The following is a 139,695-nucleotide window of genomic DNA, read 5'->3' on the forward strand; positions in this document are numbered from 1 at the left end:
CAATCAGCCGACGACTCGGCTCTGTGTAAAGAAGAAAACTATATAACCCGAGACCTGCATACCTCGGTAGAGAGAGATATACCTAGATTATTATCAAGATTAGTATAGTAGCGCTTAGCTCTGCACAAGACTGTTTCCGACCGAGAGCCGTGTACTGTATTCATTGTGAGCTTTCTCATTTAATATAAATCTCGCTCTTACTGTTCCTTCATCTGTGTGTTCTCCCCATACTCGTAATCCTAGCTACTTCTACTTCTACCGGGTTGTAGCCAGTGTACGCTCCACGTTCCCCTAACGTCTTCAGCATGTAGAAGAAGCCTTCACGTAACACGAACCCTTGATACCGATAGCCTGTGGGCTCATCGAAGGTGTTTCCTCCAGAAACGGTTAACAGAGTTCATTTACTGAGCACACGGGCTCGCAGAATTGTATTTGATCTAGTTCTATCACTGAATTCCGGAAGACGGAAGATGAGCACACGGGCTCTCAGACGCAAGTGGGTAAGAGTATAATAGAGGAGAGAAGGACGACACCTTTCCAGACACAAGGGGCAGAGAAGAGAGTCTATTGTTAACCCAAAATGAATAGACCAATACAAAGATCAGCCACACACCAGATACACCAATGCCAGTAATCGATTAAATATAGAGAAAGAATACAAAGAGATGGCCTTGAGCCAAAAAACAAAGCTCCGAGCTCAACAAACACACTCTAGCAAGCCTCTAGTCGGGAGCACAAGGGCTACCTACGCGAGCAGAGGCCTCACACGACCTAACCAAATAAGCAGAACAGAAAACCTAGAGCACACGACTTCACAATTCGACAGCACACCTTCACCTTCAAAAATGATTGATCCCCCCAAAAAAACAATTTCCTCCCCTCCTTTTATAGCTCAAGGAGGGCCGATTACATTAGTAGTTATGATAGTTGTTTATGTCAGAGATTTCCCATGATTCCCTTAAATTCCTCCCATCATGTCCTATTATTCCCTCCCTCTTTTCGAGGGCCCATAAGTTCTAATAAAATATGTATCATGTTGTACTTATTAATACTTCAATAATTATAATTGTTTGTACATAAGACCTAGTATGTGCATGCTTGAAAAGCCTTGTTCCTACGCATCCGACGAGTTTTCTCCTTGTGGTCGGAATCCCCCACAACAACATAAAGTACAACAATCTATACCCGCTCACAATGATTAGTCAAGAGGGATCACTAAACGTAGCCGAATTGCTGGCCTCTACGTTTTGGCATGTCTTATTAGGACACATGTCACAAGCCATACTTGAACGTCTATTGACAATCGGCTACATACCAAAGCTCAACCATGCTGAGACCGACTTCTGCGGGCATTGCCGACATGGGAAATAGACCCAATGTCCTGACTTAGTTCATTTACGAGACAGTATGACAACCCCTAGAGTTGATCCACACTGACATTTGCGGGCCGATGCCTAAAAGGTCTCTAGATGACACACAATACTTCATCACATTCGTCGATGATTGTACTTGCAAGGTATGGGCTTATTCGATCAAGTCCAAGGACGATTGCTAGAAGTTTTCGCTCGATGGCTAACCAAAGTAAAAAACTGATCCGGCCACAAAGTGAAGACGCTATGGTTGGACAAAGAAGGACAATGCACCTCTAGAGCCTTCACAAAGTACCTATCCGAAAAAGGGATCAAACATCAACAGACCATTCCCTACACCCCAATGCAGAACGGTGTATCCGAACCAATGAACTAGACGATCCAAGAAAGAGTGATGGCAATGCTCCAACAATCAAGACTCAAGCTGAAATTCTGGGCCGAAGCATTGCAAACGGCAACATACTTGAAAAATCTATCGTCGTGTAAAGCAAGCAAGCTTCAAGTGCCACAGGAACTATGGTCGAGCCAATAGTCCAACTACGACTGGCTTCACATATTTAGAGGCGAAGCTTGTGCTCAAATACCACAAGAGAACATAACAAAGCTAGCCCCCCACTTGAGAAAATGCATCTTTCTCAAATATGGGACAAATGGGAATTTCGGCTACAAGCTATGGGAACTAGAGAACTATAAATTGATTCGGAACAGCGACGTAGTCGTCAACGAAGACTCAATAAGCACATACTTGATAAATCTATCGTCGTGTAAAGCAATCAAGCTTCAAGTGCCACAAGCACTATGGTCGGGCTAGTAGCCCAGTTACGACCAACTTCCCATATTCGGGTGTGAAGCTTATGCTCAAATACCACAGGAGAAAAGAACGAAGCTAGACCCCCACTTGAGAAAATGCATCTTTCTCAGATATGGGATGGATGGGAATTTCGGCTATAGGCTATGGTACCCAGAGAAGCAGAAATTGATTTGGAGTAGCAACGTAGTCTTCAACGAACACTCAATAAGCGCAAAACACGTTTGCGTTCACAAGTGGGAGGATCGCGCACAAATGGAAGGATAAGGAATATTCCATCTGATTTTGGGGCTTTTTTGGCCATTTCACAAAACACCTTGATACCAGTATCACATGTTCTTCGAAAACTTGATGAAAAAGCTAAAATTTTCACCATTTGGTAAAATTGAAAAATGCCAAATATTGGCCAAATACGAAAAGTAACATTGTGTATTTTTAAGGAGAAATTACAACTAGTAGTATTTTAGATCCTAACGAAATCATAAGCGAAAAATTTCAAAACAATCATTTTTTTATTTCATTCGATAAAATGTTGTCTAAATTTGTTACATATCGTTGCAAGAAAAATACATTTAGGAGTTATTTCCATCACAATCATCATTCCTTTCATGAGAATCACTACTATAGCTAATATAAATTGTGACTCTTCCTCCTCATTTTCAAATGTACAAATCAAATCATTGTCTTCACCAAATGGTATCTCCAAATTGTGTGCACTAAATCTTCTTCGCCTTCAATCTAAGATATCTTCAAGACTTGGTAATATCTCTTTTATTATGTCTATCGTTGTCATTCTTAAACATCCGACTTTTGTCAATGTAAAGTCATACACAATGATATCCACCTCACTAATGTCAATGATAGATGTATTACAAAAGTTTAATGCATCACCACGCCCAAAACTTTACCAATGCAAAATTGGTGCGCTAGGTCATGGCCATCTAAATGTGTAGTTATTAATATCCCCACCTTGAGTTCTTGCAAGTTTCCTTGTCACCTGAGTTATGCTCGTGTTGTCATCCTTAGTTCCACATAAATGTTTCTCTGTTGTAGATGAACCAAACTATGAAGATCAACATTAAGTACTTGAAGTGGTGATTAAGAACCGCGTGAATATTTTATAGACCACGTAAATGGCATTTGCAAGGTTCAGCCACCATCAACACAATTATTAATGGTATTTTGTTAATTAATGAAGCACATGTTCACTATAAGGTGTCTTGTTGTGCAACATACTTCTTTGCAGTATCGATGTGCATCTTTTTCTCTTGTAAAAACAGAGATTTTAGTACAATTCGAGTTCATGTTTAAAAACCTTCTATTATTTGAAAAAAAGAAGATTTCTAAACATGAACTTGATACATTGTATCGAGTTGATGTAAAACACAGAGTTTTCATCACAATTACATACAATGTATCAAATTCATGTTCAAAGTTTTTTTCCTCGGATTTAAAAATAAAATAAATCAAGCTTGAGTTGATGAAAAAACCAGATTGTTCAGCACAATTCAATACAATGTATCGAGTTCATGTTTAACATAATTTTTTTTATTTATTTTTCAAATGTTATTTATTTATTTCTTATTTCTTATTTGTTTTTGGGAAAAAAACTTTAAACATGAATTCGATACATTGTATCGACTTGTGATAAAAACATTGGTTTTTTCATCACTTCAAATTTTAAAAAAAGAAGCAAAGGGACCCAAAATAAATAGAAAAAAATCAATTTAGAAAAAAAATATAACCTCCCCCCAAAAAAACTTTAAACATGAACTCGATACATTGTATCAGTTCATGTCGAAAAGTCAAATTTTCAACACGAACTCCATACATTGTACAATGTATCGAGTTCGTGTTTAAAAACAGAGTTTTCACCACAAACAAAATAAAAAAAATTTATTTTAAACATGAAATCGATACATTGTATTGAATTGTGGTGAAAAATCTAGTTTTTTCATCTACTCAAGCTCGATTTATTTTTTTATTTTTATTTTTTTAAATCTGGGAAAAAAAACTTTGAGCATGAATTTGATACGTTGTATGTAATTGTGATGAAAACATTGTTTTTTACATCAACTCGATACAATGTATCAAGTTCATGTTTAGAAATCTTCTTTTTTTTCAAATAAAAGTGGTTTAGGGTTTACATGAACTCGAATCATACTAAAATCTTTGTTTTTACAAGAGTAAAAGATGCATATCGATATTGTAAAGAAGTATGTTGCACAACAAGATACCTTATGGTGAACATGTGTTTCTTTTATTAACAGAAAACCATTAATAATTGTGTTGATGGTAATTGAACCTTGCAAATGCCATTTACTTCACAAATTTTGTAGGGGAGTTCTCAAAATGAAGAAGAGGGCACTATGGATACCTTGATAACTATGTGATATGTTCAAATTGATATATTGATATTTACATCTAAGTTTGGTAGTTTATGAATATTGTATACATTTCTTGAGTTCTGAATTTATGGATGTTAATGAGCACGAAATTTATAGATGGTGGCATTAAGGATTACAATGTTACCTCTTATACTTAAAACATTTTCAAGTCTAACAATAGATGTAACTTCCACTTCTGGAACCTACATCTCCTCAAGATGGTGAAACCATTAATCTTAACTTGTGCCTTGAGTTAACCATTGTGATTTTCTTTAAGTTAACTACATTTCATATTTGCAAACCATCAACGTTTAAACATTTATTAAAAAACTATTCAATTTTAGAAATTATCATTTTGAAACTTGTTAAATCTCAAAAAATTAGCAAATTTTACATGTTATTTAAAACATGTGATATTGGTGTATCAAGTTTCGGAAAATTGCCTAAAATCGCAAGATTATAAAAGGAATCTATAAGTGGAATGTACGATCCTTCCACTTGTGAACGCGAACGTGTTACAATCCAAACAAAACCCCAAACATGGTTGTTTACGTACCCGTATTTAACGTTTAAATACGTATAGTACTTCATAATTTGTATAGTACGTACTATACCTCAATGTTGTTCAGTCAAATATCATGTACATTTGTCCAATATGGTATTTAACGTACATTTGAAAAAACAAGTATAATACGTATCTATAAAAAAATGTAAGTAAAACCCCAACAAAAAGCAAAAGCAAAAAAAAATAGTGAAAAAGAAAGGAGAACAAAAGAAATGACGATGACAAAGAAGAAAAAAAAGAGAGAAAAGACGATAGAAACCTATCTCGACTCTGAGTGTGATAATCACAGAAGATAGAAGATGAAGATGAAGATGAAGATGACAGAAACCTATAATGAGTGTGATAATCGTAGACAAATCCTCAATCTATGAGGGCATAATCGTAAATAATTACAATTTGAAGTAGAACATCATGATACACACTTACACTTATTTATAGAACAAGTTATTATAAGTATTTTAGGATGTGAAATGTTTAAATGTCATATATGCATTTTAGGATGTAGAACTATAATGTGCATCACAAAATTGTGTAAACATAGATGCTTTTTACAATATTACAAATATTTTTTAGAAAGGTAAATAATTTTCAAATTCTAGAAGTATTTAACATACTATACGTAAAATACGTATTTTATATGTATTTAACATATTAAAAAACGTATTTAACGTATTTTTAAATTGGGAGTTACTATACGTGTATTAATACGTTATATATGTATGGTATCCGTACCGTATCTAATGTACCTAACAACCTTGACCCCAAACCCACAAGAAAGTTAGTTTTGACTATTCTCTAACCAAGTTTGAGAACAAAATGCCAGAAGTCGAACCCGAACTGGCTAGTGAGTCTACCAGCTAGGCTGAACGAGCACTCATAGAGGAAACTCTTAGTAACGTGCCAACTGATCGAGCCTAACTAGTGGTAGCACATGCAGCCTATAAATCCCTCATGGGAACTACCTGGTCGAAAACTCCTGAAGTAGAAGATGAACATCCTTCTACAAGATCTCCTCTAACAAATTGAATCAAGGGTTCAGAAAATGTTGAACGAATACCTTGACCAAATACCTGGATCGGTTGAAGAAGTGAACCGACCCAATTGGCACCGAGGAGATCTAGACAAGTCTGAAAGCTGATCGAGTTTTATCAACCGGGCTTGGGCTATGTCAACTATACGGATGTAGGTGAGTCGTGTACTTATGACAAAGCTATAATTGTGTCAGATGTTGACACATGGCGTAAAGTTGTGATATCTTAAATGGACTCGATAAAAGAGAACGACATATGGGAGCAAGCTCCTCTACTAGCCGATAGAAAGTTGTTGCTATGCAAATGGGTGTTCCAATACAAGTATGTATCCAGTTTGGATGAACCCAAATACAAGGCTCCGCTAGTCGCAAAGGGTTTTAAACAAGAACACAACATCGACTATGACGATTTTTTTTTCCAGTAGTCAAGATGACCACACTTCACCCGCTATTAGGAATCGTCACGACTGAAAACCTTGACCTCAAGCAAATGGACGTTAAGACAGCTTTTTTGCACGGAGATCTGAATGAAGACATATACATGTCTCAACCGGTAGGCTTCACGGAGATGGGGGAAGAAGGTCACCTCGTTTGTCGATTGAAGAAGAGCCTTTACGATGTCACGTAGAATCGCGCATGCATGTGCTACTCGAGCGGAACCACGAGGGTCTTGAACTAGAGAGTAGACTAGGATCGAAGAGTAGAAGATCTTGACTTGTCCTCTGTGGCCTTGAATTTTCCAGGTTTTGGCCACGCCATCCTTCATTCCAACCCTAGCTCCTAGCTAGTCGTGCTTTAGAGCTTGTCGAATGTACGAATGTTCGACGAGTCTCTTGTTGAACATTCGTTGCTCGTTAAACACTCAAACTTGTACCGGTCTGGTCCCTTCAGTTCTTTGAAACCCTGCCCCTCTCGTTGATCTTCTTTGAAGGACACCCCATGAGCCATAGCTTCTTGAAGCTGCTTGACCTCCTTCCGCATCAGTATAACCGCCACCTAGAAAACACTCTAGCCTCGTTGCCTCGTATTCTTCTCTCCGATAATAGGCTTTAAAATTTTTGGGACTTCGTCCCCATTGAAACATCCGACTCTTTCGGCCACACTCTTGACGGCTTCTTGAGCCACATCTCGTTCGACTCCCCTTTTCGCTACATTTGTCCTCATCCTCGACATCGCCTTCATGAATAACAATTGACAATGGTTCGGTTTAAGAGTGTCAAAACTGAATAGTTTAAAAATTTTGAAACTTGAGCCGAACCGAACTAAACCACGAAACGTTAAACCGAACCGTCTAAAAAAAATCAAACCATTAAAATTGCGGTTTCAATTTTCAAGTTAGTTCAAATTTAAAATTTAAAATATTTCATTATTTTAAATTTAAATTTGTCAAAAATTTAAAGATTTTCCTAAAATGTGAGAATAAGGCTTGAAAATGAAAAGATTCTTTTAATAATAAATAAATAAATATTAACCGTTACAGTGTTTAAACCACGATTTCTAACTGTTGGAATCGAACCGAATCATTTAAAAAAACCTGACCTTGAACTGAAACAGACCAAACCATTTAAACCATTAAGTTGTGATTTTGGTTCGGTTCGATTTAAACCAAACCGTTGCCAATTGTTATTTATGAATTCTCCTTCACCTGTTTCCCATCCTCCATCGGGTTCACCAGAAGATGTCGTATAGAATTGTGCTTGCGTGTGCTACTTGAGCAGGACCACAAGTGTATTGAACTGGGGAATAGACTAGGATCAGGGAGTAGAAGATCTTCACTTGTTCTCGGTGGCCTTCAAACTGCTAGGTTTCTGTCACGTTGGCCTTCGTTCCAGCCTTGGCTTCGGGCTTGCCGTGTTTTAGAGCTCGTCGAACGTTCGAATGTTTGACGAGTCACTTGTCGAACATTGGTGAGTGTTTGACGACCGTCGATCTTTGAGCTTCCATGTTCCTGAACAATTAGGGTTTTGACCCCAAGACGATTAACTCTTGATTAGGGACTTCATCATGAGATCAAGACAAAATTAGAAGAAAAATGTACAAGTTGATGTTACAAAAAATGTATTAGAGCTTAGCTACTAATGTAAGCATATGATAAGGATACGTTCGAATGTTGGACGAGTCGCTTGTTGAACATTGGTGAGTGTTTGACAACCGCCGATATTTGAGCTTCCATGTTCCTGAACAATTAGGGTTTTGACCCCGAGACGATTAACTCTTGATTAGGGACTTCATCATGAGATCAAGACAAAATTAGAAGAAAAATGTACAAGTTGATGTTACAAAAAATGTATTAGAGCTTAGCTACTAATGTAAGCATATGATAAGGATAAAAGATAGATAAATAAGAAAGGATCCCTTTGCTCGGGGTGGTAAGGTGGATCGACACCCTTCTTTCACTCTCTCCTTTCTTATTTATCTATCTTTTGTCCTTATCATATGCTTACATTAGTAGCTAAGCTCTAACAAAATGGGTTTTACAACGAATTGGCTAATTACCACAATTTCGGTGGTTTTTACAACATAATCACCTGAATGGTCTAAACAACAAGAAAAGAGGGAATAAACCGGTGAAGGTCAGTCTAGTGGGCTCTGAGCCCGACTACCTCTGCTGGCGACATTGCCTCGAACCGGGGTAGCTCTCGCGCCACTATGACCTCCCTTCCATAATCGATTCATCGAGTTTGCCCGCCCTTCACCCAAAAATTATCATCACACTGAACACTCTCCATTGTGGAGAGGACAACCAAACTACCAAGAATAAGACTGCCGAAAAATCCACTGTACAAACCGTCCAACCAAAACCCTAACTATAACAAGGTGGGAGTAAACCAAAACCCATAAACATATAAACCCTAAACTCACACAAATGAAGAACCTCTTATGCTCTAACTGTCAAGAAGAAACCTTAAGACCACATGGGGAAACCCTAAAACCTCCCCCACTAAGACAAACAAGAGGGGAGGGAAACCGAAAAACCGAAACCCTAAAAGTGAAAGTAGAAAGAAGAAGGAAAAGAAGAACCTCGAAATCCTAATGGTGCACCTCAACTACAAACCCTAAAAAAAGTGATTCTCGACATATCAATCTTTATAAATTTTAGAGACAAATATAGTAACATAATTGCATTTCTAAATTTGTTAAGTTGTATTCAAATTTAACATTTTGTACAATGAAGCATATTACAATTATAAGTGGATGCATTCCCATCATCTTATCTAATAATTGGATAAATTTGTATGAATTAAAAAAATGTCGGTTAAATTTTAATCTGCAAAATATTAACTACATTTTTTAGTGGTGTCTTTAAAAATCATGTACGCATGCATGATAGGTTCTTGAAAGTTCGTTCAAAAAAGGTAATTCTTGACATCTCACGTGATTATTAATAAGGGAATGCGACATATTACCTGTTTCAAATGTCCCAGTGTTAGAAGAAGAAGAAGATGAAGACGCCCCCAAACCCTAACCTAATGGTACATCCCCTAACCAAAATTTGGGCGACCCCGAAAAACGCCCTCGTTTCCCCCTTTTATAGAGAAAGGGGCTAATTTCTGCATTAAATCCAAAAATTATTTCCTTGGCTCATTAAAAGGAAATAAAATGTCCCCCTTTTTCGCAATTTCAAAGAATCAAACTTTGCACCTCCCTATATAAACTTTGCCACAAACTCTTATTAGTCTTTGTTTGGTTTCATATTTATGACAACGGCTTGAAGCAAGCATCGCGAATGTGGTATGAGAAATTCAACTCCCACATCCGACAACTTGGATAAAACACAAACACAAACACAAACACAAACACAGATACTAGCACAAACACCCACACACACCCACGCATCTATTAGATATAATGTTCTCGAAGGTGATGAACAAGGGTCTTATGCATTTGTGAGGAGATGAACATGGGAGGATGAGGACTCGAGAGTTGCCATGTATCAATAGGATTCTTCGTTGAGGAGGGCCACAGAGGTCAGTCATAGCCAGGTGCATACATATATATATATATGTATGTAACGAGAGGAGGCGATTTTCGCAGGGGTGGGTGGATCATGGTCATGGTAATGGCCGGCGCCTAACGCGGACAACAAATTATGTTAAAAAAACCTGCATTACAAAAGACTTGTACATTTATTGTGCCCCAACTCCTTCTCTTTGATCATTCCAAATTTCATATTTTCTGTTAACCCCTAATATCTATTAATCATAATTTGATCACTCCATATTTTCTTCTTCTTCTTCTTCTTCTTCTTCTCCTTCTCCTTCTCCTTCATCAAACCCTTGCTCTGAGATTGCATCTATTTTGGCTCTCAGCGTATGTTTCACTGCCCTCTTCGCCCTCTCCATAGCCATTTCTTCCTTCCTCAAATCTCTGTCAGGTGTAGCTTCATCGTCTCGCCATCGGTAAGTGAGGATTTCCTTTCGCTCTCTGCAGAGAATGCTCCCATATCTGGTAAGTAGAAACAGTGGTTTCCTTTCTAGAAATTTCTCTGTTTGATTGGGCCCTTCGGGGCGTATGAAACTCCCGGAAGGAATCAGAAAGAATCCAGAAAAAATATGAAGTTATATCCATTGATGAATCCACACAGATTTCGCCTAAGCTAAGTTGGTATGCCGGAAAAAAAATTCTCTGCTTTTTCATCTTTTCTTTCCTAAGTAAAGAAGATAGAAAGAATGAATAGAAGGGTAAGGAGGAAAGTTGTAAAAATTAGGGTCAGCAGGGCTAAAGAATCTCTATATGAGGAGGATGAAGAGAACTCTGAATCAGTCATTGTTTCTGTTCCTTACGAGAGAATTGTTGATTGGACTAGCCTTCCTCATGACACCGTTATAGCAATTTTCAGCCTTTTGAATTACAGAGACAGAGCTCGATTAACTAGTGTTTGTAAACCATGGAGAGCTCTCGGAGCTTCTCCTTGCCTTTGGAAAACACTAGATATGAGAGCGCACGTTCTAGATTTCACTATAGCAACTTATTTGGCCCAAAGATGCTCGAATTTAAGAAGTCTTAGATTTCGCGGTGCTTTGGCTGGATCAGCCATTATTGCCTTACAAGCAAAGGATTTGAAAGATCTCAATGGGGATAGTTGTAGAGAGCTAACTGATGCCTCTCTATCCATGATTGCTGCAAGACATGGAAATTTAGAAAATCTTCAGCTTGGTCCTGATTGTGAAAGAATCACTAGCGATGCTATTCAAGTAGTGGCATTATGTTGTCCGAAATTGAAGAGCCTTCGACTCATGGGCCTTAGAGATGTTGATGTTGATGCTATCGGAGCTTTAGCAAGACATTGCTCTGACCTTATGGAAGTCGGTTTTCTTGATTGTGCTGTTGTGGATGAGAATTCACTGTCTTTAGCTACAAATTTGCGCTTTCTATCTTTAGCTGGATTGAGGAATATGCAGTGGAATTCAGCTGCTCAGTCGTTAAGCAAACTCCCATCGTTAGTTGCACTCGATGTTTCTCGCACTGAAATCACACCTATTGCTGCCAATCGTTTTCTAGCAATGGAAAGCTTGAAAGTATTATGTGCTTTGAACTGTCCTATCATGGAAGAAGGGAGTGGATCAATCTTCTTCTCTCCAAAGAAGATCCTACTTGCACGGTTTACAGATCTCATGAAAGGACTAGAATCGCTTGCATCTCAATCTTATTTAAGTAGCAATGAGAGGAATCCGCTGAAATGGAATCAACAAGATAGCAAGCATTGTGATAAGAATTGCCTAGATATGGTGAATTGGGCAGAATGGGTTCTATCACATTCATTACTTCGAATCGCCGACAGCAACATACCTGGGCTAGATAGCTTCTGGTTAAAACAGGGGACGTCGACGTTGCTTAACTTAGTCAAGAGTACGCAAGAAGATGTTCAAGAAAGGGCAGCCACTGCGTTAGCCACTTTTGTTGTTACAGACGATGTGAATGCCACAGTAGACCCTGCTAGGGCTGAAGCAGTGATGCAGGGAGGTGGGGTCAGAATTCTATTGGATTTAGCAAAGTCACGACGAGAGGGAGTTCAATCTGAGGCTGCAAAGGTGCTAGTTCTCCCTTCTTCGCTGTGTTGAATTCGTTGTAAAACTGTTTGTTTATTTGCTAGCTTTTTGTTGTGATATTTCAGGCTATAGCAAATCTCTCAGTGAATGCAGAGGTGGCAAAATCTGTGGCTTCAGAAGGAGGAATCAGCATATTAGCAACATTAGCAAAGTCACCCAATCGTTGGGTGGCTGAGGAGGCAGCAGGAGGCCTATGGAATCTTTCTGTCGGAGAAGATCATAAGGTGAGTGTCTCTATATATAGGCGTGTTTTGTTAATTTGCGTCAACATGTGTGACAGAGTCTTACTGAAGTTAAGATTCATGTTTCCAGGGTGCTATTGCTGAGGCAGGAGGCATCAAAGCATTGGTCGAACTGGTTTTTAAATGGCCAAATGGGGGTGATGGGGTTCTGGTATGAAATCAGATACATTTTCTTTGAAGTGTGGTAGGTTATGATATGAACTTTAATCCTCAACCGAGTAAAACTTTACATGTAGGAACGTGCTGCTGGAGCTCTTGCCAACTTAGCAGCTGATGATAAATGTAGTATGGAGGTGGCTATTGCTGGTGGTGTACATGCATTAGTAACACTTGCCCGGTTTTGCAAGCATGAAGGCGTACAAGAGCAGGTTTTTATTTTGTCTTGGTGAATTTATATATTGCAATCAAGTTATGCATTGTTATGAAGTTGCTGCCTCAAAAATCAAAGAAGAGATTATGTATGAATCACTGTGTTATGTGTTGCCTCTTATTTGCAAACCTTGTGATGCATTAACCTTTAGAGGAAAATTAAAGAGACGAGAACTGGAAGAAAGAAAATTAGATCTAGTTATCCTCTGACTTTCATAGAGGCGGGAATTAATCAAATCGCCACTTTTCACACTCCCGCTGGTTCATCTTGGAGGAACCGCACTGGAGTAATTCAGAGCTTGTTTTTATCCATACCACACCGTGTTAGCCTGAGTGGCATAATCAAATGCTCAGAGTGATTAAGATTAGTGTGGAAGATTTCTCTATGACATAGCTTATTTTCACAAGAGTGATTGAGATTTGTGTGGAAGATTTCTCCGTGACATAGGTTATTTTCCTAGTTTAATGGCTTTACATATTACTCTTTAAGAGTCAATGCTAATACGCAATACGTGCTGGTGACAGGCAGCTCGAGCTGTGGCAAACTTAGCTGCACATGGAGATAGTAATGGCAACAATGCTGCAGTTGGGCAGGAACCTGGTGCCCTTGAAGCATTAGTACGATTAACATCCTCTCAGAGTGAAGGTGTTAGGTAATAAGTTTGATTCAAGTTGCTCTAATTAGATATACTTTTTTCTATTGTACTAATGATTGCATTGCTGGAATTCAGACAGGAAGCTGCTGGGGCTCTTTGGAATCTGTCATTCGATGATAGAAATCGAGAGGCAATAGCAGCCGCGGGTGGTGTTGAAGCATTGGTAGGCTACCAATTCGTTCTGCTAATTGTCTCTATCATTAATTTCCTTAAAAACTATACCAAAAATTTAATGGGTGTTTTACAGGTTGCACTCGCACAAAGTTGCAGCACTGGTTCTCATGGTCTGCAGGAAAGAGCTGCTGGAGCCCTCTGGGGCCTATCAGTATCTGAAGCAAACAGGTGAGGTGTTCATGATTACTGCACACTATGTTACCTCTCTTTAAGGTGCACTACATGAACATGTCTAAGACACTTAATTGTGTTTTTTATTTTCAGCATAGCAATCGGGCGTGAGGGTGGGATTGCACCTTTAATAACCCTTGCTTATTCAGAGGCAGAGGCAAGTGGGCTTACTAGTTGTGTTGTATCATCAATCTCTCATTGCTCTTTCAGATGCACATGTCATTAAGCACCAAGTCGATGCTATATCAACTTCTTAACATGTTGTTCCATGTTTGGAATGTCTTTCCAGGACGTACATGAAACTGCAGCAGGTGCTTTATGGAATCTGGCATTCAATTCTGGGAATGCTTGGCGTATTGTTGAAGAAGGGGGAGTCCGTGCCCTTGTACACCTGTGCTCTTCCTCAGGGTCAAAGATGGCTCGTTTCATGGCTGCTCTTGCTCTTGCGTATATGTTTGATGGAAGGTACTAAGACGATTGCTTTGTGAGCATATTTTTCTATCATATCTAACATTTTTGCAATGATAGTTATATTTAATGGTCATAAAGTTGTATATAGTTCTTTAATGCTTCATAGTTTTATAATGATTGTATCTAAACATTGTAAAATATACCAAATACCAAAGTATATAGAAAAGATTATAAAATGACATGAGGATAGCTATTTCCTCATTGATTGCTATAACATGGAAACAAGTCCTTATTACACCCCAAACCACTAAAGTGGGTGATGAGAGCCTGCAAAATGCATCTATCTAATCTCCGAGAGGCTGGAATGTGAATGTTGGGGTTCTACAAGTTTGTAGGTTCATTTAGCATCACCTCTTTCTGAAATCCATCTTTGACAATTATGTGTATTAAAATGTTGTGTTCAAGGTAGAGGTTCATGTATGTAAAAAGTCTTTAATAAGTCATTGTGTGGAACCTCCATGACACTGTTTAGATCCTTTGTTTCACTCTTAATGGATTTACCATTGGATGCATGAAGTGTGGTCTCTGAGGTTGTGAGGGATACCGCCACCATGTCAGGCTATCTATTGTCATCCACATGTGTTCGAGGTGGATATATCTATGGGCTATAGAAAAACCAATGTGAAAAGCAATCACACAATACTTACGTTCTTGTGTCTTTGAAAAATGTCCAATGTAGCTTCTATGCCAATGTGCAGTGATGGAAAGGGTGAGGTTTGTCACATTCCTTTTCGGTAAAGGATATTAAGTTTTCTTGATTCTTGAGAAAACTCTTCCAAAGGGAGCAGTAAATGTGAGGACACGAATAGTCTGGATGACACAACCGTACATGTAGAGTAAGCCCAGTCTAGTGCACTCAAGCATGTTGTTGACAAGCGTAGAGATCACTCTATGGTCTAAATGTATATGGTGTATCCTCCATTCCTAGATGGCCACACATAGATATGTGTTAGAAATGTTGACAATTGACTAGATAGGCATATAGAGCTACTCTAACAAAGATATATATGCATCAATAAAAACTTCCTATTACATATGAGAGTAGCTCACAATGGTAATCCTCCCATGTGCTAACACCTTAAGCATAGATGGGATCTGGACTAGTCAACCATAGAGTTGGTTGACACAGATAATAGTCACAGCAGCTGTGTAAGAGAATGAGAGTGGATGTTTATGTTCTGCATTTGTGCTTATTGTCACATTAAATTTGCAAGAGTCAGTTGATAGTAGTGGGGATATTCCTTTTCTGTTAACTGATGTGTCATTTAATATGACCTAGCTGCCTAGATACAAGCTAGTGCCAGATAATACATATCTTAAAGTCAATGGCAACTACTTCAAGACTAAGTACATCTTAACTTGCCAATAGAGAATATTCTTCTAGTCCACCTGGCTAGTCAATACCATTACCCTACTCCCCTCTTTCCTAAACACATTTTGTCCTACTCATCTATGGTTTCCAAAATTGATACCTCATCGACTCATATGGTTGGGTTGCACAACAACTACTACTCATTAGGGGTTATCACAAAATGTGCACTCTAAGAATACATGTGGGGATGAACTGACAACTTGGGGGTTGATAATTGATTATATCTAACAATATGCATGGGCCAGGACATATATTGGATGATTGGGAGGTTGATACTTGCCATATCTCTCGTCTGTATCCGAGCTACATAGGTAGACTACCTCTATAGATGTGATTGCAAGCATTATGCGCGGAGGTACAATGTGAAAGTATTGCCTTTATATATCATATAAGAGCCTTAAGAGGTCTGACAACTTATTATTTGTAGTTCATGAGGTTTCCTTACTGAAGTTATGGTGTAGTGGTAAAGCTTGTGGTTTGCTAATTGCAGCATTAAAAGTGTGGGTTCAAATCTTGAGCAATGGGTTTTATCCTGTGTTCATTTGGGTTTGAAGTCATGCACACTTAAACATCTGGTCCTATATAGCTCATATAAGAGCAGTGAGAGGTTCTGATCAATTACGAATAGCAGATCATGAGGTTACCTTATACCAAAACTCAAATATATTAACATGGTATAGTGGTAAGGCCTGTGGTTTGCTAATTGCAGCATTAAGAGTGTGGGTTCAAATCTTGAGCAATGGATTGATCCTCCTGTGTTTACTATAAGAAGTTTTCATCATTTGGATTCTAAATCATGCATACTAACCATCTGGTCCCAAGATATTGTGTGTATAAGTAGCAATGGACCTGGTTTCAGCTCAAACTGAACTGAACCGAAAAACCGTGGCTTAACGGTTTATAGGTTCAAAGATAAATAAACAGTTTGGTTTGGTTTCAAATGTTACTAAATCGGTTTCGGTTTGGTTTTGAATTTACCGGTTTACCGGTTTATTGGCTTATCGGTTTTTGTTTATGTGGTTCGGTTTAAAGGTTTATAGGTTTATTGGTTAAAAAATACTCAAAAATATTCTCTATAGGCTCTAACTTTCAGCATTTAATTTTAAACTCTTGTTTTAACTTATTAAATTTTATATGTATTATATGTAGAGTTTCCTTTTCATTTATGATGATCAATTATGATAAGTATGATGATCAAATTTATGATAAGTATAATGATCAATTTTATGATAAGTATGATGACAAATTTTATGATAAGTATGATGACAAAATTGATGATGAGTATGATGAATAAATTTATGATGATTTTCTCACACAAATTTATAATAAGTATGATGATTAATATCAATAAAAAATGGTTTGGTTTGGTTTTAAATTTTTCGTAAACGGTTTGGTTTCTCCTATTCTTTAAACGGTTTGGTTTAATGGTTTGGCTCTAAACGGTTCAGTTTAAATGGCTTCATAAATTTTAAAACAGTTTGGTTCGGTTTTTATTATTAATAAATGGTTTCGTTTGGCTTCAAGGCCAAGAAACCAAACCGAACCGAAACCGAACCGGGCCCATTGCTATGTATAAGATCAAAGTCAACATTTTTCTCCATCGCATGAGTAAAAATGATAACATCTATTTAAAAGGCAATGCTATTGTGTAAAGGGTATTGGCGTTTGTCTAACTAGAAAATGGAAAACCCTGGCTATGTCTTAAAACAGTAGTGGTTCATGTATCTACATGTGAACAAATTCTGCTGATTCATAGAGCTGGAATGATGAGTAACAAATGCCAGCTTATTATGAACTATTTTCCATATGAGTTTATTATATGATTAATTGAATTGTAGTGATGTCTCAAAAACTGCAAAACTATGGTATGTTGAATCCAGTGGAAAGTTCATAGGGAGTCGAGAAGAATGTAATTGTGAGTCATCTGAAGTAAGAACAAGGTATACAGATGAATTATATAACTAATTTGATTATTTTTAGGATGGACGGAGTTGCATTAGGTGCAACATTTTGTGAAAGTGTCTCTAAAAGTGGTGGCTTGGATGGAGCAAGGAGACTTGCACTGCGTCATATAGAGTCATTTATTCAAGCATTTTCAGACCAACAAGCCCTTGCAACGGCTTCCTCTACATGGGCACCTGCTGCATTAATGGCGGTGGCTGATGCTGCCCGAATCCAGGAAGCTGGACACCTTCGATGCAGGTATAAGCTACATTTACAATGCATTATTTGCATTCTTGATGATGTTAGCATTGTTTCAGCATTTGATTCTTGATAATTTTTAGTGGTGCCGAGATTGGGCGATTTGTTGCCATGCTCAAGAATGGATCACCAGTTCTACGGGCATGTGCATCCTTCGCAATCCTTCAGGTGAGCTTTTGTAGATACCTGTTCCAATGAGTTGGTGTTCTCATAGTTTTAAGAGCTAGTTTATTTGATAAGGTTTTGAGGTTAAAGATTCTCATGTTACTTTTTTGCTTAAATAGTGACAGTAAGATTTTTTGAAAAAAGAAAAATAAAGTCACCCAGTTTTCTTTAAATACCAATCTCACCAAAAGCATTTACAATAATTTGTAAGCAGTTTTTAGAGATATATCTATTCTACACAATTTGTGGGGCATCACTCCATATCATACTTTTCTAATGAGAGATTGTGTAATCATACATTCTTTAAGTTCTTGTCCACATATATATGTATTTGGCAGTTTACGATGGAAGGGGGGAGGCATGCTGTTCACCATGCAAGCCTTCTTCATAAGGCAGGTGCTGGGAGAGTCCTTCGTGCAGCTTCTGCAGCAGCAAGTGCACCGGCGACTGCTCAGCTTCAAGCGAAAGTGTTTGCACGAATTGTCCTTCGCAACCTTGAGCATTGTCCAGCAGCTATCACCTAGTTCTTCTTCATGCCCACCACTAACTAACTCTTTCACGAGAACGTGAAAAGGCATTTCCAGGTTCATTTCTTTTTTCTTTTTCTTCCCAATGTTATGATGATTATGCACCATCGATTAGTCTTGCTTGAATCTTAGATGTACGGATGTCTTAACCATAGCTTTTATCTGGTTTATGAATGGAGGCTTAGGCTTGAAAAAATCACTTCTTCCTGGAAGAAACTCTCGTTGGTAGATTATTAACCCAATAGCAAAGCTGGAGGGTATGTGAGATTTTTTTTTAACATTTAACGTGATAAAAAGATAGTTAGGTATGATTTTGAAAGGCTAGGATATTTTTTGTATTACAGCCATATATGGTTCTGTATTGTTATCTCTATAAAGGAGACTTATGTAGTCTGGTTTGGTCATCATCTGTAACAATACATATTATTGTTATTCCTACTGTTACTATTTTGCTGACTCGTGTACTCAGCCTTGTTATTTCTCTGTAAAAGCTCTTGGTGGGGGAAAAACACTTGTCACCAAACACTTGTCACCATAAAGAAATCATGGACTTCTTGAAGATTATGTGAAGCACATCTATATTGTCTGTTAAGTGAGCCATATGTGGTTCACAGATCATGCACTGGCAAATAGTGTTCATGCAAATGTTAATCTAATGGAATGCTATGTTATAAATGCTCATTGGGTATTCAATGAGAAATATTACGATGTATTATGCTTGGTATGAGAAGTAGATACATACAAAGGAATATATGTGACTTCATAATGCTTGAAAGAGTTGCACTTGTCTTTTTTACTTATTGATACACATAAGAACTCCAAGACATGGCATCAAAGCTTGGACTAAAGCTTACAAATTGAAAAAGCTCCAACAGAGGGCATGTGTGGACAAAGAAATACCAAGCGTGTGGCATATGTTGACAAAAAACTTGACTAACATGGAAATGTGTGCCCTAAGTACTTGTTTTTTGTAAGTTTTTTCATAGTAAAGACGGAGGAAAATGAAAGAAGTACAAAGAATAATAGGAAAAGTAGGAGAGTATGATAATGAGATAAAAGAGTTTCTTGAGTTTGTTTATGGGAATGTCTGGAGATGTATTAAACCATAATGGTTGGCAATTATGTGATGGTTGACCTTAATACAGGAATAAAATGATGGTACTTTTAGGATAACTGCTTAGGTATATCGTTGAGATGAAATAATTTAAAAAATTTCCTGGATTGTAGTTCTTAGAGTTGTAGTTGGTACAAACAATATAAAAAATTACTAGAATCTAGGATTCAAGGTAAGTTGGTATACAAAATTTCTCATAGTTTCCTTGCAAGGCATCTGAAAGATGAAAGAAAATGATATTGTGATCCCTCTCCCCTAACATTTATGAAGGTTGTTTGGTCTAACTTATTGGCCAAATCCAAAGTTCAAACAAAATCATGTTAGCAAACAATGGACACGGTTTCACTTGCAATAGAGGTGAGTGAGAAAGGGTTTGAGTCACAACCAATGAGTTTAAAGGATCAAGCAAATAGACAACGGCTCATCTCCAAATGATGGATTCAACTCTTCACAGCAAAAGGGCAACAAATGTTATTATGGTAAGTGAATTACACTAGAAATGGTCTATAACAGACATATGCTCCAAAATATTAAAGTTTATGAAAATGATTTGAGGGGAGTCTATGGCTTCCTTTTTCCATAGTTATGAAGATTCATTTTCAAACCACATAACCGGTCGAACTCTAGTAGTGTTAATGAATGGTTAAGTCACATGAAACTATTGAATGCTCAAAGATTTGCTTTTGAGTGTAGTAGTTAATGTTCTCCTGATTTTGATTGTTGAATTTGAGCAATTAACATAAAAGTTAATAGGAATTGATTGGATGTGATCAAGGTTAGCGAGACCTCATTAGTGTTTGATCGTCATGAATTAGGTGTGGTTAGCATTTTATTGTGGTAATTAATGATATTCTATCACAATCAATCAAATATGCTATCTACTTCACACCCAACTTTGTGTCTGTCACACATCTATATGTGATTATTGCTCAATCTAAAATCAAAACTCTTCTCTCTCATGTGTGATAACTCATATGGTTGAGTTAGAGAGGACGATAGTAGAGATGATCATGATGATCTATTAGTGCCACTAGGGATCTAATAAACCAATCGGAATTGTCGTTGGCCTTTCTTTGCCAATTCATGAGTTAGGACTATGTAGTATAGCTTAACCTAACAAGAAAAAAACTTGAATTCCACATTGTGCAAAATAGCCACTTCTAGATACAACTCTTTAATATATGTGAAGGTTAGATGAGCTAACCTTACTTGAAAGTCTTTCTACTCTCCACATTGTCCAACAAGTGTGTTAGGACACACTCGTGATCCTCTATCTTGAACGACCTGACTTGAAATCCTTAGCTACAACGTCATTGTAATAAGGAACACTTACTCAACCTCAGTATTAAAAGGAAGACTACTTGAATGATAACATCTTTGTGTTGCTTACATTGGTTAGACCACTAGACACAAATTAGAGTAGAAACATCCACATGAAATTATTTAAAGTAGAGACAAAGGCAATATATATTACAAAATTTATACCTTTTCAAATCCTTAATTATGCATAATCTCACTCTCTCTATGATCATGATGCAAACCTGCACACTTCAAGTGGATTTTGTGATCCCACCATTTGGCTTTAAATTATTATTTCTTGGTTCCATGATGAAGAGCCACTATCCTCGCAAATTAGTCTTGACTCCTACCCCATCTATGTTTCCTATTTTATGCAATGTGGCATTCTAGGTATTCTCTATGTTAAATTATAGTCTGTAGGTGTGTGTGGTAATGGCTACATACGTAAATAACCAAAAAGGTTTTAACCAAATTCTTGTAGTGTTTTTTATTGTTGAATAGAGAAGTGATTTATGTGTGCCGACACAGTGTCTCTTTACCGCTCTCTCACTCTCCTCTTGCTTCATGGCTTCTTCATTCTTCCATTGTGCTTCTATTTAAACGTTAAGATCTAAACAATCTGTTGTAGCAATGCATTGCTCTTCCCATCATACAACAATTGGTATCAAGGCGGAAGTTGTGGGCGAAATCCATCTATTGTTCTATGTTGCAGCTCAGACAAGATCTTTGAAGCCAATTTCAAAAATCTATTTATGGTTTTTTTTTCGATGCGCGTTTGTATTTAAGCTTGCGTATGTGGTTCTTGCGTTTGGTGTGCCTCTGTCATTGAACTCGGCCATTGGTTTCGAGTATTAGACTCAACTGATATAGAGTACTAGAGACATTTTCAAGTATGACATCGATATCAAAATCAATGACCATGTGTCTAAGGAAGTTTGATGCATCGAACTTTAACTTCTAGAATGAGCAACTATAGGATTAACTTGTCGTGAAAGGACATATAGACCGAAAATGAATTGGCTCTATCAAGTATGAAGCAGCAAAATGGTCTACCCCAATAAGCTAGCTACAACCACCTTCGAAGGCATTACAACTTTTGAATGCAAGAATCCAACTCGATTGTTGGCCACTTAAACGTCTCCAAAGGCATTGTTGCTTTAGGGGATGAAGTTTAATGAAGAACTACATGCTCTACTCCAGATGTCCACTGACATTGATGGAATTTTTTGTGCACGATCTACAAATGAATCACGACCAACTTGACTTATGTTGCAGTCACTAGTGCAAGCTTATCCGATGTCACCCTACGTAAAATGTTCTCACAAAGGTCAATTGGTGAAGCCTATAACATGCAAACTTTAATCAACCAACTAACAACACAATAGAAGCCAAAGGTCTTCTTGAGGCCCAACCAATTCAAAGAGCTAAAGCCACTTGCAAGACTCTCAAACTTGTAATTACGGCAAGAAGCCCAAGTGTCAATGCTTGAAGGCTAAGAACACAAATCTCATACATCTTGGAAATCCGATAATTGAGGCAACCACATAGAAGACGTGAATCATGTTGCTTCAACCTTTGTTGGCAAAACTAGATTCTTAACAATATGGTGGTTAATCAACAACGAGAACCTCATACATGCTCAAGGACCCAAGGTACACGCCTTGTATCTTGTATATGTCACTTAACGGGAGAGTGAACTTTCTTTTACCGATCTCTCATGCACGTTAACAAAACCAGCATAAGCCAAGTACATTCCTCAACTTTCCTATTTGACCATTAGTTTTGTGAGCATTGCTAGTACGACAAACATTCAACTTCACCTTACCTTGCTAGCACGCCAAGAGAATCAAAACCTCTCAATTTGGTCCATTCAAATGTCTATGGACCTATGTTGCATTACTCTCTTCATATTCACTCATACTTTGTGATGTTTACCTATTATGCTATTTAGAACTTGTGGACCTATCCGATATGGATCACAAGCAAAGTCTTTGTCATCCTTTAATTGTGCTTTGCAATGGTTGAGAATCAAATGGTGTCGTGATGTGGCATGCTTGAAGATAGAAAATGGCAAAATTTGCGAATAAAGGATAGTCCTAAAATTGTAAGTACGTTTTGAAGAAAATAAAGTTAAGATTAGGCTTAGTGGTTAGTGCCATCCATTATGTATAAGGAGTGTAGAGTGTGAATCTTTGCTAGTATGAATAAAGGAACTATGCTTTAACTTTTGTATTTTTTAATGCAAAGGGGAATAGTATGGATTACTCTTTTAGAGTTTTTTTTTTTCATTTCTGAAGTCAACTTTTGGGGGGAAGGAGCTCTTCATTTCGAAATTTTGGAGGATTTTGAGTTAAGATATACCTTCATTACAATAACGAATCAGATGGATTCTGTGCAGCGAAAGAACTGTGTGTGTGTGTAGAGAGAGAGAGAGAGAGAGAGAGAGAGAGAGAGAGAGAGAGAGAGAAAGAGAGAGCTCAAGATTACAGAAAAATAAAAAATTGTATTAATAAGGAAACAAGAATGACCAACAGTTACAAAGAGAAGGAGAAGGTGCTTATGAGCCACCTTCTCTCTAAGTTCTCTCACTACTATTGCCTCTTGGGAAAGAATATGTATCTAGGATATTAACTTCTATGACACAGTAGTTACTATACAAGGAGGTGAGGTGGTTACACACTCCTAGAGTGTGTTCCCACACACGGGAAGTTGAGTTTGATTCTCAACACACCCCTTCAAACACAACTTCCGATCGTCGAATGGTTGGTTCAGATTGGTCTTCGGTTGGCTTTGGCTTCGAATGGCTTCGAATGGCCGGTTCACTCTTCTTGCTCCTTACCCCCCCTCAAGCTCGGCTGGTTGACGGTCGAAAGAGCCAGGTTTGTCGTGATTTGCCGCAGTTGGTAGACTCTCGAGGCCTTGGTGAAGATGTCGACCATATGCAAATTCGTGTTGATGTGTTGTAGGTCGACATCTCCGGCCAGAACACGTTCTTGGATGAAATGGTAGTGCACCTCAATGTGCTTAGTCCGAGCATGGAGGACTGGGTTCTAAGCGAGGTGAATATTGCTCATGTTGTCGCAGTAGAGGAGAATTAGACCCTTGATGGGAACACCCAGATTCTTCAAGATTCTCTTGAACCAAACAGCTTCACATGCGGCGATGGTCGGGCCCCTGTATTCGGCTTCAGTGCTCGATTGTTTGGCCGAATTTACCACAGTATCCGCACTGGGCGGGATCATTGTTTTGTTGGTTGGGTCCGGCATGATTGCTCTCCCTTCTTCTGGACGCTCCACCTCATGCGTTCAAAGCGTCTTCTCGGTAGTAGAAGTTATGTTCTTGGAGTTGCTCTTGGTTGTGTTGGCCTTGTCCGAATCAACCTCTTCTTCCACAACCTTGTCCTCTTCCTCCATCAAAGTTCAAATAGAGCATGTGTCCTTCTTGCGCATTGCTTCTTGTTCGAACATGGTTCTCCTCGACCAACAACATCGACTGTAGATCGAAGAAAGAGGGAGGATTCTCCCTTGCGAGGACTGCCGACTGAATGGCTCCAAACTGAGGTGTTAAGCCTCCGAAGCAAATCTGCACCATTTCATCGTCGTCAATGCTAACATTGATCGACCTGAGAGCATCGCACAGCTCCTTGATCTTCATGGTGTAGTTTTTGATTGATATGTCCCTCTATTGTATACCGTTCAACTCTTGACGGAGTTGAAGCTTTCTTGCGATCCTATTGGGCACGAAAATCTTCTTGAGGTTCCCCCACGCCTCCTTCGGCATTTTGGCCTCTCGTATGTAACCGAGCATGTGATCATGCACGCATGATGCAAGGCAATACAACACACGACTCGTTCCTTGCTCCCAAGCTGGGTAGTCGACATGTGTTGGGTTGGATTGATTTTTGTTTGCTCCTTCGACATAACTCTAATAGCCTTGGCTGACAAGGTATTTGGTGCATCTTGTACTCCTAAGATGCAACTTTGTGCCCTGATAATTGGGCTTCCAGTAGAAACTGTTCCTAGCTATTGGAGGAATTGATTTTGGATATCCATCTTGCCTGTTGCAGTGCTCTTAGTTGGGATGGAGTTCTGTTCTAAGAGCCCAAAATGGTCAATTGGAGCAGCCATGTTTGTTTTGCAACAACACTCTGGAATCAATGTTGTGTTTTATTTCTCCCCAACAGTATTTAGAAATGCTAGAATCAGTTCTAATTTGTTTGCAAGTGTTTAGGTTGGGATTGTGAATCTTCATATAGATCCTGACCTGGCATATATGATTGGGAAGATAGAGAACATGGAATATCATGTGAAAGACAAGTTTGTTGAGGAGGTGTTATTATGTGGCTCATTTGGTGACATTGTCGCCTCCTCTCCTTCAAAGATATTGGTCTTTGTGTGATTGAACCATCGAAAAAGTTGGATATTCGTAGATGTTGTTTATATGTGGGGTATGGTCTTCAGTACATGCGAAACAAAAGGCGAACATGAAGTTTTCAAACTACCAACCAGGGTGGACAACTAGGTTGGAGATTGTTGTCAGAACCAAGGATAAAAGATAGAGTGATGGAAGAAGGATATTAGAGAACACGAGAAGAAAGGAACCAGATACTAAGAGAAGAATGGATGTATAAGATAGAGAAAGAAAGAGAATGGATACAAGATATGTAATGAGAGCTAAAGACTGGTGTTGATTCGAATTGATTTGAGAATACATGTATGCCCTTATTTATAGGTTCCTATAGAATAGCTTAGAGATTTCTAGAATGTTCTAGAATGCTCTAGGACATTCTAGGACATTCTAGAATAATCTAGAGTTTTTACAATAATCAATGTAATACAAGAAGTAGCGTTTAACAATAAGCTATCTTAATGGTTGAGGTTTTCAAGTATGGATTACAAGGTTCGAGGTTCAAGTCCGGGTGACGCCATAATGGTCATGTGTTCATGACACTTGTTTTCGTTTTTAGTTTTTAGATGTGGTCTTCTACCTAGCGAAGATTGCTACATGCATTGGAATACTTTGTGCCCTGGTAATTGGGCTTCCAGTAGAAACTGTTCTTGGTTGTTGAAGGAATTTATTTTGGATATCCATCTTGCCTGCTGTAGTGCTCTTAGTTGGGATGGAGTTCTTTTCTAAGAGCCCGAAATGTTCAATTGGAGCAGCCATGTTTGTTTTGTAACAGCTCTCTGGAATCGATGTTGTATTTTATTTCTGTTTTATTTCTCCCCAACAATATTTAGAAATGCTAGAATCAGTTCAGATTTGTTTGCAAGTGTTCAGGTTGGGATTGTGAATCTTCATACAGATCCTGACCTGACATATATGATTGGGAAGATAGAGGACATGGAATATCGTGTAAAAGACAAGTTTTCTGAGGAGGTGTTATTATGTGGTTCATTTGGTGACATGGTCGCCCTCCTCTCCTTCAAAGATGTTGGTCTTTGTGGGATTGAACCATCGAAAAAGCTGGATACTCGTAGATGTTGTTTATATGTTGGGTATGGTCTTTAGTACATGCGCAACAAAAAGCGAACAAGAAGTTTTACTACCAACCAGGGTGGACAACTAGGTTGGAGATTGTTTTCGTTTTTAGATGTGGTCTTCTACCTAGTAAAGGTGTTAGTGACAAGGTTGAGAGTTATATTCATGGATTATAATTAGCAGTATCTTGATAAATGCCAAAGCTTATATTTGGTATTGTTTTTGATAATATATATTTGTGGAGATGAAACAATATTATGTACTATTTGTATACTGCCTCTGGGCCTTTTATTAATACCAATGGAGCATATGTTTTATGGTAAAAATAATAATAATAAACAAAAAAATCATGTTCTTTGATTTCCTCTTCTTTGATTAGATCTCCTTTTAGCCATCATTTGGTGAAATAATTTTAGATGAGCACAACCAACCTCCATCAATAACTTGTTAACAATTTGACTACCAATCCATATAAGTTTAAATAGAACAAGCTCGAACGATAATATCCCTAGCACCAAATGGTCGATCTACTACAAGTGGCAATGAAGGGTTTCCGAAAGAATTAGGAACCAATAATTTTCGAGCTTTACTTACTCTAGAAAATCACAAAACAAGTCTCCAACAAGGTATAGATATGGAGGCAACAATTGAAATGTGGGAGGCTATCAAACTATCATAACATGATGACGTGTGGAACATGACCAATAAGGCCCATCATCTTGTCTCCAAGTAGGCACCAATATGTCATTGTCCATGAAGAAACCCCTCCAAAGATTGTTGATCTAACTCTATCGAAGGGCAAAAAAGCCATCCCATGGTATCTCTAGATGCTAACACATCGCGTCTAGCTTCATAACCTTCAACATCACTTGGATTGCCAAGCTTGCCAACTCTTTGATGATGCTAGACTGAGGTGCAGAAGATGAAGTCATCCCAAGCATTGTCTAGTTGTATGTGTCCATGGAATTTGATTGTCTCACATGTGATCCATAGTGTTAGTTGTTTGACGAGTGTTATATGATGGGAAGAGCAATGCTTTACTACAATAGATGATTTAGATCTTAATTTCTAAATAAAAGAACAATTGAAGAATGAAGAAGCCATGAATCTAGATGAGGATGATATAGAGACAAAGAGACATTGTGTGGGCACATAAATTATTTCTCTATTCAACAACAAAAAAAATTTGCAAGAAATTGTATATATACAACTTAGGGTTAACTTAATCCTTTTTGTTATTTACATATGTGGCTATCGCCACTTACACATGTTATAGGTTTTAGGGCACATACACAACTACTCATAGACACAATTACACTTGTACACATTTACACATACACATCAACAACATTATAGTCTTCCACCCTCGCTCATCACACTCGACTCTCTGTACATCTCGTACAGTAACACCACACATTATACTTTAACACTTACCCATAATGGGCATATAAATTGTAATCAATTTAGCTCATGAATGTTGAAAGATTTTTGGTCATGGCATTAGATATATTGTAGGATGTCAGAATCTTGTCCATGACAAGTCTCTTCTTGGTGAAACATTCTCTTACAAAGTGATATCAGATCTCTATATGTTTTGATGCGGAACAGTGGACTTGATTCTTCGCCCAAGAGATAACACCCTAACTATCACCATACAAGGTCAAAGTTGAATTAGGAACAATCCATCAAAACATGTTAGCTAGTTAATTGAGCCATAGTGCTTCCTTAGCTACCTCTGATCTAGCTACATATTCAATTTCAGTTGTGGACATTTTGGATTAAGGGTTAGTTGTGTTGAATCTTATGCTTAAGTCTTGAGTGCCAATCAAACATCTCAAGTTATGTTTCACTACATTCTAGTACGATCGGTCGGGGTTGTGCATCACATTATACCAACCACATGCATGAATTCTAGTATGGTTGTGACCATTGCATACATCAAAGAGCCAACAAAGACTACATGTTGGGGAATCTTTCTAAGAAAGCCTTCGGTTGGTTGGTAGTAGTGTCCCCCAAATTTGTTCAAATGCATGTTGAATCTCAAGAGTAATTGGTTTGAGACAGATACAACTACCGAGTGGTTCTACATTGTGTGATTTTCATCCCGAGAATATGTCAACTGCATTGGTCGTCAGAGTTTTGGAAGCACACCAACATTTCAATCGGCGAGCAACATATAATCCACTTAGAGGGTGAGATAGATAGCTAAACCATCGCATGTGTCATTCAAGTATTTTAATTTTCAATATCAATGATGGGGTGCCTAAATTCAAGTTATATAGAATCTTCTTGAGTCATGAAACTAGATGTTCTTGACTAGGTGACACAAAACATTCTGGTTGGTCCATATATATTTCCTCATCCAGATCAGCATGGACGAAGGTTGTTTTGACATACAAACATTGAAAATGCTCTATGTCCTTGACAACTACTAATCCAATGAAAAATAGAAAGGTTGTTATTTTCACCATTGGTAAAATCATCTCTTTGAAATTGACGACGTATTCTTATCGGAAACCCTTTCTTCACTAACCTAACTAATAACTATATACTTGGGTTTGGCCAAATTGGATGTTTGTTTGAATGGGAAGACCCATCTACACCGAAGTGCTTGCCGGTGTCGCGAAGTTTCGCGCACGTGTGTTACTTGGGCGGGACCACGAGGGTCTTGGACTAGGGAGTACTCAAGGGATAGAGAAGACCCGAGGTTTGCTTTATGACAATACTACTTCCCGACCCCTTCCCGAGCAAGGTCTCGTTGCCCTTTGTTTTGTGAGGCCGGTGGCTCTCGTTGATCACGACTTGTTGACCTTTTGAGATCACCGCACAAGTCAAGTGACCAAACGGGTACAAGCAAGATGAGCATGCAAGATGAACGCACAAGGGGACAATAATACAAACACGAATGTCCGTACGTCTTTATGAGGAGGAGAGGTGCATGGGCACGCCCGAATTCTCCCTCATCACAAGACGACCGAACGTACGAGGAAGACACAAAACACATGCACAAATGCTCGTACGCCTTTATGAGGAGGGGAGGTGCATGGGCAAGCCCGAACACTCCCTCGTCACGAGACGAACGAACGTACAAGGAAGACACAAACACATGCACAAAATGCTCGTACGCCTTTATGAGGAGGAGAGGTGCATGGGCAAGCCCGAAACTGTCCCTCGTCACAAGACAACCGAACGTACAAGGAAGACACAAACACACACAAATGCTCGTACGTCTTTATGAGGAGGAGAGGTGCATGGGCACGCCCGAAACGCTCCCTCATCACAAGACAGCCAAACATACAAGGAAGAGACAAACACACACACACAAATGCTCGTACGCCTTTATGAGGAGAGGTGCATGGGCAAGCCCGAACGGTCCCTCGTCACAAGACGGCCGAACGTACAAGAAAGACACAAACACACGCACAAAATGCTGATACGCCTTTATGAGGAGGAGAGGTGCATGGGCAAGCCCGAACGGTCCCTCGTCACAAGACGGCCGAACGTACAAGAAAGACACAAACATACACACAAATGCTCGTACGTCTTTATGAGGAGAGGTGCATGGGCACGCCCGAAACTCTCCCTCGTCACAAGATGGCCGAACGTACAAGGAAGACACGAATAAGGAAAGAAGGAGAGAAGGAAACACGAATGATATCGACCAAAGAGATAAATACGTGTTCGATTCCAACGCAAGAGGACCCTTTATAAAATAGGGTTTTGTTTACAATGGCAACTTATAGTTAACCACAAGCTCAATCAAAACATAAATACTAAATGCCCTTAGAGACAAAAGTAAATCCGAACACGGCGAAGATGAACACATGAGCAACACCAAAATGCCAATCCCAACAAACCACGACCACCCAAACGGCGAGCACACGGGCTCGCAACGACGAATGGGGCGGAGCAACGTCGAACCAACGAAGTTTGGGCTCACGAGCACTTCGACTGCTGACGCAAAGAAGACGAGCACTTCGAGTGCCGATGCGAAGAAGACGAGCACGTGGCGGTGGGGGGATGAAGGGGTATGAGATGAAGAGAAGTGGCGAATAAGAAGATGAAGAGCCCCAAAGGAAAATTGGCGATAATCTCCTCCTCCCAAACGTCCCCCTCGACCTCCTTTTATAGGAAAAAAAGAAAGGGGGTCGCCAATTTTGTCTTCAATGAAAAAGGAATAAAATTCCTTAAATCATGCTGCATCGTAAGACTAGATTTGAACCATGCACATCTAGCTAGAAGTCAATGTGACTATCCACTAACCCATTAACTCTCTCTTATAAAGTATATAATTCCATTTCTATAAATTCCTAGCCTGTCTCCCCACTACCTTTTATCTCCCCTCTCTCTTACTTTTTGCACGAGCTTCTATACCTCCTTTCCACCCTTTCTTTTCCCTTTTATTTTGCATATGCACAATTAATCGCCTTTGTGTGCACACACATTGCACATTGCACATTTTGACCCCCCCCTTTTACCGGTTTTTCCCACTCTCGAGCACGCCACATCACGACACCGGTTATTTGGCAATGGAATGAAGTCGTAGGTGTCGATATCTTGAATGGAGTTCATCTTTGACTCCATAACTAGTTGCTAATTGGCTTAATCATCTATTGTTGTAAGTTCTTTATAAGTTGAAGGTTCATGGGCATTTGTATAGAAATTGCAAAGTGAATACAATTTGGGTAAATGAGATGGTCTTTTATATTAACATGCTAAGATCTAGCCCATCGGATCATCACCGATGATCTCTTCTAAAGTGGCTGGGATATCGACTACTATCAATACAATTTGAAGCGTAGGATCAACTACTTTTTGAGTAACTAATTGGGCGTGTTGGGTGGGGTCATCGAGAGGAGACAAATATCAATTAAAGTTTGATTGCTTTGTGCATTGTCTAACGCCCGATCTTATCTTGGGGTCCCACAAGTTATAACCAATGTTTCCATTGGAACCATAAAATCAACGAATGCTCTTGAGGTTACTATTGGAGGGAGGCAAAGTTAGGAGGTGAATATTCAAGGCCAACGCTCCCAAGGTGACCATTGGAGGGAGATGAATGCACCGATGCGAATGAAGAGAGGCAAAGGCTCGCCAACTAGCAATTGCTTAACCCTCCTCACTCTCACACATGCACACACAATGGCCTAAGGTAATTAACATATGATTAGCATCAATCACATGAGATTAGCATCAATCACATGAGATTAGCACTAATGCACTTGATTAACACTACAACACAAGAATAGCTTGAAATATATGTTTATACAGATATATTTGTTCTTTCTTACGACAAAATGGGTTTGCCAAATATTGTCATGAAAGTAGTGGCATTTAGAAGGATTAAAAGCTTAAAGAAGAAGAATGACAAGAGGTCTTGATCTTTTGGTGAAGGTGAGTTAGTGAACCGTCGATGTTGAAGTAGTGTTTCTCAGGCCACTTCGTGCTCCCTTCAACAAGCGACGTGCAAGCTAGTTGAACCCTTAAACTCGTAAACACGTGGTGAGCTCAATCGTGATAAAGACCACGGCAAACTTCGAAGTAGAAGAGGAGGTGGAGAAGAAGAAGTGAAAATTGTAATTGTTGAGAATCAAACTCAACTTCTTGTGTGTGAGAACACACTCTAGGATACTCAAGTGTGTGACCATCCCACCTCCTTGTCTAGTAACTAGTGTGTCATAGAAGTTAATATCCTATGACACATATTCTTTACGTTGTCGGGGTAGTTGTGGTTCGTGCGGCAAAGTCGTAGGGACTAAGGTTAAAGGGAGTTGACGAAACTTTTATAAGGCTTTGCGCACAAATGTTAGGAAGATTAAGGATAAGAAGAATAAGAGTTTAAAGTAATGTGTGTGTGAGAGAGATGAGCATAGATAAAAGATAGAGAGAATGTATTATTTAAGAAGAAAGAGTATAAGATATGAACATGATTTATAGTAAGAGAACAAGTTTTTACCAACATTACAATGCTTTATAACAAGATGAACCCTTTCTCTACCGACTCTTGATTTGAACCCTTGACTCGAACTTGAAAACACGAGCCTCTTCACCAACAAGCTAACTTGTTTCATTAATTATGTTCTAACTTTCTCTTGATTCCCCTTTTGTTTTCCTGTCCCCTCTTTTTATAAGTATTGCCATGCATATAGTAATGTGTAGGAGCATGGCATGCATGTAATGCATGAGTTACATGTGATGCATGATCGCCATTTGGCGCACATGCATTGTATGTGATGCATGATAGCCATCATGCTCATTTGAGCTCCCATGTATGAAAATATATATGAGATAAGTATAATGATGGATATAACACTAAAACAAATAACCTAGCTTAGTGGTGTATGCTTTGTGCTTGACATGCAAGGTTGAGGGTTCAAGTCCCTCAATTTTACTTAATACAATATTTAAGGTTATTCTTATATAGTGAAGCACATTCTTGACAACATTTCTAAAAATAGCCTACCCTAGTGGTATATACATTGTGATTGGTTTATAAGGTTGTGGGTTCAAGTGTTTGAAATATTACTGAATTCAATATTTAAATTTATTTTTATATCGTGAAGCAAATCCTTCACGACCCACCCCCTCTAAAGTTGCACACTGGTTGTGCAAAGTTCATCCAAAGTCTTGGAAAAACTCTTCATTCCGTTTCTAAACTGGATGTCCCCTCAAGCATTCTTTGTTTCTTTCATGGTTAGGCGTCATGGTTAAGATATGGCCCCTCTTCCTTCCATCCTAACTCTTGATCCTCACGAAAGCTGAATCATCATTAATCACAGTTGTTTCCGACCTTACTACGTTGATGTATGGTTCACCATCCTTTGTTTCCATACTCACGACGTTGATGTATGGTTGACCAAGGATGACGGGGTATGTTGATCCATCTTGTACATAGTAATTTTGATCCACCGACACATCTCCCATTGTTGCTTTCACATTAGGACATGCTTCGAATAGATCCTCCATCATCTCTGTTGCAACTCTTTTCTTCGAACCATGATTCTTATCGATTGGCCACCTTCCTTGAGCACAACATTCCGACGACATCATGTTAATTTCTGATCCATGATCTATCAAAGCAATACAGGGAATCTGTTGCTCCGTAATTTTTGTAGGCGCCTCCATTGTTGCTTGAGCCCAATGGTTCTTTGTATAATGAATCCTATCCCCTTCATGAATCCCAACATGATTTATCTTCTTTACACCTGCAACATTGATGGATTCATGATCCAAATCTTGGAGACTTGTTGCTGCACATTCTCTTGTAACTTCTTCCATGACATGTTTTATATCCGTCGTGTCTTTTGTATCCAAAGCAAGCTTAAAAGTTGGGTCTGTCTTCCCTTTGACTTTATCAACTTCTTTTGACTCAGGAGCATCCTTTTCCATCTCTCTTCTCTGAAGTTGTTCTTGTGTCTCATGTTTCTTTGCCGAATCAGCCTCGTCAGCTCTCTTTCGCTTCTCTTCCACTAGTGCATCTTGTACATTCACTTGGGCAAATGTTGATGGTGTGTCTATTGGATCATTCCATCCAGTGAAGTTCCGTATTTCATTACTCGCGCTTTTTAATTCATTCACTTGAACCTTCCCTTTTCTTGCATACTCCATCACACCTTGCCAAAAGCCAGATCCACCATATGTGTCTTCTACACGCAACCCTAACGTTGTCACAGATTGTATTGTTTGAGTTGTTTATTTCTTGGCATCTTCCATTAGCTTTTTCATTCCACCTCGCCCGAAGTTGACTTGAAGTGGTTGTCGAGTCTCTATCGAGTGAATCTTAGCATCTTGATAATAGATTTTATCATGATTAAGAGCATCCCTATTTTCTTGACAATCTTTCTTATGATGGTCGATACTACTATCACACCACATACACCTTCGGATCATTCCCCTTCCTTGCCTTGACGAAGTTAAGCTTTGTCCCGATTCTGGCTTTGTCACTTTGATCGATAAGTCTTTCATGCCTTTCACCAACTCATGCAAGAGTGAATCTTCTATTTTCTTCTCTCCCGAGTTATTTCCCATTTCGTCTCCCTTCCTCTCAGGCAACTCCATAAACCATAACTTTCTTTTACAAAAATGGTTGCACACCCTTTTCACCTCCTCCCAGTCTTCGGTAAGTCCACTTTGACTATTTTGATCTTCCAGAAGCATTCCCAAGTCCTTCCTGTCTTTAATATTAGTGGTCCACTTTGACTATTTTGATCTTCCAGAAGCATTCCTAAGTCCTTCCTGTCTTTAATATTAGTGGTCCACTTTGACTATTTTGATCTTCCAGAAGCATTCCCAAGTCCTTCCTATCTTTAATATTAGTGGCTTGTAGAAACAATATTATTTTATCTGGCATTATTATATTTCAATCCCTAACATTTAATTGCTCAAATCTTTCTGAAAATTCTTTTAATACTTCCAAAACACTTAAATGTTTATCAAACTCTACCCAATCCATGAAAGCTCACCTTGTCATCATTGACATATCATTGAGGTTGTATTCATTCAATAATGCTCTTTCAAAAGTCGCCCATGTCTGATGCTCTCTTTGTAGTTCCTGGATCCTTTCTTGTAGCCCAATCGCAGCAACTCGACTAAAGCTATTAATTTTTGCCGCTTCGTCGACATCTCGTTTAAGCATTTCCTCTTTGTAAATCTTCAGAAATCTTGTTAAATTCATACCTTCGAAGATCCCTACTCGTGCGAGAATATTGTCACGGCTTTGTTGATGCTTGACATCATCCCTTGCTCCCGCATCATTCGTTCCATCATCGTACACATAAGCCTCATTTGTTCCTCCATTTTTCCTTGTCGCCACCTTCACATCAGGTTCATCAAATGTGTCGAGGTAGTTGTGGTTCGTGCGGCGAAGTCGCAAGGACTAAGGTTAAAGGGAGTTGACAAAACTTTTATAAGGCTTTGCACACAAATGTTAGGAAGATTAAGGATAAGAAGAATAAGAGTTTAAAGTAATGTGTGTGTGAGAGAGATGAGCATAGATAAAAGATAGAGAGAATGTATTATTTAAGAAGAAAGAGTATAAGATATGAACATGATTTATATTAAGAGAACAAGTTTTTACCAACATTACAATGCTTTATAAGCAGATGAACCCTTTCTCTACCGACTCTTGATTTGAACCCTTGACTCGAACTTGAAAACACGAGCCTCTTCACCAACAAGCTAACTTGTTAATTTCATTAATTATGTTCTAACTTTCTCTTGATTCCCCTTTTGTTTTCATTTCCCCTCTTTTTATAAGTATTGCCATGCATATGGTAATGTGTAGGAGCATAGCATGCATGTAATGCATGAGTTACATGTGATGCATGATCGCCATTTGGTGCACATGCATTGTATGTGATGCATGATAGCCATCATGCTCATTTGAGCTCCCATGTATGAAAATATATATGGGATAAGTATAATGATGGATATAACCCTAAAACAAATAACCTAGCTTAGTGGTGTATGCTTTGTGCTTGATATGCAAGGTTAAGGGTTCAAGTCCCTCAATTTTACTTAATACAATATTTAAGTTTATTCTTATATAGTGAAGCACATTCTTGACAACATTTCTAAAAATAGCCTACCTGAGTGGTATATACATTGTGCTTGGTTTATAAGGTTGTGGTTTAAGTGTTTGAAATATTACTGAATTCAATATTTAAATTTATTTTTATATCGTGAAGCAAATCCTTCACGACAACGTAGTTAAGACATGACCTCATTCCCAAGAGGCGTTACTAATGAAAGAACTTAGAGAGAAGGTGACTACATAAGCACCTTCTCCTTCTCTTTGTAACTATTGATCATTCTTGTCTCCTTGTTAATACAATTTTTTGTTTTTCTGTAATCTTGAGTTCTCTCTCTCTATCTCTCTCTACACAGAGAGAGAGAGAGAGTTCTTCCGCTATACAGAATCCATTCAATTCGTTACATGGTATCAGAGCACGTGGTAGCTTGATCCAAACCCATCGCCTTTACGTGTGTTGTGCCCAAGCCCGTGTTCGGAAAGAACCAATTGATCATTGTAGCAGCAATCGGCACAATTCGTATCAAGAGAAGAAGAAGAAGTTTGACAATGAACACTCAGATCGGAAGCGCTCTTCCTACCAAGAAACTCAACAGAAACAATTAGAGACTACCATACGTTCCATTCATGTACCTGCTCATAATATTCTGCTTCACCCCCCACACCGTCTTCTCTCATCCTTATCCCTCAAAACAATTTTGCTTCTTAAGTCCACATCAACCATCTCGCCGATTACCACCAAATTCTTGTATACATAATAACGAAGTGAATATTTGTTCCAAATATTATGCACACTAGGAGCACAATCTTGTCTAAGAAACACATGATTCGGAATTCTAAACCTAGAATTTCTATGTTGCTCCTGCAAGACTATAACTAACCGAACCGTTGCCGATTGTTAACTACTTCCAACAAAAAGATGTTTTTAATATCCTTTCAGAAGGGTTTCATTATGTACTTTTGACCTTCATTGAGCGCATAAATGTTACTACATGCTTTTAAGACATTTTTTACTCATGGGAACTATACAATGAATCTTAAAATTACTTATCCTCTAACAGTACTTCCCTTCACTTAGTGGGGAGTTTAGTACACCACTTAAAGCTACAAAAAATGGAAAAAAGTTATAGAATATAAAAATTTAAAAGTTATGGAAAATAAATAAAAGGAAACATCAAATAATTAGGGGACTAATCAACAGGCTATGGTAAAGGAAGTGTTTAAAAACAAACACCAAAAAGAACAAGATTGTGAAATATTGTTGGGTATGTGAGGAAGAGTGGGAAACACACAAGAAGCTCAAAGAAAGAAGCACTCACACAAGGAAGGCAATGGCTGAAATAGCTCTCTATTGATGAATGTTCCTAAAAAAATAGGAGCTGAAATATATATCCCTAAGTACTAAGTACCACCACATATGAGTGACTCATGTATGTGGTAACATGGGGAAAAAACCTCTAGCCAGCACTAGAGTAAAAAGTGCCCATGTATAGGGAAAATGGTTCACATCAAAGCTACTAGAGGAACACGCAAGTGTAACAAACCCCCCTGGAGCGAATGATGTGAACATGTACAAGGAGTGACAGATCAGCCCCCACAAGGCAATAAGCCTAAAGCTTTGCGAAAAGCTTCAAACTTTTCTCGTGGAAGAGCTTTGGTGAATATGTCTGCCACGTTATCTTGTGTAGGCACATATACCAAATCAATATCTCCTGCATGAAAGCGCTCTCTCACATAGTGATAATGCACCTCAATGTGTTTGGTCCGTGCATGAAATACAGGATTTCGTGCAATAGCCAATGCACTCTGACTATCTGTGAGAATACGTGTAGCAACTTCAATCTCCATGCAAAGATCCATCAAAAGGCGTCTTAGCCATATACACTCCACTGTAGCTGTGAAAACTGCCCTGTACTCAGCTTCACAACTTGATGTCGCCACTGTAGGTTGCTTTTTACTCAACCAAGATATACATGAGTTTCCAAAGAAAAAGCAATTACCACTAGTGGACACGCGAGTATCATAACAACCAGCCCAATCACTATCTGTAAAAGCATGCAAGCATGGCTGAGTATCTCTGCCATAAAAGAGACCCAAGCTCAAAGTGCCTCTAAGATATCTGAACACACGTTTCACTGCTTGCCAATGCTTAGTGCCAGGGCTATGCATGAATCGACTCAATTGGGAGACTGTATACTGTATATCCGGCCTTGTATTGCATGCATATATAAGACATCCCACAGCTTGTTGATAAAGAGAAGTATCAAACGCATCACTAGAATCCTCAACAGAGAACCTAAATCCTGTCTCCACAGGTGTATAAACCGGCTTGCAATCCTCAAAGTCAAAACGCTGAAGTAGTTTTTCAACATACTTTCCTTGATGCATAAACATTCCCCCCTCAACGGATACAAACTGGATGCCAAGATAGTAGCTCAAAAGACCAAGATAAGTGACTTCAAAAGTATGCTGCAAATCAGCCATAAGAAAATCGAGTTTTGCATCACATGACCCAGTCAAGAGTATGTCATCAACATAAAGAACGAGCACTAGAAGATCAGCCCCATCTTTGCGTACATAAAGTGTGCTTTCAATCGGACTACATGTGAAGCCAAGAGAAATCAAGTGCTTATGGATTTTTTCATACCATGCACGCGGAGCTTGCTTGAGACCATACAAGGCCTTATGCAAGCGACAAACCATATGCTCTTTCTCTTTCGTAGCAAATCCAGGAGGTTGCTTCACATAAACCTCTTCTTGCAAATCACCATTTAAAAAGGCTGTTTTTATGTCCAATTGATGCATTTTCCAACCTCTTTGGGCAGCCAATGCAACCACGGTACGAATGGTAGTCATGCGTGAAGTAGGTGCAAAAGTTTCCTCAATCAATGCCATATTGTTGGGCATATCCTTTGGCAACCAATCTAGCTTTGTAGCGATCAATACTACCATCGGGCTTTCGTTTAATCTTGTAAACCCACCTAGTACCAATCACATTCTTTCCTTTTGGCAATTTACATAACTCCCAAGTACCATTTTTATGAATGGAATCCATTTCTGATTGCATAGCACTCATCCAATGTGGATCATCACATGCATCTTCAAAAGTAAGTGGCTCCTCATTACATGCTATTGCAACAATAGAATAATCCACAAAATTACCTGATGCATGGCGAGAGCTTGATCTTGTTTTACCAAGTAAAGGTGCACTCAATTTGCTATCTTGCAAAGTTTGTTTCAGCCACCTCAGCATAGTTTGTGACCTCTCGATAGCCATACGTTCATTATGTAATGCATCTTCAATATGTACATCATGCGTGGGCTGAATTTCATGCTCATTTTCAGCCACATTTGGTTGGACATTTCGTGCATTTTCAACACTTATTTGCTGGAAATTTTTATCCCTTTGAGACTCACTTGGCTGGTCTACATGTCCATGGTCAAGCGCAGCACTTTGGAACAAAGGCATGAGTGTATCAAACACATCTTGTGAGCTAACTGTTGGTTGTTTTTTGCATTCAAGAAAAGGGAAAGCTGAATTTTCAGCAAATACCACATCTCGACTCACAATAATTGTGTCCGTCAATGGATGATACAAACGATATCCCTTACTTTCCGCACTATAACCAACAAATATGCATTTCTTTGCCTTGTCATCAAGTTTGTGACGTTGTTGTGATGGCACAAGAGCATATGCCAAACAACCGAACACACGCATATGACTAACCATAGGTTTATGTCCATTCCAAGCCTCATATGGCGTAATGACTCTCAACGCTTTTGTAGGGCAACGATTCAACACATAATTTGCACACATAACCGCTTCCATCCAAAACTTGTTAGGAAGATGCTTTCCTTTAACCATACATCGTGCCATCTCTAAGAGTGTTCTATTTTTGCGTTCTGCAACACCATTTTGTTGAGGTGTATATGGCACCGTACATTGATGTAAAATACCTCTTTCACAAAGAAAAGCATTAAACTCATGTGACATATATTCGCCACCACGATCCGTGCGTAGAGTCAAGAGCTTATTTGCGGAAAAATTTTCAGCCATAGCTAAAAATGATTTGAAGCAAGAAAAGACTTCATTCTTTGCTTTCATAGGATACACCCATGTATGACGAGTAGCATCATCAATGAAGGTAACAAAATATACATGCTTTCCAAAAGATGGAGTCTTTACAGGACCACACACATCACTATGAACAAGTTGTAATTTTCTTGTAGTGTGTGTATGACTATCTTTTGGAAAAGAAGCACGATGCATTTTTCCAAGAATGCAACCTTCACATGCATGTTTTTCAATGGACTCAAGTGTAGGCAACCCAATAACCATATCCTTCTTTTGCAAGTGAAGCAAACTATTGAAGTTCAAGTGACCAAAACGAGCATGCCAAAGCTCCATTTCAGCCATGGAAGAAGTATGTACAGCCAAGGCATTTAGAGAAGCCCTCTTGTATGTATCTAAACGGTACAAGCCATTGCATAATGTACCGGACATCACGATAACATCACCATTGCTATAATCGTGAACCATGCACTTATCATCAACAAAATGTACATGAAGTCCGGCTTTGGCAATCAAAGGAACCGAAATTAAGTTCTTCTTGATACCGGGCACATACAATACATTCTTTAAGATGACAACACCTCCATTTGCAGCCGAAAGCTCAATTTCTCCTACTCCAATGATAGGATAAGAGGCATTGTTTGCACATACCACATGTCCACCTTTGGGTGCATCTTTCAAGGATGCAAAAAAACTTTTGCATGAAGTAATGTGCTTTGAAGCACCACTATCAAAGAACCAATCCGAATCAATCTCACTTACAACCATACATTTAGAGTGCAATGATGCATCATAATGATATGTAACAACACATGCCCAATAATCTTGAGCCATGTTGGCCTCATCACTCTGCACTTGAAACATTTTCAGAAATGGTCATGCCGGATTCCTTCTTCTTCTCATTGCGCTTAACAAGCTTTCTACATTCTTCAATCGTATGGCCAACCTTTCGACAATATTTGCATCTTTTCTTCTTTTGCAAATCACCATCATTAGAGGAATAAGTGAAAGAGGGAGGTTGAGGCTTTGGTTTTGAAGAACCAAAAGCTGAACCATGCTTGCCTTTTCCTTTTTGTGAGATAGCAAGTGCTTGTGTTCCCTCTATCAAACCACTTCTATTCACTCTAGATTGTTCTTCTTGCAAAAGAAGAGACACAACCTCATCAAATGCGTACATATCCGTATTCCCTTTTGCAACCAAACGAATAGTAGTAGCAAAGCTTTGAAAAGATTCGGGTAATCCTTTCAACAACGTAGAGACAAGTGATGTATTCGAAATGATCTCATCAATGTTTGCCAATTGCTCTTTCAAATCTTTAATGCGTGTCACATACACATCTACCGACTCATTTTCAGCCATATATACATCCTCAAGTTGCTTTCTCAAATATGCAACACGTGCTTCGTTACGCACGGCATACAACGAAGCAAGAGTGTCCCATGCTTGTTTGGACGTAGAGCATGACCGAATATGTGGAACTATATGACGCTTCACAGAAAGTGCAATCAATGCATGAGCTTGAGCATCTTTTCCATCCCATCTAAGTTGCTCTTGTGTTGGTGGAGTAGATGAAGTCACTGTGCTCGAAGATGAACCTGTATCTGTGATAGTAGACTGTGAAGTAGTAGGACCGGCGGGGCGTCGATCTACATCTACCACTATGTTCCATAGTTGTTTGGCAACAAGAACGTGTTTCATCATGTAGGACCACATTGGATAGTTTGTCCCATCAAGCTTATCTTCAGCTTGAAGCATGCCAAACAAATCACCATTGTTTGCCATTTTACCAAAGAACAAGAAAAATGCGCTCCAAGTGCTGAAATACACTTCTCTATATTCGGAAGTTGATTTGCACAATGAAAAGTGCGCGCGTGCCGCGACACCGCGATGCGGACAACCGAAGATGGAGAGGATGAAGAACTTGGCTCTGATACCACTGTTGGGTATGTGAGGAAGAGTGGGAAACACACAAGAAGCTCAAAGAAAGAAGCACTCACACAAGGAAGGCAATGGCTGAAATAGCTCTCTATTGATGAATGTTCCTAAAAAAATAGGAGCTGAAATATATATCCCTAAGTACTAAGTACCACCACATATGAGTGACTCATGTATGTGGTAACATGGGGAAAAAACCTCTAGCCAGCACTAGAGTAAAAAGTGCCCATGTATAGGGAAAATGATTCACATCAAAGCTACTAGAGGAACACGCAAGTGTAACAAATATAACAAATCAAAAAACACACTAACAAAACAATAAACCCTACCCTTAAGACGTCTAAACTCCTTAGTATAGACTCTCTCAATACTTATTAAGATGTCCAATGTGTCCTTGTTCTTGCCTTCTTGCTCCTTCTCTTTGCAAGAGGTTTTCATCATGAGCTTATGAAAAGCTCATCAATTTCTTTTAGCAACCATCTGCAAGTCCGTAGTAGCAACTGTTACGGGCATGACCATTTAACCCTTACACTTATCCACGTGTATAGAATACTACGGTAAATTCTCACCATGGGATATTAAATGGCCATGCCCGTAACAGCAACAATACAAAGAGTGCACGACTTGTTTGCACCAAATGCACATTTTTTCGCACCCGAGTGCATATCTTTGTGTCAATGGAGTTATGCCAAAGTGTCGAGATTGTTTTGTCAAGGAATTTAGATCGTCATATTCCCGATTAATGACAAAGTCAAAGTGGTTGTCACGCATTCTCAAGTTGTGAACCTTGCATACCTAAACTAAGCGAACACTAACATTACCAAGAGTCTAACCAATGGCTCATTAAGGCTTAAGCATTAAACAATATAAACAAATAAAACCAATATGACTATAGAGAATAATCACACTTCGATTTATTAAGATTTCCAACTTAAATACAATAGAAGGAGATATTAGGGTTTTGCTCCAAGAGCACTTAAAAATATTAGTCTCTCTAAAAATATGATAGAGATAAAGATCTCTAGCTTGAAGGCTTGAAAAAACAGCGAGATTAACAAAAAACTAAAAATGTCAAAAAGTAACTTTTATAGTTGTTTACAACAAGACTTTGTTCCCTTTCACATTGGAGAAACCCTAAGGCTTACCTTTATTATACTTTATGAGTCTTCCTCTCTTCTCTCTTGATCCCACACTTGTGTTCTTTTGTACCGATGTTGATATCACTTCTTCTTTTTATAAAAGATTTTCTTCAATAGTATTAAGAACAAAATGCCCGAAGGCTACAACTTGAACCTAGCTACCAAGGAGGTTACAACTTTTCCTATACAATGATGTAAAATACAAGGTTACATTTGTTGATATTCAAGAAAGAGTCCATGGAAGTCGATATTGCCATTGAGACTCTTGAGTTGGCATTGTAAACAAGGGCACCTTTTTCCATAAGTGAAGAAGCTTTTTCCTTTTCTTGTTCACAGTATCTAGGGACCCTGCATATTGTCATACTGGCCACGGACTACTGCTAGCAAGTTCTCCCATATCTCAAACATCACATCTGAGAGATGAATGTCTACCCCATCATAAAGTCGGTTACATCAATATTTCCATAATGCCCATAATGTTATTGTGGTTTGTTGACATATTTTGGATAATGATGTGTGTGAACACATTTAGGACAGTAATGTGTAAACACACTTAGGACAATGATGTGTGTGAACACACTTAGGACTATAGCGGCATTTTTTCCCTCTTTAGGAGGATTTTTCCCCCTGTCTAAAAATACTCTTACAACCCTAAAGTGGTGTAAGTTTTTGGGGATTCAAAATAAGAACCCAACAATGGTATCAGAGCTAAAAAGCAACATTTGAGCAACAACGCAACGGCTCTCATACGCAGTCCGTCTGTGCCATCTGTGGCATTTTTCTGTTGTTGAAAAAACAAATTTCTGCGTGTTTTCTTCCTCTACGTAGTTTCAGTTGTGTTTTTTTTTTCTACTTCCAAGTCGATTCAATCCTAGAAAAAGCCTCCTTGAGTCTTCCAAGACATTCTTACAACCCTCAGAAATCAGATTTGCTTCCCTTTTCTCTTCGCTTGTTCATCTTTCAAGTCAAAGAGGTACGTTATTCCCTTTTATTCATTCAGTAGTTCATTTTTTTACATCAAAACGTGTTCAGTCCACGGCCATGGCTGAGAACAACGATGTATTTCGAATCCTTGCTGTTGAGGATAAACTGGATGGAACAAATTACCCTTATTGGGCTTATATGATGCGCCATGTATTAGTAGCAAAGGGGTTGTGGAATGTGGTTCAAGGGGCTGAAAAATGTCTTGTTGTTGAGAACACAAATGCAAATGGTACTGATTCTGTTGAGGATGTTGATCATCCTGTTCATGCCCATGCTACAGTTTCTATTGTACCAACTGCAGAGCAACTTCATTGGGATGGTAGAGATGCTCAGGCACATGCTTTGATAGCTTTGTCTATGAAACGTGCCATTATTCCCCATATTCACTCTTGTAAGACAGCAAAGGATGCTTGGGATACTCTTACCACTTTGTGCCAAGAAAGAAATGAGGCTCGTGTTGCTTATCTCCGAAAACAATTGGAGAGCGATCACATGAATGAAGGTGATTCTATGGAAAGTTTTCTGACAAAAATCAAATATTTAAAGGAACAATTAATTTCTGCTGATGGAAATGATATCAGATAGTTCACTTGTGCAGACCATTCTAAATGGTCTTCCTGATTCATATCAGAGTTTTGCTTCTACTCTTTGTTTAATGATGAAAGGCAATCCCAATGCCTTATCATTCGAGGATCTAGTCTCTGTTTTGTTATAGGAAGATCAGTCTAGGCAAAACGGGTCTATTATGCTTGTTGTAGATCAAGCTTTCTTAACTAGTCAGAAGGGCAAAGGTAAATGGAACTCTTCTGCTAGCAAGGAAAGATTTGCTAATAATTCACAAGTGAATGAAAAAAAACAAGAGCAAGAACAAAAACTATTTTGCAAATATTGTAAAGGAATTGATCATATTATAAAGAATTGTCCAAAATTGGTTGTAAAAGAGGCAAAGAAAAAAGAGGTAGGACTCGTTGTTGCAAAAGTTTCTGCACCAAAAACTAAGTCTACATCTTGTGCAGAATGAAGAATGGGCATTTACTATTATTTGTAGTTTTCACCCATCTTCACTTCAATAATGTATGTCTGTTGTACAATCAAATGTTTGGTACTTCAACAGTGGGGCAACCAAACATATTACCTCGCAGTGTGATTTCTTCGCTTCATTGGAGCCTGCCCCTACAGGGAATACTATCACATGTGCCAACAACTCATCTTATCCAGTTATGGGTGTTGGTAAGATCATTTTGACTACTTCTGATGGTAGTCCTTTCATCTTGTTAGATGCTTTGTTTGTGCCAGGGATCAACAAAAATATGTTGTCAGTTTCAGCATTAGCCAAGGTTGGCTTGGTTATTGAATTTGTTGATGACAGGTGTACAGTTCATGATTTGTCCAATGGGGATGTTATTATTGCTTCTGGCATTTTATGTCGTGGTCTGTATAACCTCATAGATTATGAAAGATCTATAAATGATTCAGCCTATGCAATACAAGATTCTTAGGCTATTTCAGATGCAAAGATTTGGCATGCACGCTTTGGTCATCTGAATTTTGCAAGTTTGCTTCACCTGCAGAAATCTGAAATGGTGTCCTCCTTGCCCAAACTTGAGGCACCTCAGAAGCATGTTTGTGAAGGTTGTATTTTGGGCAAAATGCAACGTTCATCCTCTCCAAAAGATGGTTCAGTTAGAGCTACACAAAAATTGCAGCTTGTTCATAGTGATGTTTGTGGTCCTATGTAGACACATTCTCTTGGGAACTATCTTTACTTCGTGACTTTCATTGATGAATTTTCTTGGCACGCATGGGTATATCCATTGAAGGCAAAGTCCGAAGTGTTTCTGTGCTTCAAACAATTTCTAGCTTTGGCTGAGAATTTGTCATCATGTAAAATGGGCACCCTCCATTCTGATCGGGGGGGGGGGGAGTATATGTCTTCTGAGTTTAATGCATTTCTGGTTGAACGTGGGATAAAACATCAGTGTACAATGTCATATATACCTCAACAAAATGGAGTTGCTGAAAGAAAGAACATGTCACTCATGGAAATGGCGAGGTGTATGCTCAAAAATCAGGCCTTACCACATAGTTTTTAGCTTGAGGTTGTCATGTGTGCAGCATATGTACTTAATAGGTGTCCCACTAAAGCACTACACTCTATCACTCCATATGAAGCTTGGCATGGCCAAAAGCCATCTGTTGCTCATTTGCGTGTTTTTGGTTGTTTGGCATATGCATTAGTGCCTAAACAACAACGCAAAAAATTGGATGATAAAGTAGTGAAATGTATTTTTGTAGGATATAGTTCTGAAAGTAAAGGCTATCGTCTATATCATCCACAATCTAAACGCATTTTGGTTCGCCGTGATGTTGTTTTTGTGGAGGATGCAATTCAGCCACTTCTTTCATGTACGAAGGAGACATCAGTTAGCTCCAAAGATGTGTATGACACTTTGTTACCTTTGTTTACAAGTGGACAATTAAGTGTTGACCCACTTGAGGCACCTTGTAAATGTTATCGTGCGGAAGCGTTAGACAAACCGGCTCAGCCGAATAGCAATAGAGAAATACACGGGAGAGACAGAGAGAGCAGAACGTAAACGTAGATTCAAAAATGACTCTAAAACTCTGTACATACAACGTGCTAAACAGCACTATTTATACAAGCCCATAAAGGACTAACAAAAGTACTGACAAGTACTTCAATATTCCTACGTGCGACTGACACTAACTACGAGACAATGATTACCTAGTAGTCTAGGCTACTACTAGGCTTCCGGTTCCCACTCGAATCCGTCTCCCTGATCCGGCCGGTTGTTTCCAGATACCGATCCAGCCCATCCTTCCGAATGCCGATCCAGCTCAGGCTTATTCAACCGATCCGGATCCGGTTGAGCTTGCTCGCTCAACACTCCCCCTCAAGCTCAACTTGAGGTCGGATCGTGGTGTTAGTGTCTGTGGCAACCAGTTCTTCTACGCGGCTCCTTCTAGCGTTGCTCCACCTTGCTCACACTCCTCGTTCAGTCCAATCCTGTTTGTCGCGACCCTTCTGGTTCTACGCACCTCGACCTCCTCGGTCGGCTTGTCTGCTCAACAGGCCCATTTCAGCTCCCTCGTTGTTGCAACTCAGGCGCTTGTCGACCCGTCTGTTCCTCCCTGTTTGTGTCAACTTTCGCTGCGTCCGTGTCTGCTTGGCCTTTAGTTGATTTGGCTCCTCCGAATCCAATTGATGAAGCGAATCGGTTGTCTCTGATTCGTTCCCACTCTTGTCCGAGTCGGTGTTCTCCAACTCGTCTTCCAGTTTCAAGCCCTTCACCACATTAGACCATGTCTGGGTCTTGGCCTTCTTCTTCCGGTCGGCTCTGTCCTTCTTAACTCTACCGCTTGCTCCGACTTGTTTGGATGTGCTGACTTCCTTTGTCGACTCGGCTTCCTTTTTCCCTTTGTCTCCCCCTTTGTTAGTTCTTTCTTCCTCTCCGGCTCCTTGTCCGGTGCCATCCGTTCCCTTTCCTTTTCTCCCCCTCAAGTGCGGCACATCGAGATGCTGAACACCAAGAATTTCGGTGAAGTGTTGCAACTTTCCGATCCTAGCGGCTTGGTGAAGATGTTGGCAACCTGTCGATCCGTGGGAACATACCAAAGTTCAACTTCACCGCTTAGGACCCGCTCACGAACAAAGTGATAATGCACTTCTATGTGGTTTGTCCAAGCATGGAATGAAGGGTTCTTGGTGAGCTGAATGCTGCTCATGTTGTCACAATAGATCAAGATTGGGGTCAGTACCTCGATCCGAAGGTCACGCAACAGTCGTTGAAGCCAGATGGCTTCACAGGTGGCATTGGTAGCACCCCAGTATTCAGCCTCAATGCTCGACAGAGCAACTGTTGGCTGCTTTTTGTTGCTCCACGCAACAGTCGCGCTACCCAGAGAAAACATGTAACCAGAGGTGGATCGGCGATCCGATCCATCACCGGCCCAATCGGCATCTGTATATCCGACTAGCTCTTTGGTTATACCATGTCGGTATACCAATCCCCGATCCTTCATGCTACTCACATACTAGAGTGTCTGGTGTGCGCACTGAACGTGCTCAACAATCGGCTTCTACATGAACTAGTTGATCACTCCGACTGGGTAACTGAGGTCAGGTCGAGTGATTGTCAAGTATATGAGGCTTGCCGCTTCTGCGTAGATCTCCGGCTCACACACTTCCGCCACTTTGGTCATGTATGTATAGTGATGCGCCATGTACTCATTGTACCCGTACCACGTAACGGGGTTCTTCATGCGGGAAGACCAGCGCAACTTGTCATCACCCGGTTTGGGGCCCTTCTTGGCCGGTTCAGGCTTCGTTCCTGAAGATCTGCCTTCATCCTTTCCGGAGTTGGATTATCTCTTATCCGACTTAACGTTGTCAGTTTCGTATTCTGGCATCTTCTTCTTCCCCTTCTCTTTGCGCGTGAACCGTCTCCTCGGTTCCTTGCGCGGGGAGAGCACGGCAGAGTCTCCACTACTCGCCAGTTCTTCATCTGACTGGTCATCTCGACTCAGCCGCTCATTCAGTCCATTGAGCCGGAATGAGATCGGACTCTCTTCTAGAGTGTCGAAGTCTTCATCTTCTACCTGGACCTCCTCGGGCTCACTAGCCTCATCTTCTGGAATCGGGTCTTCGTCGGGAGTTGGAGTCGGTAAGGAGTACCATGATACCGTCTCATCAAACTCGACATCTCGGCTTACTCGAACCTGCTTAGTCTGGGGGTTATAGCACTTATACCCCTTCTGCTCATGCGAGTAGCCGACTAGGATGCATTTCTCCGACTTCAGATCTAGCTTCTTCCGCTTCTCATCCGGTACATGCACATATGCTATGCTACCAAATATCCGAAGGTGTCTCAAATTCGGCTTCCGCCCGAAATACAGCTCATGTGATGACACCTTGTCTCCGATCCGGTTTTGGATGTAAACGGCCGTCCATACTGCCTCAGCCTAGTAGAATTGGGGCATTCTCTTCTCCTCCAACATTGCCCTTGCCGCGTCGACAATCGACCGGTTTTTCCTTTCGGCCACACCATTTTGCTCTGGCGTGTATCTGCAGTTGAATTCTCTCCGAATTCCGTTCTGCTGCAAATAACTGTTGAATTGACCAGAAAAGTATTCTTTTCCGCCATCCGACCACAAGCACTTGACCTTCCTCTCCGTTTCCCATTCAACTAAGCTTTGCAAGTTCCGGAAACATTCAAACACTTCGCTCTTCCGTTCGATGAGGTAGATCCACGTGTGTCGGCTTTAGTCGTCGATGAAGGAGACAAAATATCGACTCCCACCAAGACTAACGTTCTGTGTCGGTCCCCATACATCTGAATGTATTAGATCGAGCTTGTTACGGCTCCGGTTTCGTTCGGTGGGTAATGGAAGCCGGTGTTGCTTCTCGAGTTGGTAGGCTTCACAAATTTCGGCCTTCCGACCATTGAATTTCGGCAAACCGAAGACAACTTGTTTCGATTGCAGGTCCTGAAGCCTCCAGTAGTTGACGTGGCCAATCCGCTTGTGACACAGGTCGATGTCCGACTTGACCTTCTGCCCATTTGCAAACATGGCGGTGCCAACGTCATTGGTGTTGAGGATGAACATCCTCCCTTCTCTACGCCCTTGCGCAATTATCCGGCATTCTTCCTCGATGAAGCACCCTAGGTGCATAAACCGCACCTGCATCCCCTGGTCGACGATTTGTCCAACTGACACCAGGTTCTTTGTGATAGTCGGAACGTGTAGTACATTCATCAGCTTCCCCTTTTGTCTGACATGGCTTAAAGGGACTTTTATGACATGCACAATTGGGTGAGGGGTGTCGTCTCCGGTTTCGACAATCCCCGGTTGTTCCGGCTTCTCCAAAAAGGAGAACCACTCTTCATGGCTCGTCATGTGGTTGGATGCTCCGGAATCAACGTACCATACTTCCTCCGATTTGGAAGTAGTCTTCTTCATCGAGTTAGCCTTGTTCTTCATCACAAAGGCTGGTCCTTTACCGATTTTCCCGGTTCTAGATCCATCCGATCCTTCCGTGTAGTGCAAGCTTTGATGGTTCTCCCGACCGGTTTTGCCGGATCCGGATTTGTCCGAATCGGCACGTTTCTTTCAGCACTCGCTTTCCCTGTGGCCCTTTTTGCCACAGTACCAGCATTCCGTGTCTTTCCTTGCCTGTTCCCGGTGCTGCTTTGACTCCCCCTACTTGTGGAGGGTCCGGAACTGGTGTCGGCACCACCTCTGTGCCTGCGTTCTTGCTCTTGTTGGCCACCTGCATTGAGTGCCAACCCACCTCGTCCACCACATCCATGGGGCCGATTTGTCTCTATGTACAACATCCAGTCGTCCGATTGAGTGGTCCTTGACCCACTCACGTGGTATTCTTCGACCATCAACATCGATTGCAAGTCGAAGAAAGACGGTGGTTTCTCCTGAGTGCAGATCGTTGTCCGGATTGGCCCATACCTTTGTGCTAGACCACCGACGCAGATTTGTACCATCTGTTGAAAACCGCACTCGGCCACAACCGAGTAATAGGATCAAATCACAGAAAACAGGGAATACGAAATGCTCCAAGACAATAGAGAGAAGAGTACACAGTATGTTTTACGTGGAAAACCCTAAACGGGAAAAACCACGGGAGTGCACAACTCCAACTATCACTATACACTGGAATATACAATGGCGAGCTGCAAGGCGACGACCTTGAGCTCGCTGTCTTCGCCACAGGCGGCGGTATTACACAGAGGCGTCGACCTCTTCGTTTCTCTCTCTCTCTCTCTCGGCTGCCCTCACTTCGCTTCCTCTCAGTGAAAACAGAAAATGAGCAACAACTTACAGCAACAATAAACAGTTTGCCCTAAGTCATATTTATACACATATGACTTTCAGGCTATTTACAAATATAGCCACAAGGGCCCTTGGCAAACATATTCACAAATATGTCCCCGCATCCGGATCTCTCTCCGGGTACATACATCATCCGGCTCCGTAGCCGGGTATACATCATCCGGCTCCGTAGCCGGGTCTTCATCATCCGGCTCCGTAACCGGGGTCTTCATCATCCGGCTCCAGAACCGGGGTCTTCATCATCCGGCTCCGTAACCGTAACCGGGCTTGCCGTCATTCATCTCCGGACATCCCATCCGGAGGGACCGTAAATCCCAACAAACTCCCCCTTCACTTCGGCATGGGATGTCTCTCCAATCCGATCCTCTTCCGCCATGCTTCCAGCTTGTCGGGTGTAAGGACCTTAGTCAGCATATCCGACCCGTTCTCGTCCGTGTGGATCTTCGTCAGCACGAACTCCTTGTCTTCTATCCTTTCCCGGATCTAGTGATATCTTCGCTGGATGTGCTTCGTCCGGGAGTGATAGGCCGCGTTCTTCGCAAGGTGGATGGCACTCTGACTGTCGCAGTAGAGTCGGTACTCCTCCTGTCGGATACCGAGCTCTCTAATGAAGTCCTTCATCCATATTATTTCCTTGCCGGCTTCAACAGCCGCCATGTACTCCGCCTCCGTGGTTGACAACGCAACCGTCTTCTGCAGCCTCGACTGCCAGGAAACAGCTCCCCCTGCATACGTCATCACATACCCTGATGTGGACCGGCTGGTATCTGCATCAGCCGACATATCCGAATCGGTAAATCCATCGAGTTCGGGCTTACCGGAGCCGAATCGGAGGCACATGTTTGCCGTGCCCTTCAGGTATCGGAGTATCCATTTGACCGCGTTCCAATGCTCTTTGCCGGGATTGCTCATGTACCGGCTCACCACTCCGACTGCATATCCTATGTCCGGTCGGGTACACACCATCGCGTACATCAAGCTCCCGACGGCAGAGGCATATGGTACTTTCATCATGTCCTCCTTATCAGCCTTTGTCTTGGGGCTTTGCTTGCTGGACAGCTTGCAGTTTGCCGGGAGTGTTGACCCCACCGGTCTTGCTTCCGACATGTTGAACCGGTGAAGCACCTTTGTCACGTACTTCTCCTGTGTCAACCACAACTGCTTCTTCTTCCGGTCCCGGATGATATGCATCCCTAGTATTTGCCTCGCCGGACCCAGGTCCTTCATTGAGAAGGTTCGGTGAAGTGCTTTCTTTAGCATCCGTATCTTGCCCTGGTCCCGTCCGACGATCAACATGTCGTCCACGTACAGGAGGAGCATTAGAAAGTCTCCTCCTTCGAACTTCTTCACAAACACGCAGTGATCGGTCTGCGTTTTGTGGTACCCTTCGTCTGTCATGAAGGAGTCGAACTTCCGGTACCATTGCCGGGGAGCCTGCTTCAGACCGTAGAGGCTCTTCTTCAACCGGCATACCAGGTGCTCCTTTCCTTTCTTCTCGAATCCTTCCGGTTGCTGCATGTAGATCTCTTCTTCGAGGTCACCGTGAAGGAATGCCGTCTTCACGTCCATCTGTTCTACCTCGAGGTCCATGCTTGCCGCTATGCTCAGCACCGTCCGGATGGAGGTCATCTTCACTACCGGGGCAAATATCTCGTCGAAGTCGACGCCCTTCTTCTGCTGGAACCCCTTCACCACGATCCTGGCTTTGTATCTCGGGGGGTTTTCGGCATCTCCCGGTTTCAGCTTGAACACCCACTTGTTACGGAGTGCCCGTTTTCCTTTCGGCAACTCCACAAGTTCATATGTGTGGTTCTCATGCAGGGAATCCATCTCCTCCTGCATGGCACTTAACCACCTGCGGCTATGGGTGTCATGCTTTGCTTCTTCAAAGCTCTCCGGCTCCCCCTCGTCGGTTAGCAGCACGTGCTCTGGTTCTGGAAATCTCCGGGGGGCCCTTCTCTCTCTTAGAGGATATCTCCGTTCCGGAGCTTCGGTAACCGGTTCTTCCGATTCTTCTTCATCCGAATCCATTTCGGGATCGGGGCCGGTTCCGGTATCATTTTCATCTTCTTCGGCCGGTTCTGTTTCTTCACCGTCTTCGGCCGGATCCTCGAGTGCTAACCGGTCTCTTGCCGGTCGGGACTGCTCCTTGTAGAGTTGATCCTCACCGGTCGACTTGGAGCTCTTCATCTTCTTCTCCGACTCCCAGTCGGTGAGTGTCTTGTCCTCCATGAAGATGATATCTCGACTCCTGAATATCTTCTAGTCGACTGGGTCCCATACTCGGTAGCCGAACTCGTCGTTGCCGTAACCGAGGAATATGCATGGCCGGGTCTTTGGATCTAGCTTTCCTCTCCGGTTCTTTGCCACATGCACATATGCGAGACACCCGAACACCTTCAGATGCCGGTAGGATACTTCCCTACCGGTCCACACTCTCTGCGGCGTGTCTCCATCCAAAGGTACTGAGGGTGATCTGTTTATCACGTATGTCGCCGTCGACATTGCCTCAGCCCAAAACCCCTTGGGTAATTTCGCATGCGCCAGCATACTCCGGACCCTCTCCATTATGGTCCGGTTCATCCTCTCGGCTAGCCCGTTCAGTTCCGGCGTCTTCGGCACAGTAAACTCGAGCCGGATTCCCTTCGAGCGACAGTACTCCTCGAACTGCCCCCGGTATTCCCCTCCGTTATCCGCTCGTATCGCTTTCAGCTTCTTGCCGGATTCCCTTTCCACTCTCGCGTGGAGTTCTTTGAAGACGGACAATACTTGGTCCTTTGTCTTCAACGGTGCCGTCCACAGCTTCCGGCTGTGATCATCTATGAATGTTACGAAGTACTGGGCTCCGCCATGTGACTTCGTTTCTACTTGACACACGTCAGTATGCACCAGCTCCAATGGTGCACTACGTCTCGTTGGTGGCCTTGAGTGGAAGGAGGTCCGGTTTTGTTTACCGGCCAGGCAGTCGGTGCACTTCTCCAGGTGCACATGCTTCACTGGAATAAGGTTGTCTTCTGCAAGCCTCTTCATCCCCTTCTCACTCATGTGGCACAGCCTCTTGTGCCACAGCTCACCGGCAGTGTCGGCTGCCACGTTCAGCTCCTCCGGACATAGCCGGGAATTCATCAGGTACAGTGTGTTGACCTTCCGGGCCCGAGCCACTATCAAGCTCCCCTTGCTGAACTTCATTACGCCGTTCCGGATGCTACCTGTGTAGCCTTCATCGTCTAGCCTCCCGGCCGAAATCAGGTTCAATCGAACCTCCGGAACGTGTCGGACATCCTTCAGCAGCATTTTGCATCCGGTTGATGTCATCAACCACACGTCTCCTATGCCGGCAATCCGGCACGTACCTTCATTTCCCATCCGGACACAGCCATGCTCACCGGCTGTGTATGATGAGAAGTATCTTCTCTCCGGGGTCAGGTGGAACGACGCTCCGGAATCGACCACCCAGGTCATCTCTTCACCAGCAAGGTTAAGCTCCCTCTCTTCGGTAATGAGCATTATTTCTTCTTCACTTGCCGCGAGTGCCGTCGTTCCTTTCCGGTCCTGCCCTCGCCGATCCGGACCTCTCCGGTCCGTGGCTCCCCGGTATGCACCGTTTCTCTCCGGCGACTTCTTCGAATCGGTGTCGTCGGCTCCATTGTCTTTTCGGTAATGCCGACAATTCTTCCGGAAGTGCCCCGGCTTCCCACAGTGGAAGCATGTAGGCCTTCCTCTTGACTGCGACCGGGTCCCCGACTTCTCCCGTCTTTGAGGACTCCGGTTCCATTGTCTTCCCCGATCCGATTCGGTAAGCAGCGCCTTCGAGTCGGAGGCCGGTTCTTTATCTCTCCGACGCGCTTCTTCGTTCAAAATACTTGTCTTTACCGTTTGCAAGGACAAGTTATCTTCTGTGCAGGAGGTGCTGAGAGTCACCACCAAGTTCTCCCAGCTTTCCGGCAACGTACACATCAGAATGATGGCTTGCATTGCATCCTCCAACGGGAACTTGATCGCCGCAAGCTGGTTCACGAATCCCATGAACGTGCTTACGTGTTCCACCATACTCTCGCCGTCCCGGTACTTGAGATTCACTATCTTCCTCATCAGGGAGGTCCGGTTCAACGCATTCTTCCTCTCGTAGAGGCCCGACAGCTTCTTCCACATCTCATATGCGTTGGTGTCGTTCGCCACATGTTGTAGGACGCTTACATCGACATATTGTCGGATCGTCGCTACGGCTTTCCGGTTCAGAAGCCTCCATTCCGTCTCAAGTACCCCCTTGGGTATTTCCGACCTGTCGATCGGTTCATACAGGTCCCGAACAATGAGCAGGTCCTCCATCTTTATCTTCCAGTCGGCGTAGTTCTGCGCATTCAGCACCATCATCCCCGGCTGCCCGCTGCCGCCGCCTTCCATTTTCTGTGTTACCGTCGCTCTGATACCAGTTTGTTGAAAACCGCACTCGGCCACAACCGAGTAATAGGATCAAATCACAGAAAACAGGGAATACGAAATGCTCCAAGACAATAGAGAGAAGAGTACACAGTATGTTTTACGTGGAAAACCCTAAACGGGAAAAACCACGGGAGTGCACAACTCCAACTATCACTATACACTGGAATATACAATGGCGAGCTGCAAGGCGACGACCTTGAGCTCGCTGTCTTCGCCACAGGCGGCGGTATTACACAGAGGCGTCGACCTCTTCGTTTCTCTCTCTCTCTCTCTCGGCTGCCCTCACTTCGCTTCCTCTCAGTGAAAACAGAAAATGAGCAACAACTTACAGCAACAATAAACAGTTTGCCCTAAGTCATATTTATACACATATGACTTTCAGGCTATTTACAAATATAGCCACAAGGGCCCTTGGCAAACATATTCACAAATATGTCCCCGCATCCGGATCTCTCTCCGGGTACATACATCATCCGGCTCCGTAGCCGGGTATACATCATCCGGCTCCGTAGCCGGGTCTTCATCATCCGGCTCCGTAACCGGGGTCTTCATCATCCGGCTCCAGAACCGGGGTCTTCATCATCCGGCTCCGCAGCCGAGGTCTTCATCATCCGGCTCCGTAACCGTAACCGGGCTTGCCGTCATTCATCTCCGGACATCCCATCCGGAGGGACCGTAAATCCCAACACCATCTCATCTTCGTCCACCGTCACGTTGATGGACTCGAGTGCATCGCAAATCTCCCTTATCTTGGTGGTGTAATCCGTAACCGACATGTCTCTTTGTCAGATGTTGTTCAGCTCTTGCCGAAGCTACAACTTACAGGTTGTGGTATTCACGGCGAAAATCTTCCTCAGATTTCCCTAGGTCTCCTCCGGCGTCTTTGCATCCTTGATGTAGCCGAGCATCTAATTGTGCACACAGGACGCGAGGCAGTACAATACTCGGCTTGCTCCTTCCTTCCATACCGGGAAGTCACTGTGTGTCGACTCCGGTGCTACCTCGTTCGTTCCTTCCACGAAGCTCCAATATCCATGCCCTAGCAGGTACTGGTGCATCTTGTATGACTAGGACGCGTAGTTGCTCCGGTCGAGCTTTTCTGTTGGAAGTGAACTCGCCATTCCTCTGTCCATATCTTCTCTTTGTCTGTTGTTACCGGGTTCTAGGGTTCGTCTACGAAAGCAAGTGTCAGTTGCATAGGTTCTCAACCCTCGCGCTCTGATACCATGTAAATGTTATCGTGCAGAAGCATTAGACAAACCGACTTAGCCAGATAGCAACAAAGAATAAGTTGAAGGTTTAGTGGAGAAGCTTAATACACGGGAGAGACAGAGAGAGCAGAACGTAAACGTAGATTCAAAAATGACTCTAAAACTCTGTACATACAACGTGCTAAACAGCACTATTTATACAAGCCCATAAAGGACTAACAAAAGTACTGACAAGTACTTCAATATTCCTACGTGCGACTGACACTAACTACGAGACAATGATTACCTAGTAGTCTAGGCTACTACTAAGCTTCCGGTTCTCGCTTGAATACGGCTCTCCAATCCGTCTCCCCGATCCAGTCGATTGTTTCCGGATACCGATCCGGCCCATCCTTCCGAATGCCGATCCAGCTCAGGCTTATTCAACCGATCCGGATCCAGTTGAGCTTGCTCGCTCAACACACCTTCTCAGCCTTTGGAAGCTACTCATAATGATGCAAATCATTCCATTTCTGATGCAGATCATTCTATTTCTGATGCAGACTTACATGATACACTTATTAATGAGAGGGTTGATATAGAGGAGGCAAAGGTTGTGCCTTGATGGCTGTTGTAGACTTTGCAACACGGTCAATTGGATTTTCCTTTATCATACCGTACTCATTCAAATTATCATAGTGAGCCTGTTTCTTTTTATGAAGCACAAAATTCAGAAAATTGGATGGCTGCTATGCAATCAGAATATGATGCTATTATGAAGACTGGTACATGGTATTTATGTGACTTGCCTCCTGGCAAGAAGGCTATTGGCACTAAGTGGGTATATAAGCTAAAGAGTAAACCTGATGGAACAATTGATAGGTATAAGGCTAGGCTTGTTGCGAAATGTTATGCCCAAGAAAAAGGCATTGATTTTGAGGAGACCTTTGCTCCCACCGGTTGTATGACTATTGTTCGTAGCATCTGTGCAATTGCAACTCATCGTGATTGGAATGTACATCAGTTGGACATTAAAACAACATTTTAAAATGGTGATCTTCATGAGGAAGTGTATGTATCCCAGCCCCGTGGTTTTGTGCAAAAAGGGCATGAACACAAAGTGTGCAGGTTGCAAAAGGCATTATATGGCTTGAAGCAAGCACCATGTTCTTGGTATGAAAAGATACATGCCTATTTGATTGCATTTGGGTTTGAGAATAGTCCAACTGAAAGCACCTTATATGTTAAGTGTATTGATGATGTATTTCTGATCATGGTTGTGTATGTCGATGATATGTTGCTCACTGGTCCCAATGAGAAGCATATTGCTGACTTTAAGGCTGATTTGCATGCCTCCTTTGAGATGTCAGATTTGGGGCATTTACATCATTATTTGGGCATTCAATTCATGCAAGTTGATGGTGGAATAGCTTTGTGTCAATCGAAATACATCGACACATTATTACAACATTTTAGCCTTGAAGATTGTAAACCTATTGCCACTCCCATGGAGACAGGTTTATGTTTGAGCCTTCATGATGCTGGAGATGCATTTGATGTTGTTCTCTATCAGCGGGCAATTGGATACTTGATTTACTTATGCATAACTCGACCTGACATTCAAATTGTTGTCTCTCATATGAGTAAATTTATGCATTGCCCAAGAGTTAAGCATTGGCAGCCTGCAGTTAAGCACATCTTTTGCTACTTGAGTGGTACCCGATCACTTGGGTTGTTTTGTCCCAAGGGGGGATCACTACCACCAGACCTGCATGTTGTTTTTACTCTGATTGGGCTGGTTGTTATGACACTCGTGTGTCCACAAGTGGTTTTTGCTTCATGCTTGGTAGCTCATGCATATTTTGGTTGAGCACGAAGCAGCCTACTGTGGCCACTTCTAGTTATGAGGTTGAGTATAGGGCAGCTTTCACAACTACAGTTGAGTGTGTGTGGCTCAGACGTCTTTTAGCTTATTTGGGTGTTGGTCAGTCTTCTGCCACCACCATCTTCACTGACAGTCAAAGTGCAATGGCAATTGCGAGGAACCTTGTGTTCCATGGTTGCACTAAGCACATTGAGGTGTATTATCATTATGCCAGGGAAAGGTTCTCCGTTGGAGAGATCAATTTGGCTTATGTGCCCACGTAGGAGAACATTGCAGACCTCTTCCAAAGGAGAAGTTTGAAGCTTTCCACAAAGCTTTAGGCCTAATCCCATTTGTGGATTCAGCTCTATCCACATAGTTTGGCACTTGCTTAACCATGAGTGGCAGCTCCTTGTTCACCGCATCACTCCCAAGGGGGGTTTGTTGACATATTTTGGATAGTGATGTGTGTGAACACATTTAGGATAGTAATGTGTGAACACACTTAGGACAATGATGTGCGTGAACACACTTAGGACTATAGGGGCATTTTTTCCATCTTTAGGAGGTTTTTTCCCCCTATCTAAAAATACTCTTACAACCCTAAAGTGGTGTAAGTTTTTGGGGATTCAAAATAAGAACCCAACATGGTCACAGTTTTCCAATTTTGGACAGATCGCACCTGCTTGCGAGGTTGCTGGAAGGGACTAACTAATATCAATCTTCTATTATGTATTGTCATTGTCTCATGAACATCATGTATTGTGTTCTTTTGTACCGATGTTAATATCACTTGTGGGTGCATTATGTACAACATGTACTTAACAATGCTTTGCATGTAACTAGAGCCTCGATGTAAAAAGGAAGGCTACTTGAATTACTATAAGTTATTGTTGCTTACACCAATTAAACCATAAACATTCATAAGCAAAGATTCAAGACAAACACAAAAAGAAAGTATCTAAATTATATTTTGTTAAATCCATATCTGATTATAAATAATCTTACTCTTTGTTCATGATAGAGATGTGTGCGCTTTGGACAACTTTTTATATGGTGCATGGCGGGTCACTATCATGTTGTTCAATTTTAAATACTTGTTCATTGGTCACCTAATTAACAATCATTGCCATCCTAAATTTGTCCCACAGTCTCCTAAAGTATGTTTACTTTTCCTATTTTATATATCATGGGCGTTCTTTCCCTTTCATATCCATTGACCAACAAGAAATACAAGCTTTTACAAAGTATTGTCCACAGGGCTAATGGAGGAAAACTATGGATCCTAACGCTAACAAAAAAACATACTCTAGTATGTAATTTTAATTGGCTATTGAGTGTTAGGTATATGAGTGAACTTAGCCATTTCCCATATGAGACCAACTTATGCCCAACACTCTAGAAACCATACAAAACAAATACCCAACATTGTGTACGAAGGGCTTTTCCTCTTATGTTTTTTGTGTTATCATGAACAACCTCTCTAATGTTGGCATATATTAGACACACCAAGGCCACATGTCCTTCATTCTAAGTGGGAGGAGAATGCATAAGGAACATGTCATTTTCTCATCCTCAGTATTTTTGCATGTCAAATTCTATATTTAGTAAGAGACATGTTCACAATTTAATGTGACAATAACACTTCACCCCTCTTAAATGGGTGTTTAAATGTGAGTTTTGGTCTCCACTTCCATTGCTTGTTGCATATAATTCCATGTTAAAGGAATTCCACCCGCACATGTAATGGCATGCTCATGGTAATGGATGATTGTATCAACTTTATTAATGGTGATAATCAACATTTTGGTCATTGGCTAAAATATAATACTATAATAAGATTCTAAAGAATCAAATTTTGGTTTATGTATGCGTTGCCCAACTGCTCCATTTATTATCTTGTCTCCAATTTTTTGGTTTATATGTATACATAAGACAAAGAAAGTAGGTGAAAGTGACCAACCTTATTATACACCCATGTTTCTCATGAAATCCATGGCAAAACCCTTGTTGATTTCGACCCAACATCTCACATTGATTTGGTTAGGAGTGGAAAATCGAGGCACTCTATTTTAGTCTATACTTTGTTTCTTTGCATAATGTCAATGACCCGTTTTAGACATCTATGATGCAATGATACAATAGTTAAGACACAATTTTTGTTTATTATCCACTCCTCATATGTTGTTTAATTTCTTCAAGCACTATATGAGCTTTTACTTACTCATTCATAGAGTAGGACAATGTCTTGGTGACGAAAGCACTACAACAAAAAATTACAGAGAGATTGAGATGGATGGCTTTTTTCATTCCAGAATCTCAGGTTTTATACACACATATTTTATTGTCAAGTATGACCTATAAGCTCAACAATATGATGTTTTCATGTACTATATGTTAAAATAGCAACAATTGATGTTCAAGAACTTTAGTGATGAGCGTAGCAAATGAGAGTGCACATTGTGACTATGAGAGTATGAGATATATGTGCCAGCGTTGGGTTGGGTCGAACATCAACTGAAAGCATAAAATATGATCAGAAAGAGGGAGAGAGAGATCTCTGCCCAATTATGGGTTATTTGGCATTGACTATAGAGCGTGGCATTGATGCAAGGTCCTTTACCTAATCAAATCGAAGGGCAAGCATGAGTTGGTTGGCATTTACGAGGCCTGACTCTGTTCTTTTTACGATGGACCGCAAATTGCTTGCACCATTGTTCCATTCAGTTTCTTTGATGACCGAAGTGTTGACTAGTCAATTATTTATGAGGCCAGATTTCGTTGTCTTTAACACCATCGATGGCTAGCATGTGGTACCATTGCTCCATTGAGTGAGTCTCTTCGATGGCCTATCATCTAAAGGATGCATGAGAGAGAATATGGACGGTATCTCGGGAATGAACTCAAAAGTTTAGGAATTGCTCACATTTGAGTCTCTTCCGTTGGTGAGGGAATTACCTAGGAATCGACAACAATTCGGTTTCAACTTAATCGGTTTGGCCATGTCTAAACCAAACCGGTTAAGCTTAAACCGGTTTGGGGTTTCCAAACCTGAACTGAACCAATTCCTAAACCGGTTGAGCCAAGCCGATTAAGCCTTAACCGGCTCGGTAACCGGTTTAGGTTTAACTGTTTTGAGCAATCCCAAACTGAGATGAAACCAGTTAAGGGAGCACTCAAGCCTAAACCGAACCGAATCGCCAAATCGCCTATTGCGTTTTAAAGGGTTTGGAGGTTCGGTTTAGGCTTGAGCCGAGCCATTGCCGATAGCTAGAATCACCTCAAAATTTGAATGAATGCCAGGGGTATATTTGTGTGTAATTTTAGAAAACTGAAAATATGAAGGGGGAGAAAAAAAAAACACACAGAGAAGTACAAACTGAAGTGAATTGGCATTTAGGGTTGGGAAGGGTTTTAGGGTTAAGACAGTCGCAGGATCGATGGCCTCAGCTTCCATGGCTTCTCTGCCACATTGTCTTCCTTCGCAAGCCTACCCCGTCAAAGCTCAGATCAACCATGCTTTCTGCTTTTGATCGAACCAAAGTTTCTGATTCAATGGTTGATATTTCTACTTCAACCACTTCTTCTTCTTCTTCTTGCCAGAACGTTCAGGTTCACACCCATCTTTCTTCTGTTGAGATCGAGACTACTGCTGGATTTAGATCTCCGGTTACCCCTGCTCTTCGCAAAGACGCCGAAGGAAATCCATGGAAGAAATCGTCAGGCGACGCAGAAGAAGCAAAGGGAAACCTTTCTTTCGATCTCTGTGGCATTGAGGAAGGGGAAGTCGCAGAAGAAGAAGAAGAAGGAGAAGGAGAAGAAAAGGAGAGATCAACCGATGTACCGAGAGAAGAAAAAGGAGGAGAAGGTGGAGATAGAGATGGTCTAGAAGCTCTTGTTCAAGTTAATGGAAGGTCTTCTTGTCAGAAAGAGTCAATTTCGATTGGTGATTTGGCCAAGAAAGCACGTCTTCGGGTGAAGAGAGTAAGACGCTCAGCAAAACCTAATCTTTTAGAGAAACGAGTTACTAATTCAGCAGAAGTGCAAGAAATTAGGGCGTCTGAACCTGAAAGTAGACATGATCTGCATCAGAAATCACTGTCCGCAGCAAAGCTTTATACTTCAGAGAAACATGTCACTGTGCCAGCACAAGTCAATGAAATTAGGATTTCTGAAACTAATGGTATGCATAATGTTGATCAGAAATCACAATGTATTACTAAATCTAATTCCTTAGAGGAACAAGTCGCTGCTTTAGCAGAAGCAAAGGAGATTAGGATTTCTGAACCGGAAAAGAAGCAGCAGTTTGATCAGATATCATTAAAGTCTAGGTTTTCCAATGTGTCATCTAGTTTAAATGGAATACAGGATCCTTCACAGAAGACAGGAGAGGCAAGTTACCAGTCATCTATACATGATCAATCAACTTCAGGCACACTGATTCCTTTATCTCTCAAGGAGAAAATTCTGCGAAAATCCGCTCAAAGTAGAGTGAAATATGCAGAACATACTGTGGAGAGTGTTAAATTTGATGAATTGAAAGGAAGTTGTCACGAAACTGTAGCTAAAGTTGAGCTGTCATTATCAAATCATAAAAATGCTCTGGTCTCTGAATCATCAAGACTGGCTGAGTTACGAAGAGATCAGTGTATTTCTCAGATTGCAAAACTAGAGAATGCCGCATGTACAGTGAATGGGCATATGAATGATAATTTCCTTACAGAGGAGAACACCAGTAACCGCATAGATAATGATCATTCATCTGAAGATTGTTCTGAGAACAAAATTAAGAATTTTGAAGATGATCAGTGTTTATCTAGAGTTTATACACGGAGAGAAGTTTCTATGCATCAGAGATCTCAAGAAAGTATGCATGGTTACTCTGCACCTCACCATGATGCGTCTACCTATGATATAGCAAGACAGTGCACAAGAGAGTATACAGTGATGGAAAACGAGTTTCCAGATGAACCTCCAGGATTTAGTCTTGCTAAAGCTCAAGATAGGGGTTCTGATAGTGTCCCGAATGACACTAGTGACATGAGAGCACTAGAGAATATTCCAGACATGTATGATCACCAAGTGAGACACTCTGGAATTGGGTATGGTGTAGTAAACCAGAATGCAGGTTCACACTTAAGGCAAGGTCAAAGTTTCTTTAAATTTAAACCTAGAAATCCATTTAACTGCGACCCTGGAAGAGAGGATTATTTCCCACATAATGTACCATCTGTGCTGTATGATGAAAGCGGTAAGATTTCTGATGATTTGTATTATGTATTGGTGATAAAGATATATTATTTTCTTTGTTAAAGTGTTTTGCTTATCAAATGTGGCTTGTTCTGAACGGGGATAATTTGGAATGCAGGGAAAACATCTGAACAGGGAAGGGAGAATGAAGGTGAGCAATTTGCTGGTCAGTATATTGGGCCTGAGGGCAGATTAACAGAAAACAACCCTTCTGCATATGGGAATGAATGCCATAAACCTCATGAATATGTAATAACTTATGATAATCAATGCAGCGAACATTGTGAGTATGATATGGCTTATGATAAGCAAGGCTATGAAGCACAGGATTATTCAATGGGTTACCATATTCAGCATCATAATATGCACGAGTATGGAATGAGTTATCATAATCAACACAACAATCAGAGACAAGACTGTGACTCACTATTGCCTAATTCAGGATGTACTCCATTCAATCATTCAATACAGCTGAATTGGAGATGGTCATCAGATGTTGGTTCAGTGGTACCGAATAATCGTATCAAGATTGTGAAGGAAAGATCAATTTTTGTGGGTTGCATACCAGATGGTATTGAAAACTTGGATCTACTTCTACGGGGTTTGATGGAACAATTTCTTGAAAGATTTGATTTTGCTCCTATCAGGCTGGGTCAGGTACAAATTATTAAAACTGTAAAAGATTTTGCGTTCATAGAATTAGCAGCAGACAAAGTTGCCCAGATTGTTCTTTCAGTCAATCAGCTAGATGTATTTGAATGGGGAGTAAATGGATATCACTTTAACGTTCAAGGCTGTACTGCAACCTACACCTCTGTGAGGCCAATGATTGAATATATGCCATTAAGACCAGCGAGAGTGATTTTTGTGGGCAATATCCCAAAGTTTCGCTGGCAAAAGGACTATCTTGAGGGTTATTTCACCAAGATTTTGCAAGGCTCTGATGGACCTACTGATTTCAAGTATGTTTCATCCGTTTATCTTCTTCCGGAATCCAGTGATGCCTATTTAGAGATGACATGTGAATTGATGGCTGATGCACTCATGTTTAAATGCACGAAAATTCCTGAATTCGTAAGGGAGATCGGACCTGATGTGTTCCTTTGTCGAGATATGAGATCTGTTCCTCTTATGTCCAGACACAAAGGCACAATATGCCCACAGCGTTCTCTTTATGTTGAAGTAACGCCCGGTGGAGTGGAGTTCAAGATTGATTCTGTGATGAAAGTGTTTGGTGAGGTTTTACCTTTCATTGCCAGAAACAGCAATCAACGAGGATATCTGGAGTATGTAAACGTTCAGCCAGGAAAGGATTATGCTTTTTTCCAGTTCAACACAGAGGCATTTGTGGATGCTATTATGGATGAATACATTGAGAACACACAAATTTTTGTGTGCAGAGATAGTAATGTACCATATACTATACTTCGCCCTCCAGGCTATGTGCGTCCAGGAGCAATGTATGGTTCAGAAATATTAAACCCTCATCCTTTTGTACCTGAAGTTGCAGATACAGAGAGACCAAGCAGAGCGAAAAGTGTATCTTTAGATCCATCTACAAATATTGGTTTGACTTTAAGAAGATTTGGAGATGAACCAACAAAGAAACCAGATTGTATTATATCTGTTGGTGCTTCACCAGTGCCTTTGGCAATATGGAATGAACTATCTGCAGGGCTGCACTCAGACGAGCGAGATTGCATGATTCTTATTGATGGTCTTCCTCAAGGATATAGCTATAGACTGATTCATGGAACCTTGAATGAGTTGTTTGAGAGATCTTTGTCTCATACTGGACTCCTTGAAGTTCAAATGCTTGTTGTGAGATATCTTGACTACGATGGGAATTTTGGTGTGGCTACTCTACCCAATGCAGAGTTTGTATCTGCGTTGCTATCCATGAGAAACGTGTTTGTTGTAGCTGGAGAAGAGATTAGATTGCTACCTTATGATACAAGAAGAAGTTTCCAATTGAAAGGTAATCCTGTTGACTTATCTGGTGGCCATTGTGAATTATCTTCCTTGAGTGATGAAGACTCTCAAGGAAGGACTGTCGTTCAAAACTCTGGTGAGTATAATCCTGATCTCACAGGGCAATGTGAGCAAGGATACTCAGAAATAGATCGTTCATATCCCCCGGGATATGATACTGTTGATAGACAATTTAATCTTGAAGATGCAACTGATGATTGGTGTCAAAGTGAAACTTGGAGTGCTCCATCACATGATGGCTTTAGAAATAGGGAAAGCTCACAATGGGACAATGCAAAAGCTCAAAGTCGGAGATGGAATCCACATGTAACCTCCGTAAGACCCTTTCGAAAAACATCAGAAGAACTATATTGTGAAGGGAATAATCCAAGAGTCCGAGTTCCTCATATTCAGAAGTACGGTTCTGAACCCTACAACAACGCTATAAGAGGGCAAGAAAGTGGATCAAGACTAAGAAAGAAGTGTCCAGATGAAGGCTTCCGAATAATGAATAGGGAAGGCAATACTAGAATGTTTCAGCAAGTGCGTAGCCCTTCCATATCTGAGAAAGAAGGATTAGTTGAACTGGGAAGGAAAAGGAAACCATCAGATATTGTACAAGGTATCCCAGTGAACATGAATGGGTTAAACCAAAGAAAAATAAGGTATCACTCACACTTTCCATGATAGTGATAGTCAAATGGCTTTTCCTAATTCTCATCCGATAGGTCCTCTAAGAGTCCATGGTAAGCGTTTCTTATTTGCGTTTCCTACAGGTAAGTAAACATAGCTCATGTTGTATAGATGTTTGTTGACTTCTACTTCTTTTTGGTGCATGATTGTAAGCATAGCTTGTTTTGGGCCTCATAAGGTGATTTGGCCTTCTATATTCTAGCTTTGTATAGCCCATCAAAACATATATATACTGTCTCATATTTTAGGGCATCACTATGGTCCTCAAAATAATTTACTTTGATTATACAGAAATCCCACTTTATACAGGGAATTTATTTCAGGATCTGATTTACATAAATGGGTCCAATTGACTCAATACTAAAGCAAATGGACATTTGTGATTAGAAGTAATTGATACTTCTTTTTAATAGCAAAGAACAACATAGCAGAACCAGACAGTTGTTAACTACTGGCCTTTAGAAAACTGTAGACTTGTGATTCATCTGACAATTTAGTTTTTATCTGTAATAAATTTTTCAAATTAAACTGGATCAGATCTTAAAAGTTTTTGGCAAAGTTAATCTAGACTTTTGGCTGCCTCAATCTTCTTGTTATCGTAGTGATGTATATTTATGACCTTACATCCTTGAAAGCTTTGGTTGAGAGCCTTAATGTGATCTAATATACTTGTGCAATCATTAAATATGACTTTTTTATTAAATTCTAACTTGTATATAAACTATAGATGGCATTGCAAAGCATCCGTCAATATTTCAGAAGTGGATTAGTAAAGCTTGGTCATAAAACCATGAGAAATGCATTGTCTCAAACATATTGTGAAGTCTACATCACTTAAAATTTGACGAAACAGAACATCCGAAAGGTATATGATCTGAGCTAGTGTATTGCTTTCAAAGAAAGGTTTTGCGCTGGCGGATTATATCACCTTCATGCTCTTGATGGCTTGGGCTCTGACGGTCTAAATATTCTCATCTGCTTAAAATGTTGTGAGATTTCCACCATTCCCTAGTATTTTTCCTTACCTATGTGTATTGTTAGTGGACTTGCATTGCACAACTATGCTGGGACTGAATTTGATGATGAGAAAACTTGTCCTGGAACCAATTTTTGTATTGGCATTCAAACTTGCACTAGAATACACACTGCTTGTGATTCTAAGTAAAAAAGACTAATAAATAGTGATACATGTCCAAATTTTATCAGAAACAATAAATGAAAAAGATCACAACAAATTCCTAGCGTTCATGCTAATATTTGCAAATAAGATGGCACATCTGCAGATACACCATTTGATCTAAACTACCCAAACTTCTAGTTTAAGCTCAATCAACTATGAACTCACATTTATCAACACTGAACAAAACATTTAAGTAAAATTAACAAATATCCCTTTTAGGAGCATCATATGTTAGGTTAAGGGGTAGTATGGATGACATCTCTACCAGTTGACAGCTCCTAAAAGATGAGTATCCCAAACAGCTCTAATTTCATATTGAACAACAAAGTAAATTTTGTACAGCTCTACCTGTTGGCTGGGATCCTAATGGGGGGACATGAAGCATCATGGTAAATATTTATATTTATATGATGAATGGTGGATAGGAAACCTGATAATTATAAACCTGTTTCCTTCATCTCAGGATGGAATGACACTGTTTACTAGTTGTGGCTAAGTTTCCTACATAAAGCAATTGAAGTCATGACCAGTGTTTATTTAAACTAACAATGTCAACCAGGATTCTCTCCTAGTGAAACATTGTCTCAAGTTACTACAATTAATAGAAGGTAATCTTCATGCAATCTTCTATGCAATTGATGACATTAATAGTCGTGAGTAATTTTAACTCGGCTCCTAGTCTTTCTTTGTCCTTAATATTGTGATAGATATGTATATTTTTTTTAATTGTATTCCCTTGTCAGGGTTTGACACTGAGTGACTTTCTTATGTAATTAGCAAAAATTAGAAGGTATCTATGTAATATGACTTGCACAATGCAACATTCAGACAAAATTGAATGAGTGGCAACCCAGGGATAATTAATGGGGAGAGGTAACTCAAATGGTATGATAAGATGTTTTCAATAAGTCCCTATGACTTTGAGGTGTGAAGAGTTGATTACGTACATATGAGACTTCAGGAGGTATTTAATATAAATATAAAAACATCATTACAAGAAACATTTCAGTCAACTCAACTCATGTTGATTTATTGTAGCAAAATTTACCCTTGAACGTGCATGTGAACAACCTGAGGCTTGAGAATACATTTAGCAACATTATGATGTCTCCCATGAATACTCACCATTATGAGTCATCTGAGTTATATGTTTCATGCTAGCAAAGTTGAAGAAGAAATTGGTAGATAATAAGTGCAATCATCATGAGGCGAGAATATAACTCTTCTATAGACCTAGAGCTTACATTGACTACATGAAAAGGAAGAAAATTCATATCAAAGATTTAATCTATCACCGTCACAAATATTTTTGCTCTACCATAGGAAATTTTATGATTGATAAAATTCCTCCCTGGAAAAGCTTTACAATGAATTCATTGTATTAACATATACTCCATAAATCCAAAATTTACTCAATTTGTCCAATATGTATTTCATGCTTATCATTCATTAGTTAATGGCATTGCAATTTTAATGAAAAGATTAAATGCCCGATATATACTACCATAAATGCCGAAGCTTCTTGATTACTATACCTAATATTGACCGTCAATGAGAAACCACACTTACGCATGTTGTTATCAATACATAAACAGATGATTGTGGCAATCAACCTTGACAAAAAGATTGCAAATATCATCTCCAATATTTTCCATGCTCTCCATTACCCCATATTGGCACTGGTTCCAAAGCTACGAAATACATTCTTCTAGGAATTTTGCAAGCTGCTCACTGTATTTCTCAGGGAAGTTTCGAAAATGGTCCACATGGGGAGAATATTTGAAGTCACAAGACCTCACCAGGCGTCCAATCTTCCTCTGTTCTTCGATAAAAGCTTTAATCAATCCAACCGGTATCACCTTATCGAAACTACTATACATATACAAATGTGGGCAAGATACTGGTTGCTCGTGTGCTATCACGAACTCAAGTTCATTCAACCTTTTTTTGACACAAGGTACTTTGAGAAACAAGGAGAAGAACTTCTCTAGCATTGTGAGCAAAACAACCTCCTTCAAATTGGGCTTTTTTATTAACACACCACCATATCCCAATTCATCCGAAGCTGTATTGTATTCATTGCAATAGGTTGAAATACTTTGTTTCTTTAAGAAAGCTGCAAAAAAACCTGATGCCCAAACTCGAGGATCCAGTTTAACACATGGAGCGGAATCCACAATACACCCTTTAATCTTCTTAACAAAATCATCACATTCTCCTTTTGCAATAATCCTCTCAAGCATAACACCATACATGAGCCAACCAGTATTACTGAATATGTGGAAAATTATCTGCTTTGATCCATTTCCTTGCTTCTCTGCATCATCTTGTGGTGATGATTTAAGCCATTTGAACATATCTTTGCTGAGAAGATCCGCATATTTTGCAGTATTATAGAAAGCTCTGGGACTCAAAAGGTCTTTTGTAGGGAGGATGAAAGTAATTGCTTTTATTCCTCTTGATGTGTACCAATCTGCATATTTCTTCAAGTGTTTCTGCTCTGCCCCAAGCCATCCAAGCAAAACAACTAATGTGCAAGATGCTTTCTGTGTGATGGTGCGATCAAATGGATGCTTTGAGGCATGGATCTCATGATGCCATGAATGGAGTCTATGGCAAAAAAGGATATCCTGGCAAGTATCCGGCATAGGAATCGCATACAGGTGAGCATACAGATGATGAAGAAGATATCGAGAACCTCGCAAAATACCAGAACTTGAAGGTGCGAATGTGGTACATCTGAGCTTTCCCTGCAAAGACGCTGTGTACATTTTCAATGTTAGGGCCAAAGAACCACATCTTTAGACGGTAACGGGTGAGGGTAATGGTGATGATGATGGAAAGCGATAATGGTGAAGCTTTGCAAATGATGATGTTGGAAAATCCATGTCATTATTATTATGAATCTAAATTTATGTTGGCAGAAGTTAAGATGTGACTCCATAACCATGACGGGTAATGAATATTGCAGACGATCTTGACGGAAAGAATGAAGCAGATTCAAAATAAAACGACGATGGTGATGGTGACGATGATTACCTACAGCCTTATTGGAGAATATAAACCTTTTTTGAATGGTGATGGACATCGGCACCATAGAAGCTTCTCCTTGTACAGAGAAGACGATGAAGAGAAACCTTATTTCTCTAGAAGATTTTCGTTTTTCTTTGTTTTTTTTTGAAATATGGGACCAGGAGTGCTTTCTCTGCAATAGCTTTTCCGATTAGGAGGAGCAGCACCACCACAGTTGTAGATTGCACTCCAGCTATTTTTTGCCATGTCGCATGGCATATCTGTAGCTTTTGGAGAATCTAGTTGAGCGAACGCACTCACCACCACATCTGCATGCATAGCTTGATTCGAGAAACTTCATTGTATCCTCGGATCATTCTGGAGTTCATTCCCAACGTGTGTCATCTGTTCATTTTCTGATTCACCAAGCTTGATTCGAGAATCTTGACCCAATCCTCGAATCATTCATTCTTTGAATTCATTCCCAATGTGTATCATCCGATGATTACCCCACTCACTAATTGTATCGTATGGCCGACAGTAGATAAGCCATGGCCATAACAGAGCAGTGGTAAGATCCTTGTGATGTAAATTGTGTTTTGATGTAAGATCCTTCCATAAAAGCAACTATTTGATGCTACCTTTCATCTATAGCATATAATGTTTACAATCATTGTGCACAAATACACCACTACTGCGTGTATTCATGGACATGAAGCGCTAAGGTTCTTGAATCTGTGACTTTACCCAGCCTAGCATACACAAACCTTGTATAATAAATAGGTGTGCCATTCCAGAATTCAAAAATCCTGAAAAGCTGATGAATTTCATGAAGCATTGAAGATTAAAATGTAGAAACACAACTATCTCAAATCCAATTCATCCTCATTGACTTGTCTAATTGGATATGTGAAGTTGCCACTTGCCTTAGTGATGACTTACAAAACAGTTGCCACCATAATTTCTGAGATTCATGTCAAGTTTCGAACCTTCTATTTGTCTCCATTCAACCAAATTTATATATCCATGATCCATATTTGATGTCTCATGTACTTGGAGTAATAACATTACCATAATATCGAGGATGATAATTCCATTGGCCAATAACTAGATCATCCCCAACAATTTAAGTCCTCACCTGAACTACACATGGGGATCATGTAGCTTTCGCATATATGGTTTACATGATGTTTTACTGTAACCTGATTGTTACAAGTATGTTATAGAACATATACATACATCTAGGATAAATGCCCAGTACATCAAACTGAATAGGTTTATCAGTTTATGATAATGTGAGAGGGCCACAATTCTCTAATGATCTGGATGGTGCAATGATAAAGTTCTAGGTCAACACTAAGCTTCAGATTTTTCTCTCTTAAAAACATGGTAAATGAGAGTTCCAAATAAATACTATGCTTGATATTTGTTAATAGGACCTTTAATTAAGAATGTTAATCAATTTCAAAATCCTTATCGACATACACTTCACCACTCACATACATGTGATGTGGACTTCACAATACCATCCCACTCTCCACAATATACCTTTAACAGAATTACGTATATTATTATATCTTTGCAAAGTATAATAGCTGAACCATGAACTAAGAAGTTCAGATTGACAAGGTCATTTCCAAAATAGACACAGGATGTCCTTCAATCAAATTCATGCCTTGTTTAAATATTTTAAACTTCCATACATATTACATTTGTTGAATCAAACTGAAGACTCCCAATAAAATTTAGGCCTTTTAGTAAGCTTTTAGCATAGGGAGTAAGTACATAAAATACCTGTCAACAATGTACCACATGAATAATGCCACCAACCACCAGAAAACAGTTGACAGCCAGGCATTTGCAACGTTATATATATACAAAGAACGTCAGAGCTAAGTATTACGCTTAAAATTGTTGAGAAAGTGATTGTTTGTAAAGCATTCAGGCATCTCCCACAACTCAATATAGGAAGTCGAGCAAAATATAGTTCCATTTCAGACATCGAGAAGCCATTTTTATGCTACAAGTACATGACACTCTTTGTATTTGGCCAATCAACTTCAGCATATGGGTATAAGTTCAAACTGATGGCATTCATTGTGGACATATTACTGAAGACTGATCAACACTCTTTCAGATTGTCTAATCAGTCCATGGTTAGCAGTGCCATGGTCTTCTTTTCTTCACTATTCTAACGCCCCCATGCACGAGACCCTCCAAGTGGTACTGTATTCGAGCCCGACTTGTATCCCCCTCGACCTCCAAACCCACGACCTCGATCACGAAATCCTGTTAGATTATAAAACCTCATTTCAGTGGCTTTCCTAGAGCTACTGAAACATCAATTGCCCTGTCAACTTTTTCATTTTAATCCATTTTATAGCTTCATTCTCTCTGAGGCTACTAAATTGTAATATCACACTGTAGTTTTATCTTAAATTCAAAAAATCTATTAGAACATTGTCTCATGGCTGTTTTCATATCTAAAAATAAATTTGGTAAGAATTGTTTTCTCTAAAGCTAACTAAATTTTTAATCACAATTTTATGATTGTTAAGAGCACTAATGACCAAGCAAAAACCTCCGTAATTCTATTATTCTCTTTTTGCATCCTACTTATACGGTATGCAAGACTAGAATTAAAAAGGATTCAGTACTTTAATCTTCTAATGCTAGTATGTTAGAATGCTCAAGTATATAACAAGGTGCCATACCTCCAGCTCCACCCCCATATCCTGACCCTGCCATTGACTGCAAGGCGGGATTGACGGTTTGACCAGCTTCACTCAAAATGCCAATGAGCTCCCTTGCGTGCTTCGCATTTGCTGCTGTGAAAAACGTGTATGCCATACCTGATGCTCCAGCTCGACCAGTCCTTCCTATCCTATGAACATAATCTTCACAGGAACCCGGAAAATCATAGTTGATCACACATTTGATATCTTTAACATCTGCATTCAATATAGGAAACATACATTAATTCAACATTGTTCTCAATTACACAACAAAAATGAGCTCCAATGAACCTCAAGACCCATTCGCTGGAATCTATATACTCCATGTACGACATGCAAAATTACTTCTGAATCTGTTAAGCAAGCATTTGCCCCATAATCTCTATAAAACATATAGAACACCAAATCTGTGCTAAATATTTGACCCTCCATGCACTTCAAGCAATGCCCTGTGATCTTCTATCAAGATAAAATACATGCCACGATAAAATACATGCAAAATGCATGATATTACAGTGTACTTGGCATTCTCTAAATTTCACATGCATGATAATACCTGAAAGATGAGAAAATCGTGCTAATATTTTATACTACAGAGTACTTGACATTCTCTGAAATTCACATGCATGATAAAACCTTAAAGATGAAAAAATCGTGTTAAACAGTAAGCCGATGATCATGTCAAGACTATGCCTATAATTTACATATATCACATGAAACCATACTTGTGCTAACAGTTGAACCTCAATTCAATTCAAAACCAGTCCCTTATAATCAACATACACCAATATGTGCCAAACATTGGAAACAGCCAGACTTGAAACTAATTTCCAATATTATCTATCTATCATATAAGACATGCAAAAAGCCCAATTGATGCTAAGCACAGTAGTTTCTGAAACCCCATGCACTTTAAACCAAGTCATAGTATTCTACATATAAAATATAGAGCATGCAACAAATGAAATCCCAGCAACATGATAAAGATCGACATGTGCACCTTATTCATTATAATCCACAAACACCAAAAATTCTGGTTCAAAGACTCGTTTCATGGGAATGCCCACCTTCGGAGAATAAAATGACACGTCGAAATCAGTCAGGCTGCGAATTGAAGCCAGCTCCAAACATGCGGACCACAGCATGGCGGCGGCAGAGGCCACATTATCTCATAAAAGCACCTACTATTAGAACGCTGCACCGCCGCCACGCCACAATCACACCTTTAGAACACTGGCCAGCAAGCAGCCCGCTGATTTCCATAACCTCACAAGTTTTAATATTGCAATTTTGTTACTGAAAAATCCCTTTGTCAGTGTTTACATACCCAACCCACGAGCAGCAACATCAGTTGCTGTCATTATTGGACTTTTTCCTGCTTTGAACTCAGAGAGAACCCAGTCACGTTCTGCTTGGCTTTTATCACCATGAATAGACAGTGCTGGCCATCCATCCATACGTAATTGTCTAGTAACTTGATCACATCCTTTTTTCGTCTCCATGAATATTAGTAGTTTACTGCCATCCATTATTTCTTCTAGAAGCTTGATGAGCCTACACAGTAATCGAACACAGAAAATATAGACATAAGGGACATGTACCTGCACAAAAGCAACTTTAGCCATTGCTTTGAATCAACATTTAAATGTTCTACTCACTTTGGATACTTCTCATGCTCCGAAACCACCTCTACAATCTGGCGAATAGAATGATTAGCCTTCAAATCAGCTGAGCCGATGATGACCTGAGTGCATGATGAGCAAAAAGTCAGAGGGGAGTGCTAGCATCAAGATAGAAAGACATTGTTGACAGTTGACATCTGTACCTTGTAAGGATTATGTAAAAATTGGCGAGCAAGTATCTCGACCTCCTTAGGCCATGTTGCACTCCAATATAAAGTCTGTCTGTCCGGACGAATCTGGGAATGAAAAGCTTTTCGATCACTTTCCACAGAACCAATTATGAGGGAGCCTAAACTCCTCAGTATAGACAATAGTATATGTACCTGAGAGATAATCTTTCTTATCTGTGGTTCAAACCCCATATCCAACATTCTGTCAGCTTCATCGAGTACAAGGTATGTTACTCTTCTAAGGTTAGTCTGCCTAGACTCAAGCATGTCAATCAGTCTCCCAGGGGTAGCAATGACTATTTCAACACCTGCAAACACTTCCACATATAGTAAGATATTGTGATATTCACTGTAAGGCTACAAAAGAAACCTTTTTTCAACAAATGTGCCATACAGATGAAAACAGGCTTGGTGACACATATAACCTTTCTGAAGATCACGAATTTGTGGTCCCTTTGGAGCCCCTCCATATATACATGTGTTCTTGATCTTGGAAGATGCTCCAAATTTTGTTGCTTCCTGCTGAATTTGAACTGCAAGCTCTCTTGTTGGTGCAAGGACAAGAACAATCGGTCCATCTCCAGGGGCTAGAGAATGAAAAGGAGGGCATTATTATCACATTGTAAAGTTCCCACCGGATAGAGAATGAAATTGAGGACATTCTAAATTTTACAAATACGATAACATAAATAGCTCACAGCTGAGTTTGTCTTCAAAGAAAGACATATGAATATACCTGACTACTATGTCCCTGAAAAGAATACATATATATGTCTACACGTGCATGGACAGTGAAGGTATGCATGTGTTTATATGTGTAGATAACACAAAATCTTAATATAACCTAAATGAACATCCCAACTTCAACTCAAACCCAGGGAGCATGCAATCATTTATGCTAGAAAAATGCCAATAGAACAAGAACTCAACTCAAACCCAGGGAGCATGAATTCATTTACGCTAGAAAAATGCCAATAGAACAAAAACTAACTCCCATATTGATGAATGTAATAGTACATATGATATTTTCAATAAAAAAGTGTCAGTTAAGAAATCTACCAAGGAACGGTTGAGCATTGACATGAACAATTGCAGGCAAAAGATAAGAAAGCGTCTTCCCAGACCCAGTCTCAGCAAGTCCAATGAGGTCCCTTCCTTTAAGAGCCATGGGCCAACCTTGTGCTTGGATGGGGGTCGGTTCCGTAAATCCAGCCCTCAAAACCTCCTGAAGAACATAATCTGTATAATACATAATGAGCCAGTACAAAAATAAACGTCAATTTTCTGTTTTTCTTCTAGTCCTTCGTTATATTCAAGGCAATTTACAGTTAAATTCTTAAACCACCCATTAAAATTCATCATCATATTTGATAATTTAAACTTCGTGGAACAAGACCTAGAGAGCAAATCTAGCTAAAAATATATTGAAAAATAAAAGAACTCATCGTAAACAAATTCTGCTCTGTCTTTGTTCACAATCTATTCAACACAATCCTACACAATATTGTTACAGAACAAGGAACAGTAACAAACAAATTTGCTTAACATTACAAGAGAAGAAAAAAGGGCATTCCTTAGGAAGAATATAGCCTTATTATTCTCATTTAAGGATTTCAACTAGAGATTTTTAAAAAGAGGTTGAAAATGTACCAGGAAAAGAAGCTTCATCAAATGTTCGTACAGGCTTCGGTATATCTCGACCTTCTACAGTTATCTGTCTACGTTTTCTATATGCCGCAACTTCATCTTCTGTCAAGGATGCTACTTCCGGATGCTCAACATAGAAGTTTTTTTCAAATGGTATCAGACCTTCGAATTCTTCTTTAGGCAGAACTATATTGTCAAGATCACGTTTCGAAGAGCTTGAAAAATCCCTTTCTCCTCTATCGCTCCAACTACTTCCCCTCCCTCCACTGCTTCCATTACCCCAATCACTGTAATTTCCACCAAAACGACCTCCAGAAGAAGACCCTCTTCCATCCGAGGCAAATCTACCTCCAAAATCACTGCATAAAAGTGGCCAGGTCAAACAGCACATACAAATCAGGGTTACATTATCTGACAAAATGAAGCAGATTTTGCGGATAGGAAAGAACAGTAGCAGAGAAAGAGAAGATGGAAGACGGGAGACGGGAGACAAAGTACAGATCTTGCAAAGATATCGCAAAGCTGTGGCTCAAGGCAGAGAAGATATCAATCCATGAAAATCTCGGCAAGGATGTTCCAATATCAAGAAACAATTTCAAATTATGCTAGGGTTTCTGACAGATTCAAGTAGGCTCCGCAGACTGGAAATGGAAGTAGCATAGAAAAAGAATGAAAGAAAGAAAGAAAGGGAAGTAGAAATCAAGCAAGGAAAGCATAAAATTAGGGTTTCAGACAGGGACAAGATCCCGACAAGCTTGGCAGAAAGGGGAGGAAAGGTGTAGCAGAGAAGAGAAGAAAATAAAAAATAAAAATTGACAATAAGAACAATGAAAAACACAAATTAAGAGCTTTGGACGTAGAAAGGGGCAACAAAAAAAAAAATGGCAGCACAAGAAGAGGAAAGAAGAAAGATAGGGCTTTTTTTTTTCTTTGTCTAGAGATGGGAGGAACGAACGAACCTTCTTCTGTCGCGGAAGGTGCTCGGATCAGAGCTTCGTCCATCGTAACGACTCATGGCCTTGTTGTTCTGCACCGCAGGGACGAGAGGAAACCCTAAAAATACACAGAGCGCGACAAGAGAGAGAGAAAGAGAAAACGAAAGGGGGGAGAAGCAGAAGAAGAAGAAGAAGAAGAGCTTTTCGTTTTAATTAACAAAACCAGAAACTACAATATAAATTGGCTTTTTAGTGTTCCAAATTTATTCTGCATTTATATATATACATATATATTCCTAAAGTACCCCTATCTTTTCTATATTTCCCGATAATGCCCTTTTCTTTCTTTAAATAATAATAATAATAATAATAATAAATCTATTTTTTTATTTTTTTTGTATTTCGATGATTGGGTAGACACCCTATTTTATTGTACACCAATTTGTCTCATGGGCCAAATTTTGGCCTTAGAAGACGTTAATATACATTTCTTTCTTTTCTTTCTTTCACTCTTTTATTTCCCCAAATACCCCTACCCTTTTCTACATATATTTCCTGAATGCCCCTTTCTCTCTTTTTTATATCCCCAAATGCCCCTATATTTTTTTTTCTTTGCAAATGTCTCTTGGTCACCCCTTATCCCCTGTTGGCTGTGGGAACTTTAAAATGACCTCTTCCCTTCGGGTGTTGCTCAAGACAAAAGGCCACCTGATCACTCCAGTTATATAGACCACAACCGTACCAATTTGCTTTTTCTGATTTCCTAATTTATGTGTGCCCAAAATTTACCTAGCAAAAAGGTTTGAGGTTCCATTTCGTCGAACTAAAGAGGTGCCGCAAACAAACACAAGGAATAACGTTATCAATTCATCACCTTTTCCTCGAGCATGCACGTTCTTTTGGCAATCATAGAGTCAAATCGTCCACTTTTTCTTCTTGCTGCAAAACTAAGGGCATTTTCTAGGGGAAAAAAATAAAATGTCGAGGGCACAAGTGAAATAAATAAAATCTCGGGGGCATTTCGCCCCCTCCACTCTCAAACAACTATGGCACATGTTCATCCCCGTTTTATTCCATTATAGTTATCCTTTTCAACAAACTCTCTCCTCAATTCATCTCCATTTTCTCTCGTGCTCACTAATAACATTGTTCACCTATCTAGAATTTATCAACTCATAACCTCACATCTCAATTCAAAGAAGCATACCATACACATGTTGCACGTAACATCACTATACTTACCCAAAACAATGCTTATCCCATCATCGCATGTCAAAAAATCTTTTAACGATATGAGGATTTGTAAGACCAACTCAATTTTGTCAACCCAATGATAATAATGTATAGTGTGTGCCCATTGTGATGGCTTTAAGTTTCCATAAACAATGCCACAATATCATTATTGATTCCAAGGCCAGTGAATTTGTCCTAGCCATTCACCATAAATATCATTGTTGTAATAATGCTCCCAATAAGATAGTGCATATTCTTTGATGTTCAAATCAACATGCACAATATTGCAATAATGGATTCAACCACTTTACCACATGAGCTTATAGAGCTCAACATTGGAGAATTTGTAGAGTTTTTTAACCACAAGTGTTTATAACCAAACATGGGGTACTCAACAAGTTTGGGCAAATAAGCATAGCCCTAGGCTTGATTCCAATATCAATTCCGAAGATTGTATACCTCTCGGTTGTTTGTAGTATTCTCCCATCTCATCATTTTCTCATCAATCAATCCATTTGACATGTGGGAGGAGTAACAAGTTTATATCTAGCAATGGGCCCAATTTCAACTCAAACCGAACTGAACCGCTGTAAACCGTGGCTTAAAAGTTTATTGGTTCAAAGATAAATAAACCGTTTGGTTTGGTTTCAAATGTTATGATTCGGTTTGGTTTCGGTTCAATTCGGTTTTGAATTTCATGGTTTAGAGGTTTATCGATTTCGGTTTAAAGGTTAAAAAATATTCTTAAATTTTCATCTCTAGGCTCTAACTTTCAACTTTTAATTTTAAACCTCTAAGCTCTAACTTATTAAATTTTATATGCATTATAAGTAGAGACTCTTTTGATGTATGATTATCAAATTTATGATAAGTATGATGACCAAATTTATAATATTTACAATGACCAAATTTATGACAAGTATAATGACCAAATTTATAATAAGTGTGATAACCAAATTTATGATAAGTATGATGACCAAATTTATAATATTTACAATGACCAAATTTATGACGAGTCTAATGACCAAATTTATAATAAGTGTGATAACCAAATTTATGATAAGTATGATGACCAAATTTATGACAAGTCTAATGACCAAATTTATAATAAGTGTGATAACCAAATTTATGATGATTTTCTTACACAAATTTATAATATGTATGATAATCAATATCTCTAAAAATGGTTTGGTTTGGTTTGAAGGCCAAGAAACCGAACCGAACCGGGCCCATTGCTATTTATATCTATCATTTACTTTTGAGATCAGATGCACCACTACAACTTGATTAACATGATGAGGTTTCAACTTGAGAACATCTCTAATTTGAGGATATGATTGAGTATCTTGTCCTACAATATTAGAGAATGTGAATCAAATAATGTTACAATTTTGCAACGAGCTTTCCAAGGTTCAAGACTTCATGGACAATATACATGACTTGGAAGTTTTTGGACTTCTATATATGTGTATGAGTGATGTTGTACACGAATAGTGTACAACATACCTCAAATACAATTGTCTATAAATCAATATCCATAACAACAACATTAAAATCTTTATTGTATTCTATTTGTTCTAGACATTTGAAACTTTATTGTATTCTATTTGCTTTGCATCAATCTATCAAGGAGAGACATTGTTGCTACGGGAATGTTAAGTTGTGAATAAGACGAGCTCCTCTTGACTTTGCCACATACAAACCCATATGATGTGTAAGTTCCTAGTAAAAGAAATATAATCATATAAATGGAATTAAAGAAAGAGGACAGAACCTATCTAGAACCACAAACAAAAACGAACCAACCTGTGGATGTGGCGATGCCCCAATCCCTCTTGCAATATTTGTCGGCAAATCATAGGTTGAGCACCCTTTAATGTACACGAGGACTTCTTCAAGTGGTGACAAAATACCATGATTTCTTGCAGATAACACAGTAACCACAAAGTCCATCACACATATATCGGTGCATATTCCGACTACGAGCATCTGTCCACATTCAACCACTCATTATCCATTAAGCCCTTTTCATCCAATTGCAATATATAGAAAACCAATAACTATACAATGGCATAGGTAAAAGAGAAGAGAAATACTGTCTGAACATTGTTTTTCTTCACCCAATCCTCTACTAAATTGCTCCCATCCGGCTGAATCCCACCAATGTAACCGTTAATGCAATCCTTTTGCATGAGGAAGGCATTCTTATCATGATGCAACCATTGCAAATCTGTGGGAAATATAGGAGCGAATGCGGCAAGATTAATTAATGAGGATACAGTGGTATAAACATTCTATAATGAAATCCGTGTATATGGGCTTTGTATCTTCCAAAATATCTAGATACATGTATTGTCATGATTATGGTAGGATGGGACATGCAACAAATTCATTTCTACTCCCGTACAGACATGCAAAACATTATGCCAATAATCCATCAGAGACCCCTATTTGTGGGAGACGGAAAACACAAAGACAAAGAATGCGAAAAAAGAAGAGCAGAAACCTTCAGATTAGTGTTACATGTGGCTATTCCATTATGTATATATGTGGATGTTCCAGTATTCCATCGTATATGAAGGTAGCCACGGTGTGTGATTGAGGGAGTTCTCAAGCATAAATTCATCTTCTTGAGGAAAATTAGCATTTTCTAGATTCAACAAGCATCTCAATGGTGTATTCCATCTTATCTCTAGGTGGTCATGACGAATGAGCAACAATATAAGACGAGAAGGGAACCCTCAGGTATCAAACCATATTTTTTACACAATAGTTCAGTCTCATAGACTCTGCATATGGTATTCAACCACGTGATATATGTGTCCATATGTGTAAGCAAGGAAACTGAAATGAAAGAATGCAATATTTCATTCTGTAAATGGAACAATTTCTCTTCTACATGCAAAAGTTAATCTCCAAAATGCAAGAATTCGGAGATTTCATCTCCTAGATTCAAAAAATCAGGGAGAAAAGAAGTAAGTACCTGGAACAAGTTCATCTTCACCAGTTCCTTTGATACAATGAGGTGGATATGGTGGTTCGAGTCTGTCAGGATAATGAGAATCTATAAGGGCAAGAATCGGCCAGTTGCGTGCAGAGAATTCTCTAGCCAATTTGTCAGTCTCCTTCACCATCTCAGAAATCTGTTCGTTGGGACATGTCGGAGCCTGCAAATTTTGAAGGAAGAAACAGCTAGAAAGAGGGATCAGAGATAACCTCAGAGGAACACAGAGAGCGACAGAGAAAGAGGATCAGATCTCGTCGTAATCAACAACCACATCATCCATGGCAGCAAAGACAACAAAACTCTAACTTTCATCATCATCAACATGAGCATCACCAGAAGAAGAAGAAGAAGAAGAAGAAGAAAAACATCACCAGATTTCCGCATCCGACAGAGCAGAATCCATTGACTTCATCGACGATGACGAGACCAACTGCCTGAGAAGGAGGGAGCGTGAAGCTTTCGGGGTTCAGGGGAAGCTCGTCTCGGATCAGGTCTAAGAGATTCGGTCCCATGTCTGTCTGTCTGTATCAGTTCGCGCGTCTCTGCCTGTTCCGGTATTTACCAGAATACCCTCCTCCTCGGCCGATTAGTCTTGACTTGGCTTGACTTTGTTCTAATTTCTCATGACCAGGTCAATTACATTGACTGGCGTTTAACTATGAAGAAACACCCACGTGCAGTGTTGGCAAAGTCCCAGGAAAAGTGTTAGCGTTCCGGTTGGGTTGGGACATTTGCCGGTCAATGTTGGGGAGAGCCATAACTGATTCCCGCTAAAATTTCCCCAAAACTGGAATCTAGCCGGTTAATATTTCTGTAACCGGCTATTTATGCATTTGTTTTTTTAAATAATGTTAAAAAAACCAAATTTCCCTCTTTCCCCCTCTTTCGTTGTGTTTTTCCCTCTTTGTTTCCCCCACTCTTGAATCCCTCTTTCTCCTGTTTTCCCTCTCTTTTCATGTTTGTCTGTATTACCTCTTCGTGATTGCCAGTCCCTACGACTTGAGAGTTGAGACTTGACAATCCATGCACAGGTAATCTCATATATTATCAATTGTTTACAAATATTGACATCAATTTGTACATTCGTTGGGCACCTGACTAATTCTAACAAATCCTCTATTCGTTATGAAGAAGAAAAAACGGTGGAGGAGGAACAACAACAGTGGAGGTCGGGTATGATGCATTATTTAATTAATTAGTGTTAATTTAGTTAATAACTAGTCTCTGTATAAAAAAATTAGAACATAGAGAGAGAGAGAGAGAGAGAGAAAACCCCGTCTTACTTGGCTTCCCCTATTGTTGGATATGGCGAGCTTTTGTGTGCATATATACATATATGCATAACAACCTAAATATGAAGAAGGAGAAGGAGAACAAGAACAAGAACAAGGTGATGGTGATGGTGATGGTGATGATAATGGGGATGGATTTGTGTAAGGGAAATTGTTGAGTTTCTTGATGTGTAGATTCTACCACCCTACATGTAGTATAATGCAACATTGTCAATACCACTCCCTTCGCTAGATGTTCTTTTTGTTATTACCTAAGCTAAGCTACCCATAGACACAACATGGACACACACACACATACACAGCTTCAAGATACCATTATCGACGATGCCTCCACCCAAGGTAGACTAGATTTAGTATGTGTTGTAAGAGAACACAAGAAATATGTGTGGGATTCAGAAATGACCATTGGTAAAGACATAGAGATCATTCAAAGCCATCATGCATCAATGTTGTGTTGAGCTCAAGTTCTAACATCAAGATTGATTGATTGAGTGTGTGTGTGTGTGTGTGGAGAATGTATGTGGAAGCCATTTATAGTTGGTTTTTCAAAATCTAGTTGATTGGCAGTTGGTGAATCACCAACTTCCCCACTTCAAATTGTAGCATTGGAAGATATTCAACATTAGCATCCAAAATGTATCGCAAAGCTTTTCAAACATTCTAATTTTGAGTATCGATAACCAAAGTACCAAATGCCATGATTTTTTGCTTGGATAGGAGAGGCTAATTTCCTAGAAATGTATATGTACATTGTAAACAACTTAGATGTAAACGAGATATGAATAATATTGAAGCTTGAAATATTTGTGTGGTTGCCAATGACATCTGATATCGAGCCTCAAAATCAAGTCTTTGGCCATCACAATGGTAAATGGTTCATTAAGAAAACATAATGTGATAAAAGCTTGTGAATTTGATTAAGATGTTTCATTAGTTTGATATAATTGGATGTGGCAAAAAAATAAAATTTGAACATGTTCTGATTGACATTATCACTCGTAGGAAAGTGGCCGGTTAAAAATTTTAATTTCCAATTAGGATCATAAGTAGTAGGAAAATTTCCGGTAAGGTCTAGTGACTTTGCCCAACACTGCCCACGTGTGAATAATCCCTTGGAGTCAAATATCGGCACAAGTCCATGTGCCCACCACCACACATGAGAGATTATGCAGTTCATTGCAAGGAAAAATGGGTTCACCCCAAAGTAGCTTAAATGAAAATGCTCAAGAAGACGCATGAAATGCCGCAACAAGAGTTTGTGGCCAAAATTGTTTTTCATGGGAACACAATAATCATTCGAGACTTGGGATTTATGAAAGCCCTTAAAATCTGTTGGTGCCACCATCATTTAGGTTTTGATCATTTGGTTATTAGTGCTGAAACCCCCCATCTTTAAATTATATTTTCTAGGTCACAAGTTTGTGTTCTTATTTAACTTCTAAACCTCAGCTAAAGTAACATGAATCTACTAGTTGGCTTTAAGGTCTCTACAAATCATATTACAATTTGAAGTGCACCCTTTTGTTTTTCCTATCACTCAAAAACAAGGAAATGGATAGTTAGCCAACCTCAGTTATATCTGTCACATCGACAGGAAAATCAATATTGCCAAATAAAATTTTCTTTCAACCTACAATATTTTGTGGTACTCTACAAAGATCATCGAACAATACTAGTTTTTCAAAGTCTAATTGTACCACAATACCTTGACACCCAACACAATCAAACACAACCTTATATGATGGTGAGGGTAAAGTTCTCACTCACTGAGTGAAGGCCATCTACAAAAATTACCCCAAAGTTGTGCGACATCAACCCAAACAACTTTAGCATTTGAGCATGTAAGGACATTGTGTTTGATATCCTCCTTTATCATTTCAAAATTTGTGTGTGCCACTTTGATGCATGTCATCGTTTTTAAGTTGCTATTAAAGGCAAGCTACTCGCCATTTGTTGCCAAAAAAACAAATTCACATGGAATGGACAATGAGAACTACATACTGTATCAAACATTGGATTCAAACATTGTATGCATCAAGTATTCTGTCATTTAAAAGTTTTTCCCTTCCTTCATCTTTGCCATCTTTCTTGTAACCACGAGGTATGATTATCACGGGAACTTATTCGAAACAATCAGAAATTAGACATAGATCATATTCAATAACGACAAGACATATGTTTTTTTCTCGTTGAGAAGACAATCAATAACTTTGTTCATCGAAGAACATAACGTCATGTCAATCAAAATTCCCTCCCAAAAATTGGAACAAAGAGGGAGAGGTATCATGAGAAATTTCGAAAATGAGAGGGCATTAATATGAAGATGTCAGTTATGTAGGTCTAAAAATGTCAAGTGAATCAGTAAGAGATAGAGATAGAGACAAACGACAAGAGTGAGGATTTCCTTCAACAAATTCAAACTCACGAAGTAGAGAACCCGAGAGTTGGCGAGATCCCTATAGAACCCCCAAGACACACAGGGGCATGTACATTCCACAAATCCATGTACCACCGCAGAGAGGGGTATTGCGGGAAAATAATAAATCATTCGAGTATGGTAAACACCCTCAAAGAATGGTAAATATCATTCTTTTGGATTAACTATTTATTATGAGGTAAATAAACCTAAAAGAAGGGGGAAAAACAAAAAAAAAACACAAGAATGTTTGATTTATATTCGCATTCGTTTTCCAACGTAGGAAAACGAATGTTATGCTAGACGAACACGAATTTTACGTACTAAGGGGTAATCAAGTTGTCCGGACAAGTGTGAAACCTGCAGAGACCGCGCGAGCGAGCTAGGTTTTCTTCCACAGACACAGACACAGACACAGGCAGCTGCAGAGCTAGAAGGATCATCATCGCCATGGGAGGGGATCACCACGCAGGAGGCCATGGACATGGTCATGGACACTACCCTGGGTATCCTAGCAATGTTTGGAGTATGACGGGGGGATGGTATTGTAACCCTCGCCATTGGCGTCGCAACACTGCCATCGCTCTCTCTGGCATCTTCTTGGTCTGCATTCCCATTGCTATGAAGTCAATTGAATTAGAGGTAAATGATACTTATTTTAGATCGTTTAGCCATCAATCTTCATATTTTTTCTTCTTCAACACATAAACAAGTTTTGTCTTTTCTCTGCATTTGTTCTCCATGAATCCTGTTGAATTAGATGGCATAGAATTTGCAGTGTACTCATTGTATATTTTCCGGGACTTTTTTATGCCTGTAAAAGAGAAACATTGGAAAGAAGACACGAAGATTTACTGTCGGACATGGCTAAAAAAACAAGAAAACATGATATTAATCTTGGCTAAACAGGATGCTTGAATAATCCAAAGAGACCATAATAAGAAAAACTATTAAAGGCTTTCTGTCATCCCTAATTCTGTAAGCTCTTTTGGATTATCATACCATGCTGTTTAGCGAAGTTTATATATGTTTTTGTTGTTTGTTTAGCCATTTCTGACCGTCAATCTTCATGTCTTACCAAATTTTCTGATTTACCTTTTTGTCTGCTTTCTGATCACAATTAATTCTACTGAATTAGGAATGACAAGGATACTTTCATAGGTTTCTTGTTATGATCTCTTTGGATTATCTAAGCCTGCTAAATTGGTTAAAGTTTTTTTCTTTTCTGTATCTCGATTCACCTAGTCTTTACACTATGATTGTTTAGCCATGGATCTTGATGTTATTCCTCAACACTCATTTATAAATATTTGTGTCAGTTTGCATTGATGAAGTCCGTTGACTTGGGTTGGGAGAGATTCACGGTTTCCTTTCACGTGTTTTTTTATGATATAGCCATGCGAAACAATATTTCTTTCAACGTTACTCGTTAAAAATATCTCATTGACTTTACCGTGATTGTCAGGGAGTCCCTTGATTTCGAGGTAAGAAAATTTCAGTTCACTTTTAGGTTTTCTTTCATTTTTCTTGCCATTTCAAGACGCATGCATGGCAATCGATGTTTTTTGTTAAACAATTATATGATAAAGCTTTCTCTTTATCTGCATTCGGAATGTCATGAAGCTCTTTGAATTTAGAAAATTTCCACTCTTCTCCTATGTTTTTTGTTAGTCGTCATATTTCTCTTCGTTTGTTGTTGTCTCTGTTTTCCAAACACAATGAATCCTTTTACATTAGAGGTGAGAGATTTCATTGTTAATTTTTACGTTTTATTGGTGATTTAGCCTCACCAACTAGTGAGACTTTGCGAATTTTATGCTAAAATATGCATTGGATTGCAATGAAATCCCATGAATTAGAGGCGAAAGAGAGTTTTTGCAGTCCTTTTTCTTCAACATTTATTGTAAACTATTTCTGTTCTTGCACTCTGATCGCTATTAAAATCCGTTTAATTAGAGATGAGATTAGAGAGGAGAGTATCTTTGTGGGTTATGCCATGGAGTCAAAAGGCATGTACTCTTTATCACTTGGGTTGGAAGAAGATACTAAACAAGAAGCTGGAATTTATTTGGAAGTCCATTTGTTGTAGATTTGAATGGAATCCATCCTAGGGACTATTGCAGATCATACTGATGATGAGCAAAAGAGTAAGAGATCAAGGAGAATGATAGATTAAGGGTGCTTAAACACACCTATCACCCTGAACGAAAAATACCACGCGGTTCCATAACCACCAAATTGTACCTTATGTTATAACTTGGATGTTGAATAATGGATCTGAAGAAGAGGGCTCAGGCTCACCAATAGAGTCTCGACAACACCTCAATATGTCATAATGAAGGGGATAGCGAGTTCTCTTTTATGTGTCTCAACATTGAAGGCTGCAGACCACTATGTGTTCCACATGTCATAAGCCCATCTGGGTTTGTCCCAGTTCCTAGGATAACTGGTTATGCCTATAACAGGGACAAAGAGAGTCTGATAGATTGGCCCAGACCAAAGTGCAGAGAATTAAGGAAGTACCTTCAATATGGCAGCAACTTTTTTTCCATCCTAATATAGTATGGACCGTAGAGATTTGGAAATTGTGAAAAGAAATATCAAGATGCCATGGGGACTCAGCAAATATGCATGCAATATGTAGAATGTAAGACATGTAGAGATATAACATGGTCAGTCCATGCTAGCATTTTGACATTTATACCATGCCATATATATTTAAGCTTAAGTTTTTAGAAGACTCTGGTTCTTTTGATCGACGGAATAAAAGGTTATAACTTTCTCACATCTAGTATATGTAGAGGTTCTTGTGCTACAAGCTATTTCATTCAAACAATAATGGTGCTCGAGATTTTCAAATTATTGATGGAATTACTTACTATCATGGTTGATCATTCTTGTTTTGTGATTTATCATGCTTACAAATCTGTGTGGCATGAGTTGTGTCTTGCATGATAATGTATTCTTGATAATGGTTGTCTGTTCAGGTCACGAGCATACAATTGTTTGACTATAGGTGAGAGATTTGTGACCGTTAGGGCAGGCCTTGTGACTATTTTGAAAAACTATGGTGTAATGCTGGTTGTGATGATTACTTTAACTTAAAATGTGCAAGCCACTTCTATCGGGGAAATAATGCATGTGAAATTCTGCACCACAACGTGATACATCACATTCTGTTGGAAGAAGAAAAAGAATCCACTTTCTCAATGGGAACACAATGCTTTTATAAGCTGAACCACTGACCCTTGATTGAATTGTAAATATAATCATCTTCAGGCAGGGCTAAGAAGCAAGAGAAATATTAAAGATCATCAAGCAACTTTTAAGATGCCAAAATGTTCTAGGAGACTGAATGAGAGATCACATCTTAAAATGCTGTCTTGTCTCTGAGAACAACTAACCAAAATGTATATAATTAATCAATATAACTGCCTAAGTTACTATAGAGTCTCATTAGCAAAACACAGACCATTCTGAAACTTCTGTTTCCTTAAGGTATGTAACATGGAACAATGCAGGATGGAGAGGTCTTTGAAGTGAAGAAAACATCTCCGATGCTGGGTGATAATAGCCTTTTGTCAATAACAAGGGTGGCAGGGTTGTAGTCCAGATGGAAGTGGCTTATGTTTACAACAAATTTCTATTCCCTAATCTACTGTTTAACTCCTTGTGAGTATTGTGGTCCAAACCCTACTTATTTGCCCTTGATTGAGTTGTAACTATAGAAGGAGTGAGTTCTAGCAAGAACAGTCCCAAGCACTGTTGGTGGTGGTATTCCATTACTCTGTAGTGAACGGAAACTTTGTTTGAAGATGCTGTGATCTCAGCCACTCTTCCATGATCACTAAATTCCCATGAACTAAATAAATAAAGCCTCCTCTTTTGTGTGAATGTTGGTTTACATTGCTGATATATCATTAATTTACTTTTGATATTGGGGCTGCTCCCATCCCTGCGTGGATCATGTAGGCAATAGCTGAGGCTAAAGATCTCCTTATATCTGTCCAATTATGTGCCCTTTGAAGACTTTGTCCCCAATATGATCACCTTAAATCTATCCAATTATGTCCCCTATGAAGACTTTGTCCTCACTCTAAGAATATCTGTCATTTTTCAAAACTTCGTATGCCACAAACAAGTAGATTGTTCGTAAAAGTTTATCGTAACTAATGAGGCCATTTTACTCGTATGTGGTCGTTTTCAAGTTGCTGTATCATCCTGGTATATGATTTGCGGTTTTGTTGCAGGAACATTCACCACCTCCTGTTCGTCCTATACCATCCCAATGGTTCAAGAAGGTTGAAGCATCACCATCCAAGTAGAGCATTCATGTGCTATAATTTTAGAACCTTTTGGTTTATCAGTAAATTCCTTTTGGTTGTTATTTGCCCTGTTGCACATGGGGAGCATCATGGTTTGCTTTGTGGTACCAGTATAATTTTATAGTTACGAATAATTGTTCAATGCTTTCCAAGTGATCGAAGCTCACAATATCGTCAATTTGGCCGATACAAGCATTGCAATTGTATTTCATTTGTCATATAGAGGCTGATTATTAAGCTATTTGTTTGTCACGCCATGAAATAGGATGAAGCTCGTGAACCTACCAAGTTACTGGAGTAGGTTTTTAAAATTGGGAAATCAGAAATAGTCTTAAAATAATTATATCTTATTCAAAAACTTTTGAGTGAGGCATGCTCTCTTATCTTATGCACAATTTGTTGATTACATTCTTAACTATTAAGTGGTTAATGAAGCGGTGAAGTGGATTAAAAAATAAACCTCACTAGCATAATTTATTGCATTACTTTTAAAACAATTTAGTCTCTTTGATTACTTCCATTACGATGCTTAATAATTGAAACTGTTTTGTTAAACTTTCACTAACTGATACTTCGTGGACTCTTTCACTGTTTGAGAAATTATCGTGATCTGTTGTGCAATTAAAGTCCTGAATTACATTATGTGATCTTAGTAAGGCATATTTATAGGTTAAATACTAGAAAAGCTGCCAAAAAATGATTTGTAAAACAAAAAATTGTGTATGGAAAATCCACGAACCATTGAATTATGAAATACTAAGCTTATCATATTTATATGTTGCAAGCTTATGAAAGTTGCCAAAAAATGATTTCTGAAGGAGAAGCCCTACTGACATCCAAAATCTATATATTAAATAAATAGTATTGAGATTTTAATTCACACTTTTCACATGAAGTAAAGGTCTTGTCCTGAAACATTAAATATTTAGTATTGAGATTGGATCAGTGCAATGTTTAAAGCATCTTATAGTTTTTAAGAAAGTAGAAGTATCTTGTAGTTTTTATGGCTGTATGACATGCATCATGAGGTATTGTACAGGAGAATTTGAACCTATTTATGAGTAAAACAAAGGAATATTTTAGGGGTCTTTCAGCTTAATTAGAACCCTACTGCAGTGCACAGGTCAATAGGCGCAGTTCTTTATCACAAAGTGATTTTAAGGTCACAGAATCAACTGTCCATCTCTCTTCTGCTTATCGGACCTTATGTATGCATTCAATTTTTATACAGGATTCGTTCCATATTGATCAGAATGTATGGTAGACCCTAAACCCTCAATAGGTTAACTAAAGCAAAACACACAAAAATACATACTTTCCTTGGTTTTTATTCAAAACCACCTTGTAAGCTACAGTGTACAAATTTGATAACCGTAATGGATTGATCAATCCTCAATTCAGTACTCTGCTTCTCAAGATCAGTCATGCTTTCACACCTAGTAATTTCGAGAGGTGTGACCAACAAATAATAGAGTTACAAAAAGATACACTTTCTTGAAATTACTGGAAAATTGCATTACACTGCACCTGCTGCTGTGAACATATCAAGGAAAAAATTCACAATTATGGATGTATGAAGTCTTTGATTCTGACCAAAGTTCCTTGTAGAGTGAAAGCTTTTGAAAGCTTTATCCATAAGTTATTCAAATTTCAAACTTTAAGCATGAATTGCAAAGTTATTATAAGATTAATATCAAACAGCTATTTTCGTTACACTGCACGTGCTGCACTGAACAAATCGTCTTTCATTACGATCAATGTTTCTTGTAGAGTGAACGCTTTATCCATAAGTTATTCAGTTTTCAAAGTTTAAGCATTTTGGATTAATGTCAAATAGCTATTTTGGTGGTATCCACTTCTCATAAACATCTGTTCTCTCCTTTCTCTTTGCAACCCTATTATCAAGTTAAAAAGTTTCCATGTCTTCACTGATTGATGTATATATCCAAAAGGAACTAAATAAATGAGTGCTGCTACTGCAAAATATACATACATGTCATTATCTGGTTTTTGAAAGCTGCTTTTCTCGGCTGTGTTAGAACTGGTAAGTAAATAACCCATTCCAGATGTTAGCATGCATTATGAATAAAAGCTATGCAAGACATAGAGGCAAATGTAAACATTCCATGACAGTACAAAGATGCTGCATATGTATGCATATTCTATTATTGATCTAAATGCCGCACGCAGTTTGATAGGGATGGCATAGATCCCCAAACATTAAGATGTCCAATGTGCCATTTTCTCTTTGAAATGTGTGTATGCACCTAAACTGGCATACACTCCACAAGGAGACAAAACATAAGCTCAGAACAGTAAACTCTCACTCTGGTAGGGATAGATTAAAACCCTAAACCCTTTGTACCTAAAGATATCCAAATATACTGATTTCTCTTAGCATATACTGCATATCTTCTTTATAGACCTAAAACAGGACATACATGGCAGAAGGACTCCCAAAATAAACTGTAATCCTGGTAGAGACAAAATTTGAAGGACCAAATATATCCTCAAACCCTTGGCCTCTACAATACATGGGTTTCTTTTTAGAGTGTGATGTCGATGATCATCTTCAATATTGATGATTCATAAAGGAACATACATTGTTATACATGGCAAAAAGATTAAAAAACCTAACCCTTCGACTCATAAAAATGAAATTTGAAGTATAGGGAGTATCGTAAGCCAGTTGCTCCCTAATCGATCTTAGACAGATACCTCAATGAGTGTTTCGCATTATGATTAATAAATCTGTTGGCAGCCTCTCACAATGGTAAGCATAAATGTAAACAAGGTAGTGGATGCTATAATTAGCTCTACAATGTGCGTCCACTAAGTGTAATGGCATGGAGATAGCTTTGTTACATGTGGATCCTATGGTGGAGAGGTGTATGACAATCAAAATCTCACCTTTGATATTGGTGTACATAGTAGCAGATGCTGTAGTTTCTCTACTGTATGTGCTTCAAATAAGTGAAATAGCATGGAACTGGCCTTGTTACATGTGGATTCTACAGTGGGGTGGGGTGAGGCAGAATAAAAATATCAACTTCGATACTGGTGTACATAGACATACAGAATTTGTAAAACTATTGAAGCAAAGGATATATTTTACATAAATTATAAAAGGTTTAAACCTTAATCTCGATGCTCCTCACATTTGGCATGTGATTTAAAATTTTACTAGTTTATTTCAACCAAACTAGACGAAGAAAATTGGCTGCTTTCTTGAGAGCTATATGTGAATATATAAAACTTACCGTAGTTCACAGTACAATTTATAGTTACGCATGTAAAAATACACATGTAAATTATTATGATTTTAGTCTTAAAAGCAAGCAGAGAATTTACTGACCTGTCACTTTGATCAGGTAATGCACCTCCTCCAGAAGCTTCAGGAACAAAACTCCTTTCCCCTGTTGTACACATGAGCCATTATTGAAATAGTTCTATCATACATATCTTTAACTAGTCAGAAAAAGTCAAAAACTATACCTTCGTTGTATTTAGCACCTTCCAGTCCAGATATTTGTTTGATAAAATTGTTCATATCTGGTGCTTTTATATCATCTATAAATTTATAAATTTTAATTTAGCCTAACAAAACTTTAAATATTTTTAAAGAAGGGCAAGTGCAATACTACTTGAATCATTCAAAGAACAACTCCCAGGAAAGTTCCTGGCATAACCATTAATACTTTGACACAGGTTAAGTCATTGACTAGTATTTGAGACATTTATGCATGTTTCAATACATATCATAACAGGATAGTAAATCAAGAAAAAAATGAACTAACCTTTAAGTACATCTTGTTGAAGACTCCTCAACCTGAACCTCCTTTTTTCTTCTTCCTTTTTGACAACTTGATATCAAAGAATTAGATTATGTAAAAACTCTGTACTCTATGAATAATTTAGAAATGCAGGCTTTAAACCATACAACCAGAATCTTCTACCTTCGGACAACTTATTCTCAAAGACCTGGATTTGCAAACAGAATTTCTTACTCTATGATTCAATAAGACATGCAAGCTTTCAATACTACGATTGGAGATACGACATTCTATACTCTAATATACCAAGATATAAATCAACATTTGGAACATTCTTGCAAATTTCTACTTGTCCATGCTTGCCTTCTACAAATTAATAGATTCAAAATTTGGATCACTCACACTAATGGTTTCCTAAACCCGTTTCTATGGATCTCAACATAGTGACTGCAAAACAATATTGTGAATAGTCATAGATATTCCAAATGTTTGGATGTTGAGGAAGCTGTATTAAAGACTTTTCAAAATCAACCTATTTTAGAAAACATTCTTCCACGAGATAGCATTAGACTTTCACATAAGTTTCTCCTAGAATTGAAGGGATAGTCCAATGTCATTATCTTAATCATAAGAAAGTGAAATCACCAAACTTAGGATGTTATCCACAGATATCAAAATGCATATCTTATTTCAATCTTCAGAAGGATTAATCAGGGCTATCGTCAATTTATCATTCATTCAGACAACCCCCTTTCTTCTAACCTGAAGATTAAAGTACAAAAGGATGGTGAGTACTTGCAGCGTTCATTTTGACAAGTTTGCGGTGGGCTTCCAATGCCATGATCTCCTGCACAGTTTGAAATTAAATCAATATTTTCCTCCAACCAATAGTGTAATTAAGTCGATAAAATAAAATAGCATCCCTCCTAACCTCTGCGGTGGGAGCTTCCTTCCTTTGCCCTATTAACCAACTATACCATTCAACTGTAACATCCATATCATCAGTTGACTTTATATACTAAGTATTCATGATATGCTGTAACACCTATATTACAGTCTACTTTACTTACTAAGCATTAGTGACATTCTGTCATATGTTGTGACATCCATAGTATCAGTTATTTTCGTTTTATATGCATTTGGCTTTAGTAGCATCCATGTAACGAGTTTGCTTCATTTTTCACACATTTGAGATATGTTGTAACATTGATATAATTATATGGTTTCGTTTTCTAAGCAGTTGAGTATATCAAGCAAGAAAACATATGTTCTCACATCCATAAATCGAAAAAAAAGGCTATATCCATTGAATCTATCAAGCAAGTAAATATATTTACCAGTATAATTTATAACTGGGAAGCCTTATAATAGCAAACAATTAGAACATTTCACTTTCTAAACATATGTGCTATGTTTTAAAGCCCTTAAAACTAATTATCAAGTTTTTAAGAATTTGTGACATGTTATACCATCCAGATAACCAGTTTTCCATCTTTTCTAAGCATGGGTGATGTGCTGTAATATCCATATAATGAATTTGTTTTATTTTCCGTGCAATTGGGATATATTGTAACATCCATACAGTGACGATGTTTCATTTCCCAGGAACTTGTGATCTGTTGTACCATCATCAATTTAGTTTCTTTTCTTTTGTAAGCATTTGTGATACATTGTACCATCCATATAACCAATTTGTTTCTTTTTTTTTTAAGCATTTGTGCAATGTTGGAACATTCAAAGTTACCTACTTTGTTCCACTTTGTCGCATTCATGATATGTTTTGTAACCTGAAAGTACAACTAACCTGGAAGTTTTTTAGGATCGGGGTCGCTCTTGTAGTCCACCCACCTTCTCTCCTTAACTGAAATAAGATCTCATTGTATAAAAACGAAGGTCTTTGAAAATTTAACACAACGAAATGCTCTGTGTATACAGAAAATGGAACTTCTTTGAAGAAAATGGAGTAAAAAGATGACGGGACGATGTTCATAAACACGTGTACCTGCACCGTCGACATTAATAGACTGTCGATAGAATACATTTCCTGTATTGTCTCTACCTGCTAGCTCCTTGGAACGAACCATAGCCCACAACCTCGCAATGAGCCCAGCCATTTGCTTCTCAATAACTCATCTTCTTCGTCAGCCGCATCAGAGGAAGAAACCCTAATTCAGAATCCTCTGTTTTCATGGCTCTGTGTGTGGTTTATATATTTCCTCTATGGGATACCCCTGGTATTTTCTATATTTCCCTAAATGCCCCTTCCCTATTCTTCTTTATATTGTCCTACTAAACTAACGTCTCTGGTTTGGTCTTATAGGCCATTTTGGCCTCTTAAAATATATCTCTCTTCTTTTTATTGGTGTAAACACACAATTATATTAATAAAAGTGTCTGAAAAACTATATTACACAATGGGTGTCGCAATGGAAGTATGGTCAACCAATATAGATCTCTCTCTCCTTACAACTTACCCTAGTGGTTACACTACTATCATTATGTCTTGGGTTCGAAACCCAGTTTTCTCACCTCTCTATTACTCCGTACATATCTCTTCGTTTACTAGATATCTCTCTCACACACACCAACTTGAGATTGAGAATGGTTGTGCTAATAGAGTCCCCATAGATGAGGAAAGGATATGTAGATTATGTCTCATAGAGATAGAAGATGAATATCACTTTACATGCAAGGGTCCAACTTATGTCGAAAAAAGGGGAAAATACCAAGACATACTAGGACTAGCTCCCAACTATTAGATTCCCCAAATATAAAGACACTAGGTAAGGTATATCTTAAAGCTAAAACAACATAGAGATAATAAGCTACAAAATGTTAATCGTAACTTTAGAATGGTAGTTTTCATGTCAAAAAGTCTTTGGGTAACATACTGTAAAGAATCAAGAGATGGATTCTGTGCAGCGGAATAAATATGAACTCTGTGTGTGTGTGTATGAGAGAGAGAGAGAGAGAGACATACACACACACACACACACACAGAGAATACGCAAGGTAAAGTGTAGTAACAAAGGAGAAAGACACAACACTATACAAGGTGGGAGGTGGGTGCTTTATATAGTCACCCTCTCTCTTCATTAACTACAAGACTCATGGAGCATGGGGAATGTGAAAGCTCATAAGTTATGTGTTATAGAATATGATTCTATGACTCATACTAAATGCTAGAATATAAAGTGATGACTTAACAGTGACTCTTGACCGTTGGAGTGTCTATTCACTCTCAAGGTGAGTTCACACACTAGACCAAGTTGAGCTTGATTCTCAACACGCCCCCTCAAGCTCAAGTCGGGTCGATTTCAGATGGTATCTGAAATCCACTTCGACTCGCGTTCCGGAGTCCACGTCGACTCGCATTTATGCGGAGTTGCGGAATTCGTGCTCCAGCTTGCGTTGTGCGTAGTTGCGAAGGTTGTGCTTCGGCTTGCGTGTTTCTTTGCGGCTTTGCACGGTAGATCGACTCTTCGCGGCTTCGTTGCGTGGCTGCATAATCCACATGTTATTGCGTAATGTGCGTGGTTTGCGGAATCCACGCATTATTGCATAATATCTTCGGTACTCCCCCTCAAGCTTGGCAAGTCAGGGATCGTCAATCCGAGATCGGTCATGAATTGCCACAACTTGTCAGCTCCTAAGGCTTTAGTGAAGATGTCGGTCGTTTGAAGATTTGTGCTAATGTGTTGTAGGTCAACATCGCCAGCTAGAATGCGCTCTCGGATGAAGTGATAGTGCACTTCGATGTGCTTTGTCCGCGCGTGGAACACCGGGTTCCGAGCTAGATAGATATTGTTCATGTTGTCGTAGTAAAGGGAGGTCGGATCCTTGATGGGCATGCCCATATCCTTCAAAATCCTCTTGAGCCATACGGCTTCACACGCAGCTACGGTTGCACCCCTGTATTCCGCCTCCGTACTCGAAAGAGCGATGGTCGGCTGCTTTTTGCTACTCCAATATATTTATCCGCTGCCGAGGGAGAAAACAAATCCGAAGGTTGACCTTCTATCGTCTTTGTAGCCGGCCCAATCGGTGTCTGTGTACCCCTCAAGTCGTATTGGCATCACGGTCTTGTAGAGGATGCCGCAATCCATTGTGCCGCTCACGTATCATAGAACTCGCTTAACGCAATCCAAGTGAGTATCACGCGGTGTTTGCATGAATTGGCTAAGGAGACCGACCGGATAACTCAGATCGGGTCGAGTGATCGTGAGGTAGATGAGACTCTCGATGAGTTGCCGATACTGAGTCGGCTCACACGCTTTGGTGCCGGAGTTCACATCCAGTTTGAGATTGCGATCGAGCGGGGTTGCCATGGATTTGCACTCAGCCATATCGAACTTGTATAACAAGTTGAGGATGTAGTGTCGTTGAGAGATCAGGATTCCGGCCAGAGTCCGAATTACCTCCATGCCGAGGAAGTAGTGGAGCTCCTTCATGTCCGTCATCTCGAACTTGTCAAAAAGGAGGGATTTGACCTTATTGATTTCGACGAGATGCTCACCTCTAATGACTAGGTCATCCACATATAAGATAATGACGATCAGACTTGCAGAATTGCTTCGTATGTAAAGGGAGTTGTCCGATTTTGACATACGGAAGCCAATTTGATGAAGATATTGTGTTATCTTCGAATGCCAAGCATGCGGTGCTTGCTTGAGGCCGTAGAGAGGCTTCTTGAGTCGGCATACAGCTTTCGAATGGGTGCTCGAGTTGAAGTCGGGTGGTTGGATCATGTACACCTCCTCTTCTAATTCACCTTGTAGAAAGGCGTTCTTGACGTCCATTTGATGGAGGTGCCACCCTTTCACCGTGGCAAGCGCAATTACAGTTCGTACTATCGTCATCTTTGCCACCGGGGCAAAGGTCTCTTCGTAGTCAACTCCGTGCGTTTGTGCGTGGCCTTTCGCTACGAGTCGTGCTTTGTAGCGGTTGACAGAACTGTCAGTGTTGTACTTCACTTTTTGTAAATCCGTTTGCATCCGATCGCCTTTTTGTGTGGTGAGGTGGGAACGAGATCCCACGTCTCTTTCTTCCGTAGTGCCTGCATCTCCTCCTTCATTGCTTCGATCCATCGTGGGTCCTTCACAGCTTCGGAAAAGGTTTCCGGCTCCCGTACTATCGCTACCTTCATCATAAAGGCATAATGGTACACCATATAATCGTTGTAGCCGAGGTCGTGATGTGTTTTGATCACTCAAAGGATCTTGTGGTCCGCTCAGTTGGGTCGTGATCAAACTTTCTTCAAACATGCGCATAAGGCGATCTTCATCCTCTATCTCTTGTTCAGCGGAGTCCGGGTCGAACGGAGTCGGAGTCGGAGTTGTCTCTGGTGCGTACCAGGATGCAGACTCATCAAACATAACGTCTCGACTTACTCGAGATTTTCGAGTTGAGGGGTTGTAGCACTTGTAACCCTTTTGCTCCAGTGAGTATCCTACGAGGATACATTTCTCCGACTTCGGGTCAAGCTTTTGACGCTTCTCGTCGGGCATGTGCACGTACGCTATCGCGCCGAATATCCGTATGTGCAATAAGTCCAGCTTCCTTCCGAAGTATTTTTCGTGCGGAGTGACCTCGTGCATGCCGGATGTTGTGCACTGGTTCATTAGGTAGACGGTCGTATTTGTAGCTTCGGCCCAATATGACTTGGGCATATGCTTCTCATTCATCATTGCCCGCACTACCTCGAGGATGTGCCGATTTTTGCGCTCGTCTACACCGTTTTGTTGCGGAGTGTGTCGGCAAGTGAATTCTCGCTGCATTCCTTCCTTTCGGAGATACATCATGAAATCGTCTGAGAAGTACTCCTTGCCGCCATCCGATCGAAGACAACGTACATGTCGGCCCGTGGCTTTCTCGACTTCATTCTTGAATGTTTGGAAGTGTCTGAACACTTCGCGCTTTTGCCGCATCGAGTAGATCCAAGTGTGCCTAGAGAAGTCGTCGATGAATAGCACGTAATATCGTCATCCGCCGAATGTAGCCGTTTGCGTTGGTCCCCATACGTCGGAATGGACTACGTCGAGTAGACCTTTGCTCACGTTCCGCTCGTTCAAGAATGGGTGTCGGTGTTGCTTGCCGAATTGGCACGTTTCGCATACACCTTCAATCTCCTTCTCTTTGAATGTCGGGAGTCCGATGACGACTCCTTTCAATTTCATTACTTTGAGTTTGTTGAGATTGATGTGGCCGATTCGCTTATGCCATAGCTCTATGTCAGAGTCGGCTTTTGTGCTTTTCGCGAACATGGTGGATTTCATCTCGTGGGAATTGAGAATGAACATCCAGCCCTCTCTTCTTCCGCGTGCGATGAATCGGCCCTCTTTTTCGATGAAGCAACTGCCTTGATTAAATCGAACTTGCATCCCTTGCTCTACAATTTGGCCGACGGAGACCAAATTCTTCGTAATGGTCAGTACAGGCAAGACATTTTTGATGTAATTTTGCTTACCTTCTTTTCCGAACGGAACATTGCCGATGTGCTGAATCGGGTGCGTAGTGTCGTCTCCGGTTTCGACATAGCCGGGTCGGTCCGGCTCTCGAAGTTCTCAGAACCATTCTTGATGCGATGTCATATGGTTCGAGGCACCGGAATCGACTAACCATACGTCTTCCAGACTGGAGGCACTAGTTGAGGTAACGACGGAATGTTTCATCATGAACATTCCGCCACGGTCGGAGTAGTGTGCATACATTCCGCCACGGTCGGAGTAGTGTGCATACATTCCGCCACGATCTTCGTAGTCGAAGTTGTGCCCGTACATTCCGCTATACTCTTCGTAGTCGGAATTGTGCGCGTAATTCGTGAGTTGTCGGCTTGTTGGCTTGTGGAGGCCAATTCGCGCATATTCTTTCAGCACTCTTCTTCGTGGTGGCCGAGCTTTCCGCAATATCCGCATTCGATTGCGTTTTGACCACTCGGGCCGGAGTGGAAGCTCCCCCTTCTTGCGAAGGTTCCTCATTGGCTTCCTTTTTGCGGCCGAAATTGGGAGTTGTTATCGTAGGTCGGACCTCGTCCGCCTTGTCCTTGGCCGAATCTGCCTCTTGACCATCTGCGTCCTCTTCCTCCGTTCGAGTGTGTGTAGAGCATGTGGCCTTCTTACTCATTGCTCCTTGTACGCACAGGGTTTTCTTCGACCAATAGCATTGATTAGAGCTCGAAGAAGGAGGGATATTTCTCCCGTGCTAGAATGGCGGTTCGCATCGCACCGAACCGTGGTGCGAGGCCGCCGAGGCATATTTGAACCATCTCATCATCATCAATGTTTACACTTATTGAGCCGAGCGAATCGCAATCTCCTTGATCTTCGAGGTGTATGTCGTAATGGACATGTCCCTTTGTTGAATGTTGTTCAACTCTTGGCAGAGTTGAAGCCTTCTTGCGGTTGTGTTCGCCGCGAAAATCTTTCGTAGATTTTCCCATGCCTCCTTCGGCGTCTTGGCTTCGCGAATGTAGCCGAGCATGTGATCGTCAACACATGTCGCCAAGCAATACATCACGCGGTTTGCGGCTTGCTCCCATGTCGCGTATCCGGGAGCCGCTTCGTCGGGTCGGTCTTCATGCGCTCCTTTGATGTAGCTCCAATAGCCTTGTCCGACAAGGTATTGGTGCATCTTGTACTCCCAAGATGCGAAGTTGTTTCGATCCAACTTCTTGGTAGGGAGAGCGCTCCCTATTTGATTATTCATTATGTCGATTCTTCTTCTTCTTCTTCTCTCTTCGAATGCAAGCTATGTAGCGAAACTATGATAACGATGGGTCGGTTCTTGGTCGTCGGCGTGGAGCACAACACATGATCACGATGAGGCAAATGGGCTAGATCGAGCTACCAAATCGCTCTGATACCATGTAAAGAATCAAGAGATGGATTCTGTGTAGTGGAATAGATATGAACTGTGTGTTTGTGTATGAGAGAGAGACAAAGACAAAGAATACGCAAGGTAAAGTGTATTAACAAAGGAGAAAGACACAACACTATACAAGGTGGGAGGTGGGTGCTTTATATAGTCACCATCTCTCTTCATTAACTACAAGACTCATGGAGCATGGGGAATACGCAAGGTGAAGTGTATTAACAAAGGAGAAAGACACAACACTATACAAGGTGGGAGGTGGGTGCTTTATATAGTCACCCTCTCTCTTCATTAACTACAAGACTCATGGAGCATGGGGAATGTGAAAGCTCATAAGTTATGTGTTATAGAATATGATTCTATGACTCATACTAAATGTTAGAATACAAAGTGGTGACTTAATGGTGTCTCTTGACCGTTGGAGTGTCTATTCACTCTCAAGGTGAGTTCACACACTAGACCAAGTTGAGCTTGATTCTCAACATGTACAAAAGGCAAATTTTGGTTACATAACAACAACAACATATAAGGTGATGGGTATTATGAGACCATAAATTGGCTAGCTTAAAACTTGGATTTGACAATTATATTATTAGTAGTGTATCGCTTTTCTCTAGTAGGGTCATTGCATTCACCACGTGGGCTACGAACTTAGTGTCACCTTGTGGTTGAGTACACACTCACACAGTACACTGGATCGATCAAGGTTCACATTGTCATAATGTGTCTACCCTCCACAAGCACTTGTGGTTGATCATACCCCGAGTAAAGACCTCAAAGTAGATCAACCCCCCTTGCAAAAGTTACCAAGGACAACACATTCAATATTAATTAAGAAGGGCATGGTTCGAATTCGTCTAGCTAATCAAACAAAATAGGGGATTTCAAATTCACTATGGTTAGGTTGTCTTGAAGTGGAAAGGATCGTTTCAAAGTTTAAACTGGTCAATTCAATAACTTTATGTTATCGAACTTTTATGATTTAAGAAAAGCATAGGAATGGTGATGTTATGGAATTTCTTCCTTCGTTACTGAGTTTCATGTTGCATTTCAATATGATTTTCCTTCACAATTCTAGTATGAGTTCACATGGAAAATTATTTCCAACATTGGAATTTGACACATCATCATATGAATAATGAAAACTATAGCTTTGCCCTTGAGGTAACCCATATAATCTACCAAATCAACAATGAGTATAATAATGATGCTTTACAATTTTCCGATGGCTTGGAAATAGGTTCTTGGTCAATACATAATTACAATTACACAAAAACAACTAACATTGCATAAAAGTCTTAGACAATGAAAGTTGAAAGGATAGTTTTTGGAAATATTCAAAAGTGGGTTACGTCAATGATATCAAATGAGAGATGAAAAAATGCATAACGATTGACATTGCATTTCATGGTGCAATCCTAAGGTTTTCACTATTTGTAACTATGTGAAATTTCAAAGTTGTAAAGTCATTATTTAAGAAGAGATTCTCAACGTGCATGCTAAGATAACAAAAACAATCATCTCCCTTTCCCACGACTTGGACCACACCTTACACTGCAAAGTGCAAGATTTATTAGTTTACATTTATACATTTGAGATTCATACATTTAATATTATAAGGTAGGCTCTAAAGAATCATTTGCGAGGAGCTCTAAAGTCTCTTTACAAATTTCATGTGGTTTACATTGTGCTTACTCGTAATATCTTAGTCTCTCGTGTATTGATCATCAACTACGTCATAGTTGCATGGACCAATGACAATATCATCTATACATCCATAGGCCAACCAACAAACCAAACAATCATATCCTCATTCAATTAGTCACTTGATGCAACATATTCACTTGAAATGACATTTCGTAGCTAACTAGGAAGCAAGCAACACTCAATGCTCGGATGACTACAAGAAAAGGAGAGGCATTGAGACAACAAAGACGTGAAAGCATTATAAACACTTAAATTGGTTGTATAATGTCAAGAATGAAAGGTTCATTCCTTATTATAAGCTGAAAATGGTTTGGTCCTAATACCACGTCATTTGCTATTGTTTATTTGGAAGATTCTCATAATGTGATCGATATGGTTGCACATACTATGTAACAATAATCTACCATAACAATGAATAAATGGAATTTTCATCAACTTGAATATATTGTCAACTTCAAATGTGCTCATTGGTCCCTACACAGTTTGGGTGGTGCATAGACAATGTGATGCATTAAAGTGTTATAAAATGGTAAGGTTGAAAGATGTGTAATCATAAAAAAATAATATCATTGAAGGTTTATATTCGAAACATGAGAAATCATATGGGCGGAGAGAAAAATTTACATTATTAGATTTCTACAATGATCACAAACTATAGCAATGTTGCATTGGCTTATGATGCTAACCACGTGTTACCTCGAATGCATAATCGTGAACCATTCGATGCTCAAAAGTGTGATGCATAGAATCACCAAAGCTTTTATATTTGGTTCTTATAATCCCCAAGGCTCTTCATGCTTGTAGTGTGTAGGAAACATATAGTTCTCACAAGAACATGATATTTTATGAGTGGTAGACGATGGAGATGGGACATGCACCTAATCTAAATTGTTTCTAGGAAGGAAAGTCTGGTAGAAAACACAATCCATAGTATGTGCCCCTTCATTGTAAGAACAAACAGGTGAACACGCATCACATATCCACTTCATATCGAGATGGAATTGAAGTATTGGTGCCTAGGGAATGTTGGGGCTTGGACACATGTTTCTATATAAGAATAAGTTTGTCTAGTTTGTATCGAATTGTGGCATCTATTCTTGACATGAATTAGATGGTGCATGGTGAATGGGGTGGATGTTCTCTGAAGGCGACGGGCAAGAGGTGACAATGCAACATGCCTAGGGCATCGCCGCCACTAGGTAATGTCTAGCATCTCGTTTAGTGATAGGAATTGAGGTGGTCAATGATGGGGAACTTATGGGAAGGGGGCATCATACATATAGAATATCGTCACGCGTGTGGGGGAGGTGTGGACGGACATTGTGTGTCCGTATGTATTTGTGTGCTTGCTAAGGACTGACTACAACCGGGAGTGGGGCGATGGTAGACAAGCAACCCCCCCTGAGGTTTAGGGGTGCGTTTGCATGAACACGGACACCAGACACAAACATATACACAAACAACGGGACATCAAACACCGAACACTGAACACTAGACACCAAACACCAAACACCAGACATCGGACACAGACACCATCAGGACATTGGGACATCAGACACGTGACACCATACACCAGACACCAGACACAAGACACTGAACAACATAGGACACTAGACATCAGGACATCAGACACAGGACACTGAACACCAGACACTAGACATGAACACCGGACATTGGACACGCGGACATGATGTGCACGTGATGATATATGTATGTGTTGGTATCGAAAGGTCTTTTGCCGATTTCTTCACACAAAATTCAAGCATATTCATTAAGGTGTGCTTTGAAGGCACGCCACGTGGAGGCCGAGGGCCCCACCATATCCACAAAAAAACATTCCCCTGTCACCATCAATCCATCTGCAGAGTAGTCTGAGACAGACAGAGCCATCGCCCGAATAATTTGTCGCCGAAGGAAGCCGCCAGGAAAAAAAGAAAAAAACGATTCCTTGTTTGGCCTTGCCCCTCCATTCCAATCTCCATCTCGATGAGGGAGCTGCTATTCCTCTTTTCGCTTGTCAGGCGATTCGATCTGTGCTTGGTCGTATCTTGATTATGGAGAAGAAAATGTCGTTGATGCAGTCCTTACTCTCGAAGATCCAATCTTTCAACCCCAATTCCTCCAATCCCTACCCTAATCCTTACATGAATCATTATCCTAATCCTTACGTTAACCCTAGCAATAATCCTTACGTTAATCCTAGCCCTAATCCTTATGTTAATCCTAACCCTAATCCGTACACTAACCCCACACCTAATTACCAGAACACCGTAATCCCCTGTTCTAGATGCAGAACACAGCTCTCTGTGCCTGTGGGAGTTCAATCTATTCGATGTGCAGTTTGTCAGAAAATTACACGAGTACCTAACCCTAACCCTAACCCTAACCCTAACCCTAACCCTAACCCTAACCCTAACCCTAACCCTAACCCTAACCCTAGCCCTAGTTTATATAGTCCTGGCCGCAAGAAGGCTGTTGTATGTGGCATTGCTTACCGTGGTTCTCGCTACGAATTGAAAGGAACTCTGAATGATGCAAAATGTATCAAGTTTCTCCTCATCAATAGGTTTAGCTTCCCAGAATCCTCCATATGCATGCTCACAGGTATCTTCTGTTCCTTTGACATACATATATACATGTGTAATTATGGTTATGTGTATGTAAATTGTGTACATGTACATGTATTTGTGTTGTATGTAATTCTGTGCATGTGTATCCAGTCATGTGTACCTGTATATGTACATATGTGTATGTGTTGTGTGCCGTTATGTACTGATGAGTACACAGTTGCATTTCTGTGTTGTTTCTGTATGGTTATGTCTGTAAGTGTGCATTTAGGTTTAAATTTGCTAATGCATAGGAAACACTTCCATCGCCTTCTTATGTGCTTCGATTCTGTCAGATGCATTCATGGCTATTCAGGGAAGAGCATAAAATTTTTAGGTATAAACCTGACACCATTTCTGTAGAGAATCGGAAATATAGATGTGAAATCCCCTCCATAGAAGTGGGCTCAACATATATGGTACAGAGAGGTTTTTGCCATTTGGAGATACAAGAAACATGTGGCCCTGGTTACATATGCTAGGATGATTTACTTAGACACGCCTAAGCATATGCCTATGTTTGCATGCTTGGATTCATTCTGATACATCTTCCATTAACCCATCACTCTGTAGCGATTTGTAATAAAAGATTAGGGGTTACATGATGGCTATATGCTTGGGTTTACTCAGATATATCGTGGGTATGCTTGTCGAGAGAGCATTATAGATAAAGATCTAAACCTCCCACAAAAGCATCATAGGAGCATGAGATCATAGTGGATAGCATAGTAAACATGGATTTGGCTCTCCTATCATTAACTTTCACCCTGAACTTTCATCACAATGATCCAATGATCTAGTAAAACACATATGATAAGTAAGATGCTAAGAATATGGCTGTGGCCATCTTTAACTTTTGTTTTTGTTTTTACAACCAGAGGATGAGAGAGATAGATTCAAGCTTCCCACGAAGCAAAATATCATGATGGCATTGCAATGGCTTATACAGGGATGTCAACCTGGCGATTCTCTAGTTTTCTATTACTCTGGCCATGGATCACAACGCAGGAATAGAGATGGTAGTGAGGTTGATGGTCTTGATGAGACGATTTTGCCCATGGACTTTCAGATGCAAGGAATGATCGTTGACGATGATATCAACGCGACAATTGTTAGGCCGTTGCCAGTTGGTGTGCGGCTTCATGCCATAGTTGATTCATGTCATAGTGGAACTGCACTTGATCTACCCTTCCTTCTTAGGCAGAGGTACTAATCCTCCTCTGCTTCTTCTCTTTTCTTCGGAAATATTCAAATTTAAGGACCCATCATCAAACTTGAAACTGCACAATTGAATGTAAAGTTTTCATCTCTGGTTCTTCATGTCCAATAAAATTGTAATGTTTCACCTCAGGTTCTTTGTGTCTGATAATAACTCAAGACTCTTTACAAATCACAAACTTAATGTTCCTCTTTTTTCTTCTAATTTTCTTTTTGCTAGCCAAGGGCAATATGTGTGGGAAGATCATCGCCCAAGGAATGGTGTATATAAAGGAACTAGTGGGGGAGAAGCATTTTGCTTTAGTGGTTGTGATGATAATCAAACATCTGCAGATACTAGTGTAAGCTTTAACACTTTTTTGTTGTCATCTACTTTTGTTGCACATCACTTGTGCCAACTAGTAATAGGACCAAGGTTGTGAATCACCAATTTACCTTTACTTGAGTGAAGTAAATTACTGTCGGGGAGATTTCATCTATTCCTTTTTATTGTTAGGATCAACGCGTATAGTTTAAGAATCGGACTTAATGGATTGTATATAATCGCCAATCTATTGATTCAAGTCAAGAACCCTGTATTTTGGGGGTGTCAATTTGGTTTGTGTTTTTATTTAGTGGTATGAAGCCATAGTAACATGATTAGATATTGTTTCATTGAGAATGACAGGCTCTCTCACAAGTCACTTATACTGGAGCAATGACCTTTTCGTTCATCCAAGCTATCGAAAGAAATCAAGCAAGAACATACAGAGACCTTTTGCAAGCAATGCGATACTATGTTCAAAGTGCTGGTAGCAACTCTGGCAGCGGAGGCTCGATCACTACTTTGGTTCAGATGCTATTGAGTGGTGGAAGAACATATGGACACAAAGTTCAGGTATGGGGTTAGGCAAGAAAACTAGCTGAGTCATCATTATCCCTACGAATCAATAATGTTTTGGTGTCTTTTTAAAGGTTTTTGGCCTTAAATTCACATGGGTTATGTAAGGCTAACCCCTTTAAGTAAACTGATCCTAGGACCTAGGAATATCCAATTGAAATATTTCATAATAATACAATCTTAATTTCATAGTTCATTTATCCAAATCAGTCCCTAGTGTCAACAATAATATGTAAAAAAAGGGTTCCATTATTTATCATTGACCTAGAACATGCAAATATACAATTGAGTTCCCTTTATGAGAATAGAATATATGAATGTGGCGATCTTAATCTAATATGATTTATTGTTTGGTTTCAACAGGAACCACAGTTGACGGCATCGAGTCCATTTGATATCAATAAAGCTTTCACTTTGTAAGCTACAAGTTTTGGTTATATGATGGGTTTTGATGCTAATTGATGTATATAATGTTCTAAATAATCGTTAATACCCATAATATAATTGGATAGTATAACGTTCCTTTCTCATTGAATACTTGGATTTCTCGAGGAGATATACATTTAATTCTCTTGGACACCTCAAGGATAAATTGTTTGAACAACAAAAGGTTTAACTTTCAAATAATCTATAAAAGATAGCAACAAATAGGTTGTTGAATGTGGTCCTCTAGTTATTTGTGATACACAATCATATATACCAATTTCTAGTCTCCGATTGTTCTCCTTCTTGGTATAACTTATGGTGCAATTGACCTTAACGGAACAACAAAAGTATATGACTTTCCACGTTATAGTAAAGTGACTCAAGTTGGAAGTAATGCGAGTGATTATCGGCACTTGCAAGATATCAACTTTTGTTGGAAAGTAAATATGTTATTGTAATGGATAACCAATTTCCATGGCTCCGATGTATTTGAGATAATTGGATACATCTTGATAAATGTGTGTGTGTGCGCTTGTGTGTGACGGTGGATATATTACAATAATGTGAATGACTTATTCCATGGTGGTATATTTATATTGAGGATGATTTAATGCGTCAATGTCGATGTCATAAAGCCCTGGTGCAATATATGAATTATGAAGAATTTGTGAAGTCGTTAGTTTGTGTCATCTTGAACTAAAATAACTACAAGTTTCCAAGGCCGTTGGTTTTCATGATTTAAAGTTAACATATTTAAGTGTTTTGAAAGCTATTAGTTTCCACCACGTCAAAATATGCATGATCTCAACGCAAAGGTATCAACAGTTACATAATGTTAGTTTCCAGGGATTGATATGTTAGTGAGCATGTTCTTGAACTAAATTATAAGTTATAACTAGAGTTTTTATTCATAGCACGTTTATGTAATCCCAATTTGAAGTGATGAAGACTTTAGCAATCCCAAATAACATCACGAACAACTTCAACTGAAATGTACTGAGTTTTATTAAGCCATTTGTTATGATGAAGTTGTGAAGTTGTTATTGAAGCTATTTTGTAAGTGATATCAAACCTATTTTGCAAGACTTTGTTGCCATAGAATCATGGTTGTACATAAAGTTTGAAATTCTGTAAGTTAAACTTCATGAATATAAGGAAAGTGGTCATCCATCCAAATGAAACACTTGTGTGATGTATGCATCAAATATGTTAAAGTTGATCCTGAATATAAATGTGTGTATGTAGACTTTCAAACCTTTAGAGAGGTTTCATAAACTAGAGAACATGTACATGAAAATTTAGTCTTTCTTTGTATTTCTTCAATCGCCACTCTTGCTTAGCATTTTAATTGTTCTTTAAAAAGCTAAACTTAACGAGTATATGACACTCAACCAAATGCCAGGATTCCACATCTATGCAAATGATAAAGTATATTCAAATTTGTCTGTTAAGAGTATCTTTTAAACATTACCGTAATTGCATTCGACTTCGTCCGTTAAGAGTATCTTTTATACACTATCTTATGCTTATGTATATCTTTTGACTTTCTTGTTAAGAGGTGCTTTCAAGATATTCTCCAGGTAGGCCAAATCAAAGATGGAATAAAAAACAAACACATTTCCAAGGAAGAGGAAAAGGCAATAACAATATCTTGAGACCAATTTCTCATAAGACAATGCACTACTGCTTGCAATTAAAAAGGTTGATTGATGATAAATCCCTTAACATTGCATATATCCATAATAATGGGCCCACTTTTCAATGGTCAAATTACTTCTATATTTCCATATCGATAAATTAGTGTCATATTACTTGATTTGGATTGTCCACATGGGAGGAGACAAGAAGAGCATGCATTATTGATAGTCCTCGATAAATTATATGGCCAAGTGGATGGAAAATATTGGCCTATATTTATATTGAGTCTTTTGTCTTGCTCATCATGATAATTATGGATAGCTATGCAAATTCATTGATGATGATACTCAAATTTCCTCCATTCTCATGTATGCACACTTCAGCCCTAAACCTATGAAATTGGCCCAGATTTAGGGGAATATGTTCCGTTCGTGAACTAATATTTACTTTACTAGCATTATCCTATGAGGGCCAATGTTATAGTTTTCGCTCTTTTATGTTCTACAAAATATGACAACGTTGGTGTTGCAGAGCAATCTTGTTTAGAAATAAATTTGGAACATGGCAAACTCTTGTAGCACAATCTTGTGAAATTATGAAGGGTTTAAAATGAAAGAAATTAAAGCAACATTAAATCTTATGCTCATTGCATGAACCACAACATCAAGGTTGTAAAGCACAAGTTGTACCCCTACAACATCATGTTTATACAACTTAGAACTTCAACATGGCAACCTTGTCATGCAGTTGCAAGTAGTAACTCATGGGACTCTTCTACGATATTTTAAAGTAACAAAATGTGGTTTTGCACGTAATATCTTCTTTCAGTCATGATGTGATCCTGATATGTACTAATGCTTGTATTGCACGATCATATGCATTAGGAATCAGTTGCAAGTGTTGAAAAAATACTAGGCAAATTATTCTCAAAATGTATGAACAAAAGAGAAAGGAATATCGAAGAGGATATGACATCATACGTGCAACTATTATAGTTCTAGAATTGCTTGACAAGACAATAGTTCTTGAAACCCAAGAGGCAAACAAAAAAATGAACAAATGATGCATAAAATGAAGGATTAAGAAAAGACAATGTATTCTTATGTGTACTATATTTGTTGTACTCAGTAATAGTACTAGTAGTACACTAGTTTTGGAATTGCTCTAAGTGTGGGGATGGAGATTCCAAGATCTCAAAGGGCATGTTCAGAACAAAGAGATCATGATGTGTACATGTGTATATATCATACACTCTGATATTCTAGGATCACTCGTGCGAGGTGAAGTGGTCGAAGAAGAGGACAACAATTCTAGAAACCCGACAAGAAAGAGGTCTAGAGGAGGATAGAATGAAGACGGGAACAAAGAGTGGAATGTGAAACATATAACCCGAATAATATTAATAGAAACACACGCAAGCGGGAATCGACTGGATCAGATAGGTAGATGATGTGGGGGGCACAAAAATACAGAATAAGTCAACACCGATTGGAGGAGCAAATAATTGAATGGAGGATTGAAAGGTTAAGAAAATAAATAAAACAAACCATTACATACATACATACATACATGGATTCCATCCATCCATCCATACTGTTGGGAACAAGTCCCTCCAGATGGGAAGAGCAACAATCAAATTGGATGGAGTTGATGGGAAATCCGGCCGAGGACGAAAATCGAATAATCGATTTATAACCGATTCGGGAGACTATATTTGTAAATAGTCTTAATGTGCCCCTTGTGGGCTATATATGTAAATAGCCCAGAAAGTTGTGTTGGTATAAATACTCCTAGGGCAATCATTATGATATAGAACAATCATTTGTATAGTTACTCATTGGGTTGTTGCCTCTGTAACTGTGTAAGAGAGAGAGTGAGAGTTAGTGGGTGAGTAACTCTACAGTTGTCTGTCTGATGAAGGAGAGCTTAAGGTTGTTGCCTTTGAGCTTCTCGTTGTACTCCTCCCAACTATAGTGATTCTGTTTTGGAGTTTGTGGACACCACGTGGTTTTTCCCTTTCGGGTTTTCCATGTTAAAACAATTGTGTTTCTTTGGGTTTTCGTCTTCTGTTTTCAGTCTGTGCACTACTTTACTCGATTCGTTACACCCGGATATACATACGAGAAACTGGTTGTTGCCGGTCACAATCCTAACACATACATACATACATACATAGCTATACATAGATGCATACATACATACATACATACATACATACATACTTATGTACACACATACCCACATGATACATACAGACATAGATATGTACATGGGCTAGAGAGAACAAAACGAGAGAGAGAGAGAGAGAGAGAATAGAAACAAAGAAAGGCGTTATTTGGTGGGTTGTTGAGGGATGGGGGGGCGGACGAGTGTGAAACCGTCGCCTTTTCTACAACTAAAATAAAAAGAATAAAGATTATAATGGGAAAATAGAAGAAAATAGCGCCTATATAAATAAATTAAACAATTCAGAGAAAGGCAAGGATTCGCTCCCCACTCCTCCGTTTCATATTGGCCATGGACAACCCTTCTGCAAACCCTAACCCTAACCCTAACCCTAACCCTAATTCTGACGTTTCTCATCCCCTGCATCTTCTTCCCTCAATCCAGCAGCCTGCGAATGACCCTAACCCTAACCCTAACCCTGATTCCATCCTCAATATCATTAGTTCTCATAATCCTAACTCTAATTCCGATCCTCACCATATCATTAACCCTTGTCATGAAGTTACCTCTCAGCCTCGCACAAATTCTGATAACCTGAACACTAATCATGAAATTAAATCTAATCTTCACCCTGTACCTATTAAAAATAGCCCGATTTCTAACCACTCCAGCACGATCTCTGATCCTAACCCTAATCCTGATGTTTCTCGTCTTCTACAACGCCTGTCTTCTCTTGAACGGTCTGTTCAGCAGCTCCTTCTTTCAGACAAGAAGAAGCAACGCTCTTCTGAGCATTACATTCTGCAGAATTTAGAACAACAAATGGAAGCATCATCTTCCCCTCGATTACCGAGAGGACAGCAGAAGAAGCAAACGAAACAATCGATTCTTCCCTATCCATCAACGCTAGGTAGAAATCATCACTCAAATTCTAAACCGAAAACAAATATTTGTGTGTTTCAGATGCCACTGCATTATCCTCGCTACAGTAAGAATGATTACGAAGCAATGCCTGAATGGAAGATCGATCTTCTTCTTCAAGAATACGGCCTCCCTATTGATTCTTCTCTCTCTGCTAAACGTAATCTCGCAATAGGTAACTTCCTGTGGAAATGACGAAAGAAGTCTAATTCTACAAAGTAGAAGAAGAAAGAAGAAAATGTTCTGATCTCTTGCTGGCGTCTGTTTTGTTCTCTTTAATCGTACTTTCTTCTGTGTTTATATATTAGGATTTTGTCTTTGGGGATATTCTTTCTCCTGATTTCTCTCTTTCTTGACAATGCTAGGATTTCTTACTAGAGCTGAAATAAATATAAACCCTTTTTCTGACTGGTTCTACACTGTGATGAGCATAATTGTCGTTCTTCCGAGATGGACATTTTATCTGTAATTATGTACTGATTTAGTACACAGATTTATGTAGATACTATTTTTCTTCAAGAAGTTGAAACTTTCTGAATTGATCGTTTTTGATGAAAACACAGACTTGTGTGTACCTATTTGTCATAGCAGAATTTAGATGGCCAAAAAAGGACATGGCTTCTTCTTCTTCTTCTTCTTCTTCTTCTCAGAGACATTAAACTTTTCTCCTTCTGGAGAGGTTGAAAACAATGCACTTATATAAATTTTTGAAAGAAAAACTTCTGTTTTCTTACTGATTTTTATGTACGGTTTTATTGTTTCCTGTGATTTTTTAGGATTTATCCTAGAGCGATTGAAAGAAACGAATATATACAACATTTTGCTAGAAGAAAAATATACTGGTTTTCTCTTGTAATTTTTGGGTGTCTGACTTAGGAAAAGAAGAAGAAGAGGAAGCTCATATATTAATTAACATACTATGCTTTCAATTAGAAGCGAAAAATGAGCTTTTTAATTCACTCAATGAAGACAGAATATTCAGTTGCTAATTAACAAAACGAACAAACTTAAGCTTCGTTCGATCCTCTCAATTAAGACGGAATGCTCGCCTCGTTTAATTTAGGAGCGTAATCAACAAACTTGTGCGTTTAATTCCATCCAATCTGATATGTTTGTTTTCGAATTCGAGAGTGCAATGTATATAAGGTACGATTTCTGGTCAATACACGCATAATCCTGGATAACTGAAAGTATATTTCTTTAATCAGTAACGTGTTGTATGAGTATGACAGATCATTAAGGGGAAAATGAGTAAGACTGATCAGTGAGAGTAAGACTGATCAGTAAGACCAAAATGAGTAAGACTGATCAGTAAAACCAAAATGAGTAAGACTGATCAAATCGGGATTACAGTAAAATGATTCTGACCAACCAGTGAGAGTAAGGTTGATCACAAAGACCAATAAATCCATGAACAGGACAGTAACACGTTAAAGTAATCAGTGCGACTGGTCAGTAATGAGGGATCCGAGTGAGACCGATCAATTACAATGAGCAAATTAATCAGTAAGCGGAAACTGAGCAAGACAGATCGGCAAGGCTTGTGAAGCTCAGGTAATTGTAGTACAAATTCAGTTAAAATCTTTCGAACTGTCTTGGTTTCAATTTGATGGAGCAGCAACAAGAATACTCTATCCATTAATTCATGGGGTGAAAGAAGAGGAGATTAAGAGCTTCGAACTAATTATGATCTGATCCAAGCATGTGTTCATCGGAACTATGATCCAATCCAGGCACGTGTTCATCGGAACTATGATCCGATCCGAACATGTGTCCACAGGAACTATGATCCGATCCGAGCTTGTGTCCACATGAACTATGATCCGATCCGAGCATGTGTCCACCAAAACTATGATCCGATCCGAGCATGTGTTCACCAGAACCATGATCCGATCCGAGCATGTGTTCACCGGAATTGTGTTCCGACAATGTGTTCGCCAGAACTATGATAATTTGAGCATGTGTTCGGGATATATCACTCTATAGGGCAAGGGTTCCCTAGATGCATGATGTGGCATGAATTGATGAGAATTTGATTTCCATCCCTAGGAACGTTGGTTAGAAGTGTGTTTTGTTGTACTCTGTACATATCTAGATGACACAGTGGCAACGCAACAAACACATGGTACTTCTCCACTATTGTGCTTCATGTTTGATCTCTTGCTATGTTTGGATTTTTCCTTGGTCCTCTCATTTCCACGATGAAAACCTAGTGCAAACTCTGAGGACCAAAGCAAAGGCGGGTATCTAGAGAAGAAAGTGGCACTCGGAGGTGCTTATTGCTTGAATATGCTTCACGTGTCTACGAAGTTTTGTCAAAAAGTCTATAAAACTATAGAAACAATACATGCTTTGGTTGACGGGCTTGTTACAATGTGTATTCCATGCTTCATCATGACACATCATTGTTGAAACTCCATGTTGTTTCCATGATCTATCTTTGGTTGTCTTCCCATTCAACTAATCATCAATTCTTGACAACAATGAATCATTTTGAAGTGCTAGAAGAAAACATGAATATCTCTTGTATATACATTAAAAAGTTGAAAAAAGAAATACGACACACTAGAAAAACACCCAAATGAAGGAAAAAAAGGTTTGGGTAATGAGGCGTTGGTAGTGTATAGCCAATGTGTAGCTTCTCCATACATTTTTTTGGCATTCTTAAGTTTCACCCAAAATGCATGTTTGTTTGATGGAGATGATAGGGTCATGGGTTTGAGAGGTCATGTGTGCAATCCATACATTAATTGTGGCATCTAGTAAATTAAGAGAATATTACTCCCATTAAAATGGTTTACCATTGACTCTCCCACATCCATTCCATGCAACACATACTTATCGCCTTATTACTTCATCCTCTACTTGAATACCTATAAGTTTATAACATTCAAGTCACTTGTTTACCTATAATTTTCTCCTAATTTCTAATTGTCATGAAGTTGTTTTGTTTGTGTCATTTGGATTTTCCCCCGATATCATGAAATTGTTTTGATTTTATCATTTGGATTTTCCCCGTGTGAGTTTGCCTTCCATGACATCATCAATGCCTTGTAATGACCTCAAAACGAAGAAAAATGGGCACACATGTACCTACATTCATTGTACATGGACAAATTATAAATTTATATCTACCAAACTCCTTGGTGACATCTAAAAATTGACTACCTTCCAACAACCTTTTCTATAACCATAAATATTTTCCATATGACATGAAATAAAGAACCTTTGGGTAGAAACCTTGCCACTTCAAAGTTCAAATAGTCATTAGTAATGAATTCTAGTCCTATATGATAAAAATGACATGATGGATTAATAATAAGATATATGCTAGAGAATAATGTGTCACTTAATTATGTCCCACCTTTGTTAACAAGATACACCATTATTAAAATGTGTTAACATTTACCATATCGATTCACTAGTTTAGGTCAACATTAGGGCCATGAATGTGCCTAATCGCCTAACTTCATATTTATCCCTCACCGTTATGATGTGGCATGTGTGAAGGAGGAAAGTGAGAAGAAGTCAAGTTTCACATCAGTTTGGGATTCTCACCGAAGTGACCAATGGATGGAAAAATAAAATGGTCAATTGCTCAAAACATACTAGAGGTGATAGAAGGAAAATGATGAGCTAAATACGAACAAGACAAACATACATTTTGCCAAAATGAAGCGGCTATGCAAGGATAATTACAAGTTTATGCTCAAAAGAGAAAGTAATGGAGCATGTGTAAAAGAAATGATACCATTTCTATTCAGCAAGAGAGCTCTTAAAATCTATATAATGGGCAAGCAAGCTCATTGTCAAATTCAATAGTTCTTGGATTGCAACACTTACAATTTGATGATAAACTAAATCATGGGGTAGCGAATCATGGCAACATTGTGCACATGGGAGGCCTACTATGATAAACACAATTTGATTGTCGAATCATCACATCCGAAATTTTGTGATAAGGGTGGATCGTCGATTGGTTCGGACTCGCGTGTCAAGGCTCCATTGTCTACGATAATCAATTACTACAAGAGAGAATTAGGATCCGCTGAACCTCCGCCCAACCACCCTCTGTCCAACTTATATAGAAGATCCCTCTTCAATCTCTCGTAAGTGTCCCTAGTACACGAGTACCCTATATTCATCATAATGGTATTGAGTACAAGTCACTAGGGAGATTCCATTCCCTCACATAGGTACTTGAGTACATTAGATTCTTGAATGCACTCAGAATATTTCATTCCCTACATAGGTACTTGAGTACCTTGGATTATTGAATGCACTAGATATTCCATTCCCTATGTGCACCTTGGCAACGACACACATGGCACAATCCCATGACTCACACCTTGAGTCATGAGTGTCTTCTCCATCCATTGAGAAGACTTAGAAGCCCATGACTCTTACCCCAAGTCATGGGTGTCTTCTCTATCCGTCGAGAAAGACCCTCACCTCAATCCGTCGAGGTGGTGTGTTGTGGTTCCGATCACGGAACCCCTCAACACATTGGATGTGTTACAATTCCCCCCTTTAAAGAAGGTGTCCCCTCTTCATTTTTAAGGGGTAAAGGGAATTATATCTATTAACCATATCTTCAAATTTCAACAAGGTTGTGCCTTGTTGATGTGAACTCTCTTCCGTGGGTTTGCCCTTCCATTGGCAAAGGTAGAGCCTATTAGACCCATTTTGGTTTGGTCGATCACGATGACGAAGGAGGGCTTCCAAAACGAAGTCTCCACCGCCCCACTTGCTTCTCCTTTCCGTTGATGGTCTTCCAAGTGCTCTTGGAATTGACCTCTGTTGAGTGAACAAGCTCAACATGGGCCAGATCGGCTGAACAAGCCTAGAGCCGGATCGAATGAAGACCAATCGCCTAGGCCTAGATTGGATCGAAGAACCAGATCGATGTCCGGAACGAAGAGCTAGATTGGTGTGAAATTGGTAGGCTGTTAGAGGCCTACGATCCTAGCATAGTACATAGGCCTATATTTGGGAGTTAGTGTCTATCACTCAGTACCTCAGTACAAGCATTGAAGTACTTGTCAGTCCTTTTAAGGACTTGTATAAAAGTGCTCTCTAAGCACATTCGTTTGTACAATTTATTGAGTTTTTTTTTTGAAATAGACGTTGTGTTCTACTTTCCCCCCCCCTCTCTCTCTCCCGCGTACTCTCTGTGTATTTCCAAGCTTTCCATTAAACCTTTGTTCTATTTCTGTTGCTATTCAGCTGAGCCGGTTGTGTCTAAGAGCTTTTACATGTAACTCTTTTCATGGTATCAGAGCGCGAGGGTTGAGAATCCTTTGCTGTCGACACAAAGAGCTTAGACATAGCTTCCGGTAAAGAATAGAAAGAAAGAAGAAAGACATGGACAGAAGCATGGCAAGCTTGCTTCGTATAGAAAACCTCGACCGGAGCAACTATGTATCTTGGTCCAAGATGCACTAGTACCTGTTGGGGTGCGACTACTGGAGTTATGTGGAAGGAGCAAATGAAGTAGCCCCGGAGCCGGCACACAAAAACTTCTCCATATGGGAACAAGCATCGAGCAGAGTGATGTACTACCTCGCGTCCTATGTGCACGATCAGATGCTCGACTATATAAGAGATATGAAAATGCCGAAGGAGGCATGGGAAAATCTAAAAAAGATTTTCGCCTTAAGTACCACGACCTGAAAGTTGTAGCTCCGTCAAGAGCTCAACGATATCCGGTAAAGGGACATGTTGGTCACTGACTACACCACGAAGATAAAGGAGTTCTTCGATGCATTAGGGTCCATCAATGTGATGGTGGATGAAGACGAAATGGTGCAGATCTACCTTGCTGGTCTAGCGCAGGGGTACGGGCCAATCCGGACGGCAATATGCACACGAGAGAAACCATCGTCCTTCTTCGACTTGCAATTGATGCTCATGATTGAAGAGAACCACGTGAGTGTGTTGAGGACCACTCAATTGATCAGCCGGATGATGTACATGGAGGCAGATCGGCCCCGTGATCATGGCAGACGAGATGGATCGGCATGCAATGGTGGTGGCCGACTAGAGTAGAATCAAAGGCATAATCAACATGCTGACAATAGTTCCGGACCCTCCACAAACAAGGGAAGTCAAGGCGGCGCCGAAAACTGGCAATGGAAGACCGAAACAAAATGTTGGTATTGTGGTTGGAAGGGTCACCGGGAGAGCGATAGTTGGAAAAAGCGTGCTGATTCGGACAAATCCGGATGTGGCAAAGCCAAACACGGAAATTAGCAAAGGTTGCACTATGTTGAAGGATCGAGAGGATCCGGAACCGGAAAAACCGGAAAGGGGCCAACCTTTGTGATGAAACACAAGGCAAATTCGATGAACAAGACCACCTCACATTCGGACGAGGTGTGGTACGTAAACTCCAGAGCATCAAACCACATGATGAGCCATGAAGAATGGTTATTGTATATGGAAAAACTAGAGCAACCAGGAATGGTCGAAACCCAAGATGATACTCCGCACCTAATCGAACATGTCGGCGAAGTCCCTCTCAGCCATGTCGGACAAAAGGGGAGACTCATGAACGTGTTGCACATCTCGACAATAACGAAAAACTTGGTGTCGGTCGGATAGATCGTCGACCAAGGAATGCAAGTTCGATTCACCCACCTAGGGTGCTTCATCGAGGAAGAGGGCCATATCATTGCGCCAGGGAGACGGCTAGGGAGGATGTTCATCCTCGACACCAATGACGTTGGCACAACATTTTTTGCTAAAGGACAGAAAATTGAGTCGGATGTCGACTTATGGCACAAGTGAATCAGCCACGTCAACTACCAAAGGCTTGAAGATTTGCAATCGAAACAAGTGGTATTCGGATTGCCGAAATTTAGTGGTCGGAAAGCTCAAATTTGTGAAGCTAGCCAACTAGGGAAGCAACACAGATTTCCATTTCCCAATGAGTGAAACCAGAGCTGGAACACGCTCGACTTGATACATTCGGATGTATGGGGACCAACACAGAATGTAAGTCTTGGCGGGAGTCGATATTTCATCTCCTTCATCGACGACTACAACCGACACACGTGGATCTACCTCATCGAAAAGAAGAGTCAAGTCTTCGATTGTTTTCGGAACCTGAAAAGCCTTGTCGAAAGGGAAACAGAGAGGAAGATAAAGTGCCTGTGGTCGGATGGCAGAAAAGAATACTTTTCCAACCAATTCAACTGTTATTTGTAGCAGATGGAAATCAGAGAGAATTTAGCTGCAGATATACACCAGAGCAAAACAACGTAGCCGAAAGAAAGAACCGGTCGATTGTGGAAGTGGCAATGGCGATGCTAGAAGAGAAGAGCATGCCCAAATCCTATTGGGCCAAAGCGGTTTGAAAATCGGATCGGAGAGAAGGTGTCAACACATGAGTTGTATTTCGGGCGGAAGCCGAACTTACAACACTTGAGGGTATTCGGGAGTATTGCCTATGTGCACGCACTTTCCCAACGAGAAGCAAAGGAAGCTGGACCTGAACTTGGAGATGTGCATATTGGTCGTCTACTCACATGAGCAAAAGGGGTATAAATGTTATAACCCTCAAACAAAAGAAGTTTGAGTGAACCGAGATGTTGAATTCGATGAGTCGACATCATGACACTCTTCACAGACTCCGATTGCCGACAACTTTGACCACCCAGTCACTGAAGATGAGACTAGTGAACCTGATATGATTCGGGAAGAAGAAGAAGAAGAGGAAGAAGAAGATATCGGCACTCTTGAGGAGAGTCCGATGTCATTCTAGCTTAGTAGGCCAAATGAGAGACTTAGTTGGAACGACTAGTGGGATGATGAGCCGACGAGCAATGAAGACTCGGTCGTGCATTCCCCACACAAGGAACAAAGGAGACGGTTCACGCGCAAAGAAAAAGGGAAGAAAAAGATGTCGAAATATGGCACCGACAAGGAAGACTCGGATCGGAGCGAATCCGATACCATAAAGAACGAAGACGGATCTTTGGAAATGAAGTCTGAGTCAGTCAAGAGGGCCTTAAAGTCGGCGAATCAAAAGTTACGCTGATATACCTGCCAGAAGAACACCATGATGCGGTACGGTTACAACAAATATAACACCGGGTCATTTGAAATAGGTAATATGTCGCAATTTAAGAACAACCCGTCCAAAAAAGGCACAAAGTAGGTCATTTCACAAAAAGAACCATCACATGCGTAAAGGGTTTTGGAAATTGAATCAAAATATATTGATTTATACCATGTCCAAAAATTTAGGGCTTTCAAAAAATGCCCCTAATAATTGACACGTGAAATTTACAGGAGAATGTACAAAAATTACAAAATGACTAACATGTATATTTATACATATTTGTGAATCGCCATATTGATGTAACATATAATATTTACATTTCATATATGAGATCGATCACTTCCCAGAGATACGCCTTCCCCTTCAGACCCACCCGATGAACTAGAAGAGCTTTGTGAGGTCTCATCCTCATCATCACTAGCAACCAATGCATTGTCTTCATCCAATTACAATCTAAGATCCCTGTGATTATGAGACATACTCCTTGTTCGTCTCTGTGTTGCGTCAACATGCACATCTAGGATCTTCTCTTTTATTATCATGATTGTAGTTTGTCTTAGATGGCCTGTTTTGGTCATGGAGAAGTCACACATGAGTATGTCAACATTATCAAGTGCCAGGGTAGACGTGCTTAGTAGATTCTTTCTTCTCCGCTTTCTGCTTGTGCCTTCGACATCCTTAACCATCTCTAATGAGTACTTCCAGTAAATGCATCTTTGGAAGAGGTATGTTACCAATGAACCATAATAGACTTTACTTGATTGCCTTCATCATCCTTAATAATTTCAATGATTTTGGCAATCCAGAAGGGATGACCCAACTTATCACCCAGGCTAGCTAATGTTGCAACCAACATACCAACTTGTAGCTCATGTAGATTGCCTTGCCACCTCGCCTCTACAACATGCGATAATCTTGGTCTCACGTAAATATCTCTTTGTCGTGGACAAACTAGATTATTCAATTCAAGATTATCTAGTGGTTGTAAAGGGGTCGTGCTTGCTATTGATGGGCCACCAAGCGACCATTAGAATTGATTGTGTAGTGGCCAATACCCTGTAAAGTGGTTATCTAATATTGTATGTTGATGTTTAAAGAAGACATCCCACCAATCCACATCCTAATCACCAACGTACTTTTTGGTTCGCTCAATATTTTTCTATTTTTCCTCAAGGCACCACATCCAATATATCTTTTGCTCTTCAATTGAACTACGAACAACCAATCTTTTATGGTCGTCAAAGGGCATTTGCTCAGCACCATAATCTGGGAAATGCAATAAGAGCCTACATCCGTCTTGTGGCTCCCATTGCGAACTAGATGAGTATTGTTTGGCATACAACATGGTATGGTAATGATCGATCACACTTTTTTGGATGAGGAAGACGTTGTTAAAAGTTATATTATTAAGCGGTGCAAGAACCCTACATCTAGTCCCATTACCATCCAAACAAAAGCGTTTGAAATCATATACTTCATCTAAATGTTGCACATCTGGCTTGGGGTATAAGCTTCAGCTATCAACCTTGATAGCACAGGAAGTGTGAAAGCATCGCACCTCGCTAATTTCTTGGAGAACCTACTAAACATTTGATCTATGTGATCATTTGTATGACCAACTAGCAAGAAGTTGACCTTAATCTTTTTGAAAATACCCTTGTCTACTAACATGCTCAAATAACCAAACACAATTGAGTTCTTGTTTTCTCTCGCCGTGTTGTCAAGTTGCACATATAGTACTGGTGGGAGTAAACATTGCCAACTCTGCAGAACTCTTTGCATGATTGTCATTGTAAGATTAGGGTCGTTATGGATATTTGGATAAGTTAGGAACACTTGATGCCTTATTGTCTAACAATATAGAAGACATCCTACTAAGTGCATCTGCACTAGGCATTCATCTCCAACATCCTTGGGCAACCTTCGAAAATGTGGCAAACAAGTTTTCTTCTGATCCATCCCATATATAGTCAAGCACATGTATATTTCTGGCGATTGAAGCGCTTTTTGATGATGGTGCATAACTTTAGATCTTTCCAACGCCTGGATTTCTCGACGTTCTCTCAATAAATTCTTATATTTTGTTATTTCTTCAATTGTTGTCCCACTCTTTCCCATGCTTTTTAAACTCGCGCATATAGAACAAACACCTATCCGGACATTGCGGGGTATGACCACATTGTTAAACTTCGACTGCCATAAACGATTAAAATGTCGATATTGTATGTAAGGTACACTTTCCAATAACATGTCATCCTTATACGCTTGGTATACCTCACGACGAGTGAAGTTATATCAATTGCAATTTGGCGATCCGAACACAGAAAATTATATTGTTTAACGCTCACTTGTCGAGCAACTCTTCGAAAATTTAGAGGCTTGTTGACACAATCGTCGTCAAATGGACTTGTCATGATTTTTATCTACTTTAATATTTCTTATTTTACCTAAGTCAAAAGGCTCTATCGAGAAAAGTGATGTCGAACTTTGCTCTCAAGCGTCATTTGACTCTATATGGCATTGTTATATTATTAACATGGTTATATTCCTCGATTGAGAATAACGAGTTATCAGATAATTTAAAAGACTCAATAGAAAATAGAGAATTTTTACTCGAGTTTGACATTTTGAGTAATGGGGGCTAAGATCACAAGAGTCCAAAATAGGCTCAAGTTTAGTTCTATAATAAGCACCATGTCCAAAAGCATTTATTTAAAATAAATTAAAAAAAAAAACAAAAAAACAAAACTATATAAGGGAAAGCCATATTCTCATTGTCATTATCGTGTTCAAGCAACAGAAGAGCATAGGAGCATAGACCAACCAAGACTTCCCGTTTTCGTCTCCCCAGTCAAGTCAACACCAACGTCAGCAACATGAACAAAGGAAAGAAGATTGCCATGTATGTTTTTCGAACTATATTTTTAGATTCTTCAAAGATTCCTAAAAGATTCCTTTGTGTGTTTGTTAATTTCTGCGTCCAGAATTCAATGCTTTCAATCGAGTTCTCGTTGAAAGTCCCCCCTTTCAACGGGAACTCGATGCACTAGATTTGGTCACTTTCTTGCTATTTTTTGGCATTTTTCTCAATGTTTTTAATGTAACATTACACCCCTAAACGGGTGATTTTCGCCTACTTTGCGGAACTTTACCTTAGTTTTCTGTTTTACGTTGTGGGTTTTTAAGATTATCGATATATCATTGTGTTATTTCCTGTTGTTTTCTGTGAATCATGACAGAAGCTCCCATCCTTCAAATTGAAGATTCCCTCCCCAACAAAGAAAACTTCAGACACCATGCCCAAGCCTGACTCACGGAAAACATTTATTGAGTCGGTAGGGGATGGGACTTCGCACACTTTAGGAGAAAAGAGTAGTGGGGAGCCTTGCCTGAAGAGCTACCCTCATGTCGAGTGGACATTAATCTATACCTAGGACGAAGGAGATTTGCTCCTTATTTTTGCGAAATCTGAAGGTGATGGCAAGTTGCTGGTGGGGAAGACTTTCACCTACGGCCATGTAATGAACATCGAATATGAAGATAACCACTCATTGAACCTCTTGTTCGATGTTGATAGCTCGGTGGGGATGCGCAAAGTCAGGATAGATGAACAAAATTTCGTAACTGACTTGTGCCACCTGAAAGCTTTGAAAAAAGATGTTCAGACTAAAAATAATTTGATTGTTGCTTTGCACCCTTATATTACGGGAGAGTTGATGGTCTCGCAAGGCACCACACCACCAAAGTCTGCCAATAAATCGAAACCGGAACATTAGAAGTACAAGAAAAGGCAACAACTTGAGGACGATGATCCCGAGGTACTCGAGTTTGTGGAAGATGAGGAGGCAGATACTGAGCTCGAAGTTATTCCTCCAGGGGGTCACATTGCATCAAGAATACTCCCTCAGAGAAGAATCGGATCAGAAAAAAACATTGTAAAGATGAAGCTTGTCCGTAAAGGACAATTATTTCACTTCCCGATCTCCTTTATTCAGAGGCCACCCATTGATCCTGAAATAGGAAGACGAGCTCCAGAAATAAGAGAGCCACATTCAGTGCATGTGCAAAACTTAAAAAGAAAAATGAAGATAAATCCACATGCCACTGTACTGCCATTCTTAGTAATGGTAGACCTTGATCAGTGCCCAACTGTTGCTGACTTTAAGTATAGTTCAGCTGACGACTACACATACTACGTGATTGGAGGATCCCACTTTGTTGAAGCTCGACATCAACTTGTGAAGGAGTATCCTCTTATCCTCGTACACATGAAGAAGCCAAGTTGCTAGCTTAGGATCATAACAATGATAATGACTACATACAAAAGATATCATGTATCGAACGCATCAGGTTCTACGCTGCATCCTGGAAATTTGATCCTACGCTGCATCCTGGATTGCGACGACAATGTCTATTTGATGTGGGGATAGCAGTTGACGAAAGCACCAAGTCTGAAGGCCTAAGGAAATATGACTCGTGGTTTCAACTTGTTTCAAAACAGGGGAGATGTGGGACCTCCAAGATCAAATTTTTAGTATGTGGGAGCAAAAAGAAATAAAGGTTCAAAGATCAAAGAAGGCTAAGCTCAACCCACAAGTGGAGATAAAGTCTAAGTCACGTAAAAGTGACTAAGTAATTGAAGAATTAGCCGAGGATTAACAATCGGCAATGGTTCGGTTTTAGTTCGGTTTCAACAGTTTTGCAGTTCGGTTCGGTTCGGTTCAGGTTTCAAAAAATTTAAATGGTTCGGTTTGGACCCTCTTGAACTGAACCGAACCGTTGCTGATTGTTATCGAGGATATGTAGCTGCTTCCTTGGTGGCCATTGCAAGGAATCAAAGATGATAGATTATTAATATCTATATTATCTAGAGTGACCGCCAAGGAGTTCAGTCTTGATGAAATGGTCACAGAGTTTCAAAAGTGAGTATTCTATGTGATGACTTATTTTCATTGTATTGACTTGTTGATTTGCTCTTCATTCTAGCCTCACTTTCTTTTAATTTTTAGCCATAAGGTTTATATGAAGATACAAGAGCTGATGATGAAAAAGTTGTCCCTACCTACGTTGGAAGAAGTGGAGCAATCTTGCCCAAAAACATCATCGTACAAGGCTCTTGAAGAATTCTTCTTCGTGTTTAGAGAATGGGTAGGTATGTTTTACAAATATTAATTGATTTTAGGATAATGGGTTTCTTCTTACAAAATTTATAATTACAGAAACCACCTCATTCAAAGAAAATGGGTGACAACAATGAAGGCATACCAAGCGCCTTCATCACCCATTTGGAATGAGCTAAATATGAGAAACGAATGACAAAAGGAAAGGAGCTCGAGGTGCATGAGGACTCAAATAATGTGAAATGCTTTTTGCACAAGGCTGATCTTTCCGTCAACTATACTATAGTGTATATAATGGTGATGTGGGTAATATGATTGACGTATTACCCAAGCGACATTATACATTGGTTGTGGCGGATATACCATATGGATTCCGAATATCAAGCTCTACATATGACGATATACCATACAAATATATGCAAATAGAGAAGATGGTTAAAGACTTTGAAGAGCTGACCCTGGCCCCATCATGGCGAATCGTTATATTTCATAGTATGGGCCAGGCTTTATCGGTCACTATTGCATTGAAGTCGAGATGCCATGCCACAGAACACATGCATTGGTAAGCTTTATGTTACTATATATTTGATGTATAGATTTTATGGTGCTTACTACATATATATTAACTTGTTTCGATTCAATTATAAAAAATAGGGTTAAAACGAACATAACTCGTTGGTGAGCGATGTGGAGCATTTGTGCATGGGCTATTACGATGCTATTTCTAAGAAGAAGGCTCGAGCACATGTTAATGAGCGGAATGTTGTCAACTATATCATGTGCCCAATTGTAACGAATAAATTGTGCCACGTGTCTGGTGACAAGAGTCTTGTAAACCCATATCAAAAGCCCAAATGATTGATTAATCGATTGGTTGAGTTGTTCTCGAACCTGGATGATTGGGTGCTCGATTTATTTTCTGGAACAGGTAATCTCATAAGTCTTATCAATTTTTCTTAAAATAAAATATTATTTCCCATCTTTGTTTAATTACTTTTGCATGTGTGATTGTTTATTTAGGAACAACGACTTCGTGTGCTCTTAAATTGTTCAGGAACTGCGTTGCATTAGAGAAAGACCCCGAGCAAGTCAATTTTATAAAGATGAGGATCCAAGGTATCTAGGATTGTCTTGACCAGGACCAAGAAGTTGGGGCAAAGCTTATCAACAAAACTGAGATGTTTCAGCTAACCTTCAGAGAGCCGATGGAACCTATAGACGAGGAAGGAGGGGACCTTGTCGACCTTGAAGATGCACCGGGGTCTAATCAAATACAAGATTCAGCTGAGGAGACAGAACATGTAGATGCAACACAACTGTCACCTGATCTTGGAGAGCAGCCTCTTCCAGACCTCCTAATGGATACTACTTTGTATTTGTAACTAAAAACTTGTAACACTAAACTTGTTTTGGAATATAAGATTGTATTTTTTGAGTATCATTTCTTTACACTTCTTTAGACTATCCGATTGGTGTGCAAACTTTAAGTCTCTATCATATATTTGTAACGGTTTACTCACAAAGTATGTGAAGCATAATTTGTTTCTTGAATAATATAATTGAATTTAGCTTTATTCTAGGATTTATGTTGTCTTTAATCTTGGTTATTTAGTTTCGAGTGAACACAATAATATTAATTCAACATTTTTGCTCATTTGATAATACATTCAGGTTGTTCATGTATGATTGGGATATAATGTTCGTAGTAGTTATTGGGCATGTGAATATGTTTCTAATTATATCCAAAAATGCTATTTGCTAATTTAATATAACAATCTTTATAGGAGATAGAGACGAATATAGCAACAAAATTGTATTTCTAAAATTGTTAAGTTGGATTCAAATTCAACATTGTGTAAATTGATGCATATTACAATTACAGTTGGACGCATTCCCGTAATCTAACCTAATATTAGGATAAATTTGTGTATGAATTGAGAAAATATAGGTTAAATTTGAAAGCTTGAGAATATTAACTATGTTTTTAAATCTCGTTTTTAAAAGTCACGTGCGCATGCGTGATACATTCTTGAAAGTTTGTTAAAAAATAGTAATTCTTGACATCTCATGTATTTATCAATAAAGGAATGCATCATATTACTTGGTCTAAATGACCCGGTGTTATATATGGCGCATCATTATGCGTACATGACAAAGGTGGCGGAAGTGCGTGAGCCGGAGAGCTACACAGAAGCGGCGAAAGACTCGAATTGGCATGCCTCTATGGAGGAAGAAATGCGGGCACTCGATGCCAACGACACATGGGACCTGGTTGACCCTCCCTGACACTACAAATCGATCGACTGCAAATGGGTATACAAGGTAAAGTATAATGCTGATGGTTTGGTCAACCTATACAAGTCCCGATTAATGGCCAAGGGATATTCGCAGACCCATAGAATCGACTACAACGAGACCTTCGGCTTGGTATCGAAGATGACAACAATCCGTGTGGTGTTGGCAGTCGTAGCGGCGAGGGGATGGTATCTCCACCAAATGGGCATGAAGAACGTGTTTCTTCAAGGAGATATTGAAGAACACGTGTATATGATCCCCCCCCCCCCCGAGTTTTAGTCGGAGATGAACAAGTCGACACTGTGCCGATTCAAGAAGTCACTTTATGGCTTGAAGCAAGCCTTCGAGCTTGGAATTCGAAGATCACACACTGGTTGCGTAAGATGGGATTTGCAACCTCCAAGTCCGACTCTTCACTGTTCATCCGGAAAGGTCTGAAGGGTGCAATGTCCATTCTACTCTACGTCGACGACTCGGTCGTCGCAAGACCCGACCTCACTGATATGGGCCGAGTCAAATCCCAACTATCAGATGCATTTGAGATGAAGGACCTGGGGGACCGGAATCCGAATACGCTAAAGGATGATGCCGTTTACAATCGTGATCCGGAAAGGTCTGAAGGGTGCAATGTCCATTCTACTCTACGTCGACGACTCGGTCGTCGCAAGACCCGACCTCACTGATATGGGCCGAGTCAAATCCCAACTATCGGATGCATTTGAGATGAAGGACCTGGGGGACCGGAATCCGAATACGGTAAAGGATGATGCCGTTTACAATCGTGATCCATGAATTCGTTGGGTGTCTTGCATTTCCCAACGAATTGCGACTGCTTAGTCCCGGGCATTTCGTTGGGTTTGTTATGAACTCCTTCGAAGTGCTTTGATAGCGAAAAACTATTTCAATGGCCTCTTCGAAGGATTTTGGATCCTTATCGTGCATTATCCAGTGATAGTCCGAATTGGGGATGCCATTGATCAAACAAACTATCAACCAATTGTTCCCTTCTAGACCTGATTTTTGGACTTGGGTTCTAGTCTTCTAGCGAGGAAAACTTCCTGCTAGAGAGGGTCATTAAATTTTGTCTTGCCTCGGTTCGAGAGGGAGGTTGCCGAATTGGCCCTTGAAAACTATGACAAAATCTGTCCAGGTATCAGGCAATTTCCCCAAAGTTCGGAGCCCACGCTGCCAAGCGGCCTTACCCCCTAGTTCTCGGCCGACATATGCAATCTTCGTATTATCTCGCATGGGATAGAGCTCAAAATGAGACTCCAATCGGCCTAGCCACGTGCAGATTGCTTCTTCGGTTCTTTCCTTTTTTCCTCCCGTAAATGGCTTTACGACAAATGATGGTTCACCCTGACGCTCATCGGGTCTATTAGTGTCATGTTGTAAACTAATGACACATGCCTCAAGAGCACTTTGAGATTGTTGAAGTTCGGACATCTGATGAGCAGTTGAACTAAGGAAATTTTGTATTCGTAAGAAATACTACTCAATGGAGATTGGCCTAGGAGGATTTTCTTGAGTTCCTTTCGCTTGAGCGGATGACATCGGGTCGTTATTATGAGCCATTGAATGATAGTTTCTGGCAAAGAAATAGGATAAGGTCAGACAAATAGTCATAACATCAAGTCGTGATGTAAACATAACATGGGCCAACATTAATCGATATCATGATCTCACGTTGTCGCGTTGTTACGCGCGTGTGTGGAGAACGAGGCGGGACCACGGGGGCCTTGGACCGAGAAATAACCGAATGAGAAGAGGGGAAGGAAATTATCGATGTACTTCACACGTGCACAGACACACAGATTCACAGGAGTTGCAACTAACTTTGAACAATGGAGACAGAATGAATGTATAGGTATATATTAATCAAGGAGTTACAACCGGCAAGCCGGTGAGTGATAGGCTCCGACGCCGGCACACACACACACACACAACACGAGATGGAGACTCTGCCGGAAGCACTCGGGCGTTCCGCGGAGCAGAGTCAGCCTCCCGAAAACCTGCATAGAACGACTATGGAGAAGACAAAGGAGAAGAGCTCGGTTCCAGTCTGGCAGCACTTGGTCCTCCACAAAATGTGATCCCCTTTTTACAATACCTCTCCCTCTCTTTTATAGCCCAAGGAGGGAGGCCGTTACCACCCGTTACATCATGTTTATTCCCTATCCTTTCGGACAGGGATACACCTCGATTTTCTCCATAATGAATGCATGCTACCTAGGATTTCACCTCAGCCGACTTGTACCTCTCTACGTAATATACAACAAAACTTGTGCCCACGTGTAAGGGCTGGTTTACGCATGTTATACCTGGTTTCCGCCTAGGGACGGTTTTCTCCACGACAACGTCAATACCCCTCTAGACGTATGAGATGAGGTTCAAGATGAGGTTACTATGATAACACAAAGATGTTTTAAAAACCATGGGGGTGACAAATGAATGTCTTTCCCTGATCTCTATATCGATTTTTTCATGGCAGCTCCCCGAGGCTTAACCATGTATGTTCGCATCATGAATAGTTTATACACGAAAAAAATGTTAACAATAAACTATGTTTTTGTGCTCACGTATGTGGTTTTGGCTCCTTAAGTTCTATTATGAAGACCCCGAAGTGCAGTTAGACCTAAAGTCTAAACATATATGTCAAGAGTCCTTATTTCCTTCTCATTTACCACAAACTATGTTGGTACATTACCTAACCTCAAGTCTCATAATTACGATGGCATACACCAAAGTGCAACCTAATGGTCAAGCCAAATGAGCCCTCTTTTTGTAGTAGGCCCACGTGGCCCATCACATGGTTACGTCATTACGAATGTCTTTTGTATGAATGATCTCATGGTCGCATCGTATCCATGTAATGAGGGAGGGATGTTGGATATGTGTGTCATAGGAGCGACCTCACATGAAGTGAGTCAAGCCCTACATTCTCAACATTATTGTGGCTATGATCGTTTCATTACGTAACCAAATCGAAGTGACCAACGGGGATGTCAACAACAAAAAACAGAATTGTTGCAAAAAGGATGGTGACTAAGCCATTCCCACAAAAATGTGAGGACGACCACCAAGATCCTTTCCCCGAATATACACATACGATATAGAAATCACGTAATAACTAATATACAAAAATGTATATTTATCACATATATACGAGCAAATACGTATACACGTGACCACATATGCATATATTTAAAAAAATCGTAATATCAAATAGCCAACAATGATGTAATCGAGATACGTAATCGAGGCATATAGCCTCTACGTACACAAAACATCCAAAATTAAGGGTCAATTATAATACACAATTGAGGTATTTGTCATGATATGGCAAGACTTGAACCCATGACCTTATATTATATGGGTCAAGCTCTTGACCATTATACCATCTATTGTAATACGTAGAATATTATTTTCATTTAAGTTTTATTATAGGAAATTAAAGTATATTCTAGATTTCTCTGGAACATTCTAGAAGCTACAGGATTACTCCTGAGAACACTATAAAAGAAGGCACAAGGCATTATATTGAACCAAATTGGTTCAACGCCAGTCTTAAGCCTCTTAACCATTTGTACTTATCCTTCTTCACATAATATATTGGTTGTTATCATCATCTCTCTCTCTCATCCTCACTATCTTATTATTATTATTATTATCGTAATTAGCTTACCCTAGTGGTAAGTCGATAACACTACAAGCACTGTGTCTTGAGTTCGAAACCCAATTTCCTCATCTCTCTATTATATACTTCATATATATCTCTATTTCACTAAATGCCACTGTTGAATGTAGGGGTTGAACCCATGACCACCTTGTCTCCATTGGGCAACCTTACCAACTGAGCTACATCCATCTGGGCTCATCCTTGCTATCTCTCTTTTCTCTTCTCTCTCTCTCTCTCTCTCTCTCTCTCTCTCTCTCGGGAGTCTTACATAGTCCCATCCTCTTAGTACTAATAGTACTTCCCTTCTTTAGTACTAATTCCATCTTTGCTTTAGTACTCTATTCTTGACAGTTTGAAACCAATTTTCCCTCAAGCCTACTTGTCGTTCTCCCTCATCCTCCTACCCTTTTCCCTATATTATGGCTACTGTTAGCGCCCAAGAATATCAATCTGTTTTCTCCGAGCTACAATGCCTAAAAGAAAAATTTGTTGCCTTGGAACAAGAAAACCAACGGCTGATAGGGGATCTGCAACAAATCGCTCTAGAAAAACAACAAACGCAGCAACAACATGGGGAGTTAGTGTTACGGGTGCAACAACTCGAAGCAAAATTGCAACAACAAGGATCAAGTCCCCAAGGATTTCATAAAGAGCAGAAGAAACATGGCTCACTTCGTCTCATCGTTGATTACCGCGGCATAAATAAAGTCACCATCCGTAATAGGTATGCACTTCCTCTTATATCAAGTCTTTTAGAGCGAGTTAATGGTGCCAAGTTTTTTACAAAGATCGATCTACGAGGAGCGTATAACCTTGTGCGGATCTGACCAGGAGATGAATGGAAGACCGCCTTTCGCACGCGGTATGGGCATTTCGAATATACTGTTATGCCGTTCAGTCTAACCAATGCACCTGCAGTCTTCCAACACATGGCAAATGATATATTCAGAGACCTCCTGGATATCTGTTTGATCATCTATCTGGATGATCTATTGATTTATTCGAAGACCCAGGAAGAGTACGATTCTCATGTACTATTAGTACTAAAACGACTCCGCAAACATGGTCTTTATGCCAAGCTAGAAAATGTAGCTTTGATTGCAAGCAAGTGGAATTTCTAGGCTACGTCATCTCCTCAAAGGGCATCTCCATGGATCCAGCTAAAGTCCAAACTGTGCTAGAGTGGCAAATTCCACAGTCGGTACAAGATGTGCAATGTTTTCTAGGTTTTGCTAACTTCTATCGCAAGTTTATACAAGATTACTTGAAGATTATTTTACCTCTCACACAACTTACGAAGAAGGGACAAGCATTTCTTTGGTCCAATGAAGCGGACATGGCTTTTCGGCATCTTAAGAAAGCCTTTACATCAGCTCCTATTCTAGCTCATGTGGATACAAAGAAACCATTCATCATGGAGGCCGACGCATCGAATTTCGCCCTCGGTAGCATCCTTTCTCAACAAGGAGATAAAGAAGAGTTACATCCTGCGGCTTTCCATTCGCGCAAATTCGATGCCGCGGAAATCAACTACGAAATACATGACAAGGAGTTACTAGCCATCGTGGATTCCTTTGTGCAATGGCGGCATTTCTTAGAGAGCTCTCCACATCAGGTCATCGTCTTTAGTGATCACAAAAACCTTGCTTCAAAATCACATATCGACCGGGGAAGCAGCAAGGAAAAGCAGATGCGCTATCACGGCATTCATATCTTGCACCTCGTCCTAGTGATCCAGCATTCGATAATCAAAAGCAAGTAATCTTGGGACCAACACGATTGCACACAATGCGGATTTTTCACACCCCAATGGATTCCCAGATTACCGACACCATACGTGCGAACTTGAAGACGAACAATTTTGCTCAAGACATTCTGGCGCACATTGATACCTCTCGGGCATCCTGTTCCCAGTCTCAACAACCAGGTATGGACTACCGACAATTCGAATATCATGATGGTTTGTTATTCTTTAAAAAGCTTGTATATGTCCCTTATTGCTCCTGTCGCCTTCAAATCGTCCAAAGTTGTCACGACACCCATATGGCATATGGCAGGACATTTCAATAGCACTAAGACGTTGGATCTAGTTCAACGATCCTTTTGGTGGCCCCATATGCGACGTTTTGTCGACGACTACGTTCGGACCTGTGATGCTTGCTGCCGAGCAAAGATGCCACGACATCATCCATATGGCTTGTTGGAACCCTTACCGATTCCAAGTAAGCCGTGGCAGTCTATTTGTCTTGACTTTATCACAAATCTGCCGGTCTCAAAGGGGTTCGATGTTATCTTAATCGTCGTCGATCGATATACGAAGATGGCACATTTTGTGCCGTGTACTAAGGCCATCACTAGAGAGGAAACCGCCGCCCTTGTCATGCGTGAGGTATTTCGGCATCATGGCCTCCCAAACAGTATCATCAGTGACCGAGGACTGCAATTCGTCTCCAAATTTTGGCAGCATCTTTTCAAGATGCTCAAGGTCTCTTGCAACCTCTCCTCCGGCTACCATCCTCACACCGATGGGCAGGCGGAACCAACAGACCAAACGCTGGAGCAATATCTCTGGTGTTTCCTGAGTTATCAACAAGACAATTGGGCCGAGATTCTCCACTTTGCGGAGTTTGCGTATAATAATGTTGTTCACTCCTCGACTCGAGTCTCCCCATTCTATGCTTATACTGGTTCTCATCCTCGTTGGTCGGTGATCGACACCCCGGAGCTACCTACCAATCCTCGTGCCGAGGATCATTTGGAGAGACTACGCAAGATCTAGATCGATCTCTCTACTCATCTTCGTCATGCTCAACAAACACAAAAGACTTACGCGGATCGTCATCGGCTTCCCTCCTCTTTTGCCATCGAAAATCGAGTATGGCTTTTACGTTGTCACATCAAGACTACTCGACCGTGCGACAAGTTGGATTATCGACGACTCGGTCCTTTCCATATTACCGGTAAGGTTAATGATGTCACGTTCCGCCTTGATCTTCCTCCACATCTTCGGATACATCCGGTCTTCCATAGTTCTCTTCTTGAACCTTATAAAGCAAACACTATTCCCGATTGTGTTACACCGCCGCCACCCCCGCTTGAGTTAGACGCCGACCCAGAGTATGAAGTTGCTGCCATCCTGGACCCCAAATTTGTTCGCAACAAACTTTATTATTTGGTTGATTGGCTCGGCTATAGTTTGAGTGAACGTACTTGGGAACCCGTGGAGCATGTTGCCAATGCTCAAGATCTTCTTGCTGAGTTCCATCAAAAGTATCTGGACAAACTCGGTCCACAATCGGCGCCGACTCGTTCCACTCGTCGCCTTAAGGGGGGATAGTGTCATGATATGGCAAGGCTCGAACCCATAACCCTATGTTATATGGGTCGACCTCTTGACCATTATACCATCTATTGTAATACGTAGGATATTATTTTCATTTAAATTTTATTATAGGAAATTAATGTATTGTGGTGTGCATGTGTTCCTTTGTGCCACCCTCTTAGCTCACCCTTTTTAGGATGCGTGTGCCCATGTTGACCCACCCTTTTAGCACATCATGTTTAGCCAAGCCAACCCAAATGGGTTCCGTTGTATCAACTATAAATGGATTAAGAAGTAAGAAGCTAAGGAGACTGGTTTTGATCTCTTATGTGCATTTCACATATTGGTGGAGAAGTGGGGTACCAGTCCCCCACATCCAAGCATCCGCCTCTTCCGCTTCGTAGGTAGCATCGCCCTCGCCACCATCACCGACACTCTTATTAGTCTCTTGTAGTAGTATCTCTTCTATTAGCATCGCCTTAGTTCACTAGTTAGGCCTCCCGATATCCACCGCTTCCTCCATCCAAGTCCTTTTCTGGTGATCGCCATCTATACCTCTCTAGCACGTAAGCCCACTACACCTTCACCTTAGACACTCTCACTTTCTCACACCACTTTTGTGTCTTGCCCCACCAACTCTTCCCCCTCACCTTAGGTTGCCCACTAACTTCTTGTCCCATGAGTTTCTCCGATCTCCCCCCTACATGATAGCGCTCCTATCCCCCACCTCAGCTAAGTCTAGGTGGCCCTCAATCCAGAGGAGCGATTGATCTCTAACCAGTTATAACCCTTCTACATGCTAGCGCTCCTATCCCCAATCTCAGCCGAGTCCAGATGGCCCTCAGTCCACAGGAGTGATTGATTTTTTGCCGCCATATGATCTTTTCTTGATCCCCCTCCGACACGATAGCCCTCTTGTCCCCCACCTCAGCCGAGCCCAAGTGGCCCTCAGTCCACAGGAGCGATTGATCTTCGCCGCCATATGATCTTTCCTTGATCCCTCTCCGACACGATAGCCCTCTTGTCCCCCCCTTAGCAAAGTCCAGGTGGCCCTCAGTCCACAGGAGCTATTGATCTCTATTCGTCGATTGCTAGCTCGTTTTCCGTCTATCAAGGCCATCAGTTCCATGGAGACGTCCTCAACTTCGTTGCAACTCAACTACGTGTCTAGCAGATGTTTACGTCTCCATACCATCCTCATCGAATGCCTCAACAAGTCCCTCAAGCAAGCGATGGTTGCATGAGTCAACCCTTTTCGAGCACTCTATAGATGCGACCCTCGCCTCCTACAAGAATCCATTCACACGCTGCCAACATGGATTGTGCCACTTGGGGGCTCTATCTCCAACAAATGCTACCCCTCCTTCGACAAGCCATTGTTTTTGTTTTTGTTCTGGTTCGTGTACCTGTCCTGTTCTTGTTCATGCCCCTCAATCTCTTGTTTCTCGCAGGGGGGAAATGTGGTGTGCATGTGTTCCTTTGTGCCACCCTCTTAGCTCACCCTTTTTAGGATGCGTGTGCCCAAGTTGACCCACCCTTTTAGCACACCCTGTTTAGCCAAGCCAACCCAAATGGGTTCCGTTGTATCAACTATAAATGGATTAAGAAGTAAGAAGCTAAGGAGACTGGTTTTGATCTCTTATGTGCATTTCATAGTATATTCTAGATTTCTCTGGAACATTCTAGAAGCTTCAGGATTATTCTTGAGAACACTATAAAAGAAGGCACTAGGCATTATGTTGAACCAAATTGGTTCAACGCCAGTCTAGCCATTTTGTACTTATCCTTCACATAATATATTGGTTGTTATCATCATCTCTCTCTCTCTCTCTCAGATTGACAAAGAGAGAGAGAGAGGTTCAGATTGACAATGTGGGGAAACCAAGCTCAGACATGATAATCGAAATAGCGGGGAATGTGGAACATACATACATAGTTGGGGGCTCGATGAGCATGTTTGAGAGAAGAAGATACATTCAGGGCCGATGTCGGGGGTGAGAGTGAGGAAGTCTCTTTGCACCAGCCAAGACCTACGGGGTTGAGTTCGAGATGGAAAGGAATACACGTATGTGTGTGTGTGAGAGTTTGCATTTGGTCGGGAGGCAAGAGTGGTCCGGAAAGCAATAAGTCAATGGGTGGTAGAGATATACGTTATACTAGAGTATTGTGGGAATGATCCCAAGGGAAGGAAGCATGAGAGAGATGTGTGGGGGTGGTATAGAATGATAGACAAATTGATAGATAGATGGATAGATAGATAGATAGATAGATGGATAGATAGATAGATACATGTGTTTTATTTTTAGCCAAAAGAAGAAGAAGAAGAAGAAGAAATTTGAAGAGGAAGGAATGAATGTGTCCGTCCGTGTGTGTTGAGGATTTTGAGGATTTTTGTAAGTCTTCAATGAAGAACGCCCGCAAAAAATAAATAAATGATTAATTAATTAATTAATCACATTAATAATTAGAGGGGTATATATATGTATATAGATATTTATTTATTTTTTTACGGCGGTTGGAAAGATTTGCTTTCTTTCGCTCCCGAAAATAATAAATCAAATAATAAAAATTGAACGAGAAAATGAATTTAATATAATTAAATAATAAGAGGAAGAAAATCCATTCCTCCCCGCCCCTAAAAAAAAAAAAGCAAAACACAGAAAACGAAGTGCAGCTTCGTAAATACATACATAAAGCGAAACAAAAAAAATTAATTAATTAATTAATTAATTACGTATTAAGTAAGTAATTAACTAACCAATTAAATTATGAGAGGAGAGAGAGAGAGAGAGAGAGAGAGGATAAACAGAGTATGTAGTTGGGGGTAAAGAGGAATGGCATTACATAAGTAAATGAGAGAGAGAGAGAGAGAGAGAGAGAGGAATTAAATGGGTTCTTAAAGAAGATGAAGATGAAGAAGAAGAAGAAGAAGAAGAAGGAGGAAAGGAAAGAGAGAGAGAGAGAGAGAGAGAGACAAAGCAGCAGTTTTCATACATACACATTATACATTCATACATACATACATACATAGTACGTAAAATTCGTGTTCGTCTAGCATAACATTCGTTTCCCTACGTTGGAAAACGAATGCGAATGTTATTAAAACATTGTGTTTTGTTTTTGGTTTTTTTTTGTGTTTTTTTCTATTTTTTAGGCTTATTTACCTCATAAATAAATAGTTAATCCAATAAGTATGGTATTTATCATTCTTTGAACGTATGGTACGTATGGTTCATACTATACTATGCATACATACATACGTATATTTGTGAAGTAAATGAAACAAGCATAGATACATACGTATATTTGTGAAGTAAATGAAACAAGGAATTAGAAGAGCTTTGAAACACACACAGACAGACAGACAGAAGGACACGATAGAGAGAGAGAGAGAGAGAGAGAGAGAGAGCGCAGTTAAAGGATTTAACGATGGAAATGCTGACATTATTATTAATTCATTCCCTCAGACAGACAGACAGACAGACAGAGACACACAAACACACACACAGAGCCCCCCCTTCTCTCTCTCTCTCTCTCTCTTAATTAACAAAGAAAGAGGTGAAGAAATTCAATCTCTTATCCTTCTCATTCTCATTCTCATTTAATACGCAAATGCAGAGTCAGAGTTGTGATTAGATATAGATGGATCATGGGCTATATAGCTCTTTTTGATCTAGTTAATACTACCCACAAATTCGTTCTCGCTCTATCTGGTTTCTCTAGTTAAATCAAAATGCATTACTCATATTACTTATATATCCTTTTAGTTAATTTAAACCCATTACTCTCTCTCGTTCCTCGTATTACTCATATATTACTTATATATCCTTTTAGTTGATTTAAACCCATTACAGGTGTTTTTCTGTGGCCTGGTTTAGCTAGTTAATTCTGCTTTCCTCTCTAGCTCCTTATCATTGCTCCTTGTTTTCCTCCTCTAGCTTACATACTTCCATCGTTATTGCTCCTCTCTAGCTTGCTTGTA

The 139,695-nt window shown here is 39.9% G+C and overlaps 10 protein-coding genes and 1 long non-coding RNA gene across 15 annotated transcripts; 6 read left to right on the forward strand and 5 right to left on the reverse strand.

Moving 5' to 3' along the window:
* Positions 1–10,398: 10,398 nt before the first annotated feature.
* On the forward strand, positions 10,399–19,015 carry LOC147861525 (protein ARABIDILLO 1-like). Its single transcript, XM_087322122.1, has 12 exons — positions 10,399–12,192; positions 12,276–12,434; positions 12,523–12,603; positions 12,689–12,820; positions 13,347–13,474; positions 13,553–13,640; positions 13,725–13,819; positions 13,916–13,979; positions 14,112–14,287; positions 17,646–17,867; positions 17,951–18,035; positions 18,371–19,015. The coding sequence occupies exons 1-12, from the start codon at positions 10,831–10,833 to the stop codon at positions 18,554–18,556; spliced, it is 2,778 nt and encodes a 925-aa protein (XP_087178248.1). The 5' UTR covers positions 10,399–10,830; the 3' UTR covers positions 18,557–19,015.
* A 6,279-nt stretch (positions 19,016–25,294) lies between these two features.
* LOC147861526 (uncharacterized) lies at positions 25,295–26,726 on the forward strand. The gene is made up of 2 exons (XR_015530010.1): positions 25,295–25,493; positions 26,542–26,726. It is a non-coding gene; the product is annotated as an uncharacterized LOC147861526 (long non-coding RNA).
* Positions 26,727–40,898: 14,172 nt separating this feature from the next.
* LOC147861527 (uncharacterized) lies at positions 40,899–41,837 on the reverse strand. The gene has a single exon (XM_087322402.1). It carries the CDS (start codon positions 41,835–41,837, stop codon positions 40,899–40,901), a length of 939 nt encoding a protein of 312 aa, XP_087178528.1.
* A 15,521-nt stretch (positions 41,838–57,358) lies between these two features.
* LOC147861528 (uncharacterized) lies at positions 57,359–66,830 on the forward strand. The gene is made up of 5 exons (XM_087322403.1): positions 57,359–57,631; positions 57,701–58,192; positions 58,498–58,695; positions 61,808–63,731; positions 63,849–66,830. Exons 1-5 carry the CDS (start codon positions 57,359–57,361, stop codon positions 66,386–66,388), a joined length of 5,427 nt encoding a protein of 1,808 aa, XP_087178529.1. The 3' UTR covers positions 66,389–66,830.
* Positions 66,831–69,115: 2,285 nt separating this feature from the next.
* Positions 69,116–70,795, reverse strand: LOC147861529 (uncharacterized). The gene is made up of 2 exons (XM_087322055.1): positions 70,614–70,795; positions 69,116–70,335 (listed from the first exon to the last, which is right to left on the reverse strand). Exons 1-2 carry the CDS (start codon positions 70,669–70,671, stop codon positions 69,266–69,268), a joined length of 1,128 nt encoding a protein of 375 aa, XP_087178181.1. The 5' UTR covers positions 70,672–70,795; the 3' UTR covers positions 69,116–69,265.
* Positions 70,796–72,474: 1,679 nt separating this feature from the next.
* RH20 (DEA(D/H)-box RNA helicase family protein) lies at positions 72,475–77,940 on the reverse strand. Of its 2 annotated transcripts, XM_087321982.1 has the most exons (10): positions 77,780–77,940; positions 76,824–77,179; positions 76,233–76,412; positions 75,599–75,760; positions 75,327–75,481; positions 75,147–75,239; positions 74,980–75,065; positions 74,649–74,875; positions 73,301–73,537; positions 72,475–72,875 (listed from the first exon to the last, which is right to left on the reverse strand). In XM_087321982.1, exons 1-10 carry the CDS (start codon positions 77,833–77,835, stop codon positions 72,778–72,780), a joined length of 1,650 nt encoding a protein of 549 aa, XP_087178108.1. In that variant the 5' UTR covers positions 77,836–77,940; the 3' UTR covers positions 72,475–72,777. The 2 variants fall into 2 exon arrangements, with proteins under 2 accessions (XP_087178108.1, XP_087178109.1); XM_087321983.1 differs by lacking the exons at positions 72,475–72,875; positions 73,301–73,537 and adding an exon at positions 74,389–74,573.
* A 2,337-nt stretch (positions 77,941–80,277) lies between these two features.
* Positions 80,278–82,542, reverse strand: NIC1 (nicotinamidase 1). 2 transcript variants are annotated; one of them, XM_087321986.1, is made up of 5 exons: positions 82,367–82,542; positions 81,972–82,155; positions 81,085–81,218; positions 80,795–80,977; positions 80,278–80,674 (listed from the first exon to the last, which is right to left on the reverse strand). In XM_087321986.1, the coding sequence occupies exons 1-5, from the start codon at positions 82,505–82,507 to the stop codon at positions 80,633–80,635; spliced, it is 684 nt and encodes a 227-aa protein (XP_087178112.1). In that variant the 5' UTR covers positions 82,508–82,542; the 3' UTR covers positions 80,278–80,632. The 2 variants fall into 2 exon arrangements, with proteins under 2 accessions (XP_087178112.1, XP_087178110.1); XM_087321984.1 differs by having other exon boundaries at positions 80,278–80,710; positions 82,367–82,541.
* Positions 82,543–86,053: 3,511 nt separating this feature from the next.
* LOC147861532 (uncharacterized) lies at positions 86,054–90,281 on the forward strand. The gene is made up of 2 exons (XM_087321994.1): positions 86,054–86,345; positions 89,954–90,281. The coding sequence occupies exons 1-2, from the start codon at positions 86,154–86,156 to the stop codon at positions 90,026–90,028; spliced, it is 267 nt and encodes an 88-aa protein (XP_087178120.1). The 5' UTR covers positions 86,054–86,153; the 3' UTR covers positions 90,029–90,281.
* Positions 90,282–91,558: 1,277 nt separating this feature from the next.
* On the reverse strand, positions 91,559–96,018 carry LOC147861533 (uncharacterized). Of its 2 annotated transcripts, XM_087322919.1 has the most exons (9): positions 95,804–96,017; positions 95,606–95,662; positions 94,733–94,785; positions 94,597–94,648; positions 93,826–93,891; positions 93,524–93,598; positions 93,384–93,444; positions 92,022–92,069; positions 91,560–91,923 (listed from the first exon to the last, which is right to left on the reverse strand). In XM_087322919.1, the coding sequence occupies exons 1-9, from the start codon at positions 95,913–95,915 to the stop codon at positions 91,866–91,868; spliced, it is 582 nt and encodes a 193-aa protein (XP_087179045.1). In that variant the 5' UTR covers positions 95,916–96,017; the 3' UTR covers positions 91,560–91,865. The 2 variants fall into 2 exon arrangements, with proteins under 2 accessions (XP_087179044.1, XP_087179045.1); XM_087322918.1 differs by having other exon boundaries at positions 91,559–92,069; positions 95,804–96,018.
* A 9,329-nt stretch (positions 96,019–105,347) lies between these two features.
* On the forward strand, positions 105,348–108,757 carry LOC147861534 (metacaspase-1-like). Of its 2 annotated transcripts, XM_087322757.1 has the most exons (6): positions 105,348–105,740; positions 105,783–105,981; positions 106,862–107,189; positions 107,422–107,542; positions 107,869–108,078; positions 108,445–108,757. In XM_087322757.1, exons 1-6 carry the CDS (start codon positions 105,432–105,434, stop codon positions 108,499–108,501), a joined length of 1,224 nt encoding a protein of 407 aa, XP_087178883.1. In that variant the 5' UTR covers positions 105,348–105,431; the 3' UTR covers positions 108,502–108,757. The 2 variants fall into 2 exon arrangements, with proteins under 2 accessions (XP_087178883.1, XP_087178882.1); XM_087322756.1 differs by having other exon boundaries at positions 105,348–105,981.
* A 3,876-nt stretch (positions 108,758–112,633) lies between these two features.
* Positions 112,634–113,638, forward strand: LOC147861535 (uncharacterized). Its single transcript, XM_087321987.1, has one exon. The coding sequence runs from the start codon at positions 112,663–112,665 to the stop codon at positions 113,425–113,427; it is 765 nt and encodes a 254-aa protein (XP_087178113.1). The 5' UTR covers positions 112,634–112,662; the 3' UTR covers positions 113,428–113,638.
* The last annotated feature ends 26,057 nt before the right edge of the window (positions 113,639–139,695 follow it).

This window comes from Azolla caroliniana, unplaced genomic scaffold (genome assembly GCF_043228905.1).
Source record: "Azolla caroliniana isolate FFs.n. ecotype wild unplaced genomic scaffold, voAzoCaro1.0.p SCAF_7, whole genome shotgun sequence".
Lineage (NCBI taxonomy): Eukaryota > Viridiplantae > Streptophyta > Polypodiopsida > Salviniales > Salviniaceae > Azolla > Azolla caroliniana.

Coding starts and splice junctions, on each gene's coding strand:
- LOC147861525 (XM_087322122.1), top strand. CDS start 10,831: ATGAATAGAAGGGTAAGGAGGAAAGTTGTAAAAATTAGGGTCAGCAGG. Junction 13,475..13,552: donor TCTCAGAGTGAAGGTGTTAG/GTAATAAGTTTG, acceptor GCTGGAATTCAG/ACAGGAAGCTGCTGGGGCTC. Junction 14,288..17,645: donor GCGTATATGTTTGATGGAAG/GTACTAAGACGA, acceptor GATTATTTTTAG/GATGGACGGAGTTGCATTAG.
- LOC147861527 (XM_087322402.1), bottom strand. CDS start 41,837: ATGGCAAACAATGGTGATTTGTTTGGCATGCTTCAAGCTGAAGATAAG.
- LOC147861528 (XM_087322403.1), top strand. CDS start 57,359: ATGGCTGCTATGCAATCAGAATATGATGCTATTATGAAGACTGGTACA. Junction 57,632..57,700: donor CAACTCATCGTGATTGGAAT/GTACATCAGTTG, acceptor TATGTATCCCAG/CCCCGTGGTTTTGTGCAAAA. Junction 63,732..63,848: donor TGTGCTGTATGATGAAAGCG/GTAAGATTTCTG, acceptor TTTGGAATGCAG/GGAAAACATCTGAACAGGGA.
- LOC147861529 (XM_087322055.1), bottom strand. CDS start 70,671: ATGGTGCCGATGTCCATCACCATTCAAAAAAGGTTTATATTCTCCAAT. Junction 70,336..70,613: donor ATTCTCCAATAAGGCTGTAG/GTAATCATCGTC, acceptor AAATGTACACAG/CGTCTTTGCAGGGAAAGCTC.
- RH20 (XM_087321982.1), bottom strand. CDS start 77,835: ATGAGTCGTTACGATGGACGAAGCTCTGATCCGAGCACCTTCCGCGAC. Junction 76,413..76,823: donor TGATGAAGCTTCTTTTCCTG/GTACATTTTCAA, acceptor TGTATTATACAG/ATTATGTTCTTCAGGAGGTT. Junction 75,482..75,598: donor AATTCGTGATCTTCAGAAAG/GTTATATGTGTC, acceptor AAGTGTTTGCAG/GTGTTGAAATAGTCATTGCT.
- NIC1 (XM_087321984.1), bottom strand. CDS start 82,507: ATGGGACCGAATCTCTTAGACCTGATCCGAGACGAGCTTCCCCTGAAC. Junction 82,156..82,366: donor CTGTCGGATGCGGAAATCTG/GTGATGTTTTTC, acceptor CAAAATTTGCAG/GCTCCGACATGTCCCAACGA. Junction 80,711..80,794: donor GGGCATCGCCACATCCACAG/GTTGGTTCGTTT, acceptor TTCTTTTACTAG/GAACTTACACATCATATGGG.
- LOC147861532 (XM_087321994.1), top strand. CDS start 86,154: ATGGGAGGGGATCACCACGCAGGAGGCCATGGACATGGTCATGGACAC. Junction 86,346..89,953: donor TGAAGTCAATTGAATTAGAG/GTAAATGATACT, acceptor GTTTTGTTGCAG/GAACATTCACCACCTCCTGT.
- LOC147861533 (XM_087322918.1), bottom strand. CDS start 95,915: ATGGCTGGGCTCATTGCGAGGTTGTGGGCTATGGTTCGTTCCAAGGAG. Junction 93,599..93,825: donor TCAACAAGATGTACTTAAAG/GTTAGTTCATTT, acceptor ATAAATTTATAG/ATGATATAAAAGCACCAGAT. Junction 92,070..93,383: donor TTACCTGATCAAAGTGACAG/GTCAGTAAATTC, acceptor TTTACTTACCAG/TTCTAACACAGCCGAGAAAA.
- LOC147861534 (XM_087322756.1), top strand. CDS start 105,432: ATGGAGAAGAAAATGTCGTTGATGCAGTCCTTACTCTCGAAGATCCAA. Junction 107,190..107,421: donor CCCTTCCTTCTTAGGCAGAG/GTACTAATCCTC, acceptor TCTTTTTGCTAG/CCAAGGGCAATATGTGTGGG. Junction 107,543..107,868: donor AAACATCTGCAGATACTAGT/GTAAGCTTTAAC, acceptor TGAGAATGACAG/GCTCTCTCACAAGTCACTTA.
- LOC147861535 (XM_087321987.1), top strand. CDS start 112,663: ATGGACAACCCTTCTGCAAACCCTAACCCTAACCCTAACCCTAACCCT.